We start from the raw sequence: 144,179 nt of genomic DNA, 5'->3' as shown, positions 1-144,179 counted from the left end.
ATAGATAGATAGATAGATAGATACTTTATTACTCCCAAGGGTAAATTCACATACTCCAGCAGCAGCATACTGATAAAGAACAATATTAAATTAAAGAGCAGGTAAATAAAAATGCAGGTATAGCAGACCATAACTTTGTATAATGTTAACGTTTACCCCCCCGGGTGGAATTGAAGAGTCGCATAGTGTGGGGGAGGAACGAACTCCTCAGTCTGTCTCTGAAGCTGCTCCTCTGTGTGGAGATGATCCTGTTCAGTGGTTGCAGTGGATTCTCCATGATTGACAGGAGCCTGCTCAGCACCCCTCGCTCTGCCACAGATGTCAAACTGTCCAGCTCCATGCCTACAATAGAGCCTGCCTTCCTCACCAGTTTGTCCAGGTGTGAGGCGTCCCTCTTCTTTATGCTGCCTCCCCAGCACACCACCGTGTAGAAGAGGGCGCTCACCACAACTGTCTGATAGAACATCTGCAGCATCTTATTGCAGATGTTGACGAACGCCAGTCTTCTAAGGAAGTATAGTCGGCTCTGTCCTCTCTTGAGCATCAGTATTGGCAGTCCAGTCCAATTTGTCATCCAGCAGCACTCCCAGATATTTAAAGGTCTGTACCCTCTGCACACAGTCACCTCTGATGATCACGGGGTCCATGAGGGGCCTGTCCCTCCTAAAATCCACCACCAGCTCCTTGGTTTTGCTGGTGTTCAGGTGTAAGTGGTTTGAGTCACACCATTTAACAAAGTCCTTGATTAGGTTCTTATACTCCTCCTCCTGCCCACTCCTGATGCAGCCTACTATAGCAGTGTCGTCAGCGAACTTTTGCACGTGGCAGGACTCCGAGTCATATTGGAAGTCTGATGTATATAGAGGCTGAACAGGACCAGAGAAAGTACAGTCCCCTGCGGCGCTTCTGTGTTGATGACCACAATGTCAGACCTGCAGTTCCCAAGACGCACATACTGACGTCTGTCTGTAAGATAGTCCACGATCCATGCCACCAGGTATGAATCTACTCCCATCTCTGTCAGCTTGTCCCTAAGGAGCAGAGGTTGGATGGTGTTTGTAAAAATTTTGCATTATTGTTCAATCCCACCGACGGTTCCAAAACAAGGAGGATAACTTTAAAGGGTTAACATATACAGGAATATCGAGATTTGAGCTTATTTTAAACAGAATCTTTAGATAAGGATAATTTACAGTATTGGAAGAAAATACTGAAAACCTGACTTTGTAATTTTTTATGAAATGAAAAATGAACAGATTTGCTAGTTTCATCTGAGGGAGAGATAAATCCAGTCTTGACTCTAATAGCTGCTGTTGTCCCCTGGTGTAGACATTCCCTATATCTGTTGTCAAAGACAAATAACAAGGAGCCACAACAAACTTTTGGGGCAGCCACCCCTATATTGTTTCTGGCTACAAAATTGATCATTTTGATATACAAATGTGTACAGGTTAGAGTCCAAAACAGAATAGAATTACTAAGTTTAAAGTTGGCGGCTTTAAGGGTCAGCAGAGGAAGTGACATCGTGGGGCCCAGAACAGGAAGTGACAGGCAGAACCAGATCCAGGCAGAATTTCCCATAAGTGGACTGCACTAGAAAGAGAAAAAGGATTAGAACACTTCGCCACCCCCTGGTTTGGCATGGAATTGCCCTCATTCAGGCCCTTTAGCTGCCTTCCATGCGCATGTGTGTCATACCGTCTAGCATTGACTGGGGGAAAGGTTTTTCAACTTCTCCATAAAGAATTCTTTCAGCTGTGTAATGTTTGAGGGGAGTCTTGTGTGCACAGTCCATTTCAAATCCCCCCACAGTATTTCAATGACGTTCAGATCTGGGCTTTGGCTTGGCCATTCCAGAACTCTCCAATTCTTTCTTTTCAACCAAATCCTTGGTAGATGTACTGGTATGTTTAAGTCATTGTCCTGTTGCAAGGTCCATTTTCGGTTGAGCATCAGTCTTTAAACAGATGGTCTCACATTCATAATAGATTCCATGATGGTGAGCTTCCCAGGCCCTGATACAACAAAGCAGCACCAAACCTCCATGCTTTACAGGTTGTGAAGAAAAGACAACACACTTACAAAGATTTGGAGTTTTGAGCCCCGTATACTGAATTCCAACACAAAATAAGGTCAGTAGTTTCAAAAAGCATAAGGCATTGAAGGGTAGGCAGACAGACAGTTTACAGGGGTGAATCGGAAATTATAAAGTGGAATGCTGGGTAAACCCAGGGAAGGGAGTCTGACATCACCTTTGGGGAAGCAGAGGGAATAAGGGAACCCAGAACTGATGCAGCTCTGTGAAACGTCCGGGTGAAGATATGGCAGCGGCGTCTCAGTCTCTCTGAGGAAACAAAGAGAGAGAGGTTAGTACACTGCCGTTGTCCCCTGGCACTGCTTTCCGTGGTGCAATTCGGGTCTTTAAGCTGCTCCCCAAGCGCTTGTGCGTGACAAGGTGCTATCAGGTTCTTCTGGTCACATGCTGTCTTTGGTTTTCACCAAATGTTTCTTCTGGTACTGTGGCTAAATAACATCTGTCCAAGAGCACAACATTCCAGAAGTTCTGGTTTTTGCATAGGTGTTTACGGGCAAACTTTAGTTTTGCCCTAGTGTTCTTTCTGGCTAGCACTTCTCCCACCAAGATCTAATTCAAGTAGCCTGTTTCGGATAATAAACTCCAGCACTTTTTCATCAACAGTTTCAAGAGGTACCTGTAGGTCTCATAATAACATTTTGGGCTTCTTAGTGAATTCTTTCAGCATCTTGTACTCTACTCTCTGGCTGAAATTGCTAGGGCGGCCTGACCTGTTGGCAGTTGCTTGAAATCTTCTCCACTTGTTAATGACCTTCTGTACAATGGAATTGAACATATACAGTGCATCCGGAAAGTATTCACAGCGCATCACTTTTTCCACATTTTGTTATGTTACAGCCTTATTCGGCAAAATGGATTAAATTCATTTTTTCCTCAGAATTCTACACACAACACCCCATAATGGCAACGTGAAAAAAGTTTACTTGAGGTTTTTGCTAATTTATTGAAAATAAAAACACTGAGAAAGCATATGTACATAACTATTCACAGCCTTTGCCATGAAGCTCAAAATTGAGCTCAGGTGCATCCTGTTTCTAATGATCATCCGTGAGATGTTTCTGCAGCTTAATTGGAGACAACCTGTGGTAAATTCAGCTGATTGGACATGATTTGGAAAGGCACACACCTGTCTATATAAGGTCCCACAGTTGACAGTTCATGTCAGAGCACAAACCAAGCATGAAATCAAAGGAATTGTCTGTAGACCTCCGAGACAGGATTGTCTAGAGGCACAAATCAGGTTACAGAAAAATTTCTGCTGCTTTAAAGGTCCCAATGAGCACAGTGGCCTCCATCATCCATAAGAGGAAGAAGTTCGAAACCACCAGGACTCTTCCTAGAGCTGGCCGACCATCTAAAGTGAGCGATCAGGGGAGAAGGGCCTTAGTCAGGGAGGTGACCAAGAACCCGATGGTCACTCTGTCAGAGCTCCAGAGGTGGTCTGATGAGACAAAGATTGAACTCTTTGGTGTGAATGCCAGGCATCACGTTTGGAGGAAACCAGGCACCGCTCATCACCAGGCCAATACCATCCCTACAATGAACACCATGCAGGAATTGGGAGACTAGTCAGGATAAAGGGAAAGATGACTGCAGCAATGTACAGAGACATCCTGGGTGAAAACCTGCTCCAGAGCGCTCTTGACCTCAGACTGGGGCGACGGTTCATCTTTCAGCAGGACAACGACCCTAAGCACACAGCCAAGATATCAAAGGAGTGGCTTCAGGACAACTCTGTGAATGTCTTTGAGTGGCCCAGCCAGAGCCCAGACTTGAATCTGATTGAACATCTCTGGAGAGATCTTAAAATGTCTGTGCAACGACACTTCCCATCCAACCTGATGGAGCTTGAGAGGTGCTGCAAAGAGGAATGGGCGAAACTGGCCAAGGATAGGTGTGCCAAGCTTGTGGCATCATATTCAAAAAGACTTGAGGCTGTAATTGCTGCCAAAGGTGCATCGACAAAGTATTGAGCAAAGGCTGTGAATACTTATATAAATGTGATTTCTCAGTTTTTTTATTTTTAATAAATTTGCAAAAACATCAAGTAAACTTTATTCACGTTGTCATTATGGGGTGTTGTGTGTAGAATTCTGAGGAAAAAAATGAATGTAATTCATTTTGGAATAAGGCTGTAACATAACAAAATGTGGAAAAAGTGATGCGCTGTGAATACTTTCCGGACTCATTTGCTTCTAGAACTTTCTTTCTTGAAGGTCTCCCAGAGCTCTTTTGACCTAGGCTAGATGATAACACACACTTCAACAACAGAGAGAAAACCAAACAACGTGTCTGAGGTTTAAATCAGCTAGGTTTCTCCAAGATCCTCTCTAATGAAGTTCTAACCATTTGCATTCAGTTCTAATTGTAGGTATTTGAGGTAATGATAAATGTAATTTAAATTATATATGTAAAAGTCACATTACATTTGTTATATCACCATTATGTTTAGATACTGTTCAAAGGAAGATCAAATCTGGACATGTCCATGTGTCTTAAAAAAGAAAAAGCATTTCATGGCGTGTCCTTACTTTTTCACAAGACTGTAAATGAGAGACACACTAAACTTTGATTTAATTTTCTACTCTCAGGCTGTGCTTTCTGTACTGCAACAACCCATGACAATATCTATCCAACTGCAATGTACTGTGAAACATTTACAATAATGCAGAAAATCATGAGAGTTGATACTTTTTCACATCACTTGGCAATGAAAAACAAGAGAAGCAGGTGGCTCATGTCCAAAAGTGATAATACATCAGTCAAGTGGTATCAAAGAAACAACATTATATCTAAGAGACATTTAGATATATCAGTACTAGCTGGCCTGATCCGCAATTAATCTTTAAGTCTAATATCTAATTTTTAAATCTAATATTAAACCTAATATAAATAAGCGCAGAAGCATCATGTAGATTAAGAGCAGGCATCCTCTTTGAAAGACACTTACAATACACTTGTGAAAACCACCACTAGCCTTTTTTTAACAAATTTTGTTACTGCCAGATTTCAAATACTTACTCTATGACAGACAATTTCTCAAGTGGAACTAATTTTAATTTTTATGTCAGATGCCTTTCTTATTTAGACCTTATTTAGTGCTTGCCCTTGGGACTTGTTAATAGTCCTAGGAAATGCAGGTTTCACAGGACACTATCTGTGTCTTAATCTAAAAGGAAAACCTGAGTCAGAAGGTGACAAATCATTTCTGGGCATCAAGACGTAATCATCACTTGCACATTGTAATTTGTACGCTGCGGTTTCCCTTTCACATCTTCTTGGTTGGCCACACGTCTTCTCCTTGCTGCTCCTCTTTCTAATGTTACCTTTCGTTGTTCAGATGATTCATTTCCTCGAGCTTGACTTGCTCTCACTGCAATGCTTTTTCGTGAGGCGTTATTCATATCTCACTGCTTAAACACACTCTACATTTGGAGTGCTCATTTGGAAAGTTTTTTTTTTAGTACATCTCAGTAAAACGTTTTTCACCTGGAAGTCAGCGTTCTTCAATTGAAAGCAAAACTCTTTTTTCCCCTTGAAGCAAGAGTCTTTAATTATAGCTGCCGGACAGACAGAAAATGGCTTGTATTATATAGACAGATCTACAACAAGGAAAACTTCTTTTACCTAGCAACATGATTCATTGAACAAATTTGGATTGTCAGGAATCAGCACGTTAACTCCTCTTCCTACATGCCATTGTTTACAGGCTGCCACTCCAAAAAATTTAATTTGTAAAATTTTGCAAAAGCTAGGCTTTACTTAGCAAAAGCACTGCATTATTTTACAAAATGATTGCATTTTTGTCAATGATGATTGCGTTATTTCACAAACGTATTGTGTTATTGTGTAAAAATGTAATGTCATTTAGCAGTACAGTGGAACCTCGGTTTGCGAGTAACTTGGTTTACGAGTGTTTTGCAAGACGAGCTAAATTTTTTAATACATTTTGACTTGATAAACGAGCGATGTCTTGCAATACGAGTAGTATGGATAAACTTTGTCTGCTGAGCGTCATGTGATCACAACTGAGCTGATGGTTCTTCTCTCGCGCGCGCGTCTCTCTCTCCTTATCTCTCTCGCTCGCATGCGTCTCTCCCTCTCTCTTCTCTTGAGGGCAATCGTCTCCTATTCTCCGTCTGCATGTCCATGATTATTTTTGGATACGCTTATACGGCTGGGAGACTGCGATTGCTTTGGGACGCTCTTCCGCGTGTCGTCCCGCTGGGTGGAATCCCACAAGAGTTTAGAAACTCACTCACACCAGCCATGATTCTTTTTAAAGGTAAAGTGCAGGTTAATTTGTTTTATGTATTTTTACTTTATATTTTGTATTAATCATTTTTATATGACTAGTTTTGGGTTGTGGAACAAATCATCTGAGTTTCCATTATTTCTTATGGGGAAATTCACTTTAATATACGAGTGCTTTAGACTGCGAGCACGTTTCCGGAACAAATTATGCTCGCAAACCGAGGTTCCACTGTATTTGCTTTCTTTTAAAGTTGAGGTCTTTTCATTGTCACATGCACAATGAAATTCCTTACTTGCATAACGCTCCTTGCAGACACAATGACCAACATAAAACATCAGAAAAAGAAAAAAGCTCAAGATTAAATCTCATATTAATAATAATCCCAGCAAATAACACTAAAACTCCCAAGCACCTCTAAAATGAACCACCTGGAATGGTAGAAGACCTTCTGGATTTATAGGGTGATAAGCAGGACCACTCATAACGAAGACAATTTAAACATACGGACAAAATCAAAAATAAGACGATAAATAAAATAATCAAGAATGAACGAAATTGACATAAAACATGAATTTCATCCCCAGCCTGGGAAGGACCCTGGCTAAGACCTGAAATTCATGTGATTGATACTTTTGTCATTATTTCTATGATATCAACATGTTGCCAATTTGTTTGTCAGTTTTCTATAGGCGCTCTCATTTAGTGCATTGTTTTTCATGGACGCTGTCATATTGTTTATAGCAACAACGTCTGTTGTTAGTCATGTGTGCTGATGACACGTGTCACGTGACTTGTTGCCAATATAAACAAGTTGCCTTGGGTTTGTGAAAAGCACTCAATAAATGTAACTTCTTCTCCTTCTTCTTCTTCTTATTATTATAAAAAGATGGCGGCACACTCAGTATGACACTTGAACTTTGGATCACAGCAAAAGAACAACCTTACAAAAGGCTTACAGTATTCTTGGGAATTTCTGAAAACAGTTTTTTTTTTTGGTTAAGTTTATTTGTTTCCCTGCATCTGTCTCCCTGTAGAGAGTGATGCTGTGCAAAAATGAAATACGTAGTAACAAGTAACAGCACACTGCCTGATAACATGCAGTGAATCTACTTGACTTGAGCTTTCCTAGTTTTCATCCTCTTTCTCTGTACATTTAGTTTTTGTTTGCTCAGAGGTTGATGCATTTGCTGTTTCCTTGAGCAGATCTTCTTTTCTCCACCCTAACGGCCCGCTTCTTCTCTTCTTTCGTCGGCATCTTTTTGCATTAAAACTGATTAAGTCAGTGTTTGTGTTGCAGTTACTTAGTACGTTTTCCTTAATTTTTCACTTAAGCTGGCACTTTAGTCTTCAATCTGCCTCAAGCATGATTTAAGATATGAAGAGGTAGAGGGAGTGACGGCGAAGGTGGTAGGGATGAGAACGGCACCCATACGCATGCGCCACACGGCCACCCTGCAGCCCGCAGCTGAGAGTTGTTTCTACAATAAACTAAAATAAAAATAAATGAAAAATGAAAATCATCACCCCGAAAGCGGACAGTAGAGGTCACATAGTAAATGTGTACCAAATTTCAGATCAATAGGGCAAATGGTTTGCAAGCTACAGGTGATTTAAAATCCTGGACAGACAAATGGACAGCCACGGTAGCTTATATAAGAAGATTAAAGTAGGAAATAACCCTTAATAATTTACCAAATTGATAAAATGTATAAAACAAACTCAACTTTGTCATCATATTAATGATACATTTCTCCAGTTTCCATGAACTGCTCAATGCAATTTTCTTATCTAGAAATGTCCAGTGACCTGAGACGAAGACTGGACTCCTTCAGTACTGTGTCTCTTCAGAGAATCCTTCGGTATCACTGGTTTGACTTTGTGTTGAACAAGCGGTTGCTCATGGAATCTCAAATGAGACACATTACCTGTATTGTGAGGGAATGTCAGTTACAGCACTATGGCCATGTGGTGTGATTCCCTGAGGGTGATCCGGATCACAGGATCCTCACTGTTGAGGACCCGAGTGTCTGGACCTGGCCAAGGGGATGCTTACGTAACACCTGGCTGCAGCATTCTGGAGGGTGGGACTGGACCACATGTCTGCCTGGGGGGTGCCAACCAAGATCCTGAGCTGTTTTATCCTGTGGTGGGTGCGGCAACATGCTGTACCAGTAAATGCTTCCCAACCTGACCTGACCTGACCTGACCTGGAGTATGTGAAATTTTATTTGTGCCTGGTACCATTAGCCTGTTTCCAATAAAGATAAAATCAACCTTATTATAATTTGGAAATAAAATTAACAGTCAAGCAATGTTGTAAAATAACATGCATCTCCGGTATCGATCTAACAGTGTAGTAAAATTCAATCTACTCCATGCCTGCATGAAAATAATTCAGCTACAGCAGGGGATGTAAATTTGATAGCTGTGCTTGCCTTCTTGAATGTTATGGCAAAGGGAATGCCTCCTCTTCGAGACATTTATGATTTTTAAATTTGCTTAACAAACAGGCGTAACATAAGTAGCGAAATTCCAGTAAAGACAGTAACTGTGATGTGATTATAAAAACTTGAACTGTAATACATTACACTACAGCAGGGGTGCCCAAACCCCCGGTCCACGGCTCACTAGCGGGCCAAGGCCATCTGACAGCCAGGCCACAAGAGAACTGCCGGCAACTGAGACTCAATCAGTGAAGGGCTACAGCAAAATGGCAGCCCCCTTCACTGAGGACACTTTTCAGAACACTAGGTGAGCAGGGCTTTGCAGTGGTACAGAGAAAGGAGAGAGACCGAGCTGAGGAGAGATACAAGCACATACTACAGGTAAATTTTCATTACAATGAAGTGTTTGAATTTCCCCTTGGGATTAATAAAGTATCTATCTATCTATCTATCTATCTATCTATCTATCTATCTATCTATCTATCTATCTATCTATCTATCTATCTATCTATCATTATGGTCCCGACAGTTTCCACATATGACACAAGTCTATAGAAATCTTGTTACTGCAAAGTACATTCAGCATCAGATATTTTCATTACAACGAAGTGACCTTGAAATGCTTGAATGAATCATCAACAGAGCAGTTAGTTCTGTGGCCACAGCTCAGTTGTGCACAACGATCCCCAAACAGAAACATTGTAAAAAAAATTTCTTTCTTTGAACTTTGCTCATACTGTTTTTTTTTTTTTTGTGTTTTTGTTTTCGGTAGTTTTCAGTGTTACCTTTTGCTTATTGCTTGTCAACATTTGAAAAACATCCACTGGAATTTAACTCATTGTCACCCTCCTATAAAAACGGCAGAAATGAAAAAACGATAACAGTTCATATTAGAAAAAAAAAATTACATTTTTGCAGCTCTCGATTGCGGCAAAAAGAAAAAAGACGTTGCCAGTGAAATCGGAATTTCGTCATCGATACTGTCAACTTTCTTGAAAGACCAAGCAAAAAAAGAACAAAAATCTCAGGTTGCAAATGTATGTGAATTGCTGCAATTGAATACGCCGAAAAAGCAGTTTTTATGTGGTTCAGTGATGCTCTTTCAAGAAACATTTCTATTAATGCGGCACTCATTCAAGAAAATGTGAGGTTTCTAAACTCTCTTGGAACCTCCCCCAACTGGACAACACACCGAAGAGCATGCCGAAGTTCAGTCACCACATCTGTGGAAGACTGTTTATCCATTGCAGGATTACTTGGCCACTAACTTGGTCACAACCCTGCCTGACTGCTGTGTCTGTGTATAGCAGAGTGGCAGATCACGCTACAATAAATAACCATGCTGTTCCCATTTCAAGCTGAATAAAGCTGGTTTTGCTAAAGTAATGAGAGTCAGCCTTGTGTTTTGGGGTGTAAGACTTATAGCGCAACCACAATCTTTTAGGATTTGCTTCTGTGGCACTTCACTGCAGTACTGTAAGCATGCTGTTGCCCTGCCCCAGCAACGGACAAACAATCTTACACAGACGCAGCAATCTCGCTTCGGCACAGACATCAGGGTGACGTTCCTGGTGGGTGGGGGGGATCCCAAAAGAGTTCAGAAATCTCACAATATGAAGAAGAAAAGGATGACTCAGCTTCTGATTGATAACTATGCAGCCCATAACATGCTTCCATATTTAGATAATGTTCACGTTGAATTCCTCCCACCCAATTGCACAGCAGTGCTTCAGTCATTGGGTTTAGGCATCATTCGCACCCGGAAAGTGTATTATCGCAAGGAAATTCTGAGAAAAATTCTTATCAGCATAACTTGTAGACAGGAGAAGACAGAGTTTGAGCATTATTTCCCCAAATACAAAATACCCCCAAATGGGAAGGAATGGATCCGTGACTCCGTGGTGAATCAACTTTGTCTGTGCTTGAAGAGGATCAACTGCTTTAGGTTGCAAATGATGGTGGCCTTAAAAGTATGTTTGAGACAACATCAAATCTCTGTACGTTTTGGATTAAAGTCAAGGTAGAATATCCAGAGGTTGCCACCAAATCACTGAAAAATCTGCTTCCATTTCCAACATCCTATCTTTGTGAGGCAGCATTCTCTGTAGTGAAAGCAACTAAAATGAGATTACGGAGCAGACTGAACATAAGCAACACACTTCGCGTGTCACTGTCTTCCATCGTCCCCAGATGGGATCGTCTGGTTGCAGGAAAACAAGCTCAGGACTCCCACTGATTTTGCATTATAGTAAGTTGTATAGTAAAAATAATAGAAATCTAATGTATATTGTGTATAAAACTGCCTTACAAACCCACCCTGAATCCTTCTCCCTCACCGGTCCCTACAAAATTTTCTTCTATAAAAGTGGTCCTTGGTGTCAAAAAGGTTGGGGACCACTGCATTACGGTATTACTGGGAAATGCAACACATAACTTAGTAGTAGGTGACCCCCAATTCTATAACAGTCACCTTCGACCTTTGTTTGTTTACTGCAGCTAATAGCGACTCAGTTCTGATTTTTGGCTAATATCCATTTTTCTTTGTCTGACTGTTCAAATTAATTTTGTAAGCAATCCAAACCCAATATGAGTTTGTACAAACATTTATCATGAATATGACCTGCATATGCAAAACAGATAAAAATAAATTCATAAGAAGTATTTGGTCTCCAGTAGTAAACCACAATGACCCCCAGCCTGCTGACTTGCTATCACCTACCTCGATTTCTTTTCATTGGTACTCTCGGTTGGTACTATAAACCACGGGTGTCGAGCTCCAGTCCTGGAGGGCCGCAGTGGCGGCAGGTTTTCATTCTAACCATTTTTTTTTATTAGTGACCAGTGACCATTAGTGCTGATAATTAACTTCTTTTGCCTGAAGTTTTAATTAACTTGACTCAAGGCCCTTAGTTGTCTCTTTTTCCTTAATTAGCAGCCAGACAATAATGGGACACAAAACAAGCTGCCACATGATCAGTTTATCTGTGTCCATCAAGCAATATCTGAAAATAAAGCTGAAGGTCTCGGTAAGGTTGATCTCTCAGGTCACCAAAACTTTTTGATGGTGTTCTTAGAAAAAACAATAAAATCAACAGTTTTGGAAATGTTTGCTGTGACAAGCATAACGGGTTTAATTAACAGCGAGAATGGGTTTCTCATTAAGAGATTGGTTGGAGTTTGAAATCTCAGTTTAGTTAGTCATCTGTTGGCTCGTTTCTGTTTGGCTGAAGAAAAGGAATAAATTCAGAGGACTGAATCCTTAAAAAACGGCAATTAAAATGAAGTTAATTAGCAGTGAAAACTGGTCACTGATTCAGAAAAGGGTCAGAATGAAAACCTGCAACCCATTCAGCCCTCCAGGCCGGGAGTCTTGACACCCCTGCTATAAACCATCTTGATTTTCAATTCAAGGTCGCATTTAAAGTTAGTTGAAGAATGCAAGCTTCTTGCAACCCGCAATCATGATGACCCGTAATCATGATGGAACAACAGCCTCGACCATCATCCCAATTTACCTTGGAGAATCACCTTCAATCGTTGTCATACCCACTGAGAGGGTCAGGGGATTGTTTTCTCCACTGGAGAATCTCTAGTCATCTGAGAGGGTTTGTTTCAGCCATGTAAGCAACATCCCATTGCAAAGCTTTCCGCAACCTGTTTGTGACCCTTTCTCATTCACTACAACTGTAATTCACAACACAGTGTGACCCAATTATAGACTTCACATGAGCCAGTTTTCGCATATCATAGTTTAAGAAACACTGCACGATATTCAAGCATTCAAACTCAGGCCACGTTCAAGTCATGCATGTCTACATAGGATTTAGTACTACATACGAAAGTGGTCTTAATCTGATTTAAAAACTTTTGAATTAATGTGTGTGTGGTTTTTTGATGTGCATCACATACAAGTGAAAAAAAATCAAAACTGACGTACAGTTTGATCGTAACCAAAAAGGAAATGGGGTCTTGAGTTGCAGGGACACCTGAGGCCATTAGGGGGAGTTTGAAAAGCGCACTACCTCTGGTGTTTGCTGGGCCATTCCCAACCTCAGAAGAGATGTCCAGGATTTTCCAGAAGTAGATCCCACAAGGGTTTGAGAAGCCCCTTACAGCCATTATGCTTTTGAGTTTAAAGTTAAAATAAGGGTTTTTTTTCAAGGACTTGACTGGTGGAAGGAAGCGAAGCCTTTGTTTATAAAGGGTGGGAGGTGATAAAGAAGGGTATTTCAGAATATGATGTTGTGTGCATGCCTAAGGCCCTCTGTTTAGTCAGTCAGGGTATGAATGACTGTTTAGTCAGAACAAAGGGACGGTTAGATCTTTATTTTTGCCTATTGTTCTGAGACATATTTTGTTCCTACCCTGCTTAACTGTTCTTCTTTTAAATGCCGTTTATAAATCACCTATTTTTTATAATTTCAATTCACTGGCTTTATTGTGGGCTCAGGAACAGCTCAAGAGTGCCCCCAACAGGCCACAATTTATAATAGCGAGAAAATGACTCTGCATTGCTCAAAATACAGTAAATAAATTTAAATTGCTTACTTTAACTTAGGTGGATTTTATTATGCTGTTTGTTCACACAAACATAAAACATATTTCTGCAAATATGAGAAATAAGTTTAAGGACAAGAATGCAAGAATACAATCGGAATGCGCACCTGGGATTCTTACATATTAGAGTGGTGAATTTCAACAGCACACTAAAAATTCATAAGATCCACTAGGATTCAAAATACCTAAACCACAGGAAATAGAAGAGTGTTATATCAATTTCTGTTGAGTCTTGGGAACCTAAATCTGTAATCTGATGGAAACAACTGCAGCTTTCGAAAGAGGACGGCTGCTGTCTGACAGAATGACGTTGGCCTTCTCCCTGACCTGCTTGTAATAAAATTCAGTGAGGAGGAATGTTACAGACCAATGATCTGAAGATATATTTTGACAATGTGCTTGAGACAATGTTTGTTCGTCATATTGAGGTTCTCAAACTAACGTATAAAATCTAATACTAAAAATAGCTTCAAATACTTAAAAAAGTGTGACATTATAGTTGTGCCTATTATAAAACAATTCATTTTTCTAAGAAGGATGTCATTTCTGCCACTTCTAACTGATTTGTTCTGTATTATATTCAAAAGTCAGCATATTATCAATGACTATCCTTAAATATTAGCAGCTCTGCCTTTTTATTAATGTCGGTAGATTTCAGCCCTAAAATAGAGCAATCACAGAACTTGCCAGCGATAAGTCATTATGTTCTGTGAGATATGGCCGGTCAATCATCCCGGCCAATACCCCCAGGCCGCTAGATGGAGCCCTCCTTGCAGCATAGAGGTGCCCCGAATTCCAGCAGGGAATTATGGACAACGAAGTTTTTATGCACAGCCCTGCTGGCTACCATGGGGACCGCCAGGAGTCGCTGCAGGGAGGCACAAGGACATCTATTTTCCCTACACACTGGAAGTGTGTCCCAGTCACATGGACAGAAGGAATGACGTGCTTCCGGGATGAAAAGAAGAGTTTTGATCTGACCCGGAAGTGCTAAGAAGTCATGTGGACTGAGGGTTCAGAAGCACTTCCGGGTCACAGACTATAAAGGACTCTGGGAAATCCCAGAAAAACGAGCTGAGCTGGGTGGCAGGGTGGCAACGCGTCTGGGAGAGGAGGATTGACGACAAAGCCCCAATCTGTCACAGTTCTAAAAGACTAACAACAGAGTTACCTGCAGCTTTTACAATATGCCTGTCCTCATGTGAATTCTGGCAGTCAGTAATAAATAGATAATGAGACAAAGAGCAGCCTTTAGGTGACCCACTGGATGATGGGAGCTCCTCAAAGAAACAGCCCATCCATGCCCTCTTTCTGTGCCCTGTTAGTTAAAAAAATCAGGATCCAGGCAACCAAGCTGAAGTCCAAAAAGAAGCAATCAGCTAACTTCTGAAAATTGTAATACTGGATAGTATTAAAAGCAGATGAAAAGTAAAACAGCAATCTGGTGTGGGTTTGAGACCTTGTGAAAGTTCATACAGCACATGCTGTGTCTTCCAGCCATCTTTATTCAGGGAAAGGTCTGAAAAAGTCCAAGTTTGTTTTGCCAGTTTTCTATGGATTTCATCATAGCAGACATTAGCCTGAAGTAATCCAAGGCTTTTTGGGTTGTTTGCTTTTGACAACTGGAATAACTAAAGCCTGTCTACAATGTTTGAAACCCTTTTGCAAATCCAGAAGGTATCTGAAATATGAAGGGGAATATCAGACAGAAGGGTAGGTAGCAGAGAGGTTAACACTGCTCCATCATGGATCATGGCTTCAAATCTCACATTTGTTTGCTGTGAGGAAGGCATGATCTCCCTGCGTTTCCACATAAACTCTAATGAAGGTACAGCCTTTTTTGAGAAAGAGGGCACAAATCTTCTGTAATACCCTGGACTTGCCTTTTGGTTTGAGACCAGGCTGGTTTTGAAAGGCATTAAGGTTGGCTCACTGTGGCTTGATGGTGCCCTGACCAAACGTGTATCTTGAATCCCTTGGCTTCCAAAAGGCTAAAATAGTGTTTTCTTCAGGTGAATGTGGCTCAGAGCACCATGAAAACATAAGATATGTGGTCCTTCCACATGCTGGAATAGATGACAACGTCATCTACAGTATGTAGGCAGCACTAAAGACGTCAAGGAGTTGTTGCAGTCTGTCCACCAGACATTGAAAGGTCACTGGTGCCCCATGTCAACCATATGGAAAGACACATTACTGCCACTGTCCGCTAGAGATGTTAAAACCAGTTTGTTTTTTAGCAGGCTGTATCTGGGCACCTATCAATACTTTTTAGTTACTTGTGGCATGGGTTACGCATCAAATCAAAACACACAGTTAAGTTTCCAGAAGTTGTTGCTGAATCTCCTGCTGCTGTTAGGGTTATGGGGTCAAGCCAGGGACTATTGCTGTCCTCGGTCATCAAGAGGACAAGCATCCTTTTGATTTCAGGTTCCATAAGAGCCCTCTTGGCCACTGGGAGCCAATTCTGGTGTCCCCTACAGCTACACCAAGCTCTATAACATTCTTGTATGTGACAAGGGTTGTTAAGCCCAGCTTGGTATCAAGTGCGGGTCCTGTGGACAAAATAGTCTGCTCCAGGTTTTGTCTTTACTATTACTGGCTGGTCAGGTTGGCTCCAAAGTTAAGAAGGAAGGGGCCATGCAGAGAGTCTGGAGTTTCACATTTTTGCAAGGGTTGTAGAAGATTAATATGGTATACAATTACTGGGGGACTTCAATTGGGATGCTTTATTGTTATTCCCAACTATAAGCCTGTTATTAGATGGCAACCTTTTATCACCAGGATAGTAAGGAAATGGACTGTGGAGCCTGAAATGGCTTTGAATGAGAGCTTCCAAATGACTGACAGCAAAATGATGTGTAATTCACATGGGGATGATATTGAGGGACTCAGTCACTGCATCACAGACTGTAATGACGTCTGTGTCAACACTGTTGTACCCTCAAAGACAGCCTCCAGAATGATGATAAAGGGAGCATTCAAATCTGGTAACAAAGAGGCTCTGAAGGACACACAGCAAGTGCTATAAAATAAGCTGAATGAAGGAAAGGAAGCTTAAAAAATCTAAAATACAAAACCAGCTCACTCAGGATAACATTAAAGATGTCTGGATTGACTGGGCATAATTACTGGACTCAAACAAACCAGGGTTCAGGTGCAAGAAGGGGATGAGGACAAACACACCTAATAGATTTTTTCATCTCACCACCACCTTCTTCCAGTGACAATTGCCTACTGCTGTTACTACTTTGTCATCAACTCCTACACAATCTACTGGAATCATCAGTGATGAGTCCACCTCTGATCATCAGTATGGACTGTCCATAACTGAAGACCAAGTGGGGAGACAACAAAAGAAGCTTCGAAGCCACTGGACCAGTCCTCAAGTTCTTAAATGTCTGTGCTGACCAACTTTGTTATCTTATGTTCGGTTTTTCCCTAAGGCCTCAGAAACTTGCTGCTGTGGTAAACATACTGCATTGTGTATGTTCCACAGAAGACAGGTGCATCTTCACCTAATGAACACAGACCAGTGGCCCTTACATCTCCCATCGTGTAGACATCTTACTGGACTCGCATGAGTTCTCTTGTGGTAGACCACCAGGACCGACTGCAGTTTGAATATCAGACAAACATTGGAATGGAGGATGCAATTATCCATCTCCTGCACAAAGGCCTATTTTCACCTGGACAAAGCTGGTAGCACTATGAGGGTTACGTTTTTTGATTTCTCCAGTGTCTTTAATACCATCCAACCCTCCCTTTTAATGGGTAAACTCAGGTGGATGCAGGTGGATGAGCTTATGGTGTCCTGGATAATGGACTATCTGTTGGGTAGACGGTAGTTTGGGATTCTCAAGGACTGACGTTCTGCTATGGATGTGAGCAACACTGGAGAACCACAATGAAGAGACCTGTCTCCTTTTCTCTTCACTCTCCACACTGCCGACTCTAAGTATAACACCAGATCATGTCACTTGCAGAAATTCTCAAAGGATTCTACACTTATGGGATGAATAGATAGGGGGATGAGAAGTCTGTTTCTTGGTGCAAAGAGAATTGTATGTATCTTAACATGGCCATTCATTGACTTTGACTACACTAAACCTTTGGCTGGTCACTATTTAGGGAATAGATATAGAGGTGGTGCATTGCTACAGGTACTTGGGGGTCCATATTGATGACAGGTTGGACAAGTCTCATAACACAGAAGAACTGTATAAGAAAGGGCAGAGCAAGCTTTATCATAGGAGACTGCATTTCTTTAATGTGGAGAGTGACATCCTTCACATCTTCTACAACTCTGTGATGGCCAGTGCAATTTTCTATGTTGTGGTGTACTGGGTGTTAACATTACTTCAAGAGATGCCCACCAAATCAACAAGCTAATTAAAAGGACAAGCTCAGGTGTGGGATATACTCTGAACCCCCTGAAAACAAAACTGAGTGCCATTATGAACAATGCTGCAGATAATTCCTCTGACACACTGAGGACTTTCAGCCAAAAAATCATTCAGCAGACGTGTGTCAAGAAACGCTACTTGGGCTCCTTTATACCAATGACGATACGCCTGCATAATGCCTCACTGGGACTAGAACAGCCAGGTCAGAACATTTCTTTCTTCTGAATTTTCTTTCATTTAAGTTATTCTGGTCTGTGTTCACACAGTAGACAGATAGATAGATAGATAGATAGATAGATAGATAGATAGATAGATAGATAGATAGATAGATAGATAGATAGATAGATAGATAGATAGATAGATAGATAGATACTTTATTAATCCCAAGGGGAAATTCACATAATCCAGCAGCAGTATACTGATACAAAGAAACAATATTAAATTAAATAGTAAAAAAATGTAAAGAATTAAAATAAAATTAATGTTCGCATTTACTCCCGGGTGGAATTGAAGAGTCGCATAGTGTGGGGAGGAACGATCTCTCAGTCTGTCAGTGGAACAGGACAGTGACAAAAGTCTGTCACTGAAGCTACTCCTCTGTCTGGAGATGACACTGTTAAGTGGATGCAGTGGATTATTCATGATTGACAGGAGTTTGCTTAGTGCCCATCGCTCTGCCACAGATGTTAAACTGTCCAACTTTAATCCTACAATGGAGCCTGCCTTCTTAACAAGTTTGTCCAGGCGTGAGGCGTCTTTCATCTTTATGCTGCCACCCCAGCACACCACCGCGTAGAAGAGGGCACTCGCCACAACCGTCTGGTAGAACATCTGCAGCATCTTACTGCAGATGTTGAAGGATGCCAACCTTCTCAGAAAGTATAGTCTGCTCTGACCTTTCTTACATAGAGCATCAGTATTGGCAGTCCAGTCCAATTTGTCATCCAGCTGCACTCCCAGATATTTAAGGTCTGCACCCTCTGCACACAGTCACCTCTGATGATCACAGGGTCCATGAGGGGCCTGGGCCTCCTAAAATCCACCACCAGCTCCTTGGTCTTGCTGGTGTTAAGGTGTAAGTGGTTTGAGTCGCACCATTTAACAAAGTCTTTGATTAACTTTCTGTACTCCTCCTCCTGCCCACTCCTGATGCAGCCCACAATAGCAGTGTCATCAGCGAACTTTTGCACGTGGCAGGACTTCGAGTCATATTGGAAGTCTGATGTATATAGATTGAACAGGACCGGAGAAAGTACAGTCCCCTCGGCGCCCTGTATTGCTGCACACAATGTCAGACCTGCAGTTCCCAAGACGCACATATTGAGGTCTGTCTGTAAGATAGTCCACAATCCATGCCACAGGTGTGAATCTACTCCCATCTCAGTCAGCTTATCCCTAAGGAGCAGAGGTTGGATGGTGTTGAAGGCGCTAGAGAAGTCCAAAACATAATTCTTACAGCACCACTGCCTCTGTCCAGGTGGGAGAGGGATCGATGAAGCATATAGATGATGGCATCCTCCGCTCCCACCTTCTCCTGGTATGCGAACTGCAGAGGGTCGAGGGCGTGGCGGACCTGTGGCCTCAGGTGGTGAAGCAGCAGCCGCTCCATGGTCTTCATCAGATGTGACGTCAGAGCAACAGGCCGGAAGTCATTCAGCTCACTAGGACGTGATACCTTTGGGACAGGAGTGATACAAGATGTTTTCCAAAGCCTGGGACTCTCCCTGTTCCAGGCTCAGGTTGAAGATGCGCTGTAGAGGACTCCCCAGTTCCAACGCACAGGCCTTCAGCAATCGTGGCGATACACCATCTGGACCCGCTGCTTTGCTGGCACAAAGTCTTTTCAGCTCTCTGCTCACCTGGGCTGCTGTAATTGTGGGTGGGGATGTCTCACCTATGCTGGTATCAGCAGAAGGATGGTTGGAGGATGCAGTACTCGAGGTGAGAGTGGGTTACTGTGATCAAACCTATTAAAGAAGTTGTTCATTTGGTTTGCTCTCTCCACGTCTGTCTCGATGCGGCACCCGCTTCGAGCTGCAGCCAGTGATAATCTTCATCCCATCCCACACTTCCTTCATACTGTTGTTCTGCAACTTCTGCTCCAGCTTTCTCCTGTACTGCTCTTTCGCCCTGAGCTGGACTCGAGTTCCTTCTGCACGCACTTGAGCTCATGCTGATCACCACCTTTAAAAGCCCTTTTCTTCTGGTTCAAAAGGCCCTTGATGTCACTTGTAATCCATGGCTTGTTGTTAGCATAGCAGCATACTGTTCTTACTGGAACTACAATGTCCATACAGAAGTTGATGTAATCAGTTGTGCATTCAACAGCCTCTTCAATGTTCTCACTATGTGACCCAGCAATATATCCCAGTCTGTAGTTCCAAAGCAGTCTCTCAGAGCCTGCTCTGCCTCAGGGACCACTTCCTGAATGAGCGTGTGGTTGTAGGTAGCGCCTCACTCTTGGTTTGTATTGAGGCTGAAGCAGAACCAGGTTATGATCTGCTTTCCCAAGCGCAGGCAGTGGGGTGGCGCTGTATGCGCCTTTAACGCTTGCATATAGTAGGTCAATAGTCCTGTTTCCCCGAGTGTTACAATCCACATACTGGGAGAAGGCAGGTAATGTTTTATCCAGCGTTACATGGTTAAAGTCTCCAGCGATTAGCACAAGTGCCTCAGGAGTGCTGCGTTTGTAACTTAGCAACTGCGGAATGGATGATGTCACTCGCTCTCGCGCTCGCTTGAGGGGATGTAAACAATAACAGCAATCACGTGTCCAAACTCTCTGGGCAAGTAATAGGGACGCAGACTTACAGCCAACAGTTCGACGTCCCTGCAGCAAGTGGAGATTTTAACGCTTTACATGTCCTGAGTTGCACCACTTTGTATTGACATAGAGAGCGAGTCCTCCTCCTTTCTTCTTTCCACAGGTACTTGCTTCTCTGTCCACTCTAACTGTGCTAAACCCGGGTAGCTCCACGTTAGCATCTGGGATGATAGACGTTAGCCATGTTTCACTAAAACACAGCAAGCTGCATCTCTGTAGGTTCTGACATTTTTCACCAGCACAGCCAGTTCGTCGATCTTATTTTGTAGTGAGTTTACATTTCCCAGGATCACAGAAGGCACCGACGGTTTATAACGCCATTTTCTCGATTTAATCTTATTTTTTATCTTTGCGCGCTCGGCTGCCCGATATCGTCTTCTTACCTCGTCAGGTAAATAAGGAACCACACCGGCATAAGCATTTCTTCTCAGTGCTTTAAGCTGACTTCTTGAATAGGCGATTCTCGGAGTGTAACAATCCATGTCAAATAGTAAAATAGTAAAAATGTGTAAAAAGTGTCCAGGGAGCAATTCCACATAAAAGAAAGTGGTAGAAGTGATCAGTGAGATAGAGAAAAATAGAGATAAAAAGGTAAAAAGATAGTGTAGTAGTGTGCTTGTGTATATATTTTTATCTTTTTATTTATTAATAGGCTTCTGTAAAACACCAAATTCCACCCAGGGACAAATATCAATCTATCTATGAAGTAAATTACAAATCTTCTGCTTTCCTCACCTTGTAGGGTCCTTGGCAATAGGCTAACACCTTATAGTGCAAGGTTGGGATTAAAACCATGATTGTGTCTCCAGTGTGGAGCCGCAGTTATATAGCTGGCCTTGACTCTGTTGGGCACACTCTAAGTCAGGGGTCTCCAACATGTCGCTCGCGAGCTACCGGTAGCTTGCAACACCTTTCCAAGTGGCTCGCCAAAGGGTTAATGAATCCTATATAAATTTGAAAACTTGATTAGTCAAATTAGAGGTGGGCAATCTTTTCAAAAATCATATCACGATCCACAATCTGAATTGCAATCAATCTTTTCAATGTGGCATACACTTAAGAGAATATCCGGACTCAAACTCATCAAGACCTAAGTAACACTTTTTTTTAAATATCAAATAAAGTTGAATTCAACTGTTCTCTCATTCGCTAACTAAGTGGAGTTAAGGAACACGCCCCAATGCTGGCGAGTGAATGAGGCCCGCTGCATGGATCTCGGATTTGCACAAATAAATCGGCACCGCAAGCGAACTATGATACATAGCACAATGAGAGAAGTCGCAAAATCAATCGGAATGTTCAAGCAAATTATAGAAAAAATTCATTAAGTATTTCTCTCGTGAAAAGCGGACAGACATACAGACATTGGATTTTTAGATATTATATATTAGTAAACTGAGGTGGGTTGGCACCCTGCCCAGGATTGGTTCCTGCCTTGTGCCCTGTGTTGGCTGGGATTGGCTCCAGCAGACCCCTGTGACCCTGTGTTCGGATTCAGCGGGTTAGAAAATGGATGGATGGATATATTAGTAAACCTTCAAAATAATGTGCAGTTAAAGTCTCAACAGCATTCTCAGCATTTCTGGTGCTTAGTAGAGCCAGATAACTATAAGAGTGCCTGCGTTGTTTGGGTCGACATACCTCTGTAAGTCTGCCTTTTCAGACATGAATGTCATGAAATCAAAGAACAAGACTAACAGATGAACATTTAAATGACTCCATAAGAGTAAACCTGTGGCTACACTCCACCATACACCTATCTTGTTGACTTCGTTCAGTGCCAGTCATCTGACTAACTCAAAAACACATCACACATACAACTGGACATGTGAATACTCTTGTGAAGTGAAACAGTGACATGGAACACAATGACAAATGAATAAGTCATATCTGTGTATTTGTAATTGCATTGTTTTGTTTTGACAGCATTCATATTTTAATTCAATAGTGTGAGATACATTAGAAAGTGCATACAGACATACAAAATGCACTTTCAGGTGAATAAAATACTTTTTGTGATGTTTTAATGCAAAATGTGACTTGTGGACACCAGTATTTTGTAAATGTTCAAGCAAAACAAGTTTATTCAGTTTGTTTGGGTTGAAATAAGCTATGAGAATAAATGTTAGAAAACATGAGTAGCCTTCGGCCATTTTCATTTTGGAAAAGTAGCTCTCAGGGGAGAAAAGGTTGGAGACCCCTGCTCTAAGTGCTTGCGCATAAGGGGGTCTTACTTTTTTTGAAGCACTTGAGCAGCTGCACTACATGCACAGTAACACTGATGGTTGGAGTGGTCTCTGCCTCCCAACAATCTGTCATGAAGTTGAGGATGTCCCTCTCCTCCATAAAACAGCTCAAAGTGGGAAACTCTGTTGAGGCTTGTGGCACCTCACAGAAAATCTAAGAGGACTAAGGACAGAAGTTGGTCCAAGTCTCTGCAATCCATCCTGATGGATGGTTTTCCGGAGCTGATTTTCCAGCGCTCTCAGCTGTTTATATAGAGAAGTTCCAGCTGCAGAACATAACAGGAACAGAAATTAAGTTACTGTTCCTCCCTGAAATTATCCTCCTCTCCGTGAAGAAAGAAGGAATACTGATTAGGTCACCAACTGCATGATCCCATCCTCCTATTACTGTGCTGCATGTCAATACAATATAATACAATACAATTTATTTTTGTATACCCCAAAATCACACAAAAAGTGCCTCAATGGGCTTTAACAGGCCCTGCCTCTTGACAGTGTCTTGACTCTGTAAGAAGACAAGGATAAACTCCCTCAAAAAAACCCTAGTAGTCAAAAAATGGAAGAAACAGAGACCCTTTTCGAGGTAGGTTGAGTGTGCAGTGGGTGTCAAAAAGAATTGGGGTAAATACAACACAATACACAGAAGAGGACACAAGTAATCCTCAATACAATATAATCCAGCCATCCATTATCCAACCCGCTATATCCTAACTACAGGGTCATGGGGGTCTGCTGGAGCCAATCCCAGCCAACACAGGGCGCAAGGCAGGAAACAAACCCCGGGCAGGGTGGCAGCCCACCGCAGATACAATATAATAGTAGAATAAAAATATTACAAGTACAGAACAGAATTTAACAGTAGATGATATCACATAATAGGATCTAAATTTGTTTAGAGTTCTGGAGACCTCAGTCATCAAGCTGCCTCCCCCTATTGGCCATTCCACAGCGCTGGACCAGCCAATCTGATGAAAGGACCCTTCTACTGGACAATTCCTGCAATCCTCCATCAGAGATGACTTTACGATACTTAATAATAACTTTAGAAGGTTATTAAAATGGTTTACAACTACAGTAAATTGATTTAATTATAAATTACCCAGCAGTGCAACAAAAATGGCACATTTGTCGTGGTACTACAGACTATATATATCACACTACCTTTCAGTAACAGTCATAATATCCCAAAGATGAGGTACTGGCAGCAAAAGGGAGTCATTTTGGCATTGGCTGACCAGTCAGACATAATCAGCTCTCAGCTCTTTAATGTTATCAGCTGCAGTTGTTGCTTCTGTCTTCTCTGGAGGATGGAAGAGAAGCTATCACACTGGCTGAACAAAGATTCACCACCATTCTGAACTGGATTAAGCTGGTATGAATGGACAGATTTACAATTGTTCTGATTCTTTCTATATAAGCAGGACAACAAATACAAGCATGCGTCTCTCTGGAGAGGTGCCATGTTGTTTATTCTAAATCATGCCAGGTTTAACTGAAATGGCTACTGTGGTTATTTGCCTGCCACTTCTCACACCATTTTTGCCAGAATGGTCTAACTACAGACAAGGATTAGACAGGCACTGAGTATTTAAAGACAAATTGTGCCCAAGACACTTTATCCTTTCTTGTTATACACACGTTAGAGCCCACATGCCTTGGATATGGTCACTCTTGTACGTTTATCAAGACACTGCTGTGACACAGCAGGAGGGGTGGAAGGGTGGGGTGGTTAGAGATAGTCTACTAAGTGGGCACACACAGCATATGGAGAGGTCAACTATGACAGCGGAGTTTCTTAATAGCACCCTGCCCATTTGTAGTAACAAAAGCACACTCCACGTATGTATTTATCTGCTTCTGGCAGAGAGCACGTATACACAATCGACAGTGGGAACCTCTTATCAGACTTATCAGCACTGCAAAGTATTGGAAAACCCATTTACTGGACACTTTAAAGAGTTAAGGTTGAGTTTTATTTGTGTTGTGCTTTGTTTTTTCTAAATAAAGATGTATTGGCTAAAAATACAATGAGCACAGTTAGCAATCACGACTCAGGAGCGAATGACACTGTGCTTTGTCCCCATGTTCCACGCGGAGTCTGCATGTTCTCCAAGTGTTCACATGAATTTTCTCCACTAAATCTGCTTTGCAGATGCAGACTAATGACAAGAATCCTCAACAAATGGTGGCTCTAAATTGTGCCAATGTGGCCCCCATATGAATTACTGTGGCCTTATAAATGAATGTGCCCTTCAATGGATGGACACTCCATTCATGGTTTGTTTCTGCCTTGTACTTAACACTGCTGCAATGTGCCTCCTAAAATCCAGAAGTGAATTAACAGAACAAAATCACTCTTGAAAACAGCTTTTCTTTTGCAGATCATTTTATTTTACATTAGTGTACTGTATGAATAATGAAAACTGTAGATGCTGTATACTCTAATGAGGGGCATATGGTGGGGTAAGGGTTAATACTGCTGCTTAATGAATGCAGCATCCTGAGGTTAAACCCCGTGCCATGTCTGGATGGGTTTTTCTTAAGTTCAAGTTTAAATTTACTGGCATACGTACATGGTGTATTCAATGACACAATATTAGAAAAATACATAATAACAAATAAATAAATAAATGCAACAAATGCAAATCTTTTTTCTCCCATATTCCAAAGACCTGCACGTTAGGGTGAAGAACATTTGCAAACTGGCCCATAATGGAGACCTGAGTGTGATGTTTCCATGTCTTGTACCCAGTGCTGCTGTGATAAGCTTTGGACCCCACAGCTCTAAGATTAGGGATTGTTAATTTATCATTACGGGAAGAGCTCACCGGGCACTTCCCTAAACGCAGAGTAAAGCAGATTTTTCAGGTAAAGCAAAGAAGAGTTTCAGGATAAAGTAGTTAATGTACACTCACTGATCACGGTGCCAAAGAGTGTTAAAGTGTTGTACGTTCATCAGCACATCAAAGTGTGAACTACACATGTGACAATCATCCATCTTAATAAAGAGACAAATGTCTGTGTGCCTGTGTATCTGTGTGTTCATTCGGTCGCTCTGTCTCTGTCATTCCAACAGATGGCACATTATAAACATTTGTAGCAATAAAATGCATTGTATTTGTCATTGCAGCAGATGGCACATGACCAACATTAACACTGCTTTTACACATTCCATACCAAATGGCATATAACAGAGACATATAGTGCATCCGGAAAGTATTCACAGCACATGACTTTTTCCGCATTTTGTTATGTTACAGCCTTATTCCAAAATGGATTAAATTAATTTTTTTCTTCAGAATTCTACACACAACACCCCATAATGACAACGTGAAAAAAGTTTACTTGAGGTTTTTGTAAATTTATTAAAAATAAAAAAACTGAGAAATCACATGTACATTAAGTATTCACAGCCTTTGCTCAATATTTTGTCGATGCACCTTTGGCAGCAATTACAGCCTCAAGTCTTTTTGAATATGATGCCACAAGCTTGGCACACCTATCCTTGGCCAGTTTCATCTATTCCTCTTTGCAGCACCTCTCAAGCTCCATCAGGTTGGATGGGAAGCGTTGGTGCACAGCCATTTTAAGATCTCTCCAGAGATGTTCAATCAGGTTCAAGTCTGGGCTCTGGCTGGACCACTCAAGGACATTCACAGAGTTGTCCTGAAGCCACTCCTTTGATGTCTTGGCTGTGTGCTTAGGGTCGTTGTCCTGCTGAAAGATGAACCATCTCCCCAGTCTGAGGTCAAGAGCGCTCTGGAGCAGGTTTTCATCCAAGATGTCTCTGTACATTGCCGCAGTCATCTTTCCCTTTATCCTGACTAGTCTCCCAGTTCCTGCCGCTGAAAAACATCCCCACAGCATGATGCTGCCACCACCATGCTTCACTGTAGGGATGGTATTGGCCTGGTGGTGAGCAGTGCCTGGTTGCCTCCAAACGTGACGCCTGGCATTCACACCAAAGAGTTCAGTCTTTGTCTCACAGGCCAGAGAATTTTGGTTCTCATGGTCTGAGAGTCCTTCAGGTGCCTTTTGGCAAACTCCAGGCAGGCTGCCATGTGCCTTTTACTAAGGAGTGGCTTCTGTCTGGCTACTCTACCATACAGGCCTGATTGGTGGATTGCTGCAGAGATGGTTGTCCTTCTGGAAGGTTCTCCTCTCTCCACAGAGAACCTCTGGAGCTCTGACAGACTGACCATCGAGTTCTTGGTCACCTCCCTGACTAAGACCCTTCTCCCCCAATCGCTCAGTTTAGATGGCTGGCCTCCTGTCTCGGAGGTCTACAGACAACTCCTTTGACTTCATGCTTGGTTTGTGCTCTGACATGAACTGTCAACTGTGGGACCTTATATAGACAGGTGTGTGCCTTTCCAAATCATGTCCAATCAACTAAATTTAACACAGGTGAACTCCAATTAAGCTGCAGAAACATCTCTAGGATGATCAGGGGAAACAGGATGCACCTGAGCTCAATTTTGAGCTTCATGGCAAAGGCTGTGAATACTTATGTACATGTGCTTTCTCAATTTTTTTGTTTTTACTAAATTTGCAAAAATCTCAAGTAAACTTTTTCCATGTTGTCGTTATGGGGTGTTGTGTGTTGAATTCTGAGGAAAAAAACACATTTAATCCATTTTGGAATAAGGCTGTAACATAACAAAATGTGGAAAAAGTGATGCGCTGTGAATACTTTCTGGATGCACTGTATGCATTTAATTTTGTTATTCCAGTAGATCATGCATCACAAATATTTGAAGTGATGCATTTTATTGATATAAATGTTTGTGGTGTGGCATCTGTTGGAATGATACATGCGATCCATTTTATTACTACAGCATTACAAAATACATTCCAATAGACTGTGCCCTGCAAATGTTAACACTGAGATCTGCATTGATTACTTACATTTCAACCTGTCTTAGACAGGCAACACAGCTGGTGACACGATAAACATACACAGCAGTGCATTTACTAAATAAACAACCTACATGAGGGAAACTCACATTGATGAAAAAGTAATAAAACAGTAAGACAAAAAACTGCTATCCCCACATACACCTTGTCCGTATGGAGGGGTGGCTCACCCAGTTGTTTGACTTTCGAGTATCAGCCTCTTCTCACCCCTGATCACCCTGTCAAGACGTAGACCTTTCTTCCTTCTATTACTTGGCCTTCACCTGAGTTTGTCTCCTATTTTTTTGTAATATGCTTCTGTCCTGAGGTGACACTTTACACCCCACAAACAATTCCAGAGTCAGGGAGAGCCATCTTCAACTATGACACCTTGACACTAGGATTCCCATCACTGGGCCCTGGTGTTTGTGAAAGGACACAGTCTGCAAGGAAAACACTCATGCTGCCTTTTTTCCCCCTTTTGAACACCAGTATTCTGCATCTGCCAGAAGACATAACATCATTGTTCCACATATATAGTAAGGGCATGCTGGAAATGTTTGGCAGAGGCCCCTAAGATCTACAGCTGACAACTCCGGATACAATTTTCTTGCATCCTGAGGGAGGAAGGGGACACTGAACTTGAATGGGCCATGTCCTGTGCATCCATTGCCGTGGTGGCTGTGCAGAGCTGCGGCATCAGGTACAGGGCAGGAACCAGTTCTGAATGGGACAGTAGTTTACTGCATGGCATGCTCTCCTTCGATTGGCAATTCAGAGTTACCAGTCATTCTAACACGCACACTTTTGGGATGTATGAGCAAACCAAAAATATACAGAGAAACCCACAAGGATGTGTATACAACATAAAAACTCAACACACACGGTGATCCCTGATTCAAGTCATTTGAAATAAAAAAAAACCCAAAAAACTCCTGACTTGTTTGAAAAGACTGCTTAAAAAAAGAGTACAAATGATTTAATATATAGGGATGTTACCATCTTAAACTTGCATACTTTAAATTTCATAATCTTTCACACATTACAGGAATACTATATAAAAATTAATTATAACACTCACCAATGAAGGGTCATCATCAGTCCATCTTATACACAAATGACAGACATATTCTGAAATCTGCAGATGAATCTGTCAGTTGTGAGTCTTCTACAAGATAAGGAGGTCAGCCCCTGGACCTGGTGTTGATTAGTTTGTTCAATGGTGTGATCGTTCCTCCATAACGTTTGTGACAAAGACACATTTTTCCTTAATTTACTCCTCCGGTTCACACTTTAAAATTACAAATCAAACAATTGAGATGTGATTAAAGTACACCTTGCAGACTTTGATACATTTTGGCCACACTATCTAGAAATGGCTTCTACACTTTGGAGTTTGTAGTTGCCATTTTTCAACATGAGGACAAGAGCTGTGCCAATGAAAGTCAAAGAAGCCATTATGAGGCTGAAACACAAGAATAAAACCACTGCACACCTTGGTAAAACCTAAATCAACTGTCTGGAATATCATTAAGAAGAAAGAACACACTGGTGAGCTCAGTAAACGCAAATGGACTGGTGGGCCAAGAAAGACCTTCACTGCTCTTTACATAAGAATCCCCACTATGGCAAAGAAAAAGACCAAATGACTTTTTATTGTCATTTCAGCCATATACAGTGACTAAAGTACACAGTGAAATGAAACAGTGTTCCTCCAGGACCGCGGTGCTACATAGAACACAGGACTACAGAAAAAAACAAACACATTTTAACATAAAGTGCATGTGTTCAAGCTTTGTGAAAACATTGCAGACAGTGGTACAAACGAAGACAGTGCAGCACCAGCCAGTACATATTTATGACATCTACAGGTACAAAAAAAAAAAAAAGTAGCAGGTTATGCCAAAATGTGACAATATCTTAATATAAGGAACAAATGTAAACATGACACTGCATGTAGGAAGAAACTAGCAGTTTGATAAAAATATAACCATAAATATAAAGACACGATCTACTTAGTGGGAAGGTTGTGTGTGTGTTGTCAGTCTAGTACCTGAGTGTTTAGGAGTCTATACCTTGAGGGAAGAAACTATGACACATTCTGGTGGTGAAGGCCTGAATGAGTGGGTACTTTTTCCCGCACGGCCGGAGAGTGAATAATTTATGTGAGGGGTGCGTCAGGTCCCCCACAATGCTGGTGGCTTTGCGGATGCAGAGTGTAGTGTACATGTCCATAATGGAGAGAAGAGAGATTCCAATGATCTTGTCAGCTGTCGCCATTATCCTCTGCAGGGTCTTGCGATCCACAACAGTGCAATTCCCAAAGCAGACAGTGATGCAGCTGCTCAGGATGCTCTCAGTAGTCCCTCTGTAGACGGTGGTGAGCATGACTGATGGGAGATGGGCTTTCCTCAGCCTTCGCAGGAAGGAGAGACTTTAATTAAAACTTCAATCAAAAGGGAGACAGTAGAGATAGGGGAGTCCAGCTGATATCCAGGGGTAATCATTGATAACAGACTGAATTTTGATCTTAACACAGGAATATTTTGTTAAAAAGGGCAGATGCAACATTTCTCTCTTAAGAAATTCAATTGTTTTAAAGTCGACAAAACCATAATGGCACTTTTTAATGAATCTGTTGTTACTTTTGCTTTTATCTCTTGGTTTGACAACCTCAGCATTAAGAATATAAACAATCTTAACACAATTCTAAAAATGAGCAGCTTACCTCTGTCGCTGAACCGTATTACAAACTGGTTAGAAAGAAGGCCAACTCAGTTCTGTCAGACAGATGCCATGCTCCTTTTTCTCAATTTCAGGTGAACATGGTGAACATCAGGCTGGAGATTTTCGTTTCCGAGGTTAAAGAGTAACAGATTTCAGAACTCTTTTATTACTAGAGCTATTACGTATTTAAATCATATTATTTGTAAGGATGATGCCAAGTGCTAAATTCTGAATAATTATTTTGTGTACTGTTAAAGGTGATTATTCTTCTTTGTATTGATCTTGAGAGTGTGTGTGCTTGTAACAATGTCTTATGTTTTGTACTTTGTACAAACAAAGTTCCCTCTGGGATAATGAAGTCTGCTTAAACTAACCAAATCCATTTCCGTTTTCTGAACCCTCTTAAACTATTCATTAGGGTTTATTTGTACTTCGCCTGGCTGTAGTCACTCTCAAATCCAGTAGATGGCAGCAGTGCGTCTAGTTGATAATCTCGGCGCGCCAATACTAACGCGCGGTCTATACGAGACGTAGCCGGTAGGCGGCAGTGTTGCCCTTTTGGCGCAGGCTTTACTTTTTCTTTTTCTTTTTTTTTTCCTTTAGCTCAGTTCTTTTTTAGTAACGTCCATGTGTCTAATCTTTTAAGTAAATGTTGGATTGTTTTTGAAAATTGTGCTCCCGACCATGGGGAAAAGAGATAACCGAGTGGTAAGCATGCTTTTATTACGTTGTGTAAACCGTAGGATTTAGCCTGGTTGGCATTGACAGTCGCTGCAGATTACGTGCCCTCAAGCACACAGCGCTACTTGGGGGTGGAAGGCGTTACGCGAGTCCGGTGTTTAAAGGCCTGACCCAACTTATGTCGTACAATTAATACGTAGTTAAGTGGATAAAAAAAGAGAAAGAAAGTGTAAGGTGTTACTAATTCTGTGGACTTTTATGGTGCATTAGTTGTTTATTTTAAGAAGATTGCCAAAATATACTCGGGTGGAAATCCATTGTCTGAAATCGTCCGTGCAATAAATCTGATTGCATATTAAAGAGTTTTTATGTCGCAATCTTGATGTTAGAAATGTGTGTATCTAGAAACTTTTTCATTTGTCACTTGCTTAAAGTAACGGGTATTGCAATGTATTATATATGAAAAGAAAAATTAGTCAGATTTGAGACCGACATTTTTAAAATTTGCAGATTAAGCTGGAGGAGCACGTTAAGAAATAGTAATTTGTATTTCTGTATTTTTTTTTTTATACGTGTGCCAGTGTGGCCTTGTGGTTAAGAGTTTTCACTGTAAACCACTCGCAAATCAGTTCAGATTCCTGGTATGCAAAGAAGAATAAAATACAACGAATATTTTAAATATTTAAGTTTCACACGATTTAGGAAACCTGACATAAATTTGATGATACACTGCCATGTAATGATTGCTGCCTCTTGATAATACTTAATGACACTTGTATAGTGCTTTACCAGGGGTGTGGAGGCGTCCACCTGGATGATGACAGCAGCCATTCGTGTGGCAGTACGCTCACCACAGAGTAGCCGTGAGCTGGTGAAGGGGTGAGTTAGCCAGTTAGGGATGGCATGTTTAGGTGGGCAGTTTAGCCAGGACACTGGCAAACACACCGTCGTTTTCAAAAGACACCTCTTTTTTGACCACAGAGTTTCAGGACTTTGGTTTTACATCTCCTCTGAAGGAAAGTGCCAGATTTTACAGCACAGTGTCACTGCACTGGAGGACTGGGATCCTAAGCACACCCGATGGCCTCACTATTACCTCTTCCAGCAACAACCCAAGCTTTCCCGGTTGGTCTCCTATCCCAGTACTGGCCAGGCCCAAACATGTTTAGCCTCGGGTCGAATATCTGTTGTGAAGAGAAGGAGTGCATAAGGAAGAACTTGTCCATGACTTGTGATAAAACATTTATTGTGTAGAGTTCAAGAATATCGCTAACCTATAAATGTGTCTGCTATATAATAAAACACTAAGGTGTTGGTGTGTGTCTGGTTCCTCCCAGCAATCTGATTGGTCAGTTTAGCTTTTGTGGGATTGGTCTTGTTTGGCTCTGGTGACACAATTAAAAGAGGAAGTGTGAGTGTTAGACACACGAGGAAGAGTAAAGGCGTAAAAGGCAGAGCAGACTGAAGGCGAGCAAGGCACCCCAAAATGACAGAGTCTAAGACGTGGGCTTTATGGGAAGAGCTCAAGAGAGGGTCAATCACATTAGGATTTGAAGGAGGAAAGGTGCCCGAGGCACATAGGGCAAGAGAAATCAAATATTTTTACATGTATTCTATGACAGGTCACGTAACTAGTAGTTAAATAATATACAGGTGCCGGTCATAAAATTAGAATATCATGACAAAGTTGATTTATTTCAGTAATTACATTCAAAAAGTGAAACTTGTATATTAGATTCATTCATTGCACACAGACTGATGTATTTCAAATGTTTATTTCTTTTAATTTTGATGATTATAACTGACAACTAATGAAAGTCCCAAATTCAGTATCTCGAAAATTAGAATATCAATTAAGACCAATGCAAAAAAAAGGATTTTTAGAAATGTTGGCCAACTGAAAGGTATGAACATGAAAAGTATGAGCATGTACAGCACTCAATATTTAGTTGGGGCTCCTTTGGCCTGGATTACAGCAGCAATGTGGCGTGGCATGGAGTCGATCAGTCTGTGGCACTGCTCAGGTGTTATGAGAGCCCATGTTGCTCTGATAGTGGCCTTCAGCTCTTCTGAATTGTTGGGTCTGACGTATTGCATCTTCCTCTTCACAATACCCCATAGATTTTCTATGAAGTTAAGGTCAGGCGAGTTTGCTGGCCAATCAAGAACAGGGATACCATGGTCCTTAAACCAGGTACTGGTAGTTTTGGCACTTTGTGCAGGTGCCAGGTCCTGTTGGAAAATGAAATATGCATCTCCATAAAGTCTGTCAGCAGCAGGAAGCATGAAGTGCTCTAAAACTTCCTGGTAGACGGCTGCGTTGACCTTGGACCTCAGAAAACACAATGGACCAACACCAGCAGATGACATGGCACCCCAAACCATCACTGACTGTGGAAACTTTACACTGGACCTCAAGCAACGTGGATTCTGTGCCTCTCCTCTCTTCCTCCAGACTCTGGGACCTTGATTTCCAAAGGAAATGCAAAATTTACTTTCATCAGAGAACATAACTTTGGACCACTCAGCAGCAGTTTTGTCTTTAGCCCAGGCGAGACGCTTCTGACGCTGTCTCTTGTTCAAGAGTTGCTTGACACCAGGAATGCGACAGCTGAAACCCATGTCTTGCATACGTCTGTGCGTGATGGTTCTTGAAGCACTGACTCCAGCTGCAGTCCACTCTTTGTGAATCTCCCCCACAGTTTTGAATGGGTTTTGTTTCACAATCCTCTCCAGGGTGCGGTTATCCCTATTGCTTGTACACTTTTTCTACCACATCTTGTCCTTCCCTTCACCTGTCTATTAATGTGCTTGGACACAGAGCTCTGTGAACAGCCAGCCTCTTTAGCAATGACCTTTTGTGTCTTGCCCTCCTTGTGCAACGTGTCAATGGTCGTCTTTTGGACAACTGTCAAGTCAGCAGTCTTCCCCATGATCGTGTAGCCTACAGAACTAGACTGAGAGACCATTTAAAGGCTTTTGCTGGTGTTTTGAGTTAATTAGCTGATTAGAGTGTGGCACCAGGTGTCTTCAATATTGAACCTTTTCACAATATTCTAATTTTCCGAGATACTGAATTTGGGACTTTCATTAGTTGTCAGTTATAATCATCAAAATTAAAAGAAATAAACATTTGAAATACATCAGTCTGTGTGTAATGAATGAATCTAATATACAAGTTTCACTTTTTGACTGGAAGTACTGAAATAAATCAACTTTGTCATGATATTCAAATTTTATGACCGCCACCTGTATATGCAGTTTTGTCCTCTTTCCTGACTTTCATAGTATATGCATATATAAGTTTATAGTGTTATGTGTGTAGAGTACAAAGAAATTCTTGCTGGACAATATGGAACATGTTCCTTCCCTGCAGCACCATGATAGTCTCGTCTCTCCATCCTTCCATTATTGAGCCTACTGAGCAGTTTGGCTTGGGCCTATGCCAACAAAATCAAACTGGGTATACCAATCCATTGCTGGACCTATTCTTGCTTAAACCTACTCTTGCCAACAAAGGTCAATTGAGATTCACCTGTTAACTTAACTTAATACATGACAGTCCTGTTCCTTAAACTGGTGCTTCTTAGGGTGTCCTCACACTGGCAATTTGCTCCATGCCCGAGCACATTTGTCCACATGTAACCCTGCAAAGTCTACTTTATTTGCCTAGAGTGATTACAATGTCCCGGGCCAATTGTACTGTGCCTAGGCCCGCTTGGAAGAGGTGGACCTGAGCACAGTTCAGTAGGATTTAGGAACAGTGTGATAGCTAAACGTGCCCAAGCATGGAAAACAGACATGATGACAATGATGCAACAAGTCAATTAGTGAAATTCTCATTTCATTAATACCATTTGAGTTAAAATTTTTATTCTTGCCTTACACATGACCATGAATTGTAGTTGGCAAGTAAAGTTGCAAATTTCTCCCATAACTTCATTTGTCACCTTAAAACTTTCTCAGATGTGCAGCACGGTTAACAGCAAAACGCTGCGTTGCACACTCAGTAAATCTGTAAGAGGGTAGAGCATTATCCTACCCTACACGACTCCAAAACTACCACAAAATAAGTAAAATCATTTTGACATGCATGCTGTCACACAGTGTTCAGATCTTGTTTTAGCTTTGCACAAAGTCGCATGATCATGACGTGCCCTGGCCATGAACGTTAAGCACAGTGTGAGTGCAGGCCAGTAGGGGAGTAGGGAGGGGGAACAATTGCGCTTGGGCATGATACAGAACAAACGTGCCATTTAAGGTTTGTTTTATTCCAAGACATTCCACGTCATTAATGCATTCGGCCTCTACATCCTTTCCTTACACCAGTGTTTCTCAACCTCCATGGTCCTGCGACTCAGTTTTGCCTTTTAAAGTTCATTGTTGACCCACTGGCAACAAGTGCAAACTGCCCCATTGGTGAATCAAGTGTCCGCCTTGGAGAAAATAAGTTCACTTGGAAACAAGAAAACGTTTATGCAGTGCTGCACACTGGTTAGTCGGCCCACATGCGAACCAACAACCATAACCTGTGACACAGATTACTGCCACAGTACTTGAGAAATACTGGTGTAAGCGACCCACTGCAACCCATTTACAAAACACCAAAGGTAACCTGCAGCCCATGGATGGTGCGATCAAAAGGTTGAGAAAACACTGTCTTACCTGGACTTGCCATGCGGCCATTGAGACATGAAAATCGGTTTGTGCTACTTTATACTGGCAGCTGAAGTATGCACACCGGTAACCCACACCAGACATGCAGAGCATCGGCTGCAGTGACCTGTGTACTTCATGACTGATGGCAAATTTGACTAATGGCCCGTCCCAAAAGTAGCCGTAAGGTGGCGCATGACTGTACTGTTCATATACAGATAGTAAATGAGCTAATTATTTCGACTTCTTTCATTAATTATAAAATTGTATTTTATTTTATTCATTTTTTATAATTACAATTGGTATCTAACTGCATAGATAATATAATTTAAAGATTATACAGTGGTGTGAAAAACTATTTGCCCCCTTCCTGATTTCTTATTCTTTTGCATGTTTGTCACACAAAATGTTTCTGATCATCAAACACATTTAACCATTTGTCAAATATAACACAAGTAAACACAAAATGCAGTTTTTAAATGATGGTTTTTATTATTTAGGGGAAAAAATCCAAACCTACATGGCCCTGTGTGAAAAGTAATTGCACCCTTGTTAAAAATAACCTAACTGTGGTGTATCACACCTGAGTTCAATTTCCGTAGCCACCCCCAGGCCTGATTACTGCCACACCTGTTTCAATCAAGAAATCACTTAAATAGGAGCTGCCTGACACAGAGAAGTAGACCAAAAGCACCTCAAAAGCTAGACATCATGCCAAGATCCAAAGAAATTCAGGAACAAATGAGAACAGAAGTAATTGATATCTATCAGTCTGGTAAAGGATATAAAGCCATTTCTAAAGCTTTGGGACTCCAACGAACCACAGTGAGAGCCATTATCCACAAATGGCAAAAACATGGAACAGTGGCTTAACCTTCCCAGGAGTGGCCGGCCACCAAAATTACCCCAAGAGCGAGACGACTCATCCGAGAGGTCACAAAGACCCCAGGACAACGTCTAAAGAACTGCAGGCCTCGCTTGCCTCAATTAAGGTCAGTGTTTACGACTCCACCATAAGAAAGAGACTGGGCAAAACGCCTGCATGGCAGATTTCCAAGACGCAAACCACTGTTAAGCAAAAAGAACATTAGGGCTCGTCTCAATTTTGCTAAGAAACATCTCAATGATTGCCAAGACTTTTGGTAAAATGCCTTGTGGACTGATGAGACAAAAGTTGAACTTTTTGGAAGGCAAATGTCCCGTTACATCTGGCGTAAAAGGAACACAGCATTTCAGAAAAGAACATCATACCAACAGTAAAATATGGTGGTGGTAGTGTGATGGTCTGGGGTTGTTTTGCTGCTTCAGGACCTGGAAGGCTTGCTGTGATAGATGGAACCATGAATTCTACTGTCTACCAAAAAATCCTGTAGGAGAATATCCGCCATCTGTTCAGTCAACTCAAGCTGAAGCGATCTTGGGTGCTGCAACAGGACAATGACCCAAAACACACCAGCAAATCCACCTCTGAATGGCTGAAGAAAAACAAAATGAAGACTTTGGAGTGGCCTAGTCAAAGTCCTGACCTGAATCCAATTGAGATGCTATGGCATGACCTTAAAAAGGCGGTTCATGCTAGAAAACCCTCAAATAAAGCTGAATTACAACAATTCTGCAAAGATGAGTGGGCCAAAATTCCTCCAGAGCTGTAAAAGACTCATTGCAAGTTATCGCAAACGTGTGGCCCAATAAGAAATCAGGAAGGGGGCAAATAGTTTTTCACACCACTGTACTATGCATTTATGTGTTCTTAATGACTTATATACTCAATATGTATGTAAAAGACCACAAACCTAAAACATTGGCTATCTGTAAAACATTTTAGTATTTTTTTTTATTTAGCCAATGTTAAGAAAATGTTGGTGGTACCATAATTAAAGAGTCATTTGAATCTCTGCATTTATAATTGCACTCTTAAGTTTATATACACTTGGCAAGACTTGTAAATTGTTGGTCTTTTTGGATAATATGAGTAATAATACAAAAAACAATTCTTTTATTTAGGAATAGTTGCCAGGGGGAGCTATTCAGCATTGCAGAATTGTGTTTGTCATTAAGTATTATAATGATAACTGAAATCGGACAGATTGTCCTGATACCCTTGAATGTTTGGCAAGTTGACATGTGCAGCTTGAAATGGCTGTAAAAGGTAAGTGTTCACACCTCTGCCTTTTTTGATTATAATTAGTGCCTGTGTATAAATAGTCAATGAACCTCTTAATTGTTGGGGTACCCTTTTGCATTTCGTCCAGTGCTGCAGTGACTTTATTGGTTACTGAATCCTGGAGACAGCAAAAGAACTGTCAAAGGATCTTCAAGAACAAGAAAAAGTAGCTCAACTTTATAATTCAGGAAAAGGATATAAAAAGATATTCAGAAAGATATGAAACTGCCAGTCAATAGGGATATTATCATCCTGTTAATATAAAAACACCATCACTTTGTATTTCCAAGAAGGGGCTTATGGATTTATATAGATTTCTAAAATTTTGTTTGTTTTTTATGTATATGGGCATTGTTTAATTCCACTTGGAAAAGTTGACCTTTGTTTAACAAGAAAATTGAAGGGCACTGTTTGATTAAAGAAAAGAAAATGTCTCTCTCTGAATTAGACACCTCAGGTAGATTTTTATAATTCAGTCTCTAGAAGCATTGTATATACTATAGCATAATTTCAATATGAATGTCCAAAGACAAAACTGAACTATTTTTTAATTTAAAATCGCAAATCTTCTCTGAGCTAGAAGCTTCAGTGTAGCTCAATTTTAAAAATACAGTGTGACCCTCCATCCATCCCTTTTCAGTAACAGGTTTTTTTTTTTTCTTTCACTACATACACAGAGGTATTCATCTATACCAGGGGTCGGGAACCTTTTTGGCTGAGAGAGCCATGAACGCCACATGTTTTAAAATGTAATTCCGTGAGAACCATACAATATGTTTAAAACTAAATACAAGTAAATGTGTGCATTTTATGTAAGGCCAACACTTTTAAAGTACAATAAGTCTCTGAATTCTTTTTAATAACGTTGTTATGCTGTTGCTTACCCATGATGAATAAAGTACTTCTTACCATTAATGCGACTTCTGGTGCTGCATGGTTTTGCTGATGGTTTTGTCGTCTGCTTGATACGTGGTGAGGTTAAGCTTCATGCAGGCCATCCGTTAAACGTGATCGTAGGTTGGTCTTAATGTTCTTTAGATGTGAGAGAGACTGCTCACATGCATACGTAGAGCCAAACATTGTCAGTACAGCCGTACTCGCATGCTGCAGTATGTGGTATGTGACGGGAAGCGCGTTCCAAGTTTTGACAATCGGCTGGTCCGCGGGTTGAAGTTTTTTCATTTCTCCCCACTTGTGTTTGCTCGCCAACTCTGCTTGCTGTCGCAAGTCTTTCCAAATCTTCATTCGGTGACTTGAACTTATTCACCCTCATGTCTGAGGCCTTCAGGTCAGCAGCTCGTAGCTCAAAATCTCTGACGGAGACACCGGGGATGTAACTCAGGTCGGCGATGTCCACTGCACACTCGTGTGGATGGGTGATGAACTTAAAAAGACGAGTGCGCTCACGAAATTCTCCAAAGTGCGCTTTGAATGACTGCAGGAGATTAGATGTGAAGCCCGCCAGCTGTTGAAGATCAAGATGTTGAGCAGGGTCACTTGCTGTGCACGCATCGTTAAACTGTCCCAGTTTTTCAAAGTGTAGTAGACGACCTGTTTCAATGTCGGCGATGAAGAGTTCTAGCTTGTTTTCAAATGCAAACACTGCTTGTTGAAGGGATAAGACTGTATTTCCAACGCCTTGCATTTTCACATTGAGTGGGTTCAGATGTTCAGTCATGTCCACGAGATAGTAGATCTTCAGGAGCCACTCAGTGTTAGCTAACTCAGGATGCTCGACGTTTTTTATTTCAAGCAAAGTCCGGATTTCGCTCAGACAAAGCCAAACGGCTGAGCACCTTCCCTCTTGACAGCCAACGCACATTGCTGTGCAGAAGCAGACCAGGATAATTATTCCCAACTTCATCCAGCAGTGTTTTAAACTGGCGATCATTTAAAGCTCGGGCAACAATACAGTTGACCACCCGAATGACCAGCGACATCACCTCACCAAGCTGCTCGCCACACATCTGAGCACAAAGCGCCTCCTGATGTAGGATGCAGTGAAAACTTAGGATGGGTCTCTTTTCATGTTCACAAAGAAGCGCTGCGAATCCTCTGTTTTTCCCCACCATGCACGGAGCACCATCAGTACACACCGAAATAAGTTTATCCATCGGTAGATTTTTTTCTTTAGCGAGCTCAGTGAAAGACTTGAATAAATCCTCCCCTCTTGTGGTCCCTTTCATAGGCAAAACAGCAAGGCTTTCCTCATGTAGTGCGTCACTGACAGCATACCTTGCAATCACGCTGAACCGGGATAAATGGCTTACATCTGTTGACTCATCCAAAGCAAGAGAAAAGAACGGGACTGCACTTAAGTCCTTCACTTGTGTTGCCTCAATTTGATTTGCCATCATGATGGTACGATCGTGAACAGTTCTTGCCGACAGAGGCATGTCTTTTATTCGTTTGATTATCTTGTCTTTATCCGAAAAGTCGTCAAAAGTTCATTGGCAACATCAAGCATGAATGTTTTGGCATACTCCCCATCTGTGAATGGCTTTCCATTTCTCACAATCGCTAAAGCACCAGCAAAGCTAGCCGAATTCCAGTCACCTTGTTGGGTCCAAACACGGAGTTGCTGCTGACTAGCTTGCACTCTGCACAGTAGCGCTTGACATGCTTTCTTCCTGCTGTCCCCCGCAGGATATTTCGATGCAAATGTAGTATGGCGTGTGTCGAAGTGCCGCTTTATATTTGACCATTTCATCGATGCAATTTTATCATTGCATATTAGACACACTGCAGAACCTGCTCTCTCCACAAAGGCGAATTCCTCTGTCCATTCCTGCTGAAAAGTACGATACTCCATCTTTTTTTCTTTTAGCCATCTTCTTCGATAAAAGGTTTTCTGCAATTAGCTAGCTGACTACTTGATTAAAAGGAGGGAAGTTTACTTCCTGACCTCACAACGACCGTGTATGTTATGCATTATCCAATAAAAAATTGGTGTTGTCCCGGAGGACAGCTGTGATTGGCTCCAGCCACCTGCAACCATGAACATGAGCAATAGGAAATGAATGGATTGAAATACATAAGAATGTTTTATATTTTTAACCTTATTTTTTATAAAAGATTTGTCTGCGAGCCAGATGCAGCCATCAAAAGAGCCACATCTGGCTTGCGAGCCATAGGTTCCCGACCCCTGATCTATACTAATAAAAGGCAAAGCCCTCACTCACTCACTCACTCACTCACTACTTCACTAACTTCCAACTTCCCGTAGGTAGAAGGCTGAAATTTGGCATGCTCATTCCTTACAGCTTACTTACAAAAGTTAAGCAGGTTTCATTTCAAATTCTACGCGTAACGGTCAACAACGTCCGCCATGTTGAACTTTCTTATTTATGGCCCCATCTTCACGAAATTTGGTAGGAGGCTTCCCTGAGGTAACTGAAACCAATGTACGTACTTATTTTGGTGGTATGACGCCACTGTCAGCTGCCGTATTGAACTTTCCAACGTCACTAATTCTCCAACTTCCCGTGTAGGTAGAAGGCTGAAATTTGGCAGGCTCATTCCTTACAGCTTACTTACAAAAGTTGAGCAGGTTTCATTTCAAAATTCTACACGTAATGGTCATAATGGTCGACAATGTCCACCATTTTGAACTTTCTTATTTATGGCCCCATCTTCACGAAATTTGGTAGGCGGCTTCCCTGTGCTAACCAAAACCAATGTACATATTTATTTTGGTGGTATGATGCCACTGCCGGCCGCCATATTGAACTTTTCAACGATCTTTGTACTTATGGGCCCATCTTCAAGAAATTTGGTACGCGGGTTCCCAACGCTAACTGAATCCTACTTACGTATATATATACGTCCATAGCCTGCAGCTCGGTCACCGTGTGAGGTGGCGTTGGGTCCAAGATCCCAACGCCTCCCACGTTGTTGGCTGCCTGCCTATATAAGACCGTCCGTCGCTCCAATCTCTACATTCCCTTCCTTGCTTCGCCACGGGATTCATGTCTCCCTGCTGATAACTACAACCTTTTTATTTAATCCATGGCTTCTCCGCTGTTTTATTGTTCATTTATTACGATTATAGTTATTGTGTAGGTATTTTAGACTTACTTTACATTGTTCAGGTACCCATTTCCTTTATCATTCCAACTGTACCCCCATTAACATGTCTATCAAGGTGATCACCATTGATCAAAGAACTGTCACTTACCAAGTGGTTTCCATGCCCAGAGATGGCACCTGCCTTTTCCATTCTCTTTGTTACATATTGCACGGCCATATCAGGCTCACTCTTGATATCCGGAGGAACATTGTGCCTTATGTATTGAATGACTGGGACAGGTTCAAGGTGTGGACTGATGACGGTACAGGAGATAATTATTCTACACAGGAGCACTAGAAGATTGAAATGCTTAAGCCCTTCATCTATGCATCTGCATGTGAGTTGATGGCTGCCGGTGAATTGTTCGGTTGTCGCTTTCAAGTGTACCAAATGGCCAAATATTTTACACCTTTGACAACCGCCAATGCCTCTTAAACATCTTAGATTCACAGGTGACGATTTCAGTAGTGGACACTTTGATGTTTATGAATGTTTAAACTCTCAAAAGCTGGATGTAAAGTTATCGATGAAACCGTTTGTATACTTACAACGCTTGACAGATGCCGAATGTCTCTTCAACACAAGTCCTACAAATACCGTCGTAATTGAAAAAAACCATGAAACTCAAACCGATTATGACAGCAGCAATCCAAGCGGTGAGATTTGAAACAAGATTACTGTTCACATGGCCAACTGTACGTTGCATGCTCAAGAGTAAGCTCAGCGCACAGCTTGGTCATATTACAACCGGAGGGCCGAACTCACAATGTGGTATACAAAGAGATCCTTAACAAATAATTATTGGTATATTTTCCCTCAGTTTAAAAAGGTTTAATTTTCTTCTTAATAAAAATTTTAAGGCAGTTCTTCTCTGCTGCGAAGCGCGGGTATTTTGCTAGTTTAATTATATATGAGAGGGAAGGAGAAATTATTGTGATGGGTCCAAATCTTTCAACAGATATACAGATTTTGGCAGCACTGAATATTATTTGACTGCTTTCAATACAGGCAGCCCTTGGGTTAAGAATGAGTTCTGTTCCGGCTGATTATACGAGTTGGATCTTGCACTGAAATTGCACATTAATGGAAATATGCATAATTCTTTATTACTTAAGTTTACCGAAAAAGGTTTAGATAGATAGATACTTTATTAATCCCAAGGGGAAATTCACATAATCCAGCAGCAGTATACTGATACAAAAAAAAAATTAAATTAAATAGTAATAAAAATGCATGTAAAAGCACTTTCAAACTTCTTGATAAACTAACAGTGAATCAATATTACTGTATTTTAAATCACAAAGCACTAATGATTTAAACTAAAATGACCTATTGGTACAGTATGTTGAGTTTATAATTAGACATCCTATAGTTTTTGATGAAGACATATAGCTCATAGAATTGGAAAAGGTATAATGATGACATGGAAAGCCACCAAACTGACTGTTGATCCCTTAGCAGAGACATGCTGTCTTTGCCGAGAGATTGTTAAGAGTGTCAATTTTACCTCCCACCAGCTATACTTCCTGAAACAGTATGGTTGTAAGGCATACTTAGGATGCTGTGAAATATGAAAAGTAGGTTTTCCCTGTTCTCCGCTAAATGAATGGATGCATATCTAGCTGTTTATCTGTGACAAAGCTTATTGCACAGCTGCATATGCTGCTCTTTACATTGGGTGACACAGGCTGTCTTTACAGAGTGATCATTAAGTCCCCCAATGGCAAGCTGGGACATATACTTCGGACTCTGGGGACTGCTCAATTAAATAGCTAGGTAGAGCTTGAGCTGTTTACCTGTACCTGAGCTTACTGTGTTTTTTGTGAGTTACATTCTACAACATGTGCACATTAAAGCACAAAGTGATTGTAAATGGTGACAAAGTCCAAAATCTGCAGTACTATTCCACATTGCTAGTGAAGGCTACAATGTATTGTCAGTGTCAGAGCTACTTTGCTTTTTTGCATGTAAAATCTTGAATTTGTTATATAAAAATAAATGGAAATTAAGTTAAAAAAAAAAAAAACTTTTGGGGTTTTATGTACCATTTGTATCTGCAGCATTGCTATACCCCAAGACCTACTTTTATATGTATATGTAACGTTTTTCAACAAAATGTCATTTTTACATTTCATTACAAACATAATGGACTGTAACAAAATATCTGTCTGTAATATTTAACTATTAACCTTGCCTCTATTTGCTTGACTCATTTGTTTTATTAAATACACTGTTTCTACTTCTCCAAAGACTTTGAGTACAGAATATATCTCCAAGGTTTAATTATGGCTGTGTGTTGTCACATATACACTTTTTGCAAGCTTCCTGATGGAGTGATTTTTGCAGGTAGTGCCTGTAGTTTCCCTTTGTTTTTTATTCATAAAATTGATAACTTGCTACTGACATGCTCATAGAATCCATCAATACATCCATTGTTTGTTTGTTTTTTTTTTAAACCATTTTATCCAGGAATAGAGTTATTCAAATCTAATTTAATTAATCCATAAAAATAGTGAAATTAGATTCTATAACTTTTTTTACTTTTTTTTTTTGAGTAATTTAGTTTTTGGAGGTTCAGAAAGCAATTGTATATATTTACCTGAACTTTTATGACTTAGTCTTAATGTTTCTTTAAATTAATCTTTAGTAATGAACTAATCGATAGGAAGTACATGTTTAATAGAGTATATACGTTGTTTTGCATTGAATATTGATATATCTTGTTTTTCGTATGGTTTTTACAGCGTAAAAGAATCCAGTGAAAAGCTGCAATGGAAAAGAAATGCAGTCCTCAGTACTGACATCTGAGCATAGTGTTTTCACAAGTTACTATTTTTGATGTCAGTGAGAATGTGTATATCTGTTGTAAACTGATAACACTGTAATTAGTACCGAAGGTACATCACAGCTATGTATTCATTTGTGTTTAAAAAAATCTGAATAAATATTAATATTTCAATTTTGATTGAAGCTGATGCTATCTTAAGCAGTGCCTGAAGTCAAAACTGTTACATTTTTGCAATGCATTTGGTTACTCCAAGAGGCCCTTAACAATCAAGTAAAATTTATATTGTCGGAAAATTAGTAGCGCCAGTTTAAATGTTTTGTTTTTTTACATTAAGTCTAGTTTTCAGGGCAATGTTCAGATGTACTATTTGAATTAAATTCAGAGCATGACTATTAGATAGACAGATTTAATTTAATTATGGGCAACCCCGGAAAAAAATCCCAGATTTAAACCCTCAGATATGCAGTTTTCCAGTACATTTTTTCAGGGCTGGTTAACTCCAGTGTTGAATGTTAAGATCCCTGATGTTAATATAGGCATTTTTTTTTATATTAATTGCAACAAACTGTAAATTAAAGGTGCATAAAGCTGTGGATGCACTTTATAGTCTACAAATTGTTCTATTTGTTGTGGATACAAATTACGGATATATTGATAACTGATAGTATCAGATTTGAATTCTAAATGCAAAAATAAAGTGAATACATTTAGTGCTATTTGAAAACAATCGACTTTCTGCTCACATCCAGTCATTTACTGTGTTTTTAAAGACATGCATTAATTGTTTGCTACACTTAATGTTTCTTTTTACAGTAGAATTTTGATGGGGATTAGCTAAGTTATACACATTTTCTCAAAAAAAAAATGACATTGAAGTTTCTGGTTGTGTACAGTATTAATTAACGTATTTCTAAGAAGCACGATAAATGTATCACTTTTAGTGTTTCTGTAGTGTGTCAGCAGAGAGCCCCAGTGGTCACCTCAAAATCTCCAGAAAGAGAGAATTAGTAGTAGTGGGAGCCTAAGTGATTAAGGGGTTAAGACTCAGGTGTGCTCCAGAGGCAGAAAATTTCATATCACATTCTGCATCCCAGGTACACAGATCGAATACATCATTGGTGGATGGGCACTTGGCCATAGCAGGGGATGGATCCAATTGTCATTGTCCATGTTGTAATAAATGACATACATAAGGAAAGGCTGTCGGTTCTGCAAACCATATTTAAAGAGATAGGTTCCCAGCTGAGGCACTGAACTGCAAACGTGATCTCTGAAATTCAGCCTGTGCCAAGTGTCAGTCCATTTAAGATTGAAGAGATTAGACGGCGCAACACATGGCTCAAACTTAATGTAGGATAGAGAGGACTGTTACGGCCCATGGCAGGTAACATTAAAACAGAAATGTACTAACATATTGGGGATGTGTGTGAATAGGTTAGCTAAGAATTATTTAAACTAGGTAAATGGGACTTGGGGTGGGATTGGGGTTGAGGGTGGTAGGAAGTTTAGAACAAGCCATATGTACATACAGGGACAGGTAGTAGTACAAATAGAAATATACAAGATAATTGGGCTTTTTATCAGTGCACTAGAAGTTTCAAAGTAAAATATGTAATACATTAAAATTACTTGCCTCAGTGGTAGGAGTAAATTTATATGTAAGTAAAATAAGTAATACATTAAAATTACTTGTCTCAGTGGTAGGAGTAAATTTATATGTAAGCAATTCTAGAAAGGGGAAGATGACATTGTGAGAAACTGCCAGTACCGTGTGGGCCGAAAGGGCAAATTGCAGAGTATTAGTGCATACTGGCCCACTTTAAGCACTTGTTTTCTCCCTGTAAAAGTATTAACCACTTCATGGATAGAGGAAAGAAGTCACAGTAGTCTCAAATGTAAACATCTATGAGAAGAACTTTTTTGTGAAGGAGTAAGGTTCAAATTAAGGACTGTACAGAAGAGAGCAGGTAAAAAGAAATATCATGAACTATATGTACAGTGTCCACTCCCCTCTCTTGGATGCGAGGAAACTGCTGGCTTGTGTGTATTTCTGTCTTCCTCCCTGGCACCCCAACACGAACTTTAGAGTTTGCTAAACACATCTTACTTGAGTTCCACAAACATTTCCTCATTCCACCACCTTTTAACAGCCCATGGCACATACTATCTCGTCTCTTCTTTCTGTACTGTATATCTCCCCTGCTTCCCGCATCTATCGCACCCTGTAAGTCAGTGGCAGTGTTCGTATAGTTCGTCAGCTGCTTTCATTTGCATAAACAGGTAAGCCCAATTTCTGTGCATGATCAGAGTGCTAAGCCAAAAAGTGCCTTACAGTAGTCCATTTGCTGCAGCTCCATCCATCCATCCATCCATTATCCAACCTGCTTTATCCGAATCACAGGGTCACGGGGGGTCTGCTGGAGCCAATCCCAGCCAACACAGGGTGCAAGGCAGAAAAACAAACCCCAGGCAGGGCGCCAGCGCATTATTATCAAGAAAAAAAAAAAAATATACATCTGTTAATGTTCCTTTTTCTATAACGTCACCAAATTTTCAGTCAAATTAATCAAAGCATTTTGGGATTACTTCTAAATATTCATATATCAAAATGCCCTTTCATAGCAGATACTTACTACCCTAAATGTACTAGCCATTCAAATTTCTGCTTTTTAAATCCTGTTAAAAAGTAAATTTAAGTAGAGCTTATGTAAGTTTAAAACCAGGTGGTTTTCTCTGTACTTATAGCTAGTCTACAACAGTGACAAAGTGAGCTGGTCCATATGTTCATTCCAAAATAAATTTTATTTACTTAGTTTTTCAAAACCTCCACATTAACTAGAAATTAATGTTGCTTACCTCATAACTGAAGTGCAAGGCAAATCTAATGATATGACCTGTAATGTTTAAAATAGACTAATCTGCAAAAAATAAATCCACAAACACTACATTTGTATGGTTAGTTATGTTTTTGAGGTCGAAGTATTTTTTATTAGTATAACAACTACCTTGTTGATGAGTGTAGTGAAGGGACATACAGTGTATTTTGATGGTACAGAAATGAATTAGGTTCCTGTTCATTAATATTCAGTTGAATATTAGATAAAACAGGGACAGCCTTGAAGTTAGGACACACATGGGGGGAAAAAAGAAGAGATTTGGAAAATTAAAGCATCAGGAGTTTGTATCATTTGACTTTGATTGCCCATTTATTATTACTCTTGTTACTCGGTGTTATTAATCAACTATTGGCCCCTTCGTATATGCAAACGTAACTCTCACAAGAGCAAATGTCACAAACCTTGTGACTTGCTTACAAACTCAATTATAACAGTATTTCGTTATAAAAGAATCTAAGAAGAATTCATATATATGAAGTATCCTGAATAATCTTGTTATTCATTGATGTGGTACTGACCTCATTTTTAAATTTATATTTTTTGCACTGATTTCTAGCAGAAAACTCTAGTAAATAAATTTAGCAAATACACCTATTAAGATAAATATGGTAGTCCATGATGATCATATCATTCTTTATAAACCCTATTCTGAAATCCACCAATCTCCCCCGCCTGCCCCCACCCCAAATGAAATTCATGTATTGTGTATTGTGATCATTATCAATATTTACTAGTGTGAGCTCTAGTTAAAATGGTGCTTGTTTTGTTTTCAGGCATATATCAATCCAATAGCTGCTGCTAGAGCACGTGGGCCACCCACCTCATCTGGTCCATCAATACAGGATTATCTTAACAGACCGAGACCAACCTGGTGAGTAACAAATGTATTACAGTTATATATTTAATTCTAATCGTGTGTGTGTATGTTTTTTCTCCCAATCACAATGAATAATTATATCTTAATTTTGTTGTGTGAATTTTAGTTTCTTTAAATTGACTGATTACTTTTGTTATTTCAGCAAGTTTAATTAAAATATAAATAGCTTTTAGATATTTATGTAGTTATTATGTCACATCATAGTGGGAGGCTATAAAATGAAAATTTGAGAGCAGGACCTCATATAGTATGTTTGATGAGACTGTTGACATTCTGAAAATTATCTTCAATTGATGGTGTACTTTTAATGACTATTAGCTCTGCTACCCATTTTAAGACTAGTTAAAATCTTTAATCAATGTATACCTCATTATTTTTTACAGTGCACCATTTGTTGGAATGTTTTTTGTAATGCATGTAGTAATAAACAGCATATCACAAACATTAGCATTGCTTTTACAAATTATATACCAAATCCAGCTTAATAAATGCACAAGTGTCTGAGTATCTTTGTATCTATCCAGTTTCTGTGTCACTGTTATGCCAACAGATGGCATATCACAAATACTTGAGTAATGAAATGTATTGAATTTGTCATTTCAATAGATGGTGCACCACAAACATTAACACTGTTTTTACGAATCACATACCAAATTGCATATAACATAGACATGTGTTGCTTTTGTCATTCCAGCAGATGGCACTTCACAAACATTTTTAGTTATGCATTTTACTTCCCAAAGAGATGCATGTTAGATGATCTGGTCACTCAAAATTATCTCATGCATAAGTATGGATATCTTTCAGCATTGTGTCATTTTCAAGGTAGGTTCCTATCTCATGACCAGTGCAGCCAGGATCCTGCATCACATGAGAAGATGGGAGGATATTTCTGTCATTCAATTTTATTATTAAAGAAAAAATTGCATCACTGTTTTTGACTTTGATTAAACTTGCCATGTAAACTACACCAACCTTATAGAGCTCAGAAATATTCTTTATTTAAAAAATTTCTACTACTACTTCTTTCGGCTGCTCCTGTTAGGGGTCGCCACAGTGGATCATCTTCCATATCTTTCTGTCCTTTGCATCTTGTTCTGTTACACCCATCACCTGCATGTCCTCACTCACCACATCCATGAACCTTCGCTTAGGCTTTCCTCTTCCCTAGCAGACATAGCTGGTCTCACTACCATCTTGTAGACCTTCCCTTTCACTCTTGCTGATACCCGTCTGTCACAAATTACTCCTGACACTCTTCTCCACCCTGCCTGCACCATTCCACTGACCTCCCTCTCATTTACACACATGTATTCTGTCTTGTTCCTACTGACCTTTATTCCTGTCCTCTCTAGGGCATATCTCCACCTCTCCTGGGTCTCCTCAACCTGCTACCTACTATTGCTACAGATCACAATGTCATCAGCAAACATCATAGTCCACGGGGACTCCTGTCTAATCTCGTCTGTCAACCTGTCCCATCACCATTGCAAATAAGAAAGGGCTCAGAGCCGATTCCTGATGTAATCCCACCTCCACCTTGAATGCATCCGTCACTCCTACTGCAGACCTCACCACGATCACACTTCCCTCATACATATTCTGTGCAACTGTTTCGTTCTTCTCTGCCTCTCCTGACTTCCTCATACAATACCACAGCTCCTCTCAAGGCACCCTGTCATATGCTTTCTCCAGGTCCACAAAGACGCAATGCAACTCCTTCTGACCTTCTCTAAACTTCTCCATCAACATCCTCGGAGCAAACATTGCATCTGTGGTGCTCTTTCTTGGCATGAAACCATACTACTGCTCACTAATCATCACCTCACTACTCTACCTAGCTTCCACTACTCTTTCCCATAACTTAATTCTGTGGCTCATCAATTTTATTCCCCTGTAGTTTCTGCAGTCCTGTACATCCCCCTTATTCTTAAATATCTGCACCGGTACACTTCTGTTCAACTCCTCAGGCACCCTTTCCAAGATTCCATTAAACAATCTGGTTTAAAAACTCCACTGCCATCTCTCGTAGACACCTCCATGCTTCCATAGGTATGTCATCTGGACCAACGGCCTTTCCATTTTTTATCCTCTTCATAGCTGTCCTTACTTACTTCTTGCTAATCCATTTAACTTCCTGATTCACTATCTCCACACCATCCAACCTCTTCTTTCTCTTGTTCTCTTCATTCATCAGCCTGTCAAAGTACTCTTTCCATCTGCTCAACACACTCTCCTCCCTTGTGAGTATGTTTCCATCTGTATTACCCTAATGTGCTGCACATCTTTCCCAGCTCGGTCCCTCTGTCTAGCCAATCGGTACAGGTCCTTTTCTCCCTCCTTAGTGTCCAACCTTTCATACATCTCATCATACGCCTTTTCTTTAGCCTTCGTCACCTCTCTCTTCACCCTGCTCCTTATCTCCTTGTACTCTTGTCTACTTTCTGCATCTGTCTGACTATCCCACTTCTTCTTTGCCATCCTCTTCCTCTGTATACTCTCCTGTATTTCCTCATTCCACCACCAGGTTTCTTTTTCTTCCTCGTTTCAGATGTGATGCCAAGCACCTTTCTTGCAGTCACCCTTACTACATCTGCTGTAGTCTCCCAGCTGTCTGGTAACTCTTCACTGCCACTCAGTGCCTGTTTCACCTCCTCCCTAAACTCAGCCTTGCAGCCTTCCTTTTTCAACTTCCACCATTTGATCCTTGGCTCTGCCCTCACTCTCTTCCCCTTCTTGATCTCCAACGTCATCCTACAGACCACCATCCTATGCTGCTTAACTACACTTTCCCCTGCCACCACTTTGTAGTCTTCAATCTCCTTCAGATCAACTCTTCTGCATAGGATGTAATCTACCAGTGTGCATCTTCCTCCACTCTTGTTTGTATCCCTGTGTTCCTCTCGCTTCTTAAAATACATATTCACCACAGCCTTGTCCATTCTTTTGGCAAAATTCACTATACTCTGACCTTTTTCATTCCTCTCCTTGACACCATACCTACCCTGTTACCTTCACCAACATGCCCATCGAAATCCGCTCCAATCACCACTTTTCTGTCCCTTGGGTACACTGTTCATCACTTCATCCAACTCACTCCAAAAATCTTCTTTCTCATCCATTGCACACCCAACTTGCGGTGCACTAACAACATTCATCATCACACCTCCAGTTTCCAGCTTCATAATCATTACTCTGTCTGATACTCTTTTCATCTCCAAAACACTGTTGACATACAGTTCCTTCAGAATAACCCCTACTCCATTTCTTCTCCCATCCACACCATGATAGTTCTATTTGAATCCTCCTCCAATCCACCTGGCCTTACTCCCCTTCCATTTTGTCTCTTGCACGCACAATATATCAACTTTCCTGCTCTCCATCATATCTGATAACTCTCTCCCCTTACCAGTCATACTGCCAGCATTCAAAGTTCCTACCTTAGTGGTGGGGATCGATCTGTTCTTAACTCGATTTTTCTTTTTGTAAAAACTTAATTGCTTTGTATGGATTGCAATAAAATTAATAATAATAAAAAAAAAAAGTTCCTACCCTCAGTTCCACTCTCTTTACTTTCCTCCTCTCCTCCTGCCTCCGGACATGTCTCCCCCCTCTTCTTCTCCTATTCTTCTTCGGCCAACAGTAGCCCAATTTCTGGCAGCACCCTGTTGGCTAACGGTACTGGTGGCGGTCGTTGTTAACCTGGGGCTTGACCAATCCGGTATGGAAATTTGTATTGTTGTCTACATATTGATTTGGCAAAATTATACACCGGATGCCCTTCCTGACGTAACCCTCCCCATTTATCCGGGCTTGGGACCTGCACAAAGAAACACACTGGTTTGTGCATCCCCTGTGGATGGGTTTAAAAAATTTCTACATGATGTGACAATTAATGTATGCAAAACCCCTTAAATTAAAGTCTGCGATATGCACTATAATCAAGTCTGAATTACTTGATTTGTAATTTTAACCTGGAGCAGAGGGGTAAATTAAGGAAAAAAGTGTCTCAAATCCCAAACAGTATGTAGGGAACTATAACTCCATCTGGTTTACTATCTTACAATGTTTTTTTTGGTTACATTGAGTCCAGTGAAATAAAAATGTAATTTTCTTTTTCTGTGTTTTTCTAGGGAGGAAGTAAAGGAACAACTTGAAAAGAAAAAAAAAGGTTCCCGAACACTGGCAGAATTTGAAGAAAAAATGAATGAAGTAAGTTATTAAAGGAGTAGACTTATTTTTCACATAGCCAAAAATTATGATGATGCCAGGTAAGTCAGACTACAGGTCCCATTATTAAAACATAAGTTAGATATCTATTCCCAGAATGTGTAATTTGTTATATGTTGCTTTTTCTTACGTTTGTTCTAGCTTACAATTTTATATATATTTATATGTTGTTTGGTCTTTTTCTTTTTAAAGATATTCTTTCACTGTCATGGTTTCATTAATTTGCTGTAAAAAATGTGTTCTTAATATAGTGCCTGTGTTTGCAATTTAAAATGAGGTCCAAAGATTCTTGTAAAAGTCCAAACAGTATGTTTTAGGGGTTTTATTTTGTGTTAATTTGTCAAGTCAAGAATGCTTTAGAGTATTGATCTGCATCTTCAGATTGCACAAATGCTGTTAATCAGTGCATTTGTGTTATTTTTTTTACAAAAAAATATTTTTGTGAGATTTCACGCAGCTTGTGAATGCTGTTATTGTTATTCTGAATGTTTCCAGTGGGGTTAGAGTGAAGTTTTCTTTAAGCTCGGGTTTACTGTCTTTTGTATACAGTGGTCAACTCAAAACAGTGCCAGTAATACATTACTAACTAATGACTCGCAGCATATATATAGTGTGTGGATTTGTTTATACAGTATATGTATTATTTATATTCATTACAATTAACTGTTTTGTATCCTTAAGGTCTGTGGATGTAAAATGTCTGTGCCTCTATTGGTATACGTTTGAATGGTACAATGTTGTTTGTTATTAGGGAAGAGAAAAAAAGTAACTGTGCGGAATGGCTGACATACTTAATAATTTTGTTTGCCTTTCTAAGGAAGAGTGTATTATAGATGACCTGAACAGAAAGCCGTTTGGTGCCATTAGTGATCTATGCTGCCTGCAGTCTACACAGTGTTATACGATCTTGAGCTGAGGAGGTGCAATATACCAGGATGTTAAGCAGTCAGTAAAGATGTCATAAAAATTAGCAAGAGCTGACAGAGAAATCCGAGCTTCATCAGATATATGAGGAATTAAAGATGCTGGTTAGCCTTGTTTAAAATAGCTGAAATGTGTTGTGCTGTCATTTTATAACAGCAATATTTCCAACTTTGAATTAGAAGAAACATTTAGCATCCCCAATGAACCATATTATTCTGAACTGAGTTTTGGGATTCCTGTTTACTATTTCTACACTTTTAGTAGATATATTGAGTGGTACATTAAATATTAATAAATTGTTATGATGTCATGTCCCTAGAAAATTACCTAATTTGTTCTTTTGTGTGCAACACTGTTTGGCTTAACCATCACCATGTTGTTGTGTGTATTAAGCTTTTGACAATTGGTACCTTGGACTTTTCTCTGGTATTTTGACTTTTTTTTTTGCCTACCTCTGACCTCATCTCTCCTTTGTTGGGCATTTTGCAGTCTACGTTACTGTTAGAAGAAGCGAAAACATGCTACCTATAAGACTTTAGTGCTAGAATGTTTAAACAATCAATTCACTATGACTTTCGCTTTTGTTTCTGAATAGTCGGCTCATGTTCTACTTCCTTATTTACATCAAAATTTAACCTTAATTAGTCAACTCTGATCAGACGGGCATTTACTCACTCCAGGAAAAGTATCATATATAATGCAAAGTTAACTGACTGACTCACTCAGTCACTCATCAACAAAAACTGTATTTGCTGCAAGGTTATTATAGTTAATAAAGACTAAAATCAAAACTGAAACTATTATTATAAAAACATTTTCGTAAACTGAAATAAAATAATTAACAAAACCGAAATGAAAAACTAAAACTAAAGGAAACTATTAAAGTAGCTGGAAAGACTAACTCAAATAAAATAGTAATTTACTAAAATATTTTTATTTTTGATTTTTGAGTGAATATTTTTGCCGTTAGTCTTTAACCCTTGAAAGTTTTAACTCTAAAACAGAAAGTCATCCACAATGAGCCACCCGCACTTACTCATTCAGTGAACAGTGGCTGGTGACGGAGGGCGGCTGTTCACACAGCATTTGCAGTGACAGAGCAAGCTGAGTGTGGGTGCGTAAAGCATGAGAAATAGAAAGCGATTTGTGTGCTGCCTTTCTTTGTGCTTGTTGTATATAATAATTTGATTCAAATGGCTGAAATCAGAATGTGCTGGTCAAGAAAACATTTAGCATATGGACCGAAAAATCACGAGTGAGTAATGTATCAGTTTATTTCTCAGGTGTCTGCTTTTTGTTGATCCCAATTCTCCTGCCACTTCACACAGGAGAAATAGTTTTTACTTTCTCATATACGAAATATAGAGAAAGTTTAGTAATTATGAAAAAATTCATCCTCGATATTTTGATTTTGGAATTGTATGCGTGCGTGTTTGTGTAAAAACGATAACTCAAAAACACAACTAGTTAGATGGATGAAATTTGGCATGTGGTTGTTACACCACAATTGTAGATCTGTATTAACTTTTGGGTCAAATCCATCACCCGGAAGTGGTACCTGAACACATACTCTATTTTTTTTTTTTATTCATGCAGCTGCAGAGTCCGATTTATTCAACTTTACTTTTATAATAATTGTTCAATATATTATTAATTTGATTTGTTGTTGATGGTTCCTTAATATACATAATATAAAAATACAATCATTGTCTTCGGCTTACTCCTCAAATATCCATCCCCATATCTGAGTGTACAAGAAAGTCTAGGGAGACCACTCCCGGTTTTTGAAAATAAAATGACACTGATTGAGAGATTCACAAGGTCATCATACAAGATGAACATATTGTTCTTGACCAATCACTTTTGTTTTAAAAACATTGTTTAACAATGAAGCGAACAAACAAAGGTAGGTAGATGAAGAGAGTTTGCCAGGTGATGAAAAACTAAACATACTAATGGTTTTTCTATTTATTGTATATTTATTAATTTATCTTTTTTAGTTCATATTCACAACTCAAAATACCTGATATTGTGAAAGTAATCCATCAGCAGAATTATATTTTAAAATATTTGTCTCTCTTTTTTCAATGTTTCTCTCTCTCTCTCTCTAAATGAAAATATCATATTCTTTTTGTTATTAACATCAGTCTTATCGTACATATTGCATACCAGGGATTTTTCCTGCCTTACATACAAACCTGCTGCAGTAGGCTCCAGGTTTCCTGCGATCCAGCTCTGGATAAACAGGTTTAGACAGTGTATATATTGTTCCTAATCTCAGATGCTGTGTCTGTTGTTTTATGCCTGTCCGTACTCTTATTACCTGCTGTTGCTCACTGCCCCTAACCTTGACACTACATGCTTGTTTTTCTTTTTGTTTCCCTCAATACAGCTAGGTTGGGTCTGCACAATGATTCAAGTCTAAGAGCCCTGTTCTTCCTAAGCCCCCGTGATTTTCATGAGAAAATATTTTAAAAATTATAAAATTGTGTAAAGTTGTTCATATTTAGTATCTAGTTTTGATTATGCTTGTTTTTATCAGACAAAAACAAAACCAGATAGTAAACCATGTAGTGTAGTAAGCTTCCACTAACATTAAACTTGTATCCAAATCTGTTAAGTGTACAGTTCTGTCTGATTGTGACACAAAACTAAACTCTGTAGGAGCTTCATGCCATAAGTACTAAAACTAAACTGAAACTAATAGATATAATATTAATACCATTTTACCCCACAGACTGGTGACCAAACTCAGACATAGGACTTCCACACTCCACTTGCCTTTGGATTAAGGACTTCCTGAGTAATCGCACTCAGAGGGTTATAGTGGGCCCCTTCTTCTCCACACCCATCAACCTCAGCACTGGCTCCCTACAGGGCTGTCTGCTGAGCCCCCTGCTCTATACCCTCTACACCCGTGATTGCATTCCTGCCCACTACAGTAACATCATTATTAAGTTCGCTGACGATACCACAGTAGTAGGACTCATCTCTGGGGGGGGGGTTGAGTCCGCCTACAGGGATGAGGTGGAGCGGCTGTAAACTTGGTGTAGGAATAACACTTGCTTCTAAATATAGCCAAGACCAAGGAGCTCATCGTGGACTTCAGGAAGAAGGCAGACAACATCTAGCTACTTGTCATCAACGGAAACTGTGTAGAGAGGGTCTCAGACTTCCACTTCTTGGGAGTCACCATTAGCGAGGACTTTACCTGGGGAACACACACTGCTGAGGTAGTGAAGAAAGCCCAAAAGAGAGACTACTTCATGAGGGTCCTCAGGAAGAACAACTTCCCTGAGAAACTGCTGGTGTCCTTTTACTGCTGCACAGTAGAGAGCATCCTGATCTACTGTCTCTGTGTGTGGTTCTCCAGCTGCACAGTAGCACAGAAGAAAGAGCTCCACATTAAGGTCGCCCAGCGGATAGTCAGCTGTCCTCTTCCCTAACTAGAAGAACTACATAGTTCCTGTTGCCTCAGAAACGTCAAGAAAATTTTTCAGGACCCATCACACCCAGGACATGCATTGTTTGAATGCATTCCTTCAGGCAGACGTTTCAGATCCATAAAACAAATGGACTGAGAAACAGTTTCTATCCTTCAGCCATCACCATGCTGAATGTCAATGTCAACTTTATTTATATAGCACATTTAAAACAACATAGGAAATGCTGTGGCCAAAGTGCTTTACAATAATAGAATAAAAGAATAACATACAATCAACATGAATAACATAAACAGAAATAAAATAAAATGAACATAAATAAAATAAATAGAAGTAATGTTACATAATCACAATGAGGAAACCATCAGTATTACTGAAGGTCATGGAATGCAAGTGAATAGAAATGAGTCTTTAATCTTGTTTTGAACAGTTTAATTTTAGACGATTCTTTTATGTAATGAGGTAAAGAGTTCCACAGGCGAGGAGCAGCAGCTGCAATAACCTTGTCCCCCTTAGTTTTACTCTTGGTATGAGAGACAACTGACCAGAAGATCTAAGCACTCTGGATGGCTGGTGTAAAACACACAATACGGATAAATAGGCAGGAGCAAGCCCATGTAAAGATTTAAAAACTAGCAATAAGATTTTAAAATAAATTTGAAAACTGACGGGTAGCCAGTGTAAAGAAGCTAATATTAGAGAAACAGAGTCATACTTGCCCCAACCAGAAAGCGAGCGGCAGCATTCTGGACTAACTGTAACCTGTGTATCAGGGATAGCTGCTAAGTAGTCAATCTGACCTAGTGCACCTTCATGTTTACAGTACAATACACTCTAATGTTTACAATACAGCTCTAATTTAAAATTGTTCTGCTGTTATGGACTATTTTGGTACTTATTTTATTCCCTTTTTATTTTAGTTTTAACTTGAGTAATTGTGTTTTTTTTTTTTTTGGTTTTTTTTGCACTGGAAAATTGCACCTAAAATTTTGTTGTACAATGTCTCATTGCTACAATGACAATCAAGATTTTGATTTGATTTGATATAAAAATAAAATGGAAATGTCGTTGTGAAATAAAAACTAAACTAAAACTAAAAATACACGATGAAGGAAAACTAAAACTAAACTGAATTTCCAAGTAAAGACAGAAAAAATATAGAAATAAAAACAAATATACAAATGCAAAACTATAATAACTTTGATTTGCTGTTTATTTAAAAAAAAATTAAATTTGGCTGGATGGTACATCAAGAGCAGAAGGTATCCACTAAGAAAAGGATATTTAGATATATCAGTATTTGGGAGTAAAACAACAAATATTGATTAATAGTACTGTACACTAACTTGCATGCTATGTGGTGAGCTGAGAATGTGCTTTGTGCAGTCGAATGATGGAGCACAATTACTAACCAATAGGGTGAATGAATGACTGAAGAAGGGCCAGTGTTCTTGAAAAAAGAGACTTGACCATGTTTGGTATATATAGTTAGGTGTGAAATGGAAGGAGAACATTTGGTGAAGCTCACAGGAGGTGTGAAGGTCAATGATTAGCAAGGATGTTAAACCTTGAGTGCTGGTGCCAGGCAGTATGGCTGTGAGCAGGTGTTGCTTCACTAGAAACAAAAAGGAATTGAGAGATAAGCAGAGGCAAAAGTGTTGTCCTCCGATCCAAGACCACCTAAGAACAATGCAGTAGTGTCAGGAGAGGGGTAGGGGCTTCAGAGGTTTAAGCCTCTAAACTATTGTACCCAACCCCTGACCTTTTTCTGAATTTTAAACATGACAATAGCAGTAAGCCCATTATCCTTTGGTCTATCATATACAATGTAGCCCCCAATTAAATGTTACACTATTACGTAAATATGGGCGAAAGCCAAAAGAAATTCCCATCACTCGTCAATTTTATATACAAGAAGACTGTGCATGACAATCGCAGAAGGGGCTAAGACCCTACTACCTGCAAACCCTAAAAATGCCCCTGAAACAACAGCATCAGTTTAAACTTCATATGTTCCCCCACAAGCAACTCCACTGTAATGTACTTTATCATCTTTGGACATTGAAAGAGAAAAACAAAACCCTGCTCTCTGAAAACATTTACAATTACTGTATATGCATGTCTGCTTACTTTGAATAGGGATGTTTCTAAACTCTCTGTTTCAAGTCAAAAGAATACACTTTCTTGTAAACTTGTGTTTTGCCATTAAAAAAAAAAGCCAAATCACTAGGAAAAGTAGGAGTTGATCTGATGCATGAATGTTTACTGATGGACAGTTTTATATGGAAGCTGCTGAAATGGAAACTTTTGCTCAAAGTGCATGTATTTGGTCAGTTTGAACGGTTTTGTTCAAAATTTGAAATTGTGACCTTTGGACCCTTTTTTAAACGGCAAAGAAACACACTTCATTTTAGAATACAATTTTCCATGACAAAGCATTGTACAGCATGATTGTGGAAATATAAATTATAAACCTAAACAAACTTAAAGAAAATTAATAATGTTTAACAAATTATGTATTCTGGGAATGTGGATGTTTAATATATTAACTACTGCATAATGTATCCTTTAAGTTGATTAAGCAGTTTGTTATCTAAATAAATAAATCATCTATAACTTAGTAGTCATGTCAGGGATTGTTATTTTCTTTCTGCCAATTTAGGATTTCTCTTCCTTTCAGGAATGTGTATTTTAGTAACATAAACACAACTTTTTGGATATGCAGTGCAAAGTCAGTTTTAGCTTTTACAATATATTTTGTTGCTTATATCCCTTTTAAGAGATGGAAAAAAGAACTTGAAAAGAACAGAGAGAAATTACTTGGTGGAAATGAAAGCCTGTCTAAAAAGAAGGAGGTATGTTTTTTCCCCCCTCTATGTGCACCCTTTTTCATATTGCTTATTTCATGTTATTGTTATGTACTGTAATACCATATCTCTTTATTCTTACAGAAGAAAAGAAAAATTAAGAAAAAGCATAGCAGGGTGAGAAAGGTTTTTTAATTTTAAAACTGTGGAAAATCTGTTTGCAAATTGTTTCAGATTGCAGGTCATTCACAAAGGTTTTGAGCAACTATTCAGATTAATTTCAAAAGTTTTTATATTATGTATTTTTATTCTTTGATTCAGCTTATTTGAAAAATAATTTGGTTATAATTAATAATTAACTTAACATCTTCATAAGAGAATATGAACATTTAAAAATAAGTTTTACAAAATAATTGGCTTTGGAATCTTGTTTATTAATTTGTCTAATTTATTTTGGCTCAAAATGTTACATTTAATTTTCATTATATACTGGAAGAGCAATATGTATAGTATTTTCAATACATTTGTACTTTATTAGAACAATATTATTTGATGTCGACTATTTAATCTCATCGGCTCTGCTTTTATTATCTTTGGTCAAGCATTCTTCATCTTCCTCCTCTTCATCCACTTCTGATTCTTCCAGTTACTCGTCAGATTCTGATGAGGAGGTAAGAACATTTTCAAAAGTCTACACATAATTTTTGCAGGTATATGGAATAAATGCATTATGTTGACTTCTTAATTTAGTTTTTGATAATTTATTTGTCTGTGGGTTCTTTGAGATTTTTTTTAAATTGAAAGATGGTATATTTCTGTGCTTCTGAAATATTGCTTTCCCCACTTTTGAGTTTCACTTGGAAATCTGTGTATTTTTACTATTTAACTAAAAAAACAATCATGGAAAATATTTGGCTCAAAAATTGTTTTTCTTGTTTAGAAAGAAGAAAAGAGCCATATTAGGAAGAAGCGAAAGAGAAAACATAGTTCTGCAAAAATTTCAGGAGATGAATATCGATCTGAATCAGACTCTGAAGCAAAGGTAAACAGTAGAAGAAGAAGTAGTAGAATTAAAATTGTACTGTAATAGATAGTTAGGTTTAAAGTAGCAAGGCTGTAGCACAAAATTCCCTCATAAAGGAACAGATGCTATTAAGCTCATTACTGTTGAATATACTAATAAAAACTGAGATCCTATACCTGACACTAGGATACTGCATGTTGGATGTTTGTTTTCATTAACCATAAGTAGTCAGATTCTGCTTTTTTTCCTTTTTTTTTTTTCTTTTTCTTTTTTCTAGATTTGTGATTTTACAAAAAAAAAATTTAGGGGAAATTCACTGTGCCTTTGTAATCTTCCACTGTAAAATAAGTAACAATTTTTCTCACTATTTTCAGTGTACAGTATGTTAATATAATACTCCCTCATTAACATCCACATGATTGATTTAATAGATAGCAACAGGGAGCTAGTGGGAGGTGATCAACTTGTATCCACATAATAAATAGTATTTGATTGTTTTTTTCTTTTTTCAATGGGCATATTGTTTAATATAAATGCATGATACACACAGTGGCCATTTGCTTATTTTTATTATTTTGTAACTTGATAATTATAGCTGTTTTCTCAGATAACATCTAAAATATTATACCATCCTTTGTTCATAATGTAAATGAGACATTTGATTGTGTTTTATTAAACATTCATGGATAAATGTGTAATGGTGAGATTACTACTAGTATGGTAGCAGTAAGGGATAGACCCATGGAAGCAGGTTGGTACTGAGAAAAGAGCTCTGAATTGATGATGCTTTAACCGATGGGTATTCATCCCTGCACCCACTGGGCTACAGTTGCTGAATGCTTTATTTCTAGCTGATCTGTTAAAGTCCAATTTAATTCGCTATGTTTTTCCTCATATTTGATTGTATTCTGCTGTGTGAGAAATTCATTGCAACGTATTTTCTTTGAAAATGTAAGTAATATTCCCCACTTTTTTTTTTTTTTTCTTCAAAAAATATTTGTTGTGGATGATAACTGGTGCAAAAATGTGTTTACTAAAAGTCATATGTGCAATAAGAGGCTTTATGTATTTGAAGAAGAAATAAAAGTCCACTATTACATCTGTTATATCATTTTCATATTTATTATAAAGGACAGATCTCTATTTTGCAGCACCTTAGCTGTCTTCTTCAAAACAATTGGTTGTTAGCTGACAAACAGCAAAACAGTACATAAAATATCTTTCCGTGCTCACCAACAGCGTCCACTTAAAGGCAGTGGGTTATTTTATTTTTATTTATTTATTTATTTATAAAGCACTTTAAAAACAACATCAAGGCTGACCAAAGTGCTGTACAATAAAAAACCCAACATATCAGACACACAATAACCAAGGGTAAATGAAACGGAAACATATAAACACATACTGTAAGAGCTGAAGAGATTCATAATAAAAAGTATACAGATAGCCAACATATCATACTGGGTTAAAAGCCAGAGAGTAAAAGTGTGTTTTTAAATAAGATTTAAAGACAGCTATTGAAGGAGCCTGCCTAATGTGCAATGGCAAATCATTCCAGAGTTTTGGGGGCTGCAACTGAAAAAGCCCCATCACCTCGGAGTTTGTATCGTGCCTTGGGAACACATAAAATTTATTCTAGTAGTAGTGTTACATGTACAATGACATTTTAACATGCATGTTCTGCAAATTCTTGATGAATTCATAAATTATTTGCTCACACTGACTATTCGTGTGTTTTCCAAAAGCAGGAATATTGCAGTCTTGTCATTTTCACAAAACAAACTCTCTAATACAGGATGCAGCAGGGGTCTTTCTTTAATCAACATTTTTATTGTGCAAATGGTGTATTGATAGCTCAGTTATCTGACAGGATAATGTTAAGCTGCACTACATTATCAGCATGCCACATCAAGTGATGCAGGTACGATTCTGACTGACAGGGCAGATTCACAGCTGATATCCAAATGTGCAACAGCAGACGAGGTAATCCATCTAGATTCTCTGATGAAAGCATTTGCCATGTTCATGTGGACTTGTGTGCGACCAGATCGAACTTTGCCAGTTACACTTGTTCTTTACATTTGAAACCTTTCTACCCATTCATATACTTTTTGTTGAGTTATGCTGTTTGTGCTTCCATACTGAGCCAGCATCCTAGGGTGAATTTCAGTATGTGTCACACCATCTGCCCAAAGAAATCTCTCTATGTGCCACCTCAAAGTTATTCAGCAATGCGTTATTCAACAATGGTGCAATCCTGTAGAATAGCATCCATGATCATTTGACCATGGTTTCAACTAGATTAATGGCAGAGTGTTGCTCTGTACTTGTTTTCGAAATACCTATAAGCCATCGCAAACATGTTGTATTACATTAACTTCTGTCTGTTGCGGTTACTGTGTAATTTTGAAATTGCCTTTCAGTTTTTGAATTGCTCTTGTAATGAATTCATTAAACTTCCACTCAATACAGTTAGGAAGAGGAAATTACTCCATTCCAATCGTGGTTTCCAAGTCAAAGTGACGACACCCAGTTTCATCATCTGTCACAGTACTTTTTTTAAACATATTTTATGCTGTTCATTCAGCAAATATGATACCCAGGAGATACAATTATTTAAGTATACCCTTCTTTGCACTATCACCTGGACAGCATATAGCACTATTCCAGCCTCAGTTCTCCGTGTTCAGTAAATTTCCTTTTTATATTTCTTTCAGAGGCAGTTTTAGGGAAACTCGCTGTGGAACAGATGGGAGATGTCTTTGTTCCCATTTTGAAAATGACATGCCCATCATCTGATACTGCTAGTGCCCATGTAGGTGTCTCCATATACTCTCTTGTCATGCCTGTATGTCAGTGGGAGTAATTTCCTGATTCACAAAAAACGTAATCATTACACTTTAAAACCTGTTTTTGATCAGTTATTTTCTGGAACTCAACTATGAATCTGTGACTACAGAAAGCGATATTTATTTTTTTTGTTCATTCATGAGATGATAGGTGAAACTACTAGTTACAATACAAACACTTATCAAGTTATTTTTGATAGTTCCAGTATACTAATTCTATTTCATACAACCATCATACCAAACAAGATATTGCAATCGGTCCTGTTCAAAGGAGTGGCATGTCATAGGAGTGACATAACGAAGGAGTGAAACCTCACATATAAATTTCAAAGGAGTGACAACCATCCAAATGGTAGGTGAGGTTACAGCGATTTTTTGAAAAGCGTACCTTCAGTTGTGTGTGGTAGGTGAGGCGACAACGATTTTTTTGGCAAGTATACTTTCAGTCGTGTGTGGTAGGTGACTTGTTATGTCACTGCAATAAAATGTCACTCCTTTAATACGGTATTTATTTCACTCCTATGAAGTGTCACTCCTTCAATACAAACCCAATGCAATGAGTGTCAAAATTTACATTTTTGCAATATATATAACTTGTGATTATGGGGTACATGCATTTTTGCAGCACTGTTATTAAATGTTAAGTGTATATCTAAAGTGTAATTTACTTATTAGGAGTCTGCCAAGAAGAAAAAAAAGAAATTTAAAGAAGATCCTGAAAAGGAAAAGGTATTGTAATTTAGTTTTTTATTAATGCTAATAGTTTTGAAATACATTCATTTTAATCTTCTTGGATGTAGGTAGAGACAAGCATTGTCATATTTTAATATTTTAACATGTATTTTATTTTAGCTCAGTCCTGCTGATGAGAAACTGAATATAATCCCATTGCAAAGAAAAACCTTTTTTGTTATGTTGATTCTGGACTGGCAAATTAATTTCAATTATCTCTTGTGACAGGAGGATAAGACTGCAGGCAGCAACAAAAAAAAGAAAAATGACCGAAACTACAGGCAGTCTTCCTCTGAATCAACTTCTGAAACTGACATGGAAGAAGATGTAAGTGAATACAAATCTTGTCTTCGTTAAAAATAATAAAAAATAAAAACACATATCTTTGTGAGCACTGCCCTGCCTTGATGTTACACTTTAGCAAAACATAGGACTTCTGAATATTAAAATGAAAAAAGTGACATATCTCTTCACAGTTTATCATGGAACAACTTGCGGCTTTCTTTTCTGCTGCTCTTTCTGGATGTATATAAATAATGTGATTGCTTTAGTTTGTGCATGGAACATGAATGAGCCATTAGGTTCCACCTTACGTGTCAACTGAAGTTTAGAGGTTGAGGAGAGGGAGCCATTTGAATTGCTGGGTCGAACCATGTTGTAATGCAAACATGCATTATCTAACCAAAAAAAATGTGAATGGGCTATTCCTGGAATGCTGGACAGTCAATGGTAACTTCTACTCAGGTGCTTTAAGAAGGAAGCTTTCGTACTGTATTGGGTGAAGCCCCTATCCCAAAGTATGCTATCCTCCAAAAACATAAAGTAGTTTATATTTGCCAGTCAAGTGCAGGTTATCTATTGTAAACAGAACATCTTACAATTTAGGCACTGACAAGTTCAATGGCCCAATTCTAATTCTAATACTTCCTTGTTTACATTTCAGATATGTTATTAATCACAGAATATTCACACCCAGTTCATATTTCAATAACAGGCTTAAACTTGTACATGGTTTTAAAACTCGCTACAGTGGAGATTGTAAAGAGTGTAAAGATAATGTGATTATGTGAATAATAATTGCATGGATAGAGACACATGAAGATGCCTGGCAATGTGCAGATGATCCCAACTGATTATAAAACTTTCCAGTCACATTAGCCTGGCACCCCTCTAATATGATGTCTTTCTAAACTTGGAATCTCTGCAGTGCATTGCCGGCTTTGAACAATCAGCAGTATCCTTGTAAAGAACATTTGTTTTTATTGTCAAATAGGGTTGCATGGTATACCGGTACTGAAAAAAGTAACAAAATAAAATTTTAATTGGTATGGTACAAGAATTTGTTTACTTTCAGTACTTGAAGTAATTTGGTAGTTTTCAGGCTCCCCATACTCAAGTTGTTTTTTAGTGCAATGATAACTTCAAGGAGGAAAACTGTTCTTCGATTGTTAAATTGAATACATGCATTAAATTTTGCTTGAATCACCAAGGTGGATGGCTCTTGCCGTTCTTTGAATGTACAGTTGTGGCCAAAAGTTTTGAGAATGACATAAGTATTGGTTTTCAAAAGGTTTGCTGCTTCGGTGTTTTTATATGTTTTTGTTAGACATTTTTATGGTATTCTGAATTATTATTACAAGCATTTCATACGTTTCAAAGGCTTTTATTCACAGTTACATTAAGTTTATGAAAAGAGTTAATATTTGCAGTGTTGGCCCTTCTTTTTCAAGACCTCTGCAATTCACCCTGGCATGCTGTCAATCAGCTTCTGGGCCAAATCCTGACTGATGGCAGCCCATTCTTACATAAACAATACCACTTAGTTATCACTTTTGCCTTATGCAACGGTGCTCCATCATACTAGAAAAGGCATTGTTTGTCACCAAACTGTTCTTGGATGGTTGGGAGAGGGTATTCATCAGAGAAAATGACTTTACCCCAGTCCTCCGCAGTCCAGTCCCTGTACCTTTTGCGGAATCGGTCTGTCCGTGATGATTTTCTTGGAAAGAAGTGGTTTCTTTGCTGCCCTTCTTGACACCATGCTATCCTCCAAAAGTCTTTGTCTCACTGTGCATGCAGATGCACTCACATCTGCCTGCTTCCATTCCTGAGCAAGCTCTGCACTGGTGGTGCTCCAATCCCCCAGCTGAATCAACTTTAGGAGACGGTCCTGGCACTTGCTGGACTTTCTTGGGCACCCTGAAGTCTTCTTCACAACAATTGAGACACTCTATTCCAACTCAATCAGCATGACAGAGTGATCTCCAGCTTTGTCCTCATCAACACACTCACTTGTGTTAACAAGAAGATGACTGAAATGATGTCAGCAGGTTCTTTTGTGGCAGGGCTGAAATGCTGTGGAAATGGGTTTCTTGGGATTAAGTTCCTTTTCATGGCAAAGAGGGACTTTGCAATTAATTGTCATTTATCTGATGACCCTTCATAACATTCTGTAGTATATGCAAATTACCATCAAAAAAACCGAGGAAGCAAGATTTGTGAAAATTAACATTTGTGTCATTCTCAAAACTTTTGGCCACCACTGTATATATTAATATTAACCTGCCGAATACTCAAAGGAAAGGAATAACCCCAGCAATGCGGAGTGCGGCAGAGCAGGGAGGCATGTAATTGTGAAGCAGAGCAGGGAGATGTGAATGTTTGTGGGCTGGGGGAACGAATTAGCTGTGAGATGTGTTGGTCTGTTTATCTGTTAGTTGCTTCTGACATGTTTTGTACTGGTGCCGAGGTCTGAAAGCTGGTATCAAGACCAAAGTCAAAATTCTAGTACTGATCCAACACATTTATCAACTCGGATCAGTTGTCTAAATTGAACAATTATTTCAGTTTTGAGATTTTCCAGTAATAATTGGAGCTGAGTCATAAAGAATCAGGCATGATTATAAATTGTTAAAAACCAATAATGTGAATTTAGATGACTAAAATGAAAAGGGGCACGATTGTCTTTTATAACAGTACCTGTTTTTCAATAATTATACATATTTCAGGCTGAATCAAGGCTCAAAAGAATTAAGACAGAAGAGAAAGATGGATCTAATGTAAGTATTTGGATGTAAATTATAATTTTTTTTTTGTCCTGCCTTTCTTAAAGTGCAAAGTTTAGGTCAATGTACCATATTTTTATAAGATATGTACAGTATTTAACTTGTCTGTCTTTGGATATGTTTTAGTCATCACAATATCTAATTAAGTTTTTCACAGAAAGTTTTTTTTTTTTTTGCTGTATACATATTTAAAATCTATACTAATAAAAGGCAAAGCCCTCACTGACTCACTCACTCACTGACTCAATTATCACTAATTCTCCAAGTTCCCGTGTAGGTAGAAGGCTGAAATTTGGCAGGCTCATTCCTTACAGCTTACTTACAAAAGTTAAGCAGGTTTCATTTCGAAATTCTACACGTAACGGTCGATAACGGTCGACAACGTCCGCCATGTTGAACTTTCTTATTTATGGCCCCATCTTCACGAAATTTGGTAGGCGGCTTCCCTGCGCTAACCAAAACCGATGTACGTACTTATTTCGGTGGTATGACACCATTGTCGGCCGCCATATTGAATTTTCCAACGTCGCCAATTTTCAAACTTCCCGTGTAGGTAGAAGGCTGACCCCATCTTCACGAAATTTGGTAGGCGGCTTCCCTCCACTAACTGAAACCAATGTACGTACTTATTTCGGTAGTATGATGCCACTGTCGGCCGCCGTATTGAAATTTTCAGCAGTCTTTGTTACTTATGGGCCCATCTTCAAGAAATTCTATCGATCAAAGAACTGTCACTTACCGAGTGGTTTCCATGCCTGGAGATACCACCTACCTTTTCCATTCTCTTTGTTACATATTACACGGCCATATCAGGCTCACTCTTGATATCTGGAGGAACATTTTGTCTTATGTATTGAATGACTGGGACAGGTTCAAGGTGTGGACTGATGATGGTACAGGAGATAATTATACTACACAGGAGCACTAAAAGAGTGAAATGCTTAAGCCCTTCACCTATGGTTCTGCATGTGAGTTGATGGCTGCCGCTGAATTGTTCGGTTGTCGCTTTCAAGTGTACTGAAATGGCCAAATATTTTACACCTTCGACAACCGCCAATGCCTCTTAAACATCTTAGATTCACAGGTGACGATTTCAGTAGTGGACACTTTGATGTTTATGAATGTTTAAACTCTCAAAAGCTGGATGTGATTTTATCGATGAAACCGGTTGTGTGCTTACAACGCTTGACAGATGCCAAATGTCACTTCAACACAACAAATCCTGCAAATACTGTCGTAATTGAAACAAACCATGAAACTCAAACCGATTATGACAGCAGCAATCCAAGCTGTGAGATTTGAGACAAGATTACTGTTCACATGGCCAACTGTACGTTACATGCTCAAGAGTAAGCTCAGCGCACAGTTTGGTCATGTTACAACCGGAGGGCCGAACTGACAACATGGTATACAAAGAGATCCTTAACAAATAATTATTGGCATATTGTCCCACAGATTAAAAAGGATTAATTTTCTTCTTAATAAAAATTTGAATGCAGTACTTCACCGCTGCGAAGCGCGGGTATTTTGCTAGTGCATAAACAACAGGATTTTTTTTTATTATAAGGTAAGCCTATGTAATAATATTGTCTTCTTGTAATCTCGGTGTAACACTTCCTGTTTTGGTTGTTGAAAAGTTATATGTTTTTATTTAAATAATATTAGTAAAGACCCACTATCCTCAAAATTATTTATATAACAGACCCAAAAACAGTTACAATAATTATAATACGATCATATAACAAGTGTACTTTTTTCACTTTATAAGCATAAATGACACCTTTCCCCAGTCGCATTTAATAGTAATTGAATTGTATTTCTCTGGAAACATTTGTTCTTTTCAGTTTATTATTCATTAATCACTACAGTACGTTACAGAGAGATGCATCTAACCACAGTGACCATCATACATACTGAAGACCAACTGTGTGTGTTTCTAATCCTGCAGGATAGCCATCTTAGGGCATTTTACTCATACCACATTGTCATTGTCTATTTAGCACTATCCGGCTGCTTTGCCACAGCTCTTTAGTAGGCCAATAAAGGTAGCTGAAATTCAGTTCAACAACAGCAACTGAGCAGCACTAGTGAGCAAGGAAGTTACGCAAGCTGCTTGCATGCCCCCCGAGATAATATAATAAAGTGAATATTTTAAGTTTCTAGTATTTCTATTTTATAATTCAGTAGTCCACATTTTCAGCATTCTCTGGTTTGTTAGGCAGATAAGCACTGCAATGTTAAACTTCAGCTGTGAAACTAGCTGATCATGCTTCTTGTTTGTGTTCTAGTTGCGTCCGTAATTCATTCAGATATTTTGTTCATGTAATAGATGGTACTTCTTATTTGAAACATGGTAATACTGAATATCAGGCACAAGCATTCACGTACAGAAAATGATCTAGTGTGCACGATCCTCAAGAATAAGAAGCAGTGGAATACAGCACTTGCACCCTCCCACTGTAGAATATAAGCAGACAAGCAGACTCATTTTAATTCTCTCACCACTTTGGCCACCACTTCTCCTTTTTCCCGTCCCCATGTCTTCTGATGTTTCAAGGAGGGGCTCCAGCTGCCTGTGACCTTCACCCCGATAGTAGGTATACTGTAAGTAAACAAAATGTACCAGTGGACTGAGCTGTGCTAAGTTCAGCAGAGACTTTATTTCCTGTGGTAAGAAAATTCACTTGTAAAATTTATTATAGAGGAAACCCTTTTTTTTATTAAAAGCACAATTAAACCAAAAACAGCAGTAGCTAGAAACATGGTTAAGAACAACTTATGCAAAATTGTGAAGATGTGGAAATACCAGTTGAGTACTTCCAAATACACACTTTTAAAATTCATATTTTTAATTTTATATTCCTTGCTCCTAAGGGGAAATCAAAGAATAAAAAGAAGCACAAGAAACAAGGGAAGAAGAAGAAGAAAAAGAAAGCATACAGTTCAAGCTCTGATTCCTTATGATGTGGACAAAGACAATTACATGAAGTACGCAGCAGCAAAGGAGCTGCATACCGGTTTTAAGATTTGGCTTTTGTTATTTATCAAGGAAATAAATCCTGCATGATTCTGCCTCAGATGTCTACTGTTGCAAGAGCTGGTTTGAAATGTTTTGGGTTTAGAACTTGGGAGTATTTTAATTCAGTTTGTTACAGTGTGATTCTACCTAACTGCAATAGTAGAAACTGGAAGCTTATAAAACATTTAAAATAACTTTAATGTATATTTTATACCAAATGCTGTGACTTCAGAATAGGGCTTTGTCATTTTTTTTGTTTTACATTTATTTAACTTTGTCTTTTTTTTTTTAAATAAATAAAAATGCCTTTTTTCTAGAGAGTGTTTTTGTGCCGGCCTTCAAATGCTTTAAGAATATTTTATATGGGCATACATTCCTTTTGAGTATGTTTAGCTCTTTTGAGAAGTTCACCTACATGTTTCAACACTTGAAATGCATTACATGGACTGTCTTTGTTATACTACTCCAATGGTCTCTTTATTGGAAATAAATGACTTCCTTCAAAATTATATACTTAGAAGCTTTTGATCTACTTGTGACATCTTTGAAAGTATTGTTCAGCTTTGATTTGGCATTTTTATTATTCAAACTTTGTTATACACTTTGTAAACCTCATGTATGTTAACTTAGAACTGCAGGTTCGTAGTTTAAAAATCATAGTACATTTGTCATTTTATTTTAAATACAGGCTTCATATTGAAGTATGTCCAGACATATATTTGTTTTCAGTAACTGTGTACAGAGTTTTGATTAGATTTATGTCTACAGGTCAATAAAAATCCTGTTTTCTGACTCTAATGCTGTGGCTTGTGTTGAAACAACATAAAAAACTTTCATTAAAGTAATTGCCCAATAAACGGTTTCAGATTTGCTGTAGATGTCACAACAAACTGCTCAACAAGGAGATTAAACTTAACTGATCCATCATTTTACTTCTTTTCATTTTATTCTGTAAAATAAATGCATAATTTTAACTAAACTTCTGTCAATTAAAAAATGAAGCATGTGGTCAGAATATAAAGGAAACTAACTCTGTCTGCATTACAGAAATTGTACTTTCCATTAATGGCACAAATTTGCTCTAGAACAAGAAATATGATTATTTTAGCAATTTTAAGGAACAAACAGTAAAAAAAGAAAAATTTTTCATTAGCATAGGAATTATTAACAGCACCAATTGAATTCTTGCATTTTATCCAAATCTGATTCTTTTTGTGACCTGTTCGGGTTATGATGGAGAGAGTCTGTGATGGGATCAGCCAACATTAATAGGAAATGTGTGATTCATCAATGTTTTTTAAAGAAATGTTAAAACAAGTGTTTAATTCAAGAAGATATGCAAAGTGCATTAGTAGGTATTTATATAAGAATTTATGCCTCTGTTGAATTTTTGCTCCATCCTAGGCGTATTACTTCCCAATGTTGCTGTGTCAGTTGGCCATGCTTGTTCATGTTTCTGATCTAAAAAGGGATCAGCTTAGCTGTTCCCCTTAACATGTGTTGCTGTTTTTTTTTTTTTTTGTTATTCATATGGTTGAACATTAAGGGAGAAGGAAAAAGCAACGCATACATAACAACTTGAACCAAGGAGCATTGGAGTGAATGACAATTCTCACATAACATGTTAGTTATTTCTCAGCGATGTCCGGGGCTTTGATACTTAACACTCCAGAGGTAAGGAGACAATGTGATTTATTGGTATTAAGACTCTTGCTTTGCTGTCTCTGATTTATCATTTGCTTGGTCTTCACCCAGATGTTACAGACTACCAGCGACAGGCACTGAAGAGAGCTGTGCGTATGGTCTGTCACTCCCCAAAATGAGGTGAACTCTTGACATTTGGCTCTCCTTAAATTTGCACAAATTCTGTTTGTTGAAAGCTCTTTAGTTGACATCTGATACTTTCATGAATGAGTCTTTTATGAGTACACACAGGGAAAGATCAGTGCACTGCTTTTTCAGAGTGTAAACCGTAAGTGTAAAATGTGTGATAAGCTCCCCAGAGTTAATATTTAAATTAATTGAATTGATAACATGGTCATGATGTGTGTAAAAGAGCTGTAAAATTGTACTTGCTTTAACCTAATTAATGTGATTTTTAGTTACTGCAGCATTAGTTGTTTTTTTGAAACTGGACAACTTCTCTATTGGACTGAACAAAGCAGAAGTTTTACCATTCTTTAAAAGTACTTTGTATTTGTCATATTGTTAATCATCCATCCATTATCCATCCTGCTCTATCCTAACTACAGGGTCACGGGGGTCTGCTGGAGCCAATCCCAGCCAACACAGGGCACAAGGCAGGAAACAAACCCCGGGCAGGACGCCAGCCCACCACATATTGTTAATCAAAAACCCTTAACATATATTCACCATATATCCCAAAGAAAGAGTTGTAATCATTTTTTGGACCTGTCCCCTTTTTAATATTCCATTTGATTTCTTTCTTTGGAAACAAATGGCTCTGGAGATGGTGGAAACATTTTTCTATAACTTACGAGGTTTCAAATGCATATACAAAGCTGTTTATGGCAGTGGTTCCCAGACTCGGTCCTGGGGTCCCACTGTGGCTGCAGGTCTTTGTTCCAACCAGATGCACAGTCTGTGATAATAATTTGATAACAACTGATCTCATTTAATTAGCTGGTCCTTTTTTACTCTTCACTTATCTGCACTCAGAAAAACACAACAGTATGGTTTTTATATTTATAAGACATTAGAAATATTTAATTTTTTTTTCTAAAACTATAAATGCATAACTCTCTTTTGTTGTTTTCCTGTTATTTTTCCCTTTTCCTGTGTAGTTTGCTCCCTTCATTTCACCCTAATAGTGACAACAATAAACACAGCAGACACTCGGAATGATGAAAGCAGCAACGACTTCAGTGTCAGACCCTTTAATTAGAAAATAATCAATTAAATAACAGAACACCTGGAAAAGCAGAATGAAAATACTGTTAACAACTTTAAAAAATCTACATATTTTTCATATGCTAATTACATTTTAAGAAAAATCTACCAAATTAGTTTTTAATTTCAGCATTGACTCCAAAACACAGAAACTGGAAAATAATGACTGAATCAATTAGGATACGAGTCCAATGTAAAACAAGTTGGTTGGAACAAAAACCTGCAGCCACAGTGGCTCCCAGGACCGAGTTTGGGAATCAATGCTCAATGGTTTGCAAAAATTATTTACTGTCACCAATTTGTTTCTTCATCACTAATCAACTCAAGTTCCCTGTTTTTATTTCCTTTTTATTCTGTTTTTTGTTTGCAGTTGCCTGATGTGGTAAACTTTTTCATTTGGTTTTCCGTTCGTTGCCACAGAGCTAACATTCCTGTACCTTTATTCTGTTAATTTTGATCTAATCAGGTTCCTTTTCCTGAGATATAAAACACCAGTGTGGCCACTGATTGAATAATCATCTTGACAGTTTAAGAGGAGCCATTCACTTCTGTACAAGTTACAGCTTTACACATTTCACTTCATCACAGGAGTTAAGTTTCTTGGCCATTCTCGGACCCAAAGGACCCCCTGCTCATCATCGTCATCTGTCACTTTCATTCCTGCACTTGATGCTTAACAATCCAGCCAGAGACTTTCTGTTTTTAAAGCCTGCTCAAACACATTTCACTACAGTTAGTTCTGTTTCGTTGCTATCCATCCATTTTCTGAACATGTCTGTGCACTCTGGCTAGGTACAGTAAGTACAGTTTAAAATTGTTTGCCCTCTTGGAAGCTTTCACATGTTATTAATATACAACATTGAATCAGTGGATTTTTTAAAATTTTGATCAACAAAAAAAGATTTTGTAATTTCAAAGTGTAAAGCAAATATGTGCAAAGTATTCCAAATGAATTACAAATATAAAATGCACAAATAATTAATAGTCGCTGCACCTTTGGCAGTTATTCCAGCCTCGAGTTTGTGTGTAGGCCTCTATCAGCTTTGTATGTCCAGATGCTGCCATTTTTTACAATTCTTATTTGCAAAGTGGCTCAGACTCTGTCAGGATGCATGGGAGTCATGAGTGAACAGCCTTTTTCAGGTCCAGGCACAAATTCTCAGTTGGATTGAGATATGGACTCTGACTTGGCCACTGCAGGATATTAACATTGTTTTTCAGCCATTCATGTGTAGCTTTGGTTTTGCACTTGTGGTCGTTATCTTGATGGAAAAGAGATTTTCTCATAAAGCACAGTTTTTTTGCAGATTGTTTTAGGTTTTTCTTCAGGATTTCTCTGGATTTTACTTTGTACCCTTCCAAGCCTTCCAAAACCTGCTGCAGAGAAGCATCCTCACAGCATGATGCTGTCACCTCCGTACTTCACACTGGAAATTGTTTGCTTTTGACAATGTGCAGCGTTCAAACATGGTGTTTACTCTGATAGCCAAAACTGTTAACTATAGAACCTTCTTTCAGTTGACTTCAGAGTCTCCCATGTGTCTTTGGACATGATACCTCGACTAGAGTTTGCCAGTTTTCTTTGCCTTTGCCACTCCCTGCATTTGGACAACAGTTGTTTTTAGCACAGTCTCCCCAGATTCGGCTGCTGTAGCTTGTAACTCCTTCAGAATTCTCATAGGTGTATTGGAGACCTCACAAACTAGTTGTTGTCATGTATGATCACTCTGTTTTTGTGCCTGTTGTAGGCAGATTTATAGCTGTTCTGTCCTCATCGTTATTTTTTAATGTTTGATTTAACTGTAATCCAAGGGATATTCAGTGACTCGGGGTATTTTATTATCTCCATATCTTGATGTGTGCTTTTCAGTCCTCCTTTCTTGCCAAATTGCTTGGAGTGTTCTTTTGTCTTCATGTGTAGGTCAAGCCATGATACTGACTCACCACAATTTGGACCTTTTGGACCATCCAGATAAGGTGCATTTATATGCCAATCACAAGTGATCTCCAATGAACTGCGACTTCTGAAACCAATTAGCCACACCAGTGATGATTTAGGTGTTAATGGTTATCAGTCAGTTATTTTGTGTTTTACCTGTACATTTGTAATTCGTTTAGACCATTTCGCAGAGAGTGTTTTTACCTTGACGTTAAAGAGTTTTTTTTTTTTGAGTGATGTCAAAAATGTCCAAATCAGATCCACTGTGATTCAATGTTGAATAACAAAAAATGTGAACATAGTTATTTTTTATTTATTTACAATTAATATCCTGTCTCCTGGTCTTTGATATTTTTAAACAAGTGTGTGCAAATCTAAAGGCAGGTTGTAGAACTTGCACCAATCTGAAAGCTGCTCCACCTCTAACCTGTATGCTGTCTCATTGCTGTTCTTTATGTGGCCCATCACTGTGGTACCATTGGCAAACTTGTTAACGCCGTTTGAGCTGCACTTTGAAACTGAAGATTTCGTACAGAGGTGTCCACCATTGTCTTGAGAGAAGATAGCAAACTGGATCTCGCCAAGATCAAGCCCAGACCTTAACCTTTTAAGTGTTATTGAAACATCCTGCTCTCCATGTTTGCACATGGGCAGCACTACTGATAGACACACGGTTGCTTTAAAAACCTTTATTTTGGCACAATTAAACTACATATGTACATTTCATATATCATTATCAAAACGTTCTTTTTATTAATAAAAATACTTTTGTAAGTGAAAATCACTTGGTTTGTAACAGGATAAAGTAAAATTAAATGTCAGAAGACTAGCAGAGAAGTGAAACAGGTCCTTTGACAAGCCTTAAGAGGATTTGACTTAAAGCGCACAGACTTTCAGAGAAACAGATAAACAAGAGCCCAACTCAGGCCACTGGTGCTAGCGCTGGTCTGAGAAATCCTGAAGAGCATAACAGTTACAGAAAATGACTGACTGCTGATAGCATGAAACCAATTAAGTTATTAGAGCTGCAGTGCTGGGGCCTCATGCGTAACGCTGTGCGTAGAATTCGTACTATAACATGACGTAAGCACAAAAGCCAAAATGTGCTTATGCACAGAAAAATCTAGATGCAGGAATCTGTGCGTTCGCCAACTTCCACGTTCTTCCGCTCCATAAATCACGGTCAGCGTGAAAAGTAACGCTCGTGCACGCGCCTTCTGTTCCACCCCCAACTCCTCCCTGAATTATGCCTCTGTCAATATGCAAATTAATATAAATCGCCCTTAAGCTCAGCCTTCTGTGAAAAGACAAGAGGGAAAAGCACGGGGGAAAACATAAGAATTTCAGCGAATACCAAGTGGAGGCAAAGGAAAAACATACTATTTGTTGATTTAAACAGTTTTATAATCAACAAAAGGAAGTTGATTGACTGACATAGCATGTCAGAGAAACTCGAAAGCTCAAGTTCACAAAGTTGCACAGTGTCAAAATAAAAAAGTCACATATCAAAGTCACAGTGAAAAGGTGAGTTGTAGCCCACCGTCTGAGCTTATTAGGGTACAGACAAAAAAATAGGCACACAGTGTGGGGGGAAAAAAGCATGAAATATCAACTTTAATCTCGAAATTTCCACTTTAATCACGTAGTTTATTTTGTCATTAAAGTAGAACATCATAAACTTCATCTTAAAATCATTTCATTTACTAGTTTCTCAAATCCCATCGTAACTACAGTAGCACGTTAAATGCTTTGTTTTGTATTTGATCTTCAATGTGCTGTATGTGTGTGAATCACTACGGGCTTCTGTTCTTTCTCTTTCTCCGACAGGACACAGAATCCATTACATTTGTGATATTACAGCTCTGTGAATAATTAAAATACTGAGATGTATATGTAATATCATTTTCATGATGATTGAAATGAAAGCATGTTATTAAACATGGAAACACGATGCCACAGTGATTGTTCATGTCTCGCACAAGATGCTGCTGCGCCATGCGCGACCTTCGATGAAGTAATTTATTGCAGCAGTACTGTCTCTTTCAAATGTACTAACCTGCAATTCCTGTCCTTACTTTTCTTTCGCCACACAATCAGCTCTGTAATAGACTTTAAGCCATCTGTAAGCTTACAACGACGATTCTTCAAAACTTTTAAGGAACATTGAAATATCTTCATAGTACGTGTTTAATTATTCTATCCGTCTATCCTTCCAGTGTTGCGCCAGGCTCAGCAAATATATAGCGCAAGGCATGAGTAATACGTGAACTTGCTAGCTCTGCGGCACCGTGTCCTCACATGTTTAATTATTAACAATACAGATTATTTAAATGAAGTTAAAGTTTTATCTGTATAATATAATCAACATATTTTGCTGCATTTCATCTTACAAATGATATCATCATATGTAAATACGTGCTTTATAAAGTGGCGCAGGTTATATTATAACTAGTGCAAGTTTACAGTGGGGTAATTGTACTTATAAGTACAAACAGTTCTACAAGGAGCAGTTGATTGAGTGTGTTTATAGTTCTTGGGATGAAACTGTTTCTGAACCGCGAGGCAGCGTGTGCTTGATGCTGTATACTGATAATTCTCTTTCCGATCAGCTGCTGATGTGATTCCCCATTCAGATACAGTCATATAAATACTCTGAGTGGTGCAGTGAGAGTAATATGGAAAAAGATGATCCGCTCTGGAAACCTTTAAAGGAAGCAGCTGAAAGAAGAAGAAGAAGGTTCAGTGAGAGTAACAATGCTAAAGCAGTTATGGTATTTGGAATACTATGGCTATTCCCTGGACCATTATATTGTTACAAGTTAATTACAATCAGATGCATTACACTAATCAACAATATGCTGTTAGTTTCAGTGTATTTATAAAGCCGCGTCAGGAAAATAAAGAGTAACCACACAGGAACAGTAGCACTGCTTTGACGCTAGGTGCTGCCAGTCTGCAAAACCGAGCGGAGAACTTGTGTATGACAAGGTATGAGGTACCGTGGAAAAGTGCGTGGCTTTACGCCAAGTGTAGGTTTTATACATCGCGATTTGAGCGTGGAAACGTTCTTACGCAACTTTTCTGTGCGTACGCACCGTTTATGCATGAGGCCCCTGGTCTATTGCAGTGTACTGAATTATCTCATGAAAAGTGCCTTTCCTTGTGATGCTGGTCAGAAAGACAAGGTGGTCTCCTTGTGCATTTGTCTATGAATGATGTGATTTGTTTGCTTAAAGATGCATACTCTAACTAAAACCATTCCCCAGAGCTAACGTATTGTATATCTCCTAGTACCTGAGCGAGATTTCAGTGTTCAGCCAACAGTGGAGCACTGACAAGACCCCTTGTTACAATAAGGGTACTTGGCATACAGCTGGAAAGTGATGGTGAAACAGGTACAATAGTTAACTTAAAGGTTCTAAACAATTCGCTGTAAATATTTTTTTTCAAAAATTAATGAAAAATAAATATCAAGTTAGAAATATATATATGCTTATTCCAAATGGCTGTTCTAGTGCTATTTCATATTGCCTCTCTCTTCTTGAAGAACTGGAGTTGAGTTGATTAGATTAGGTAAGCTTATTAATCCCAAAGGGAAATTTAGATGTATAAAGCAGCAGAAACATAAAACAAAGATACAGACTCAATGGGGCAAATGATACAATTAATAAATATGCTAAATAATACATTTTTATTATGCAGAAATTGCAAAATGAGCTTAAAGAGCATCATCATATAGTTTGGATTGTCAGGAGGAAGCACTGAATTATCTGTCAGGCAGAAGACCCCCCAGAAGTGTGTAGTTAGCACACCATGGTGGAATGATCCTGTGGCTAAAAGTCCTCCAAGAAAGCACCTCCTACAGGGGATGGAGGGGATTTTTTATGATGGCATTCAATTTTGCCACCCACTGTTAGCCCTCTGGTCCTGATAAATTTGTTCAGGTATTGTGCATCTTTTGAGCTCAAGTTACTTCTGCAGGGAAAAGTGTAGTACAATGCACTGGCTACATCAAAAGACCTAAATCTCCTCAGACAGTACAGTCTGCTCTGGCCCTTCTCGTTCAGTGCCACTGTGTTATCAGACCAGTCCAGTTTGTTGTCTGTGTGAACCCCCGGATACTTGTAGCTCTGCCCCACTTCCATGTCCTCTCCCTCAATGGTGACTGTTCTCAGAAGATCTCTGGCATGCCAGAAGTCCACCACCAGCTCTTTTGTCTTGCTGATGCTGAGTTGCAGGTAGTTCTCCTTGCACCATAAGACACCGTCCTCCACAAGCCTCCTGTACTCTGACTCATCTCCATATTTAATGCAGCCTATGATAAGGGTGTCATCTGATGATTCCTGTAGGTGGCATGTACTGGTATTATACTGGAAGTCCTTTGTGTTGAGGGTAAACAGGAGGAGAGGTGGGACACCTCCTGAAGTACTCCAGTAGTACACACCACCATTTCTGACACACAGTCCCTGAGCCTCACAAACTTCTGTCTGTTGGTCAGGTAGTCCATGATGTAGGAGATCATGAGGGAATTAACATGCAAAGATTTGAGATTTTCCCCCCCAGTTAATAAGACAGAATGGTATTAAAGGCACTGGAAAAAAAAACAAAATGACCCTGACTGTACTGCCAGCTTTGTCCAGGTGGTATCAAGCTCTGTGGAGCATGTAGATCAGGGTATCCCCCACAACTGTACTGTAAGTTTTCCAACAACAGAAATGACTTTGCTGAATATTAAGACCCACTGATGACCTTCAAATGGAAAACAAATAGCAGAAATATTTTAGAGAAATGCAGGGCTACACAATAAATAAAATTGAGGAAGTACAGAAGACAGCCAGCATATATAAGAAGGCTGTCATAGAGACAAACATCGGGACAAGCCGGAGACTCTTCTGCACGTGTAAGTTGGAGTCGCCTTTTCCACCTTGAACAGTGCTGACTGAGTGACTTGATAAGGGTTTGAAAAAATGCCTTTCTGTACTATTTTCAAACATCTCTCATTTTACCAAATTAGAGTTAAACCAAGCTGCTTAATATTAAATTCTTCAAATTGTAAGCATGCATGTGTTTTCTCTTAGCTGTAAATAATGTGTTTTATTTTCCTTTCAGGAGTAAAGAGAACATCTGTGACTTTACAGGAAGGTGAGTGAAAAGTATTTTTTAAGAGTACACTGAATCAAGTGACTCCTTACTGTACATTACTGTACAGCATTTTAAGTAACACATTTGACAAATGCAAAAAACTAAAAAAATGAGTACAACAAAACCAGAATAAACACTAAGAAAAAACAGCCACCATTTAAGTAAAAGGGCACTGAAATGAAATTCGAGTCCTCTCACAGTGCTTTCAGTAAGAAAGTGAATTACATTAAGAATCGACTGAACAGTACATTGGCTTAGCATGAACATCTGTACACAACAATGGCTGCAGTTTAAGGATGGCAGTTGTCTCTTTTTATTAATGCAGTATGCAGGTAGTTGAGGTGAAATTTTAAATTTCACTCATGAAACCAAGAGTACGTAGCAGAGTGTCTAACATTGTTGCCACACAGCTTCAAGAACTTCAGGAACTTTGTGTTCATGTGGATTTTTCTCTGTGCAATTTGACTTCTTTCTACATCCCAAAGATCGGCAGATATCTTAGCTGATTTCTCTCACTTGGTCCACTATGAGTGAGTGTGTCCAGTGATGGCATCCCATTGAGGATTACACCAGCTCAGAAAAAGAAAATGGATGAATGTTAAAATTCATCATGACAGATACAAAAGGACAGATTTTTGTACCTGGGGTATTACAATACTTATTTTGAAAACAGTGTGTCTATTAACACTACAATAGGAGGATAAGGGATGTTTAATGTGGCTTTGTACCATCTGGGTAATTAAACCAAACGTCATTTAATTCTGATTCATTTTTAAATGTGGGCAACAACTGGCCACAAAGTGCAATAAAATGAGCATTTCATATTATTTAGCATAACATCTGTAATGAAAATACAAGCATGCATATTACTATATCTAACTTTAAAACAAAAAAATTGCTAACAAATGCTGATTTTCATAAGCACTCAGTACTGAAGCATTATAATGGACGTAGGTTTTATTCACCTTAGTGGAAATAAAGTTGTACAGATTCCACAACAGATACAGGGGTGCGGAAATCCAACGCCCTACTTGTCCGACACGGGTAAATTGACCATCGGACAAGCGTGTTTTCTGGTTTCAGTTGTCCGGGGACAAGTGCAATTTTTATGAAGAAAAAAAGGATTACATGTGCAGTGCAGAGCACATTTTTACCACTACTTTCAAATTATAAACATTTGGGTACGTACTTCGTGCGGAAACAGTTTACTTAGGCATGTTCTTCATGTTTCAAATTGGTATTCAATATTGTTAACAAAATGATGGCTGATTTATCAAAGGGGAAGCACTCTTGTGGTCTTACATAAGTATTTTACCCTACTATTTACATGCTTGAAGATGCGGTCATTTTTTTCATGCCGACATTATGATGTAATTTGATGATTTTTCATTATAATCGATAACTTTTATATATTAAAATTTAATTTTTTCTATATAAAAATGCGGTCATTTCACCTACAATGCAATTGTTTTCGCCACATAAAGCTTGTTAGGCATTTGATCTTTTCTGAAATTTGCGATTTCGCGTAGGTTGTGATATATTGAGGAGTTAAGAAATTTATTGCGTGACATCAATTTTGATGAGCTGTCTATAGATCGCTTTTGATTAGATAATTTTTCATATAAAACAAGTTGGTTTCGCGCTGTTAGTTTTTTAAAAATAAAGAAAACATTCTAACGGTTTCCAAAAGTTATGAAATATCAATAAAAATCTTCACTTAGACGCGATTATTTTTTTTCCCGACAACATCGGTAATATTTACTTCTTTGGAAATGTAACCTCTTGCTGAATTTCGAATACGTCATTAGGAATTACCTGGGTAACCCATAATGCACTGCGGTAAGCAAGTTTTTCTCACTATATGCGTGTTGTTGAAACTGAAGTAAGTAGCATCGTGGGTGAGAAATGGATCATTTCTTGATTAAAACTGGCACAACAGGCCTTGAAAAACCTAGGAAAGCATAGTAAGGCCACTGTGAAAAAAATACGGACACAGTGAAGACAAAAAAATGTAAATGTCGAGATTAAAGTCGACATGTTGACTTTATTCTCGCAGTTTACTTTGTCAGTTGAATGTCGCAAACTAAATTTCATTTTAAAATGAATGTTTCATTTACTAGATTTTCTCAAACCCCGTCATAAATTAATGTAGCACATTAAATGCTTTATATTAAGTGTTCCACGACCCAGTTGTTAATCTCTGCGCGCTTCTTAAACTGACTTTCTCTTGCAGTGAGAGGCGCCGGCAGCAATCGGCGCACATTGACTTCATGATATTCCTGCTCAATGAACATTCAGAATACTAAGATAAATACTTGATATCTTTTTCACGATGAAATGCATTATAGCATGTATTAGACGTGGGTGGCGGGGGGCACGGTGGCGTGGCTGTAGTGCTGCTCCCTTGCATTATGGGGTTCTCAGGTCTACGTTCAGTGTAGAGAGGTTTATGGCAGGTGTGATGAGGCTCCAAAAAACGGAATACTGTATCTGAATGGGTATCGCACAGGTTTAACTGAAATATTGTGTAAATGTTGGGTTCGTGATCTGGAGGTCGGAGATACGAACGAAGAATTCCATGGATGTTTTTCTGAGCAGGCTTTCTTTATTGCCTGTTTGCTGTGTCTACCGTACGTACTAAACCCCCAGTTCGTAACCTTTGTCTTTCTCCATATAACCAATCACCACACGATAAACGTCTTTGTGAAATTAAAACAAGTTATAAACCTAGACCCCAGTTTTCAGAACTTTAAAAACAATTTTCGTTATACATGTTTAATTATGCCATCCATTCAGAGGTCTAAGCTTATAACTAGTTTTAATTTCACAAATACGTTTATCGTGTGGTGATTGGTTATGTGCAGAAAGAAAAAGGATAGGAACTGGGGTTTAGTACGTCAGATAGAGACATGAGTCTAAAAGTAAGAAAAAAGTTGGTTCAATTGAAAAAGCGTTTTCTAAAGCTGAACGCTCGGAGGTTGAGTGTTATGCTAGGCTGTTCAATACTGCTTCTTTAGAAGAGTTTGACCCACGACCAGCTGTGGAATTCTGGCTGTCACCTGGCAACAGGCACATCACTCATAAAAATCCTGAAAAGTCATCAGCATTCACTTCTGCAGGACCATCAGTCCAGGAACCATGCCGTTCAGCTCAAGCAGAAATGAACAGCATTCAGCCCATGCTGTCTGAGATAGTAAAGATTCTTGGGGGAGAAGATGTTGCAAGACAAAAGCTGAAGAACATGGCAGAAAATGAATCAGGACAGTGTTCTGTTATGTAACTGTAATATATGAAAAAGAACTAGTGTAGCTATAATGAAGGCATTGTTTATTAGCCAGTTAAAATAAGGGAATCTTTTATATAATGTTCTAGAGCAAGGTGGCAAAATACTACTCCCTGAAAGAACTTTTTTCAGTTTTAAAATGAAAGGCAGTTTTGGTATCAATAAAAGAGATCAGAAAAAATAAACTATTTTTCACTTATGTTATTTGTTAATGGGCAAGTGAATTTAACTGGCGGACAAGTGGATTTTCTAAGTTTACTTGTCCGTGGACAAGTAGAAACAAATTTGATTTCCACACCCCTGAGATCCCATGAAGCCAGCAAAAGTGCATGTTTTAGGTAAGAAGGCTTCATCTGTAAATGGATGTGTTCATAGATATAAACATATTGTATGACTTTTGAAAATTCATCCTTGTAATATTTGATCTCTCTATCAAGAATCTGATATAAATAATGAAACATTGATTCAACTCCACACGGGATAAAAAGTGTTTGTCACTAGACTGAATCTCACTCCAGATGAGACACCATTCATCAAACAGAGTGCACTCAAATCATATGCTCAAATACACAGCAATTACATGAAGTAAGTTATATTGTGACACCACAGAAAGGATTCTGCCATGCAAAATCCACACAAAAGGTAGGCCTGGTAGCTGTGAGGCGCTGTTCTAAATGCTATGCTAAAATTACTCACTTTTTATGTTTTCTTTTTTTCTCAGATGCTGCAAGTTGGATTACTTCTTTTAGTCACAGGACTAGTCTCTGCTTCTCAGCTTTGCCAGAATGGCATGATCTGTCCAGAAGGTTCAAGCTGCTGTGAGACACTGAATGGTTATGAATGCTGCCGTGCAAAGGTAAATACAGAAATGTATTGCATGAGTCAAAATGTCACTTGATAGGTTAAAATACAACTAAAACTACCAGGGTGAGTTTACATGACAGCACCAACTGGTTATATTGAAAAGTAGAATGACACAGCAGTCAGTTAGAGGCTACAGTGCACGACCAGAGTGGATGCAAGTCTGCATTAAGCAACCACTGATCAAAGCTTACAATTGTGGAGTAATTTTCATGTTTTTGTTTTTTTTTAAGTAGAGTAACCAGGTCCTTAACTAGCAGCTCACAACCAAATAAACATAATGACAAAAACAATCACCTAGATCCCTCTCAGCTCACCAACAATAAACCTAAGGCACTTAGTATTTTGTTACTACTACCAGGTTTAGAGTTATAAATGATTTGCATATAGGTAAAATCTTTACTAGAGCGCACTAGTTGTGGACTTCTAATGGAACAGAGTCACTTAATTATATGTATCTCAGAATTGTAATTAGTATTTACCTGTCTTTTTCCTCAATTGAAGCAATTCTGTTCTTACATTTTCTTCTGACAGATCCATGCTTTTAGTCCCTGAAATAAGCTCTTCAGCTCTTTTTCAGTTTTTTCTCTTGCATTATTTTTACTATAAAGACAGTTTTATTATAAAGACCATAATGGCACACTGTATTTAAGGCATATTATACAAATATGTTCACACGCACACACACTACATACAAGTATATAAACAGAACTTTGTGTATTCCACATCAAAGGAAACATATATAACAATATAAGTGATCCCAAGGTATTGTTTGAAAATTATTTAAATCGCACAAAACTAAAAAGATGATGAATATCAATGTAAACTCTGAAAGTCCTGAGATGATACTATGTGAACATACACAAGAATGCTCATTCTAGCAGTGTTTTTACTACAAACTTAAAGAGGTGGTCACAGGAGCACTTCATTAGCCACTCTAAATTATAAGCACAGTTTTCACCAAGTCTTACAGAAATCTTAATATTTCTCCAATACTCCTGGCGTGTTCTCCCTATGCTCTTTATAGACACCAACCCACAACACATTTCTGTTTTATATTATGAGCCAAAAACATTGCCTGTTGAGTACTCTTAGATATTAATTAACACTTATGTATATCTGCACCTAGGAATATGCTTCTGTTCTTCCAATTGATTATTTTTTTCCTTCTAGGAAATGCCTCCAGTGCAAGGTCAGGAAATGACATCTTTCGAAAGATCAAATGACAAAGAGGAAAGTCCACAAGTCCGATGCGACAGTTCGTATGTTTGCCCTGGCTTACACACATGTTGTAGGAATGCCAATGGTGGTTGGGGCTGCTGTCGTTTTTCTCAGGTAGGCTTTCCTATTTATTCAAAAACATCTGGTGTCATTACTCCTTCCATCCATTGCATAAACATATTAATAGTATTTAATAAAGGAAAGAAAATCACCTACACATCCAGAAGTTTTGCATTATTTATACAGATCCGTTATGGAAAAACTGAAATACTACTTTGTTCAGCTTGTGCATTTATGACACATTTGTATCCTCACTTCAAACTCATGTGCAATGCTAGTTAAAAAAAATTAACAATTGTACTTTTTTGCCTTTGGATACAACTATCATAGCCTGTGACATGGGCATTCTTGTAGCTCCGTTATTGAGCTTGTCTCAATGGTAAAGGAATTCATAGACCTTCTACCTTGGACTGATGTTTTGGAGCTGGGGCTTCAGGATCTCTAGGATATCAAAGACTATTGGGTCCAGTTATAAATGGGAATTCGATGAACCTGACAATATGTTGCTGGATTAAGCTTTCAGACAGAAATAATTGTGCTTATACATTTATATAATATGTATATAATCTTTTATTATAAAAATAATGTAATTATTCAGAATGAAATTCATCTGTTTCAAATCATTGCTAAAAGAAATAACCGTTGACAACAGTGGCGTAAGAACTCAAGGACTAGTACAGTTGAACCTCGGGTCATGACCGTAATTCGTTCCAAAACTCTGGCCGCAACCCAATTTGGTTGTGACCTGAAGTAATTTCCCCATAGGATTTTATGTAAATACAGTTAATCCGTTCCGGACTGTACGAGCTGTATGTAAATATATACTTTTTAAAGATTTTTAAGTACAAAAATAGTTAAACCATAGAATGCACAGTGTAATAGGAAACTAAATGTAAAAACATTGAATAACACTGCGAAAACCTTGAACAGAGAAAACTAACATTGCAAGAGTTCACGCTATAGCCTTATGAACCGCTCTCTGTAAACACTTTTTTTAATGAGTTTTAAGCAATAGGGAAAAAATGAACATTTGAAAAATCCGTAATTTATACAGAAACTAGCCATAAACAACCAAGAAAACTAACCTTGTATGAGTTGAGTACTAAGTGAGAAGGAACTACAGTTTTGAGGTAAAGTCTGTGAAGGTTCGTTGCATGCTCCCATCTCGCTTCTGGGAGCCCTTAAACCCATCACCGTCGGTAAAGTTACAGATGAGCACGACAGTGAGGCACTACAATGGAGCAATCAGATGGTGCAAAAAGTACCTTTTATTAAAATCAACAAAACAACAATCAAAAACAAAGTCCAAATTAAATAAAGTGCAGTGCTTTCAGAATCCTTCAATTAATAAATGATCCCAAAAAAACAGAAGCGAAGTGGAAGTTAAAATCCAACAGAAAAAAGTCTTTGTTAAATCCAACGAGATTAAAACAATGCTCGAAGCAGTCTCTTTAAAAACAAGCCCGGTGCATTCTTTAACTGCCTTCTCGGCCTTACTGCCTTCTCACGCTGTCTCTCTCTCTTGCTCGTACTGTCTCTCTCTCTCTCTCTTGCTCGCGCTGTCTCTCTCTCTCTTGCTCGCGCTGTCTCTCTCTCTCTTGCTCGCGCTGTCTCTCTCGCTCGCTCTGTCTCTTGCTCGTTCGCTGCACAGGGAATGCACAGGGAGAGACTGAACACGTGCGGAAATCATTGGCGCGTACGAACCGGAAAGAAAACTGGCTTGTTCTTCACCCGTGTGTGTGGTCGTGAACAGATGCAAAAGTTTGGCGAACTTTTTGGTCATAACCCGATTTGTACGTGGTCTGAGACGTTCATGAGCCGAGGTTCCACTGTACTTCTGTCTCAGAGCACTATGGACTCAGGTTTGATACCTGAAATGGTCACCGTCTGTGTTGAGTCTACATGATCTCTTCATGTTTGTGTGGGTGTTCTCCATTTTACATACATATTCATTTTGAATCCCTTGGTTTGACTTTGTGACGAATGAGTGGTTTCTCATGGAGTCCCGAATGAGGCACATTACCTGCATTGTGAGGGAGCGTCAGTTACGGCACTACGGCCATGTGACGCGTTTCCTCGAGGGTGATCCAACTCTCAAGATCCTCATTGTTGGGGACCCAAGTGGCTGGACCAGGCAAAGGGGGTCACCCACATAACACCTGGCTGTGACAGATAGAGGGTCATTTCCAGAGGGTGGGACTGGACCACGTGTCTGCCTGGGGGGTTGCAAACCGTGATGTTTGTTGTTTCGTCGTGTAGTGTGTGGAGATGCTCCCCGACTTGACTTGGTGACCCTAAACTGGCCTGGTATGACTGAGTGCAAGTATGTATGATTGGGCCCTGAAATGGCTTGGTGCACCATCTAGGACTGGTTCTTCCCTACGCTTCTGGGATAGGAGCCTGCTTCCCATTGACTCTAAACTGCATAGGTGTTTTAGAAAAATCAATGGAAAAATAGCTACTATATCCTTTGCATCTCCATATTATAAATACATTACCATATTGCACTAGGCTTGTAACATATGACCGTGCACATTTCAAACAAGGGGATGCCAGGGAAAACTGGAAAACATTAAGTTGGGTATGCCCAATTAGGATCCATGCTGGTAATGTATGTCATCCTTTGCTAGATGTTGATTTTCTCCTCATTGCACAAGAATGTTGTGAATTATCTTAAATAACAAGAAAGCAGTTAGCCTAACATACTGTAAATAAATAACCTTGAAAAAATGATGCATGCAATCAGAGATGTAGATACATGAACCCATCCATCCATCCATTTTCCAACCTGCTGAATCTGCACACAGGGTCACAGAGGTCTGCTGGAGCCAATCCCAGCCAACACAAGGTGCAAGGCAGGAACCAATTCCGGGCAGGGCGCCAACCCACGACAGAGATACATTAATAAGCCTATTAAATGTATTAATGTTATATTAAAATGTAATTTGACTAATACAGTTTACAATGGGCTGCTAAAATGACAGCACAGCAGCTTCTTTGTGCATGTTTCACATCGCAAATTACTACGTTTTTATGAAATACTGTACTTCAAAAAAAGTATTATAACATATTTCTATAATTGTGGTTTTTAATATTTAATAGATATAATTTAGCTTACCTAACACTACTAACTGGCAATATGGTACATGTGCCTTCTCATTTCTGGCAGGGTGTTTGCTGCTCTGATGGCTTAACTTGCTGCCGATATGGCACCACGTGTGGTTCGTTTAACAAGTGTGTTAAAGGTGGGTATGGCATCCTGTGGGCCAAGAGAGAACCTGCTGTGCTGCAAAAGGCTTTGAATCAACCTCTTCTGGAAGTAAGTTCTAATTTAACTATAAAAGGAGAAGTATGAACATTTGGACAGTATAACATTATTAAAGCTCACCAGGCATTCATTCATATACAATAAATAACCTTCCCCTTAGCTTAATATTGCAAAAGTTTGTCACCACAATCTAACTATGTGAATGATACTAGAGCTGTTCTGATCCAAGTCTGCGTGCCTGATAACCCAAGAATCATTTAGCTGTAAACAAATTAAGCAACCATATTTAATGAGTTCTGGAAAATATTTTTTTCTAAAAATATGAACCGGCTCATGTTCACAATAGGCCAGGGTTTCAGAGCTCATGTACTAACTTTGATCTTTGGAATTTATTTTTTTTATAAAGCAAAGCTACATCTGGTTCAATATAATACATTACTGTATATATGTATATTTTATGGGAGTTAATAAGGAACTAATTCTGACTGAACACAAAACAGTAAAATATTTTAAAATTCTTTATGAATGCCGCAATAGGCTACAGCATATACAGTACATTTCAGCACAGTGTAGCTCCATTAATGAAACAAAATATCATTAATTAATTTCCCCTGCTAAAAATATATTAGACTTTGTTGTTAACCTGTTAATTTCTCAGCTACTACCTTAACTTTGCTATCCTTTATTTTTCTGAAGATTAGTTTCATTCAACATTTTCTTGACTAAATCTGAGTTCTTGATCTGAAAGAAGAACATTTTAATTACTTTGTGCAAAGAAAAACATTTTGATGATGGGAAACAAAGCCTGATTCAGTTGTTAGTACAATAAAAAATATTTTCATGGGATATAAATAAAAAAAATGTATTTTTGGGAGACTGTTTTTGGTAGCCATTGGGCATTTGCTAAAATTGAATTATTTTGGTCCATGGAAATCTGCTGTTAATACAAGCATAGGTAAATGGTACAGAATCACACCTTTCCATTTAACTCACATGCTAAGGCCACAGGTTTGGACACTGACCTAATTCAGCTCATTCATCCCTCTAAAACACCTGGAATGTGCTACAACTGTACCCAGAGGGACTTGCTTTTCTGCAGGGGAGATTTTAATTCCACTTCATGTTTTGTATGTTTCTGCTTTCAGTTACATATGACTTTAAATAATTAGTTGATATATTTTGGTTATTTTTTCTCATCTCAAAATCATATGATAAGGCATGAAGTTCAAATTAAGATTATATTCTATGCTCCAAGGGAGCTGAAATACAGAGAATGAAAAAATATTAAATATGCTGTCTTCTTGTTTGTGATTATCTGACAGTTTGTTCATATTTCATTTGCAGGGTCAGTAATGATGTACATCCTGTTTTCTGGAGATTTTGGTTCCTGCTTTTTATTTTAAATTTCTATCCAGTAATTCATTTACAGTATTTTCTGTTTTTTCTGAACATTTTGAATAAAATTCATCATTTAAACAATGGCATTGCTTTTAGTGTTATGCACAAAATGTGGCATACTGATATATAAAACAAAGGTTCTTCCAAGATATGTAGAAAATGAAATAATTTAAATGAGGGCATATAATAGTTAAAAAAACAAGGTATCACAATGTGATCCTCATTGTCTTCATGTTACTCATTTAAAACTGTACTGAAATAAGGAAATAGTGTAATATTAAAGAACTTCCAGAATGAACATTCAGTTGAGTACTATTCTGAACAACATGCAATTTGGGGGAATTATTCAAGAATGCATCAGTGTTGAATTTAGGAAAGCAGAGATAAAAATAAACACATAAAATATCAGTTTATGGTTTCTGTTCAGTTCAAAGCATATGTGAGAACAATCCTACATGTTAGTAGTGAGGTCTTTACATAGTATAAACTCCTAAAATGGCAGAAGTGCATTAGAAGACATAGTTAAAAGTTAACTTTGATTTAGTTAAAAAGCTGTTGCATTGATAAATACACTGCTCGAAAAATGAAGGGAACACTTAACCGTCACAGTCTAACACCTTCTTTTTCTTCTTTTGGGTGTTTCAATTAGGGGTTGCCACAGCAGATCATCTTTTTCCATATCTCCCTGTCTTCTGCATCTTGCTCTGTCACACCCATCACCTCTGCATGTCCCCTCTCTCAACATCCATAAATCTTCTCATACGCCTTCCTCTTTTACTCTTGCCTGGCAGTGCTGTCTTTAACATCCTTTTACCAATATATTCTGCATCTCTCCTCTGCACATGTTGAAACCAATGCAATCTCGCCTCTCTGACTTTGTCTCCCAAACGTCCAACCTGACCCAACCCTCTGATGTCCTCATTTCTAATCCTGTCCATCCTCATCACACCCAATGCAAATATTAGCAACTTTAACTGCCACCTCCAGCTCTGTCTCCAACCCATATAACAAAGCTGGTCTCACTACCGTCCTGTAGACCTTCCCTTTCACTCTTGCTGATACCTGTTGTGCTCTTTCTTGGCATGGAACTATACTTTTGCTCACTAATCATCACCTCCCTTCTTAACCTAGCTTCCACTACTCTTTCCCATAGCTTCATGCTGTGGCTCATCAATTTTATCCCCCTGTGATTACTACACCTCTGCACATCCCATCCCCCTTATTCTTAAAAATTAGTACCAGTAAACTTCTCCACTCCTCAGGCATCCTCTCACTTTCCAAGATTCCATTAAACAATCTGGTTAAAAACTCCACTGCCATCTCTCCTAAACACCTCAATGCTTCCACAGGTATGTCAGCTGGACCAACCTCCTTTCGATTCTTCATCCTCTTCATAGCTGTCCTTACTTCCTCCTTGCTAATGAACTGATTCACTATCTCCACATCATTCAACCTTCTCTCTCAGTCATTCACTTCATTCATCAGCCTCTTGAAGTACTCTTTCCATCTGCTCAACACACTCTCCTCCTCCACTGCCACCACTTTGCAGTCTTTAACCTCCTTCAGATTCACTGTTCTGCATAGGATATAATCTACCTGTGTGCATCTTCCTCCACTCTTGTACATCACCCTGTGTTCCTCCCTCTTCTTAAAATATGTATTCACCACAGCCATGCCCAACCTTTTTGCAGAATCCACTATCATCTGACCTTCTTCATTCATCTCCTTGACACCATACCTATCCATCTCCTCCTTATCTCCTCTTTTCCCTTCACCAACATGTCCATTGAAATCCACTCTAATCACCACTTTCTGCCCCTTGGGTACAATATCCATCACTTCATCCAACTCACTCTGCAAATCTTCTTTCTCATCTATTGCACCCCCAACTTGCAGGGCATATGCACTAACAACATTCATTATCACGCCTCCAATTTCCAGCTTCATATCCATTACTCTGTCTGACACTGTTTTCACTTCCAAAACACTCTTGACATACAGTTCCTTCAGAATAACCCCTAACCCATTTCTCCTCTACACCATAAAAGAACAATTTGAATCTACCTTAGAGTTAACATAATTTTGACTCTGTCTGTATGTGAATCGCAAGTGATATCACAGTATTAACACACAAGTGGTCATGGGTGCAAACTGTACTGGAGTAGCCAGCATATTACCCTGAAGAAAGAAGGAGCTGGATGGGTGATTTACACTGAATTATTACATGGGTACACTGAACTTTGCATTCCACCTACCCCTGGAACATTCCCATTACATTTTGCAAGCTCATGAAGGTTCAAGAAGGCAGGTGGAGACTCCCAGAACTTCAGATAAATAGAGCCTCACAGAAGTTAAGGAGTGATCACGGAGAGAGAGAAAGAGCACAGCACAGTAGAAGACAACTGGGAACATTGGAAGAGTGAATGTTGACTGAAGAAACAGAGCAAGAATAGCTGTGGATAGTTTCAGTAAAACTGTTAGTTTACGAGGCATTTTCTAATTTCTATTAACAGTAGGAAGGTGATTCATCTGAAGTTACAGCTGTGGATCATCCACCCGTTTTCTAAACCTGCATTATCCTGAGCAGGGACGTCGGGAATAACTGGAGCCTATTCCAGCAACCATAGTGCACAAGGCAGGAACAATCCCTGGAGCATTCATTGTGAAATAAATGTGACTGTTATCGGGCTTTACTTTCATTTGGTGTGTGTCTTGGTCTTTCCACCTCAGTGTTCATTAACAATATTATTCAGGATGGTGCAAAGTGGCAGCCATTACATGCAATGTAGCTTATTAGGTTTTCCTCCTCCTACTTTGATAATAAATATTTTCTTTGTGGTGAAGCCTCAGCGTTGCTGTCAGAACACTACAAAACATCATCGTAAGTGTCAAATTACTGCAAGTAGTGCAGTGAATTTGTGACATCATTCATTCTCAGACTTAATTCCTATTTTTCACTGGAACTGGGACTTTGTAAATTTACTTGTTATGTCCTACTCTGAGGAAGAATAGATTTTTATCCTGGTGTGACATTTAGTGCAATTCCTAGGACTAATTCTGAGACGCTTGATAGCTGCTCTTTCTTGAACCTTCACTATGTTGTTTTATGTTTTCTAATATTGAGAACAGAAGTACATAGAGTATCCCAGACATGACTTCACAAATGATTTTCAAAGATTAAGAATAACTGCCTTGATTTGTACTTGACACATCAAGCTATGTAACTTAACATCATGTTAGCCTTACTAATTGCTTCTTGAAAATTGTCCTGATGTAGACAGTGATGAATTCACTGAAGTGTTTCACATAAAATGTACTTTCCAGTTTCAGATCCCCAATATATAATACAAGATTATTTGTATTAAATTTTGTCTGATATAAATTTGCCCTAGTTTGAAACCTGTCCTAGGCCATCTTCAATCATTCAACTGACTCCAATTAGTATTATCTGCAAACTTAACCAGATTGTTATGTGCATTTTTATCAAAATCATTTATATACATTAAAAAGTACAGCAACCCCAGCACTGAACCCTGGGGGACACTGCTTTTAACCTTGCTGAGTAGGAGATGCTTTAAAATTTTCAAATGAACTTTTCAGGTAAGAAGCCAAAGTCTGAAAATTTTGTCATAATGAACAGACGTGCAGTGTTTCCATTGGAAAGCTAAAAAGCAAGCAGGATTCATAGTATATCACATAACTGTAGTTAGACCGTGAAGCAGGATCTTACAATCTTTTATATAGCTAGTCTCTTTGCAGTTTCAAACAGCTCTTGATTTCCATGGGAGTTGACCTTAACTTGGTAATAATGATTTAGTAATATTCCTATGTTTTGAGAAACTGTAAAAATGTTATCCATTCTTTTAGCAGAAAGAAAGCCAGAAAGCTGTGTGCACTAATTTGGGTGAGTAGATAACTGTGGTTGCAGGCGGGATCAGGGATGTTGGTGTGGCTTTTATTACTTTTTTCAAAAGTACTTCTTTTAGTCTAGTTGGTTCTTGTGCCTGTTGCAAAATTGGAACTTTCAGTTGCTTTCCTGCAGCATTTATACAGAGCTCATCTCAGCTGCAAAAAGGGACATTTACAAAGAGCCTTTTAGCTGAATATGGACATTTAAACAAAGCTTGCAATTTCTTTACAGTAGTTGTTGGACACTTTCCAAGAAGCTATGTCTCCAGCAAGAAATCCTTCTTTTCATTTTTCATTTAAGGATATTTAACTAGGTGACTAGGCTATCAGGGAATTAATGAAGATTGACTGGACCCACCCAGATTGTATAATCCTTTGTATTGGTTAAATTTGCTGCTCTTAGTTATTATACAAATATAATCTGTAAATAAAAACTTGAAGCTCGAATAATAAGACTGGTCAGTCCTTTTTTTACCTGCACTCCCTTAAGGCTCAAAAGTATGCTTTTGGGAAGTCTTCTATTAGTTGTAAACTTGAAGTAAAAAACAGTCCCAGTCAGCAAAGCATGGTACCCAGTCACTAAGGCTGAATACGTGAGGTATAATATGGATAGTGAGACAGGTAAAAGGTTACAGCTAACAGTTATATAGCTGTTTTTGCCATTTCTTCCTATCTTTCATCAACAAAAGGGCCTAAAAGGTTAGTCGGTATTCAGGTTAGGTGCATGTCACAGGTCATCTGATAACATGATAAAATAACTGCCTATTAGAGACGTAGTATACCAGTACTGGAAAAGAACTGAAAAGCCTACATTTTAAATTGGTATGGTGCCACTATTTTGGGATTTTCAGTACTGGAAATCTACTTCAGCTGTCCTCACAATCTCTCAAACTCCCCCAACCCTCAATTCCATTGAGACACGGTATTGTACATGTGATGAAATATCCATTATGTACACCTGATGAAATAAAACAATAGACTTCAACTGCAGCTTCCACACAATCGTGATTTCACATGGAAAATATTACTTTGATGTGGTCAAAACTTCACAGGGGGACACTTCCTACTCTCCTGTTATTGCTTTGATAATAGCACGCTTCATGTCTTCATGATATCAAGAGGGTTGCTGTGCATGGCATGGTGCGATAACACAGCACACAAGGTAGACTGGAGTAACAAGGGGGTTGGGGGTTCATAGTTATCCCTTATTTCCTTTGTAATCATTTTGATATCGAGGTCCAAAAGCTAGAATCAATAACAAAGTCAACATTTTAGTACCAATCAAATCCTGCTGCTTAGTTTAGAAAAGCTCCTCTCCCCATGAACATTTACTTTTTTTGAATGAGACCATCTTCCACCCCTATTTGAACACCATCTTCGGTTAGTTTGGTCACTGGCCTTCATGGGGTACCTTTTTTAATTCAAGATAAATAATACTGTATACTCTTCTCTGATCAAACATTTTTTTGCCTCCTAGAATTAAAGCATTTAAGTGAGACACAGTCTCTACATCTAAATCTGCAATGACTGTTTATTAATACACCTGTACTTGACATGCAGTTCTCAGTATTTTAACAATTGTTTCCATTAATTTACCTACAATACATATTAGCTTACTAGTAAATGGTACATAACCTTTTTATATATCGCAACAAAGATGCTGGGGTTCACTTCCCAGGTCTTCCCTGCATGGGGTCTGCAGGTTCTCCCCATGTCTGTGTGGTTTCCTCCCACTAATGGCTGTGCCTAAAGGCAGGCTAAATAGGCCCGCGTGTGTGTGTGCGTGTGTGTCTGTCTTTGTGTTCACCCTGTAATGGACTTGCATCCTGTTCATGGATTGTACCTGCCTTGTGCCCTATGCTTGCTGAGGCAGGCTCCAACTTCCCCATAACCCAGCATCCGGTCTTTAGGAAATTTCCCAGTGTACAGTGATTTCTGAAAAGTACACATTAAGGGTTTACATGTAATCCATAACTTTCTTCCACTCCACCTGTAGCTACCGGGAGGTTATTGACTTTCTCAGTTGTGAAAACGAAGAAAAATAATGAATTTACAGAATATTTCAGTCTCAAATGCAACTAAAGAAAAGAGCGCGGAGTGACTCAAGAAAAGTTTAGCGTAAATATAAAAATAAAGGACATAGCGTTTCGTCACTCAAGACCCGACTCACCTGCTGTAATGCGCGTATTCTCCCTCGCCCTGCTTCCCTTCTATTCTGCGTCCTGCTCTGATTTCATTTTTGCATTCTATAAACTTTATACTTAATTCTAAAAGTAGTAATAGAAGGCAGCCCCATAATTTCCCAAAGTTCCACGTCAATCACAAAGTGTTGCCGCACGACGAATGACTCCCGTAGACCTGGGGTAGGGATTGAGGAGGGGCTTTAAAAGAGAAGCGCTTTGATTGGTGTTACCACAGCAACGGCTTCATCAACACGTGCCGTTCGTCCAGAGCCATGGCGGAGGGTTCGGCGATGAGCCGAAAAAATTTACAAATGTTGTCAGAATCCCTTGCCAAGGTGGCGAAGCATTGTAAGTAATTTACATTTGTGTGTTAATTAGACATTTAAAAACAGAGTCAACTTTAGAAGTAATCATTCTTTAATTTTCTTGCAACCTTCTAAACAGGCGCCGCCACTGAATATTCTGGGTGGCTGTCCAATACCCCTTTTGTTAACTGATTTACTACAACTGTATTTTATCAAGCGGAGAAAATAATCGTATTTTACCAGTGATTATTAAATGGTTTAGTATTCGCAATGAATCCTTTTAAGTGGGAAACGAAAACTTTGCATGACTTAATTACGATTCAAGTGGTTACTTTATACAGCTGGAACTGTTGTCGCTGTAAGATATTCATAATCATTGTATGAAAACAGAATAAAACGGCATTACGTTAAGCTGACGGAAAACTGCATGTCGTTGTATATAATTCATTTTATGCAGTAAATAGCAAACTTAGACAGATGCTATTGCACAAGGTTAAAAATAGCTTCATTTTAGTTGATTGTAGACAACATAATTTTTATTATACAACTACACAAGTTATATTTGTAGGATGACAATTTAAAAGTTTTAAATTAATCCAGAAAATCAGATTTCAGAAAGGTAAAGTTCTCTGTGAAACTCCAACTGAAATTTTGTTCGTCCCAGTAAACAAATAAAAACAGGTTATGGTTAGGAGCAGACACTGAAGTGCTAATCCTGCACCAACCCACACATTTTTTCTACAAGCTAGAGAACCAGCTTCCAGGGCAGGATGACAAAATATTCCAAAATACTTCATAAGTGTTAAAATTGAGCAAGTATGCAGCGTGTTTACTTGTGTAACATACTTACAGTGTAACCAACAAGTCATCAATCAATTTTCAGCTCTGCTTAATTCAGTTCAGGGGACCATCACCTGCCTAGTTGCATTAAGTGCAATACAGGAACCAGTTTCCAAATGTGGTGCCAGTCCATCACAGACCTCATGGTTTACTTCTTTGTAATTAAATATCCTAGAATGACCTTGTGCTGCATTTTGTTTTGTTAAATTAAAATGTTATGTTTGGGCACAGTAGTTAGTGATGCTTTGCCTCAACAGCTTACCAGCCTTGGGTTTGAATCCTGGCCTGGGTACCTTCTGCACAATATGTCCTCTCTTGACTATCATGGTTCACTGGTTTGCCTCCTGTGTCCCAGAGACGTGTAACTGTTATATTGATTAGCTCTTTTACACTGACCTTGTATTAAGGATTGAGGATGTGTACAGTGTGGGAGTGGGAGTGTGCTGTCCACTGGCCTGTCCAGGGTTGGCACCTGCCTTGTACCAGATGCCAGCTCAAGATCCTGTTACCCAGAGCTGGATTAAACATGTTTGATGATGGATTGATGGATGAGCTTTACATGTCTACTTTGTGAAGCATCTTGTGAAGCTATTAAACAATTGCTCAATTAAAGGTAACATATAATATACAGGACTATATACTATTAAACTATCATTGCCATGTTTTCAAACTTTACATTACATGTACACAAAATTAAGTCCTGTGTCTTTTGAGCTTATATCTGTATCAGCAGTGTCACGCCAATTTGTAATAATCTAGTCTAATGTAATATCAAATAAAAAGAAACTGCCTTCTAATGCAATCATCTTAACTTATAATTTTCATTCCAATTGCAATGTTAAATTTTTTCTGTTAATAGGTAAAAAGTGGTAAGTCTTTTACAGGTTCATGAGGTTGCTTCTATCACGTGTTTTAAGATGTCTGTTTATGTCCTCTCTAACATCGTACTTCTGACTTAAATTATGTCATGTGTTTGTTCTTACTCTTCCTTCCCTGAATTAAATGTGTTTAGAAAATGGACGGGTAAAGATTTTATTATTTTCTATCTTATTTTTCAGTCTCATGTTTCTATTTTGCTTAACTGGCACATGGCTGTGCCCATTTTCACATAATTGGTATTCTTTATATCTCATATGATATCATATTTCGTTGGCAGTCACGCTCTAGTTACCAAATATACTTTAGTAGCAGATGTAATTAGAATAGACATTTATATAATCTGAATGTTTAATTTACTTTTTATATTCTTTTTTTGTACATCAGTTAACAAAAAAGAAGTGAAGTGCCTAATCAGACTTTATAATGACTTGGTCGGTGAGCAGAGTGAACGGCGTATGGGAGCTGGTTTGGATCGTAGTAAGTTTAGGAATATTCTACACAACACGTTTGGAATGACCGATGACATGACCATGGACAGAGGTAAATACTCTGAGGGGAAGTCAGCTAGCTGTGTACAGCAGGCAGAGCGCTGGAGTGCCCCTTCCTGGACTTGGCCCTGCCTGGCTCTGGCTGTGTTCTCCTTCTCCCCTCCTGCATGACTCCTTTCCAATGCAAGATGTACTGTCAATTTTGTTAAAGCCAAAAACATTAAGGATTTCTTTAGGGCACAGGTTGTATTTTACTATTGTTTTTTGGCATTGCACTGAGAAACCCGTAGCCCATAGAATAAAATGATATACCTGCCCTCTCAATAGGTGGAAAGACATGCCAATTTCTACTTGTAACACTTATCACCGTAAACAGTTTCTCATGGGTCTTTCCTGTGATCCACTTTGTGATGTGTGTTCCCTTAGTTTTTCTGGCCCTTTCTTCCAATTGTTCTGGAATTGCCCCCCAGTTTTGTCTTTCTGGTTGCAGAAAAGCCAGTTTCTCTCTTCCCTTCTGACTATAAACATCATTCCTATTCCTCAAACTCTACTTCTTTAGGATCTTTCAGAGCTTTTACTCATCTCTCACCAGTGTGAACTGCTGTGTCTTGGCACTACAACGGCCCAATTATTTTGTTGTCTCTGGGAGTAACTGGGCGATGTACATGGGTATATATTTTTCCCTTTTTTAAATTTACCTTTTTATGTCTGTTAAATTCCTTGAATGAATAAAAAAATTCAGCTAGCTGTGTACTTTTTTGGATGGGGTCTACGCAGCTGTGGAAATCAAGAATTACTTTACAGTCATTACAGTTTTGCTCACAAGAAAGTGAGATCAAGGATAAAATTAAACTAGGTATAGTCAAGTGTTTACAATAAAATGGTTAAGGAGAACCATATAAGTGCAATAGAGAAGTGATTAGCACTGCAGCCTCTCGGCTCTACAGTAGTGCCCCAGATTAAAATCCTAACCTGCCGCTGTGTTTATGTTGAGGGTTTTCTGGGTAAGGTGGTTCACTTCCACATCCCAGTTAACTGTAAGTACACAGTAGACTATTTTAAATAAACTACATTATAAGAATAGCTATAACGTATGAAAGTGGCATTTTGTACTATAACCCCATTCAGAGACGGGTTCTGCCTTTTACTGAATGCTTTTGGTATAAACTCCAGATCCTCACGATCCACTGAACAATGAAGCAGGTTCCTAAAACAGATTGATTAGTGATTTACAGCAGGAAAACACATTTTTATAGACCACAAATTTGTTACAATTTTCTGTGTATCTACACTGTTTTGTCAGTTCAGTATTGTAAATTGTTAGAAAAGAGACAACATAATATATAAAATACAAAGTGATTTTATTTTTTAGAAATCTGTCTTGGTGAGGCACACATGAAGCAGTTAAGCCAGCAAAAGCTTCTGGCTGCTCTGTGGGCATTTCCGAGTTGTCCGTGGTCAGTTGAGAGACATGGTGCTTAACAAGTGTCTGAGGCCTACCTCTGTATTTTCCATCAGTGGGCCGTGGTTGATACACCTTTGTATGGTAGGTACAAAGGCCAGATTACCTCAGATAACATAAATGAACAAACCAGCTTAATGTAGTTCAGGATTGTGGAGACTATGACCAAGGCACCAGTCCATCGAAGGCCCACTCATATACTGTACACTGTTGGTCAAACATTTTAAAACATTTCCATTTTTCCAGTTTGTATTGAAGTTTAAGCCATTCAAGTCCAGTCACTAACCTGAAATTATACAAAGGTAAGAGGTAAACTGCAAGGGGTTAAAAGAAGTTTAGGTTACCAAAAACTGAAACATAATATAATTTTATACAAAGAGGGACTTTTTCTGGGTAAAGTAATGAGTTAACAACTTATAGCTTTCTTGCAGCAATGGAAGCTAATTAAACCTTGAAGGTTTATGCAAACAGTTGCTTCAGGTGTCCCAACTTACAAACCCCCTGTCTGTATTAAATCTGTGTTTCAGCATACTGTGTTTTTATACCCTCTGAAGCATTATTTGGACGATACTGCACTGCAGGAAGTAGTATATTACTATCATAATGATGAGAAAAAGGCAATTGACGATGGAACACAAACAGACCATTATATCTCTTAAAAGTAGAGTTGTTGACTAACTTCTGTTAACACGTGCGATTAACACGTTAAATGTTTCAGCAATTCAGTTTTTTAACTCTACCCCTAAATGCGTTCATTTAATTTGGCCACTCTTCATATGTTGTAAATGAAGCACTACCAAATGAATCCAAGTCTATTACTAGTTGTAGCAGGTCACCGGTGATCACTTGATCATTTCCTGTGTTGTTTCTTGATAATCTTCATCCACAATCAGCATTAGAGTTGCCATCCATTACTTCCAACACAAGATCATTCCATACTGGAACATAAAATACTACATTCTGTATTGAATCAAGGGATGCAATCCATCCTGTATTTTCATACACATTGTTTCATATATACTGTACACTAGCTCTTTAAAATGCAAGGGACAACATAAGAACAGTTGAAATCAAATTAGTTATACAAGCGGAGTGATTGTGTTTAATCTCTGTGGCGTGTTGACGTTGCTGGCAGACAAGCTCTGTGCACTCCATGAGACTGAAGGTCAGGATTATCATTGCTGTTCTCAAGCATTGGCAATAAAAAACGTCACAACGTGCAGCATGGCAGAACATCCAAAAAAAACAACACCCAAACTGTGAACATTACTATGGTGACGTCTGCTAATCCTCCATAAAAGAGGTCTGAGTGGGAGACAGAAAGTCAGTGGGTCAGCCCTGTTCCTGAGAGATGTGTGACCTGAAACAGCACAGTACACGTGCTACGCATGCCTGAGCAGCTAAGGAGCAGATGACACAAATTGGAATTGTTTGATTCCTTATACCTCACTCAGACTTCCCTCAAAGAAGACATGGCATGATGATGCTGTTGTTTTATTAATTGTACGTTACCCACTGTAACCTACATTAGCCTGTATTATACTGTAACCAATAAAACTAGACAATTATCAGTGCAAAGTGATCATGTTAATATTTCTGTACATTTGGGCTGAAGGTTTTTTCTAATTTATAAATGATACATTCAATGACAATGTGCAATTTTAAACATCCAAATAAATAACTCTATCGTGCAGTCCTGTGTGATATTTAAAATTTTTTTCAGTCTGTCCTGCTTTATGTTATCATCTTCCTTCATCTGGAATGGAGTAGTAATGAATGTTAAAAAAAAAAAATTTCTCTTTGTTGAAGGAAATACATTAATTTGTCATTGCAAGTAAGGGCTTCAAATCCCTGTTAGAAGAAAAAAAACAAAGAAAAAGCACAGTTTGAAACATTTATTATAATAAGTAATTATATAACATATTTAGTTGCTTTTGTTGTTAGTAATAATTATTGTAACTAAGTTACTTTTTAAGTAACACTTCCCAACACTGCCCCCTTGTGAACATTTGTTTTCTTAAACTTTCACTTGAACAACTAGTTTAAATAAACTGGAATGCTTATGAAAATGGCTGCAAATAAATACTTTTGTCAGAAAATAAATAATGACTTATTTTTCATCTTCTTGTTATTTTAAATTATTGACAGAACCAATCAAAGTGCTAGACTAATTTGCATTGTGATGTGGTTCAAAATAATAAACAAAAAACTTACTTCTTGTTGCAGACTGATTCATGTGTCACTGCTTATTCAGTTGTTTATGTTACACAAAAGGTTTTAATAAACTATTTGAAATAATTTAATTTGCATAATTGGTTAAAATATATTTTATTAAAAATGAATCACAGAGGTATTTCTGCTTTAAAGAAACATTAATATGTTTGAAGGAAATGCAATAAATTGCGATTAATACACCCTCAATTTCGAGAAATTACGATTTAAATGTTTTAATCAAACAACAGCCCTACTTAAAAGTTTAAGTCTCTCCTTCAGAGAAAGATGTCAGTGAGTACAGTTTCCTACACCATCAAAAGGAACTTGGAAACTGGAAGAAACTCTTGACAGGAACAGGTCTGGCAGAGCCAAAGCCCAAACAAAATGAGAAGACAAGTGTCTGAGACTGAACAGCTTGGGTGACGGGCACCTCACAGGACAGTGGGCAAAGTAAGCAAGTGTCACTTTCCACTGTGAAATGAAGCTGTAGGTCTGACTGGTCAAGTGGCAATATGAAAGCCAGGGCTAAAATAGCAAAATATGGAAAAAAAAGGCTTGTTTGGGGCCACTGTTTTGCACAATAGAGGACATTTATTAGTAGCATTTGAATATTCACTTATATGAAACCATTTAATATGAACTGAACTTTATATATTGTGTGTGTATATATATATATATATATATATATATATATATATATATATATATATATATATATGTGGCATATGGCTGGTGTCCATGACTGGCCGGGACACCCCTTTGTTATATGCTCAGGGGGAGCAGCCATGGACGGTGCAAAACCTCCCCCAGGTTGGAGCGGTGCCTCAGTTTCCCACAGGGCTCCATGGGATTTGGAGTTGGGTGCAGCCCTGTTGGATCCCACAGGAACCGCCAGGGGGTGCTGCAGCTGGGACTCCTGAGCCCATATGGGCAGCGTATTCGCCACACCCGGAACTGCAGCCGGAACTCGGCGATCAACCACCTGGAGCACTTCCAGGTGGACTATAAAAGGGCCCAGCAACCACCACTCAATGGCCAGAGTCGGGAGGAGAAGGACTACGCTTGGAGAAGGTGTGGTGATGCAAAGGAGAAGAGTGCTTGTGTGTATTGACTGTGTTGTGGCTGTGGGGATTACAGGGAAGACGTGCCCCACAGGTGAAGAAAATAAAAAGTTTCTTTATTTTTATACGTGCCTCTGGTATGAGTCTGTGTCGGGTCAGGCACCTATATAGTGACTTTTTACTATATATATATCTACAGTGCATCCAGAAAATATTCACAGCGCATCACTTTTTCCACATTTTGTTATGTTACAGCCTTTTCCAAAATGGATTAAATTCATTTTTTTCTTCAGAATTCTACACACAACACTCCATAATGACAACGTGAAAAAAGTTTACTTGAGGTTTTTGCAAATTTATTAAAAATAAAAAAAACTGAGAAATGACATGTACATAAGTATTCGCAGCCTTTGCCAGGAAGCTCAAAATTGAGCTCAGGTGCATCCTGCTTCCCCTGATCATCCGTGAGATGTTTCTGCAGCTTAATTGGAGTCCACCTGTGGTAAATTCAGTTGATTGGACATGATTTGGAAAGGCACACACCTGTCTATATAAGGTCCCACAGTTGACAGTTCATGTCAGAGCACAAACCAAGCATGAAGTCAAAGGAATTGTCTGTAGACCTCCGAGACAGGATTGTCTCGAGGCACAAATCTGGGGAAGGTTACAGAAAAATTTCTGCTGCTTTGAAGGTCCCAATGAGCACAGTGGCCTCCATCATCCGTAAGTGGAAGAAGTTCGAAACCACCAGGACTCGTCCTAGAGCTGACCGGCCATCTAAACTGAGTGATCGGGGGAGAAGAGCCTTAGTCATGGAGGTGATGAAGAGCCTGATGGCCACTCTATCAGAGCTCCAGAGGTCCTCTGTAGAGAGAGGAGAACCTTCCAGAAGGACAACCATCTCTGCAGCAATCCACCAATCAGGCCTGTATGGTAGAGTGGCCAGACGGAAGCCACTCCTTAGTAAAAGGCGCATGGCAGCCCGCCTGGAGTTTGCCAAAAGGCACCTGAAGGACTCTCAGACCATGAGAAACAAAATTCTCTGGTCTGATGAGACAAAGATTGAACTCTTTTGTGTGAATGCCAGGCGTCACGTTTGGAGGAAACCAGGTACTGCTCATCACCAGGCCAATACCATCCCTACAGTGAAGCATGGTGATGGCAGCATCACGCTGTGAGGATGTTTATCAGCAGCAGGAACTGGGAGACTAGTCAGGATAAAGGGAAAGATGACTGCAGCAATGTACAGAGACATCCTGGATGAAAACCTGTTCCAGAACGCTCTTGACCTCCGACTGGGGCGACGGTTCATCTTTCAGCAGGACAACGACCATAAGCACACAGCCAAGATATCAAAGGAGTGGCTTCAGGACAACTCTGTGAATGTCCTTGAGTGGCCCAGCCAGAGCCCAGACTTGAATCCGATTGAACATCTCTGGAGAGATCTTAAAATGGCTGTGCACCGATTCTTCTCATCCAACCTGATGGAGCTTGAGAGGTACTGCAAAGAGGAATGGGCAAAACTGGCCAAGGATAGGTATGCCCAGCTTGTGGCATCATATTCAAAAAGACTTGAGGCTGTAATTGCTACCAAAGGTGCATCGACAAAGTATTGAGCAAAGTCTGTAAATACTTAATGTACATATTATTTCTCAGTTTTTTTTATTTTTAATAAATTTGCAAAAACCTCAAGTAAACTTTTTTCACATTGTCATTATGGGGTGTTATATGTAGAATGCTGAGTAAAAAAATGAATGTAATCCATTTTGGAATAAGGCTTTAACATAACAAAATGTGGAAAAAGTGATGCGCTGTTAATACTTTCCGAATGCACTGTATATATATATATATATATATATATATATATATATATATATATATATATATATATATATATACTGTACAGCACAGGTGTCAAACTCCAGGCCTGGAGGGCCGCAGTGGGTGCAGGTTTTCTTTCTAACCCTTTTCCTTATCAGTGTCCAATTTTCACTGCTAATTAACTTCTTTTCCCTCTATTTTAGTAGCCCTCTTTTTAAGGATTAAGTCTTCTAAATTAATTCTTTTCTTTATTAAATGACAGCCAAACAGAAATGAGCCAACAGATGACCAGCTAAATTGGGGCTTCAAACAAACTCCAACCAGTTCCTTAATGAGAAGCTGATTCTTACTGTTAATTAAACCCCTTTTATTCAATTCCATGGCTTGTTGCCACAGCAGACATTTTCAAAACTGTTGATATTCTGTTTTTTTCTAAGAACTCCTAAAATGTTTTGGTAACCTGAGGGATCAACCTAACTGAGACCTTCATCTTTATTTTCAGATTTTGTTTGAAGGGTACAGGTGAGCTGGTCATATCCTGCTTGTTTTATGTCTCATTACTGCCCAGCTGCTAATTAAGGAATAAACAACTAAGGGGCCAGAGTCAAGCTAATTAAAACCAAAGATAAAGAAGTTAATTAGCATTACAAACTGGTCCCTAATTAAGAAGATGGTTGGAATGAGAACCTGTAGCCACTGTAGCCCTCCAGGACTGGAGTTTGACACCCCTGCTGTACAGTATACTACTGGTCAAAAGTTTTAGAACATCTCAAATTTTCCAATTTTTCTTCAAATTTAATGAGTTGAAGTGCAATAAATGACCTACAATGGTGAAAAGCTAAGCAGCAAACCAGAGGCCAGAGGTTTAAATTTAAAGTTTAGGAGAACCTGAAAAAGGAAATTTCAGAATATTACAGATGGTCCTCCTTCAGGGAACAGCTAAATGGTTTCAACCTGCAGATGTTCTGCTGCAGTTAAAGTACATTAAGCCTTGCAAGTTAAAGAAAACAATTTGCACAGGTGTCCTAACTGTTCTTGATTACTTAAAAATCCTCTATCTGTCTTAATGTAGGGTTGGAACAGACAGTATATACTGTATATAACAAATAAGTAATAATTTAAAAACTAATAGTTTAAATAAAATTTACCCAGAATCTAAATTTATATATTTTTTTCAATTATAAAGGAGGTTTAATGTCACATATTTGTGTACAAACTTGAACACATTTTTGATTCCTAAAGTAAGCAATAAAACTTACTTTTATAATACTTTTTTTAAAATTACTTTTACAATAAATGAGTGGCGGATTTTTCAGCTTTAGGTTTTACAGTTAAAATTTTCAGAGAGACAAGAACAGTTACAAGATGACTGCTGAGTAAATACTAGCCACATGCATTGTGCCTGATGTACCACCCACCAGTAGGTAATGTGTCTCGTATCCTTCAATAGAAGCAAACATCATGGATTAGTCTCACATGTACAAAGCCTTCTTGAAGGTTAATTTTCTTACTTTTTGTTCATTCTGTAGTATGTTCAGACAATCATGTGTGTGTGTATTATAAAGTAATACAGTATATATATGTATATATGTAATATATATATTATTTATCTGCCTATTTATGTATTTACCTCAACAGCTATCTATCTAATCACACAGAACTTCATAATGCTATAATTTAGAGGTTTGGGAACATTTTTCTGGGTTTTATGAATTGCCATTGGTTTTATGATAAATGTTTATAAATGGTTTTTTTTTTTTTTGTATCCTATTTTGTTTTTCGCGCTATTTTGGGACATTTGTCCTGGCCACAGTCATACTGTTGTTTGCAGTGGTGCTTCGTTGTTACCATGTGACAAAAGGAAGTTGCACCGTGTGACGTCTTCAATTAGTCAGTATATAAGATGGTTCCACAGTATTCCTGCTGTCCAAGTTTTTGTTTTATTCATAAAACATTTGGAGACAGTAGCTGAAAACAAGTCATGTTATGGAGGTAAGACTTTGGCCAGTGTCGTGGCAGTGATTCTTGATTTACATGTTGGGCTTTGGAGAAATCACCTAATTGATTTTGATCACTTTTTGTTTGTTGGTGTAAGAGTTCTGTCATTCATCTCCCGATTGTTTCTGTTTTTTGCCTTTTAACTTACCTCTAATTGACTCTGACAAAACACATATTTAATTTAAAATGTAATTGAAAAATAAATGTTTTTGTTACAGATTTTACATAATTGTGTAGTGTTGGACAGTAATTGTTAATGTGACTCATGAAATGTGTTTTGATTGTTGGCTTATTATATTTTGTCTTCATTTAGCATTTCGTGCTTTTGACAAGGACAATGACGGCTTTATTAGCATTAAAGAGTGGATAGAAGGCCTCTCTGTATTTCTACGTGGGACGCTGGATGAAAGAATAAAATGTAAGTTAATTCATTCATGCTTACTGAAGTTATACAAAGACTGAATTACACAACTATGATGGACAAACATGACAGAAGTCACTCAGTTGTCGAGTACCTTATTTCTTCGATATTAGAACATGTGTTAGTTTGCAGAATTAAAACTGTGTTCAGAGACTTTTCATGTAAAGAAGGCAAGTGTTTCAAAGATGAAGGTGGCCATGTGTTGTGTGTTGATTTGCACATGCAAGTAAGCATTTCGCTGTACATGTAACATGCACTGCCTGCCAGTCTAAACATGTTCTTCTACTTAAACCATTTTTATTTTTGTCAGATTTACATCACTGAATTATCAATTATCCATCTATCCTGCTTATCAAATACATAACCCTTCTTTCTATCAGTGCAAGTAATGCATTTTGTAAGTAGCGGGCAGATGTGTCTGTTCAAATCCTCTAACAGAGCAGACTTGAATATTCTACTTCAGAAGAATGAGTCAACTTCGAGGATCTGCTCAGTGTTTTATTAAAACTGTTGCAGTCTTTCAATTGCCTCGCATTTCTTTCCACTTGCGTTCCTGATTCAAGCACTGTGTGTGGAATGTGCACATTATAGCTTTGTCTTCATGTTCTTTCTCTCACATCTCAAAAACATTCATTTTCAGTTAATTGTCAGTTCTACAAATGGCCTGCTTTACATTTTTTGTTTTGTGTAACGGAGAGGAGAATAAGTAAGGAAATATAAGGAAGAATGTTTAAAAAGTGGTATATATTATGGACAGGCTTAAGTAACCAGTCAGTCAAATAATATTTGGTCTACCTAATTTTATCATTTTAAACTTAAGTGCATGCTTTGCTTTGGAGAAGGCAACAAAGCAGTGATATATCACTATAAATACATTTGCTCACTTCACTAGAGGTAATACTGGCCTTCTCAGAGGTTAGTGATTTATTAGTCTTGCTGAAGCCACATGTCCACATAATATATACATCTAGAGACTACCTTCAGTGAATTGTATCTAAAACTGGGAGAGAACAATTAGGCTGCCCACTGAGTTTCGCGTTTCTAAACCAATCCAAAGCCTCATGAAGGCAGCAGAGATGGTCTCGTTAACCTGGTCCAACAGAGAGCAAGCTTCTGTTTATCATCCACAGTCAAAGTCTCCTAAAAAAAACTATTAGACATATACATGTGTGTCGTTTGTACAGAGAGCACATTACTCATTTTAAAAATAAACATAATCTGACTCAAGGGAAAAGGCTTTCTGTAGCATCAGATTCTACACTGGCATTCGACGGCATCAGTGGACGAGTGGTAAACGTGAATGATATGTTGTCGCAGGTGTTGTGTGTGCTCTTTGTTGTTCAGCGTTCTGCAACAACACTGTAGGAGTCAATATGAGCTTGAATGAATTGGTAGCTATTTTCATGAAATTGTGTCACACTCCATCAATGATAGACGTGGACTATGATGTTTGCTGATGACGTTGTGATCTGTAGCAATAGTAGGGAGCAGGTTGAGGAGACCCTGGAGAGGTGGAGATATGAGAGGAGAGGAGTGGAATGAAGGTCAGTAGGAACAAGACAGAATACATGCATTACCGCCGCCAGGATTTAATTCAGGGGGGTGCATAAAGAGATTTTTTTCTTTCTACGCTCCCCCCCGCAACAAAAACTTTTTTTGTATATGTATGTGCTCATTAAATACCTGCCAATACAGTCGCTATCTCTGAACAGTACAGAGCAGTCAGTTTTTGCATAGATAGATTAACCACTTAAGGCATGACCTAATTTTTAATTTTCTGACAAAAAATCATCGACTTTTTTTTGTTATCATATGATCACTGGAATATAGTTAAAAATGTTATTGATGTATTCAGTGGCATAGGTAGTGCTTTTTTCCTTAAGTTTTTAATGTAATTTTGTAAGCACTTACATACAGCTAGACCTCTTTTTACACCGGTTAATAGTTCCGATTTCTGGGAGAACAGTACACTTTAGAAAAATATTTCAAATAAAAATTGTAGACATTGATAAGTTCTACAACTTTTATGATAAATATTTTTCTCTAAAACGTACTGTTCTCCCATAAATCGGAACTATACACGGCGTAAAGAGATCTAGCTGTACACTATAAGAGGCTACGAAGTTTTATCTGGCTGTTTCCGAGGCACTCAAGATTGGCATGACACTTCCTGCAACAACCTGCAGTATTGAAAGATCTTTTAGCACATTACGGCGCGTCAAAACTTGGAACCGATCTACAATGAGTGACGATAGATTAAGTGGATTATGTATGCTTAGTGTACACAAAAAAAGAATAAATAATTGTCCAAAATTTATCGACAAAGTTGTAGACAAGTTTGGACAACAAAAAAGAAGGCTTGAGATGCTCTTTTAGAAACAAAGTGAATGATTGTTTATGTATAGTTGTAAAATGTAAACGTCTAATTGTAATTTAAAAATTTAAAATAAAAACTATTTTTTCGCGTTTTTTCTTATTATTGAAAGATTTATTTTTTTTCTCCATTTCCTTTTTTTTCAAAAGCTAGGGGGGTGCACGTGCACCTACTTGCACCCCCCTGCCGGCACCCATGAATACATGTGTGTAAATGAGAGGGAGGTCAGTGGAATGGTGAGGATGCAGGGAGTAGAGTTGGTGAAGGTGGATGAGTTTAAATACTTGGGATCAACAGTACAGAGTAATGGGGGTTGTGGAAGAGAGATGATAAAGAGTGCAGGTAGGGTGGAATGGGTGGAGAAGAGTGTCAGGAGTGATTTGTGACAGACGGACATCAGCAAGAGTGAAAGGGAAGGTCTACAGGACGGTAGTGAGACCAGCTATGTTATATGGGTTGGAGACGAGGGCACTGACCAGAAAGCAGGAGACAGAGCTGGAGGTGGCAGAGAGTTAAAGATGCTAAGATTTGCACTGGGCGTGACGAGGATGGATAGGATTAGAAATGAGTACATTAGAGGGTCAGCTCAAGTTGGACGGTTGGGAGATAAAGTCAGAGAGGCGAGATTGCGTTGGTTTGGACATGTGCAGAAGAGAGATGCTAGGTATATTGGGAGAAGGATGCTAAGGATAGAGTTGCCAGGGAAGAGAAAAAGAGGAAAGCCTAAAAGAAGGTTTATGGATGTGGTGAAAGAGGACATGCAGGTGATGGGTGTAACAGAACAAGATGCAGAGGACAGAAAGATATGGAAGAAGATGATCAACTGTGGCAACCCCTAATGGGAGCAGCGAAAGAAGAAGTGTCACACTCCATCAAAAGGAGCGTTATGAGAGTTGATAACGGAGAGCCACAGGTGATGCAGATTTCAGTACTCAAAACACCTGAATCAACAAATCTGCCTGACGAGACTAGTAAAGCACAGAGAAGGCTGTACAGCATCCACCTTCTGACTGTGCGTCCAAACGCTAAAGAAATTTAACATTACTGTGCAACTGGAAATGCAAACAAGCCATGACAAAATATCTGCAGTGTTTTAACACTTTGTATATCCGTGGACCTCACTGCTCATCTAAACTCTGTTTGCTGTTATTATGTCATATAGTGATGCACAAATTAAAATAACAGAACAATACTGTAACAGACAGAAACACTTCTTAAATGTATGAAGCCCGGTGACCGCAGTTGTCTACGTGTGTGTGCGAGTCTGTTTCCACCGTCGCAGTGCTCATTACAATGTGCAAACTATTAAGCTTCACTTTGATTGAGCTACTCAGCTCCAGCAATTTTAACTTTTTATTTTCTCTCAGCCTCACATCTTTTGTTCAGCACCTTTTGCTCTCCCCCAGAAACTCTGGTGATTGTTTGAAATGCATGGACTGGAGGAACTGGGGGCTGGTGTTTAGGAAGAAGCCCAGTGGATGTAGTCTTTGCAGCACAGTTCAAATAATCATTTCTTTTAAAAGTAATATAGTCAAAATGCATTTGTTAAAATGCACATCTCTAGGCTTCCAAAGGTTTTTTTTTATTACATCCACTTTATAAATATGCTTTCATTCTTTTTGTGCTTAATGTTTTTGTCCAGACTGTTTTGATGTGTATGACTTGAATGGAGATGGATATATTTCAAGGGAAGAAATGTTTCATATGTTGAAAAACAGCCTCACGAAACAGCCAACAGAAGAAGATCCCGATGAAGGAATTAAAGATTTAGTTGAGATAACCCTGAAAAAAATGGTATGTTTTCAAATTGCAGTATACTGTTGATGGTATACATAAAAGATGTTGATGGTATCAGCAGTATGGTGGCAGAAGGGTTTGTGTTGGTGTCTCACAGTGCTGGTAGGTAGATTGGGTTCATATCCCAGCCTACTGACTGCACATGGTAGTATTTTGGCTTTCCATCCACATCCTAAACATGTGTGTGCTAATTCTTGACTCTAAATTGTCCAAAGTATGTGCATCAGCATCAGCTCTTCTATGGACTGGGCCCTCAAACCAGGACTGGTTCATTCCTTCAAGAAGGAAGTAGCAATGATGGACAGGCACCAGGCCCCATGACGCTGAACTGGCTTAAGGGGATTTAATGATAGCTGGATATATGTTTTAATATTTATACATTACTATTTTCAAAAAGGTCACTGGCCAGGTCACAACTTTATTTGCAATTTAAACTGATAAACACCGGTGATCCGGCACCATTGAACTAACAGGAAACACGAAAGCAGGCAGAAACTTACTTTCAGTTGTCATAGAAGACAGGGGTTTGCTGGCATCCTGACTAGAATGGATGGTACCTTACCCACCCGGGACACCTTTATAATGGAAGGAGGCCCTCCCTGGGGCCCACACGGGTGGCAGCAGCTCTCTGGTGGGTCACCCATATACACTCCCGCAGGGGTTCATGGGAATTGAAGTTCAAATAATAGGCAGCCCTGCAGGGTCTCATTGGAGGTGGCAAAGGGAGCTGTGGGGAGGAGGTTTGTTTTTTAAGGAGGTTCTGCAAACAAACAAAGATAGGTAGATGAAGAGAATTTGCCAAGTGATGAAAAACTAAACATACTAATGGTTTTGTGTTAAAGAAGTTATGAAAAAGAAAAGGAAACATTTTAAAAATAACGTAACATGATTGTCAAAGTAATTGTTTTGTCACTGCTATGAGTGTTGCTGTTATCAAGGATTTGATTATCATTATTTATTTCAATCAGGTTTGTATTTGAAGGACGTGTTGTGTTCAAGTTACATTCCGTGTTTGTCAATCGTTGCAAAGATAACAGGTTTCATTCATCGAAGTGTTCACTACCCAAATCGCTCTGCAAGTATTTAGCGGCAGCGTCTCTATTAACTTGTGGAATGTTCTGCGAGTATTTGGCGGTAGCGTCACAAAGTTGTTTTCGTCTTGCTGCATGAGAAAATGTACCACGATGTCTGACACGCCTCCTTTTTAGTGTTTTCTCACAGCTTGGATTGCTGCTGTCATAATCGGTTTGAGTCTACATACATACATATATATATATATATATCTACATATATATACACATATATACATATATATACACATATACATACACACCTATCTACATTTTATATATATATATATATATACATATCTACATTATATATACATTCACACATATATAATATATATATGTGTGTGTGTGTATATATATATGTAGATACAGTATGTATATATATATGTATATATATATATATAATGTAGATAGGTCTATATATATATGTATGTGTGTGTGTCTATATGTGTGTGTGTGTATATATATATATTGTGATGATTATTCTTCTTCAAAAGAATGCTACACAATACAAAACAAAGTTTTGGGGACCGTCCCCATATATTGTCGTCCAGACAATTAAAGAAAAGAATGATTCAAAGTCTCAAAACAAAACAATGAACAGTTTTCTTGAGTCAAAATGGTGACTTTATACAGGAAAGGATTATGGGACAGGAAATGGTTGGCAAGAAGTGACGTTGAAAACAGGAACCGGAAACAACGTCATCATGATGGGGCGGAAGTGAGGTGGATTGATGGACCCGGAAGTGACGTCATCATGGCGGGCCGGAAGTGACGTCGTCGCGGCCATTTTGGAATCCGGAAGTGGAGGAATTATTTTTCTTCAAGTTTTCTGTTGAGCAAAAGAGATTCAGGTAAGTACCACGTGACAACCCACTATCTCGCGATGTTTCACTCACCTTTAGGCTCTTTGACTGCCTCCTAATTGCACATGTGTGACATGACCCCCCCTCAGCCCAGACCCCTCGGGTCGGGCGACCTGCACCGAGAGGTCGTGGATATGAGAGAGAGCATCTGTGTTGGCCTGCAAGGAACCCTTACGATAAATGACACTGAAACGATAAGGCTGAAGATTCAAAAACCACCTAGTGATGCGAGGGGTAGACTCCCGATGAAGGGACATCCACTGTAAAGCAGCATGATCCGTCACCAGAGTAAACTCACGCCCCAGTAGGTAGTACCTCAAAGACGTGACAGCCCACTTAATCGCCAAGGCTTCTCGCTCCACCGCAGCATACTTGGTCTCCCGGTCCAGCAGTTTCCGGCTCAGGTACATAACAGGGTGTTCAGCACCATCAACACATTGGCTCAGCACGGCACCCAAACCTGTGTCCAATGCGTTGGTCTGGAGGATGAAAGGAACAGAAAAATCAAGAGATCTTAAAACAGGTGCTGAAGTAAGGGCCAATTTTAAGTCACTGAATGCTTTCTCAACCGAATATCCCATACCACTTTTAAAGGTGCTCGTTTCCTTGTTAAATTAGATAAGGGCGCAGCAACTTCTGAGAAATGCGGTACAAAGCGGCGATAGTAACCTGCCAATCCCAAAATGCTTGTACCTGCCGCTTATTCATCGGACGGGCCAATTTAGAATGGCATCAATTTTGGAACATTGTGGTTTAACAACACCCCCTCCTACTAGGTAGCCCAAATATTTGGCTTCTTTTAATCCAAAAAAACATTTCTTCGGATTAATTCGAAGACCAGCAGACGCTAGCTTGGAGAGTATTGTTTTAACCTGCCATACATGATCCTTCCACGTGCTGGAATAAATGACCACATCATCTAAGTAGGCAGCACTATATGAATTGTGGGGCCTTAGCAGTGTGTCTACCAGGCGTTGGAAGGTAGCTGGTGCCCGTGCAAGCCAAAAGGAAGGACCCTGTATTGCCAATGTCCACTGGGTGTACTAAAAGCGTTTTTCTTTGGCGAGTCCGCTAAGGGAATTTGCCAATACCCTTTCGTCATGTCAAGAGTAGTTAGGAATTGAGCGTTCCCCAACCGATCAAGTAAATCATCCACCCGCTGCATGGGATACATCAAATTTAGAGACCTGATTAAGTCGAAAGTCATTACAAAACCTCCACGACCCATCAGGTTTAGAAACTAAGACAATTGGACTAGACCAAGGGCTATGACTCTCCTCAATAACCCCTAATTCTAGCATTCGTCTAATTTCCAACTCTACTTCCGCTTTCTTTGCCTCCAGGAGCCTATAAGGTCTCTCTCTGACAATCACTCCAGGGTTAGTAATAATATGTGAACAATCAGCGCATGCGTCCGGTATCTCGTCCACAACTTTAGGGACAGACAAGATAGCCGTCGAGATCTTGTCGTTGTTTGATGTCAAATCGGGCCAAAATTAAGATGGGCACATGACATTAAAAGAGAACGAGGCTGATTGGACGAGGGATCAGGTTCCCTGTCCTTCCATGGTTTCAGCAAATTAATATGATATACTCGTTCAGTAGGTCGCCGATTAGGTTGTTTAACCAAATAATCAACGAGACCTTTTCTTTCTTTAATTTCATAAGGGCCTTGCCAATGTGCTAACAACTTTGAATGAGAAGTTGGGACGAGTACCATCACACGATCACCCGGGACAAATTCCCGAATGGTGGTGTTTCGGTTATAATAACGGGACTGCGCTGCTTGTGCCTTTTCCAAATTTTCTTTTAGAATAGGTCTGATTTTCTCTAGTCTATCGCATAATTGCGCGATATATTCAAGAATATTTGAAGTTGGGAGGACCTCCTCTTCCCATCCTTCTTTTAACATATCCAAAAGCCCTCTGGGTTGTCTTCCATATAATAATTCAAAGGGAGAGAAACCAGTAGAGGTCTGAGGACTTCCCGATAAGCAAACAAAGCGAGAGGAAGCAACTGATCCCAGTTTCTTCCATCCTCGTTAACTACCTTCGTAACATCTGTTTCAAAGTTTGATTGAAACGCTCCACCAACCCGTCAGTTTGGGGATGATAGTCAGACGTTTTCTGATGTTTTATTCGGAGTAATTTGGCTACTTTCCTGAGCGTCTCCGAAGTGAAAGGAGTCCCTTGGTCCGTTAAAACCTCTTTGGGAATCCCAACACGAGCGAATATCCCTACTAATTCCCGTGCAATGTTTTTCGTATTAGCTGAGCGCAATGGAACAGCTTCCGGAAAGCGAGTGGCATAATCTACTAGCACCAAAATATATTTAAATCCTTTTAACGAGGGTTCCAATGGTCCTACGAGATCGATACCGACTCGTTCAAAAGGGATATCAATAAGGGGAAGGGGAACGAGAGGAGCTCGCGTCCTTCTAGGAATCTGGCGAAGTTGACACTCAGGACAGGAAGCGCAAAATCGCCGGACCTCCTCGTTAATTCCCGGCCAATAGAATCGGAGCTTTATTCTCTCTAATGTTTTTTTGGAGCCCAAGTGGGCTCCTAGAAGGTGAGCATGTGCTAATTCACACACCTTTCGCCGAAAAGTGCGTGGAATTAACAACGTTCGCACTTCTCCCTCGTGTTCTGCCACTCTATATAATAATTCGTTTTTAAGTACAAAGAACGGCATCGGTGGCATGGGATCCAGGGTTGTATAACCCTCGGTAGATACTACTGCATTCCTAATATTTTTTAAGGAATCATCGTTCCATTGTTCCCTTTTAAAAGATGATGGTGTTAATAGAAATTGGGCAGTTAAATCTTGTATAGGGTCTTGTGCGACCTTAAGGGGTGTATTTTCTGTCTCCAAGTCTTCTGCGTTAACTGCACTAGTTCCCACAGAGGTCGATGGGACATCAATTTCTTCACATCGGGTACCTGTATGGGTCCATGCTACTGTGGGACATGGCGTGGAGGCAGTCGGAGCAGTATTCTCCATTACTAAGCCTAAATGTTTCTTAGGTACAGTTACGTTATTACCGCTGGTAATTTTATTCCAGTCTCTACCCAATATAACTGGAAAAGGGGGATCCGGTAATACAGCCATGGCCATGCTCGTTAGGTGATGATTCACTCATATCACACATCTGGCCGTTTTATAATACCGGATATCCCCATGAATACATTTTAGACTAGTTTTTTTCCTAGTCCACTGTTGCGGTAAAACGAAACGGGTGGCAACAATGGAAATGTTACTCCCGGAATCAAACATTGCTCTTACCTTCCTGCCATTTATAATAACTGCACCTGTATATGGAAGAGATAAAGGATTAGTCACAGTGGCACAATACCTTTCTCCCCTAACTAATGAGCAATCCATGGGCTCGATGGTACAGTTGGGGGACAGATGTCCAATCTCCCCACAGCGGGGAAGACTGGCACCTCTGTCCCGTTTACGGACGGCAGGCTCGGGAGCTTGTCAGGTGGGCTCAGGAGTTGCCCCACATGCCTGTTGGGTTCGGCGGGAGAACCGTTCTGATTTCCCTGATTTGCAAGCCGCCCAGTGACGCTCTGTGATCTGGATTAAGGAGTCCATGTCCTCAAAATTATGTTTCCGTACTTGCTGGGCGATATGGTCAGGGAGGGCATGCACAAAAGTTTCACACGCTAGTAGCTCGGCCATTTTGTGTGAATTATTAATGTCGGGCCGTAGCCAGCGACATACTTTTCCCCAGGCTTCAAAGCCCTGGGTTCTTATCGGTCTCTCGGGATCGAACTGCCACTCCCTCCATTCTCTCGCCTGCTGTTCCTGAGATACGCCATAGCGCTTGAAGACCTCCTTTTTTAGAGTATCATAATCAGCTGCCTGCTCCTCAGTTAGATCATAATAGGCTCTCTGCGCCGTTCCCTTCAGGTAGGGAGACAGTATGTACGCCCATTCCGACCTCGGCCATGCGTTCCGCTTAGCGGTACGCTCGAAGATCAAAACGTATGTCTCGATGTCGTCCGATTCTGTTAATGTAGCGATAGCAATAGGTGGTGGCCGAGCGACCTCCGTCCGTACACCTGCAGCAGCAGCACGAGCGTTGGCTTCTGCTACTTGGGTCCTTGTCTCACCCATCTGTATTTCCAGGGTTTGCAGATCGCCCATGATGGTGCTCAGAACGGTGTTAAGGTCCTGTTCCTCCGACATCTTTAAACAGACAAAAAACAATCCTGCCGACTACGCCAATTGTGATGATTATTCTTCTTCAAAAGAATGCTACACAGTACAAAACAAAGTTTTGGGGACCGTCCCCATATATTGTCGTCCAGACAATTAAAGAAAAGAATGATTCAAAGTCTCAAAACAAAACAATGAACAGTTTTCTTGAGTCAAAATGGTGGATTTATACAGGAAAGGATTATGGGACAGGAAATGGTTGGCAAGAAGTGACGTTGAAAACAGGAACCGGAAACAACGTCATCATGATGGGGCGGAAGTGAGGTGGATTGATGGAGCCGGAAGTGGCGTCATCATGGTGGGCCGGAAGTGACGTCGTCGCGGCCATTTTGGAATCCGGAAGTGGAGGAATTATTTTTCTTCAAGTTTTCTGTTGAGCAAAAGAGATTCAGGTAAGTACGACGTGACAACCCACTATCTCGCGATGTTTCACTCACCTTTAGGCTCTTTGACTGCCTCCTAATCGCACATGTGTGACAATATATATATATATATATATATATATATATATACTGTGTATATATATATATATATATATATATATATATATATATATATATATATATTTGTGGAGCCGACCCGGACACAGACAGGCAGACATGCTCTTAATCACCACCACACGTTTATTATATATACAATATTTACAATAATGGTCACTCAGACCCAGTCCAGTGCACACTCACAAACCCCAATATACAGTCCTGGCCACAAATGCCTTCTTCTCAGGCCGCCTCCACTCTCCTCTCTTGCCTCGTCCTTCTTCCACCCGACTCTAGCCTTGAATGAAGGGAGACGGCCCCTTTTATACTCTCCCGGATGAGCTCCAGGTGGTTCTTGGCATTCCCCTCTTGGCCACGCCCCAGCGTGGCGGAAGTGCCGGCTATCCTCCCGGCAGCTCTCCGGGTAACCTTCTAAGTCTTCTCCCCAGCACTTCCTGGTGTGGCGGAAGTGCTGAGGCAACAGGTCCCCAAGGCATTGGGGCGCCTCCTGGCGGTGACCATGGGCCCCTACAGGGTGGGGCTTCCATGCCCTCAACCCGTGGCCCCCAGAGCAACCAGGAAGGCGACCCCCACGTGATGCAGGGTGGGCCTTGACCCTCTTCCGGTCCCTCACGGCGTCCCAGCTGGGTCATTGCCCCTGGCATCCCTGACAGTGCCCCACAGCCAGCGAAGACCACTCAGGAAGAGCGACCCGTCCCGCAAGGGCAGCATAGCCCCGAAGCGGGTCCTACTCCAGGACAGCCGGGGTCCGGTCCTGCTCTCCAGCACCACCACTTGGTGCTCCCCTGTGCCTCGCACAGGTTGCGCTGCCCCCTCCGAGGCCTCCACGCCCCTTTAGTCGGAGTCACTTGCTCCCTTGCAGCCTCCTCCAGCCGTGGTGGCACCCGCACACCAGCAGAGAGATCCCTCAACAGACGGTCCGACATCTGAGGGCAGGTCCCCAACGAAGGGGGTCCTACTGCTAGCCCGGGGTCTGTCCTTGCAATAGAGAAACACAAATGGGCAGAACCGCTGCATAGGCACCCTTCCTGTGCCACGCACTGGCAGCGTTTCCCCCTCCATTCGGCACCCCGGCACTTGCCTGTTCGGCACCCTCTCCGCGGCTTCCGTGTCCCTCTTGATGATGGAACCGCCGGCACCGCCTGCGCTCTCTCCGCCGGCCTCAGGGATTCCCTCTGCCCCTCGGAGGAACCGGCACTCAGCCTGCCATTCCTCCTGTCACTCTGGGACGCCCTGACGGTTTGAGACTCCTTATTACAAAGAAAGAGCCTCCTTCCCGTCTGCGTCCCTACAGTGCGACGCGAGACCGCGGCCGACTCAGGGCAGAGGGCGTTAGGACCCGGGGCACTCAGCAGCCCGTGTCCAGGCAGCGTCCTCACGGACTCCCCCCTCGTCGCGCGCACAGCTCGTTGCGCCGCACCTACTGTCGGAGGGCTGCTTACTTGAAACTGATCTTTTGAATCACAGCCATGTTCCATGTGAAACCTACCTTCCCCGCCGTGCACCCCCGGCTGGAGAATCCAGCGCCATGCCATCGGATCACCAATCTCGGCTCTTCTATTGACGCGACTGCCTTCCTCTCCAGTACCTGCATCCCTGCCCGGAGGGCACATAGCACCTGGAACAAATGCTGCTCCGCGGGCTGCAGGCACGCCTACACCTCCGCCAGAGCAGCCGGCAAAGACAGGAAGTTAACCGACGCGGAGCCTACCTGTCTGTCAGCCTCCGACACCGGCCACTTCCTGTGGGCCTTCTCCTCCGGCCCAATCGGGTCTCCCCCGTGCCCGTGATGGACATTCCTTGGTCCCGCCTCTCTACAGTCATCGGCGGGCACACAAGACACACCGTCCAATCGCGTGCCTGTCAGGGGGAGGGTAAACTACATTTTAAAGACGGTATATCACAACAGGTAAGTAGTACTAACAGCAGCTAAAATGTATATGGATCATTTCTCAATAGTAGATCCCTTTTGAAAGGCGCTACATGATGGCTGTGGTATAGAAATTACATTTTCTATGTGAACATCCAAATTTCTGCCTGTGTTAATGTGCCTTACCAACATTACCAGCAATTAAAGAAAATTAGTTTTGTGTCCTCTGCAGTGTTAATAGAGAGAGGCTTTGGTTTGGGATAAAAGGAAAAAAGGTGTAAAGACAGGAAACTTGCTTTTTGTTTTATATAGTGTAGAGAGACATCTTCGCTGACAATATGAGCGCCTTTTGGGTATCGTCGCGGTGGGTCTCATGTAGACTGGTGAGACGTCCCTGCCATTAACCGGACGGGATGGCACTATCGGTCCTCCACTCCTGTGCGTGTCTTCCATGACCTCATAATCGTATACGTGCAAAAGAAAGTGCGAAGCGCTTTAATATTAGTTTGTCGCGGTCTAGAAAAGGGATCCCGTGTTTGCAGTTTCCTGGGCTATAGCTCAGAGGAAGGAGGAAAAAAATTAAAAGTGCTCACTTTCACTTAAGGCAGAAGCGCAGTCAGTGTCTCAAAGGCCGGCACAGCTATGCACGCGCGTGCCGGCTGCTCGACTTTTATAGTACTTTTGCAGGGCAGGAGATTCCACTTTTTGCAGACACGTTCACGTGATCAAAAGTCTCAGCGCTGTTTGGAGGTCTTGCTTGTTCTCTGCATACTGCGTTCATAGTCAGTTCACGTGAGCCGCTCGGAGTACATGCATCGAAGATTCACAGCTGTGCTTGTGCTATCTCGTGCGATCTCGCGATGTCCACGGCTTTATTTAATGTTAGCTTAGACCCGGCACTTAAAAATTTCACTTGCAGTTTTGCTGAGTTTGTGTCAAAAACCACCCTGACCATCTCATCTTCGTCTGAATATTTAGCAGCAGAGTGTTTCTATTGGATTGCTGCTGATGGACGGCCTTATATGGGCAGGCACTCAATTACGTGGGAGGCGTGACGATGAGGGACGGAACTCCGCCTCACACGGCAACCGAGCTGCAGGCTATGGCCGGTATATATGTACATAAGTTACTTATCGTGAATTTCGAAATGAAACCTGCGTAACTTTTGTAAGTAAGCTGTAAGGAATGAGCCTGCCAAATTTCAGCCTTCTACCTACACGGGAAGTTGGAGAATTAGTGATCAGTCAGTGAGTGAGTGAGTTAGTGAGTCAGCGAGGCAGTCAGTCAGTGAGGGCTTTGCCTTTTATTAGTATAGATTTATTAATCTTTTTTAGTTCATATTCACAACTCAAAATACCTGATATTGTGAAAGTAATCCATTAGTAGAATTATATTTTAAAATATTTGTCTCCCTTTTTTCAATGTTTTTTTCTCTCTCTCTCAAAATAGATAGTTGAAATATATTCTTTTTGTTCTTAACATCAGTCTTATCGTACATATTGCATACCAGGGATTTTTCCTGCCTTGCATCCAAACCTGCTGCAGTAGGCTCCAGGTTTCCTGCGATCCAGCTCTGGATAAACAGGTTTAGACAGTGTATATATTGTTCCTAATCTCAGATGCTGTCTCTGTTGTTTTATGCCTGTCCGTACTCCTATTACCTGCTCTTGCTCACTGCCCCTAACCCTGACACTACATGCTTGTTTTTCTTTGATTTCTTCCTAGGTTGGGTCTGCACAATGATTCAAGTCTAAGAGCCCTGTTCTTCCTAAGCCCCCGTGATTTTCAATAGAAAATATTTTAAAAATTATACAATTTTGCCAAGTTGTTTATATTCAGTATCTAGTTTTGATTATGCTTGTTTTTATCAGACAAAAACAAAACCAGATAGTAAACCATGTAGTGTAGTAAGCTTCCACTAACATTAAACTTGTAAACATTAAAATCGTTCTGCATGCCGGCGTAAACGATATAAGGCACCAACAATCAGAAATCCTGAAGGCTGACTTTGCAGCTTTGATTAAAGACACGAAGGAGAGGACCCCATCGGCAAAGATCTTCGTTTCGGGTCCACTACCTCTCGTCAGACGATCCAACGAGTACTACAGTCGTCTGCTAGGATTGAACGACTGGCTACAGGGTTTCTGCAAGAAGAAGGATGTCGGTTTCATCAACAATTGGAATCTCTTTTTGGAAAGGCCGCGTCTCTTCAAGCGTGATGGCCTGCAGTTTCGGCGCCCGGGTCCACTCTGAAAACATATCGAAGGTAATTCGTTTTTCTTGACAATCTATCTCTGCTCTTAACCCCTTCCGAAATAATACTGTTGTGCCAGGACATGATGAGTGTTTAATAGAGTCTTCCGTTAAAGTGCACAACATCAATACTGTAATAAGCAATCTCAATGCACGTAGAAAACCTAGGAAATACGGCATAAACTCCAATAATCTAATTAAAATCACTATTTTAGAGGAACAATGTATTAAAACTATAAAAACAGATCACAGATTAAACAAAAAATACACACAGAGCGGCGCTAATAATAATTTAGTTCCTATTCCAAATATCAATAACGCATAGTATTCATCTCTGCACCTCGAAACATTAAATATGGCACTATTGAATGTTAGAGCTTTAACTAACAAAACGTTTTTTATCAACGATCTTATTAGTGATAAAAAAATAGATCTTATTGCACTAAATGAAACATGGCTGAATTCAGATGCGCGCAGTTTTAATCGAATCTGCCTCCGGATTACAGTTTTACTCATGCAGACCGCCAGGGAAAAGGGGCGGATTGGCTAACATTTACTCGAGCGATTAAAATGTAAAGATGTCAGTTTTGGTAAGTTCAAGTCCTTTGAGTATCTCGCCGTTGTTATCATGGAGATTCTCAAGTTCTAGTACTATCCGTGTATAGACCTCCTAAATATAACGCGTTTTTGAGGAATTCTCTGACTTAATGTCAATTTTAATTACTAACTATGACACACTCCTAATAGTTGGCGACTTTAATTTTCATATAGATAATCAGTGTGATCTAAAAGTAAAAGAATTTATGAACCTCCTGGATTCTTTTGATTTGAGACAACTCATAAATCAGCCTACACATAAAGCAGGTCATACATTAGACTTAGTGATTACTAAAGGACTGAAAGTTGATATAAAACAGATCATTGATATTGGTCTATCAGACCATTTTCTTCTACTTTTTAATATAGAAATAATGATAAAAACACTCATGAGAAGCATATTGTTAAAAAACGCTTCTTTGATTCGGCAGCAGCTTTAAAACTTACAAACATTTTAAGCAATCAGTCCGTTTATAGTGCCAGCTATAATAGCGAGGATAATGTAAATAGTAAGGTGGAAAGATTTAATTCTAAAGTGAGAGCTGCTGTTGACATAGTTGCACCTGAAAAGACAGTGAAAAAATCTTCTAGCATTGTTATACCATGGAAGACCCAAAGAGTGTCTGATTTAAAGAGAACATGCCGTAGAGCTGAGCGTCAATGGAGGAAGACTAAACTTACTATCCACCACGAAATATTAAAAGTCAAAATAACAGAATACAATAACACTGTCCGTCTTGAGAGACGCTGCTATTTCTCAAGATTATAAATAACAATGCTAGTAATCCCAGAGTCTTATTTTCTACAATTGATCGCCTACTAAACCCAGGTAGCTCAAAGGAATGCCTCCTAAGTGCTTCCAGTGAAACCTGTGAGGCTGTCGCTGTATTTTCAATCAAAAATTAATGATATTAGAAATAACATAGTATATCCCTCCAACACTAAGGATCCTCCTAAACCCCAGCATCCTGTTATAAACAAATTAAACTCTTTCACTAGGATAGATTTACCTGATTTACAAAAAATAATCTCTCAATTAAAACCCTCCACCTCGTCCTTGACCCGATACCAACAAGGTTTTTCAAAGAAGTATCAGGCGTGCTAATTGATAATGTTCTGACATAGTAAATTCGTCACTAGATACTGGGGTCTTCCCAGACTGTCTTAAGACTGCTGTAGTTAAACCCCTACTTAAGAAACATAATCTTGACCCTCGCTCTTGAAAATTTTAGACCCATCTCTAACCTGCCTTCTTAAGTAAAGTTCTAGAGAAGGCAGTCATTATGCAGTTAAATGACCACCTAAATAAACATGCTATTCTTGATAAATTTCAGTCGGGTTTTAGAACAAATCACAGCACAGAAACTGCACTCGTTAAAGTAGTAAATGACTTGCGGTGAATGCAGACAGAGGCCATTTATCTGTTCTCATCCTCTTAGATCTGAGTGCTGCATTTGACACCATTGATCACAACATTCTTAGAAATCGCCTTAGTCAATGGGTGGGCCTCTCTGGCAGTGTCTTAAATTGGTTTGAATCCTACCTGACAGGGAGAAAATTTTTGTTAGTTGTGGGAATTACAACTCGAAGACACATGATATCCATATGGTGTTCCACAAGGCTCTATCCTGGGTCCGCTGTTTTCTCAATCTACATGCTTCCGTTAGGTCAGATTATCTCAGGGCACAACGTGAGCTACCACAGCTATGCTGATGACACACAGCTGTACTTATCAATAGCACCTGATGACCCTGATTCTATTGATTCACTAACACAATGTCTGACTTGTATCTCAGAATGGATGAATAGTAATTTTCTCAAGTTAAATAAAGAGAAAACTGAAATTTAGTGATCAGCAATAATGGATACAATGAGGCTATTAGAAATAAACTGGATACATTAGGATTAAAAGTCAAGACGGAGGTAAAAAGCTTAGGGGTGATTTTTGACTGTAATCTGAATTTTAAATCACATATTAATCAGATCATTAGGACAGCATTTTTCACTTAAGAAACATAAGTAAAGTTAGACCTCTTATATCACTGAAAGATGCTGAGAAATTAGTTCAGCGTTTGTTTTCAGTCGACTAGATTACTGTAACGCACTCCTCTCAGGACTACCCAAAAAGATATAAATCGTTTGCAACTAGTGCAGAATGCAGCTGCTAGAATCCTAACTAGGAAAAGAAAATCCAAACACATTTCTCCAGTTTTAATGTCACTACACTGGTTGCCTGTGTCATTCAGGATTGACTTTAAAATTCTGCTTATGGTTTATAAAGCCTTAAATAATCTCGCCCCATCTTATATATCGGAATGTCTGACACCTTATATTCCAAATCGTAACCTCAGATCCTCAAATGAGTGTCTCCTTAGAATTCCAAGAACAAAACTTAAAAGAAGTGGTGAGGCGGCCTTCTGCTGCTATGCACCTAAAATCTGGAATAGACTGCCAATAGGAATTCGCCAGGCTGATACAGTAGAGCACTTTAAAACACTGCTGAAAACACATTACTTTAACATGGCCTTTTATAACTTCATTTAATCTTAATTTAACTTAATCCTGATACTCTATATGTTCAATTTCCTCATAATAACTATTCATGGTGGCTCTTTTTCCGGTCTTTTTCCGGCCTGCGCCACCACCACCTACTCAAAGCTTCATGATGCTCCAACAATGATGGATGGATTAAAAGGCAGAAGTCTATGTGACCATCATCATCATCAAGCCCTTCCGTGAGAACCCTAAATCCAAAGAGGACTGTTTCATTTATGTTAGGTAGAATGCCCAGAGGGACTGGGCGGTCTCATGGTCTGGAATCCCTACAGATTTTATTTTTCTCCAGCCGTCTGGAGTTTTTTTGTTTTTTCTGTCCCCCCTGGCCATTGAATCTTACTCTTATTCGATGTTAATTAATGTTGATTTATTTTGTTTTATAATTGTGTCTTTCATTTTTCTATTCTTTAATATGTAAAGCACTTTGAGCTACTGTTTGTATGAAAATGTGCTATATAAATAAATGTTGTTGTTGTATCCAGATCTGTTAAGTGTACAGTTCTGTCTGATTGTGATACAAAACTAAACTCTGTAGGAGCTTCATGCCATAATTACTGAAACTAATAGATATAATATTAATACCATTTTACTCCACAGACTGGTGACCAAACTGTCAGACATAGGACTTCCACACTCCACCTGCCTTTGGATTAAGGACTTCCTGAGTGATCACACTCAGAGGGTTAGAGTGGGCCCCTACTTCTCCACACCCATCAGCCTCAGCACTGGCTCCCCACAGGGCTGTCTGCTGAGCCCCCTGTTCTACACCCTCAACACCCGTGATTGCATTCCTGCCCACTACAGTAACACCATTGTTAAGTTCGCTGACGATACCACAGTAGTAGGACTCATCTCTGGAGGGGATGAGGTGGAGCGGCTGGAAACATGGTGTAGGAATAACAACTTGCTCCTAAATATAGCCAAGACCAAGGAGTCATCGTGGACTTCAGGAAGAAGGCAGACGACATCTAGCCATTCTTCATCAGCGGGGACTGTGTGGAGAGGGCCTCAGACTTCCACTTCTTGGGAGTCACCATTAGCGAGGACTTGACCTGTGGAACACACACTGCACAGGTAGTGAAGAAGGCCCAAAAGAGAGACTACTTCATGAGGGTCCTCAGGAAGAACAACATCCCTGAGAAACTGCTGGTGTCCTTTTACTGCTGCACAGTAGAGAGCATCCTGATCTACTGTCTCTGTGTGTGGTTCTCCAGCTGCACAGTAGCACAGAAGAAAGAGCTCCACAGGGTCATTAAGGTCACCCAGTTTATAGTCTGCTGTCCTTTCCCTTCACTAGAACAACTACATAGTTCCTGTTGCCTCAGGAACGTCAAGAAAATTCTTCAGGACCCATCACACCCAGGACATGCATTGTTTGAACACATTCCTTCAGGCAGACGTTTCAGATCCATAAAGACTAAGACAAATAGACTGAGAAACAGTTTCTATCCTTCAGCCATCACCATGCTGAATGTCAATGTCAACTTTACTTACTGTATATAGCACATTTAAAACAACATGGGAAATGCTGTGGCCAAAATACTTTACAATAATAGAATAAAAGAAAAACATACATTTAACATGAATAACATAAATAGAAATAAAATAAATGGACATAAATCAAATAAATAATAAATAGAAGTAATGTTACATAATCACAATGTGGAAACCATCAGTATTACTCAGTATTTAATCTTGTTTTGAACAGTTCAATTTTAGACGATTCTTTTATGTAATGAGGTAAAGAGTTCCACAGGCGAGGAGCAGCAGCTGCAATAACCTTGTCCCCCTTAGTTTTACTCTTGGTATGAGAGACAACTGACCAGAAGATCTAAGCACTCTGGATGGCTGGTGTAAAACACACAATACGGATAAATAGGCAGGAGCAAGCCCATGTAAAGATTTACAAACTAACAATTAAATTTTAAAATCAATTCGAAAACTGACAGGCAGCCAGTGTAAAGAAGCTAATATTAGAGAAACAGAGTCATATTTTTGCTCCAACCAGAAAGCGAGCGGCAGCATTCTGGACTAACTGTAACCTGTGTATCAGGGATAGCTGCTAAGTAGTCAATCTGACCTTGTGCACCTTCATGTTTACAGTACAATACACTCTCATGTTTACAATACAGCTCTAATTTAAAATTGTTCTGCTGTTATGGATTATTTTGGTACTTGATTTATTCCCTTTTTATTTTAGTTTTAACTTGAGTAATTATGTTTTTTATTATTTTTTTTTTTGCACTGGAAAATTGCACCTAACATTTTGTTGTACAATGTCTCATTGCTACAATGACAATAAAGGTTTTGATTTGTTTTGATATAAAAATAAAATGGAAATGTCTTTGTGAAATAAAAACTAAACTAAAACTAAAAATACACGATGAAGGAAAACTAAAACTAAACTGAATTTCCAAGTAAAGACAGAAAAAATTTAGAAATAAAAACTAATATAAAAAGGCAAAACTATAATAACCTTGATTTGCTGTTTAGTTAAAAAGAAATTGGCTGGATGGTACTGTACATCAAGGGCAGAAGGTATCCACTAAGAAAAGGATATTTAGATATATCAGTATTTGGGAGTAAAACAACAAATATTGATTAATAGTACTGTACACTAACTTGCATGCTATGTGGTGCGCTGAGAATGTGCTTTGTGCAGTCGAATGATGGAGCACAATTACTAACCAATAGGGTGAATGAATGACTGAAGAAGGGCCAGAGTTCTTGAAAAAAGAGACTTGACCATGTCTGGTGTATATAGCCAGGTGTGAAATGGAAGGAGAACATTTGGTGAAGCTCAGAGGAGGTGTGAAGGTCAATGATTAGCAAGGATGTTAAACCTTGAGTGCTGGTGCCAGGCAGTATGGCTGTGAGCAGGTATTGCTTCACTAGAAACAAAAAGGGATTGAGAGATAAGCAGAGGCAAAAGTGTTGTCCTCTGATCCAAGACCACCTAAGAACAATGCAGTAGTGTCAGGAGATGGGTAGGGGCTTCAGAGGTTTAAGCCTCTAAACTATTGTACCCAACCCCTGACCTTTTTCCTGAATTTTAAACATGACAATAGCAGTAAGCCCATTATCCTTTGGTCTATCATATACAATATAGCCCCCAATTAAATGTTACACTATTACGTAAATATGGGCGAAACTCAAAAGAAATTCCCATCACTCGTCAATTTTATATACAAGAAGACTGTGCATGACAATCGCAGAAGGGGCTAAGACCCTACTACCTGCAAACCCTAAAAATGCCCCTGAAACAACAGCATCAATTTAAACTTCACATGTTCCCCCACAAGCAACTCCACTGTAATGTACTTTATCATCTTTGGACTTTGAAAGAGAAAAACAAAACCCTGCTCTCTGAAAACATTTACAATTATATGCATGCACCCACTGGGCTACAGTTGCTGAATGCTTTATTTCTAGCTGATCTGTTAAAGTCCAATTTAATTTGCTATGTTTTTCCTCATATTTGATTGTATTCTGCTGTGTGAGAAATTCATTGCAACATATTTTCTTTGAAAATGTAAGTAATATTCCCCACTTTTTTTTTTTTCAAAAATTATTTGTTGTGGATGATAACTGGTGCAAAAATGTGTTTACTAAAAGTCATATGTGCAATAAGAGGCTTTATGTATTTGAAGAAGAAATAAAAGTCCACTATTACATCTGTTATATCATTTTCATATTTATTATAAAGGACAGATCTCTATTTTGCAGCACCTTAGCTGTCTTCTTCAAAACAATTGGTTGTTAGCTGACAAACAGCAAAACAGTACATAAAATATCTTTCCATGCTCACCAACAGCGTCCACTTAAAGGCAGTGGGTTATTTTATTTTTATTTATTTATTTATTTATAAAGCACTTTAAAAACAACATCAAGGCTGACCAAAGTGCTGTACAATAAAAACCCAACATATCAGACACACAATAACCAAGGGTAAATGAAACGGAAACATATAAACACATAAGAGCTGAAGAGATTCATAATAAAAAGTATACAGATAGCCAACATATCATACTGGGTTAAAAGCCAGAGAGTAAAAGTGTGTTTTTAAATAAGATTTAAAGACAGCTATTGAAGGAGCCTGCCTAATGTGCAATGGCAAATCATTCCAGAGTTTGGGGGCTGCAACTGAAAAGCCCCATCACCTCGGAGTTTGTATCGTGCCTTGGGAACACATAAAATTTATTCTAGTAGTAGTGTTACATGTACAATGACATTTTAACATGCATGTTCTGCAAATTCTTGATGAATTCATAAATTATTTGCTCACACTGACTATTCGTGTGTTTTCCAAAAGCAGGAATATTGCAGTCTTGTCATTTTCACAAAACAAACTCTCTAATACAGGATGCAGCAGGGGTCTTTCTTTAATCAACATTTTTATTGTGCAAATGGTGTATTGATAGCTCAGTTATCTGACAGGATAATGTTAAGCTGCACTACATTATCAGCATGCCACATCAAGTGATGCAGGTACGATTCTGACTGACAGGGCAGATTCACAGCTGATATCCAAATGTGCAACAGCAGACAAGGTAATCCATCTAGATTCTCTGATGAAAGCATTTGCCATGTTCATGTGGACTTGTGTGCGACCAGATCGAACTTTGCCAGTTACACTTGTTCTTTACATTTGAAACCTTTCTACCCATTCATATACTTTTTGTTGAGTTATGCTGTTTGTGCTTCCATACTGAGCCAGCATCCTAGGGTGAATTTCAGTATGTGTCACACCATCTGCCCAAAGAAATCTCTCTATGTGCCACCTCAAAGTTATTCAGCAATGCGTTATTCAACAATGGTGCAATCCTGTAGAATAGCATCCATGATCATTTGACCATGGTTTCAACTAGATTAATGGCAGAGTGTTGCTCTGTACTTGTTTTCGAAATACCTATAAGCCATCAAAACATGTTGTATTACATTAACTTCTGTCTGTTGCGGTTACTGTGTAATTTTGAAATTGCCTTTCAGTTTTTGAATTGCTCTTGTAATGAATTCATTAAACTTCCACTCAATACAGTTAGGAAGAGGAAATTACTCCATTCCAATCGTGGTTTCCAAGTCAAAGTGACGACACCCAGTTTCATCATCTGTCACAGTAACTTTTTTTAAACATATTTTATGCTGTTCATTCAGCAAATATGATACCCAGGAGATACAATTATTTAAGTATACCCTTCTTTGCACTATCACCTAGACAGCATATAGCACTATTCCAGCCTCAGTTCTCCGTGTTCAGTAAATTTCCTTTTTATATTTCTTTCAGAGGCAGTTTTAGGAAACTCGCTGTGGAACAGATGGGAGATGTCTTTGTTCCCATTTTGAAAATGACATGCCCATCATCTGATACTGCTAGTGCCCATGTAGGTGTCTCCATATACTCTCTTGTCATGCCTGTATGTCAGTGGGAGTAATTTCCTGATTCACAAAAAACGTAATCATTACACTTTAAAACCTGTTTTTGATCAGTTATTTTCTGGAACTCAACTATGAATCAGTCGTGTGTGGTAGGTGACTTGTTATGTCACTGCAATAAAATGTCACTCCTTTAATACGGTATTTATTTCACTCCTATGAAGTGTCACTCCTTCAATACAAACCCAATGCAATGAGTGTCAAAATTTACATTTTTGCAATATATATAACTTGTGATTATGGGGTACATGCATTTTTGCAGCACTGTTATTAAATGTTAAGTGTATATCTAAAGTGTAATTTACTTATTAGGAGTCTGCCAAGAAGAAAAAAAAAGAAATTTAAAGAAGATCCTGAAAAGGAAAAGGTATTGTAATTTAGTTTTTTATTAATGCTAATAGCTTTGAAATACATTCATTTTAATCTTCTTGGATGTAGGTAGAGACAAGCATTGTCATATTTTAATATTTTAACATGTATTTTAGTTTAGCTCAGTCCTGCTGATGAGAAACTGAATATAAGCCCATTGCAAAAAAAACCCTTATTTTTTATGTTGATGCTGGACTGGCAAATGAATTTCAATTATCTCTTGTGACAGGAGGATAAGACTGCTAGCAGCAACAAAAAAAAAGAAAAATGACTAAAAAAAGCAACTAAAAGGGAAACAAAAATGGATTTGAACCATTGGCCCCAAGAGCCATAAGTGGATATAAACCATTCTTCAAGAGGGGTATCGATGCCTGAGTTTTCAGCCTATTCTAGGGAGAGAGTGGTCAGACCAGCGAGGGCACGGGTAATGGAACCATCAGGGGCAGTATTATTTGGAATGTACGTACAGCAAGCATCTTCAAACATAGCACAAACACCACCTTTTTCGGCTAGAAGCATATCTAGTGCTAGACGATTTTGCCAGGTCATAAGGGAGGTTTTATCTAATTGCTCATGTATTCCTTCAACAGCTTCTTTAGTAAAATTCAGGAAACGCTGTTGATTGTAATATAAATAATTTATCCAATCCACATTTTTATTGATAGTGATTATGGGGAAAAAGAGATTCAAAACCAGCAGCTACTTGATCTTTTGCTTTAAATTTGTTAGGGACACCTCTAGGCACACCTATTGAGTCAATATACACACCTGGGCCATGTAATGAGAAATTTGCAAATGGTGCTAAGAATCTATGAAGACAATGTAAACGGGGAAAGGATGGAGGTTGTTGGCCATGAAGGGGAAGGAGACGGAAAGGCATGACCAATTGTACAAGGGCACAGGTACCAGTCCATTCAGGTGGGAGTATGTCCAGTAATTTAGATCTTCGGCACATCTACCAGACATCTGCACGGGCGGTGGCGTGAGAGGTGAACCAACTAAGGGAAATGTTATTGGGGAAAAAGGTAGAGGCATTGATAGAGACGTTGTAAGTGAAGGAGCACCAGGGGGAGGTAAGGGAGCCAAGGAAAACTGCATTCTTCTTAGGGCCGGCTCGAGTAAAACAAGTGTAATTGCCAATATAGGGACGGAACATATTGGGAGTCATAGGTTGAATTGGGGGAAAAAGGATATTTAAGGTATGACATTTGGGATTCGTTGGGAGGGAAAGCGGTAGTAAATAGGTAAAGCAAGCAAGGAAGGCCAGTGGGGTCTGAGGGATCAGTTAAGGGAAATGGGGTAGTGGCAAGGTGAGGGCGTGCAGTGGCACATGCATAACAGTTGGATTGGTTTATCTGTCGCGCAGAATAGAGGACCCACTGCAGCCATCGGTTCTGGTCACCGTATCCAGTTTCTATGGAGAATGTAGAGGAAAGGGTGGTGATATTTAGAGAAATAACCGGTTGTGAGAGTAAGTCGTCAGGAGGAGGTGTAGCAGGGATATTTGAGCTAGGTGAGATAAAAGCAGGTTGTGTCTCTGTTACCTGTATAATAAATTTTCCAAGGAGATCTGTGCCAGAAACATGGGCCCCTAATATATAGGTTCCTTTATCATGATATGAGGGGTCTTTTATAGTGATAATCAAAGGATTACAAGTTTCTACCTTACATTCATGAATTGGGGTAAACCTTGATTTAATTATAGAAAACCTTGTTTTTAAATCATGTTCCTGGGCTTCCCACAGATTATATCCCCAGTCCTGGTTGCCAGTGTTTGCAAACACATCACTCCAGCTTGAACATTCAGATAGACTGGAGGAGGGATTTAAATCAGTTTTATACCTGGGTCGGGTCACACAAACGTATTTTTCAGAAATATTTCATTTGTCTTGTTCACTGGACCCACAGGGAGCAATGGAACAAAAGTCAATCTGGAATGAGGCAGTTTTCCCTATTTGGAAAGTTAACGTGGGAAAGTCCCCATGTATTTGCTTCAATTGGTGAGTCCGATGGTCACCACCTGTTTGTCCTTGTCCTAAAGTCAGATGGATAGAAAAAATTAGGGCTAGCAAAACTATGAATGCCATTTTTTGCAATGCGACATGTGAATCCAGGCGGGAAGTCCTTCAACTTTAACGGCGTGAGGTGTGGATAGCAGCACTTGGAATGGTCCCCTCCAGTGAGTTTGATGCCAGTGCTTCCTTCGGGTGTCTCTGACCAGTATCCAGGTTCCCAAGGGAATCTGTGACTCTGTTGGTGGAGGACTAGTTCGCCAAGCCTGGTTAACCTGCTCGTGGACCTCCTTTAGGGATGCTCGGAGACCTGTAAGACTGGAAATAAGATCATTGTCCACAGTATGCAAATTGACATTGCCAATGACCATGTGGACATGCATGAGTCGTCCAGTCAGAATTTCGAATGGCGACAGTCCCAACTGCCGGTGTGTCCTCCCTCTCAATCCCATTAAGGCCAGGGGTAAAGCGTCAGGCCAGGTTAAATTCATCTGCTCACAGATCTTAGCCAATTTAGATTTCAGGGTGCCATTGCACCATACATAAGGGTAGTCAAAGAGTTAAATTCAAAGAGTTAGGTACCAAGCTGAGGAGCAGAACTGACAAGGTAGTCTTCTCCGAAGTTCTGCCTGTGCCACGCGCCAGTCCAGGTAAGATTGAGGAGATTAGAAGGCTTAACGCGTGGCTCAAATCTTGGTGCAGGGTAGAAGGGTATAGGTTTATGGGGCATTGGGACTCCTTTTGGAACAGATGGGACCTGTTCCGCCGTGACGGGTTACATCTGAACCGGAGGGGCACCAATGTATTGGGGAGGCGTATGTGTAGGCTAGTCGAGGATTGTTTAAACTAAGGAATGGGGGCAGGGAGTTTAGGACAGGCCTGAATTAGATCTATACATGGAAGAACAAACAATGGTGTAGAAATAAAAATGCATAGTAATGTAAATTTTAAGCAAACACGTAAAGATAGAAGGATTAACACATTAAAAATAGCTTGCCTTAATGCTAGAAGTATCAAAAATAAGGTAAGTGAGTTGGAGTTGTATGTAGCAGAGCATAATTATGATATTATAGCAATAACGGAAACCTGGCTAAATAACAAAGATGGGGATGAGTGTAACATAGAGGGATACACATTTTTTAGGAAGGATAGACAGAACAGAAAAGGAGGTGGGGTTGCTGTTTATGCCAAACAGGAATTAAATGTAAGTCATCTTCAGTTGGATGATGAGCCCCATCTTAGTGAGGACATGTGGCTTGCCTGGAAAATATTAGGGAAAAGGTCTCATTTTAGGAGTGTGTTATAGACCACCCAATTCAGACAGTAATTTCAACACACATCTTTTAGTAATATCAAAAGGCAAGTTTACAGGGGATATTATAGTCATGGGGACTTTAATTATCCAAATATTAACTGGGATAACCTTACAGATGGAGGAGCACAAGAGCAGGAGTTTTAGAAGTAATCAGTGACTGTTTTTAACACAGCATGTTAAAGCACCAACAAGGGGTGAAGCCTGTCTGGATTTAGTATTCTGTAATAATCAGGATAGAATTGAGGGTGTAGAGGTGATTGAACCACTAGGGTCAAGTGACCATAATGTAATACAATTCTCAGTATTTTGTAAGAGTACAGATGCAAAGACTAAAATTGTTAAGTTGAACTTTAGTAGGGCTAATTTTGAGCAGATGCACAAAGTCTAAGTAGGATAGACTGGGATAAGCTTTTAAATGTGGAGACAGTCGAGGAGCAGTGGAACAGGTTTAAAATGTTTTACATGTAATGCAGGACAGATACATACCTAAATTTGGAAGTAATAGGAAACTAAAAAAAACTCCACGATGGATTAATAAAGATTTAAAAAGAAGTTGCAAAGGAAAAAACTGCTGTATAAGGCATATAAGACTAATGACTGCAAAGAGAACCGTAGCGCGTATGAGAACATGAGGGCAACCATTAAGAAGGATATCAGAGAGGCTAAAAGACAGTTGGAGAGGAATATAGCAGATAAGGCGAAAGAAGACCCCAAGAGATTCTTTCAGTATTTTAGTAGTAAAAGAACAGTTAAGGAGGAGGTCAAGTTCATCAGGAATAGTAAAGGGAATTAAAAGATACAGACAATGAAATAGCAGATGCCCTAAACTTACATTTTTCTGAGGTGTTTACAAGTGAGCAAGTGGATAACCTCCCAGAGGTAAACACACTACTAAGGAGGTACTGAGGGATTTGGAAATTGTAGAGGGAGAAGTGCTGCTCAGATTAAATAAGATGAAATCAAACAAATCACCAGGCCCAGATAATATTTATCCTCGTGTTCTTAAGGAGGCTAGTGAGTACATATATAAACCCTTGACACATATTTTTAGGAAGTCACTGTGCACTGGAGAGATTCCAAAGGACTGGAAAATGGCAAATATCATCCCATTATATAAAAAGGGTGACAGGGCAGATCCAAGCAACTATAGGCCAGTAAGCTTAACAAGCATCACAGGAAAATTAATGGAAGGAATTATTAAGGATAAGATTGAGCAACACATGACAAGGACAGGAGTTATTCTGAACAGTCAGCATGGGTTCAGAAGAGGGAGGTCGTGTTTTACTAACATGTTGGAATTCTATGAGGAGGCAACAAAGGATACGATCAAAGTGGAGCTTATGATATTATTTATCTGGACTTTCAGAAAGCATTTGATAAGGTGCCACATGAGAGGTTGGGCATCAAGTTAAAAGAAGTGGGAGTTCAGGGTGATGTTTTTAGATGGGTGCAGAATTGGCTCAGACACAGGAAGCAGAGGGTGATGGTGCGAGGAACCTCATCAGAACTGGCGATGTTAAGAGTGGTGTTCCACAGGGGTCAGTGCTAGGGCCTGCTATTTTTAATATATATAAATGATTTAGATAGGAATATAAGTAACAAGCTGGTTAAGTTTGCAGATGATACCAAGATAGGTGGATTAGCAGATAATTTGGAATCCGTTATATCATTACAGAAGGACTTGGATAGCATACAGGCTTGGGCAGATTTGTGGCAGATGAAATTTAATGTCAGTAAATGTAAAGTATTACACATAGGAAGTAAAAATATTAGGTTTGAATACACAATGGGCGGTCGGAAAATCGAGAGTACACCTTATGAGAAGGATTTAGGAGTCATAGTGGACTCCAAGCTATCAACTTCCAAACAGTGTTCAGAAGCCATTAAGAAGGCTAACAGAATGTTAGGTTATATAGCACGATCTGTGGAGTACAAGTCCAAGGAGGTTATGCTCAACCTTTATAATGCACTGGTGAGGCCTCATCTTGAGTACTGTGTGCAGTTTTGGTCTCCAGGCTACAAAAGGACATAGCAGCACTAGAAAAGGTCCAGAGAAGAGCGACTAGGCTGATTCCAGGTCTACAGGGGTTGAATTATGAGGAAAGATTAAAAGAGCTGAGCCTTTACAGTTTAAGCAAAAGAAGATTAAGAGGTGACATGATTGAAGTGTTTAAAATTATGAAGGGAATTAGTACAGTGGATCGAGACTTGTATTTTAAAATGAGTTCATCAAGAACACGGGGACACAGTTGGAAACTTGTTAAGGGTAAATTTCGCACAAACATTAGGAAGTTTTTCTTTACACAAAGAACGATAGACACTTGGAATAAGCTACCAAGTAGTGTGGTAGACAGTAAGACGTTAGGGACTTTCAAAACTCGACTTGATGTTTTCTTGGAGGATACAAGTGGATAGGACTGGCGAGCTTTGTTGGGCTGAATGGCCTGTTCTCGTCTAGATTGTTCTAATGTTCTAATGTTCTACTATTCTACTATACCTCCGCTTTGAGGGTGGTACTTGCAATAGTGATGCATGTTAATTTGAAGCCAGGTAGTTAGTTCATTGACTACTAAATTCACAAAATGGGTACCATTATCAGTCTGCAATTTTTGTGGTATTCCCCATCTTGGAATGATTTTTTTATCAAGGCTTTTGCTACAGTTTTGGCATCTGCATGTTTGGAAGGGAAAGCTTCCACCCATCGGGAGAACACATCGACAATTACCAAGCAGTATCGGTACCCTTTAGATTGTGTTAGTTCAATGAAGTCCATTTGAAGATGTTCGAATGGACCCATTGGGTTAGGTGTGACAGCGGGACTTACCGGGGTACCCTTTCCTACATTAAATTTTTTGATATAGCGCACATCGCTTGCAGAATTGCTCTGCATACGAAGAGAAGCCTACGGCTTCCCAATGTCTCTCGACATCTTGAATCATGGCATCCTTTCCGGCGTAGTCCAGGCCATGTGCGATTTTTGCCATACCTGGAAAAGAAGCTTTTGGGAGGAAAGGTTTCATATTTTGCTTGTGAGTCCAGACCCCATCAGAGAGGGATCCTTCTTTGGACCATTTTCTCTTTTCTCTGTCCGTGGCTGCAGATTATTTGATTATAAGCATCTTTGTCATCTTTCTGTTGAAATAAAAAGATTGGTGTGTTATTGTAGGCAGCCTGTTTAGCAAAGTGATCAGCCAGGTCATTTCCTTTGCTGACATGATCTTGTTTCCCAGTGTGGGCCTGGCAGTTAATTGTTGCCAGTCTTGATGGTTTTATTATAGCTTCGAGGAGGGATTCAACTAATTTCTGCTGTTTGATGGGCTTACCAGTACTGGTTTTGAATCCCCTTAATTTCCACAATGCTCCATGATCATGGCAGACTCCAAAAGCATACCTGGAATCTGTATAAATGGTTACTGCTTTCCCTTCTGACAGCTGACAGGCTCGGGCAAGAGCAATTAATTCAGCTGCCTGCGTGCTTAAACTTGACGAAATTCGGTTTGCCTCCAGCAGGTGGTCACCTTTGACCACTTCATAGCTGGTTGAGGGTGTTCCATTATCCAATCGCAAGGAACATCCATCTACGTAGAGTACTTCTCCTATTTCTAGTGTAGTTTCCTGCAGGTCTGGTCTGGGTTTTATGACCTTAATTATTTCGTCATGACAGCTGTGTGGCTCCCCTTCTTCTTCAGTTAGAAGAAGAGTGGCTGGATTTAGAGTGGAGCATCTTTCAATTGTGACATTTGACAGAGTACAGAGTACGTTTTGATAGTGTATTGCCCTAGCAGTAGTGAGATGTGAAGTTTTGGCCTATACTAAAATGGAGTGTGAGGCGCCTTTACTGTTAGGGGGCTCATGAGCACTACAGTATATCTGTACTGGCTAGCACGGCTGTTTTTCTCAATGGAGCTGTGTTAGTACTGCATTCATATATCCCCCAGTAGTACATACAGAAAGCAACTGTCAAAAGAGGTGTTAGATTGATTGATGACTTTAAGCCCCGCCCCTAAACATGATTGATGACTTTAAGCCCCACCCCAAATATGAAAATATGATTTATGAAAATATGGATTACGTTAATATGATTTATAAGATATTGACTCATTGCTCTAAGTTATAAACTAACAGTAAAAAAATATACTATTTTCTAAAAACGATATAAGATATTGACTCCCTGCTCTAAGTTATAAGTTCACAATACGCGTCTTTATTTTATAAGCACTTATCTTTCCTGCACAGCCATAAATAAAACGATTTTCACCCCCACTCTAAGTTATAAACTAATAGTAAGAAAATAAATATACAATTTTCTAAAAACGATATAAGATATTGACTCCCTGCTCTAAGTTATAAGATCACGACACGCGTCTTTATTTGATAAGCACTTATCTTTCCTGCACTCCCCCGCTCTAAGTTATAAACTAATAGTAAGAAAATAAATAACTAAAACGATATAAGTTGCACTAGAATCAAAAGGAAGACAATACATAGCCACTCCTAATGCCTGCGCGCCTCTTTGTAAATTTCACCGGTTCAAATCAATTAAGCTAAAAGACTTGTTTTTCAATTACTTTCCCCATCGGAATGCGCCAAATATGATCAATCACAGCCTGTCTCTTTAATTTAATTACCATGCCGTAACAATGCAGTGCCTTTCTGATTACATGATGATAATCTAAAATGCGTACCTGCTGTTTTATGCCTCCGCAATAAGACACCCAGACGTTGCAACAATTATGTCCCCACAGGGAGTCGGTGCCTTTCTGTTTTCATGTTATCGACCTAAGCAATTAACAAAAGTCGTAACCTAATTTAAACGTGTTCTATTTTTTATATCATAAAGTAAAATACTTATTCTCACCCTGAATCAAAGCAATTAAGAAAATATACACTCTTTCTGATTTTTACAATTCTTAACACGCTCTGCGAACTTAATCACAAGACTGTTTTTAATAGCTATAAAGGTCAAAAAAGACTTTTTACATTCCTATGGTCTAAGAACAAAGTTATTAAATGAAATATTTTCCACTAAAGAATCTCTCTTATATTCACAATGATCTTTACAAGCTTGCAAGAAAAGTTATTAAAAAGGGTCTCGCGGTCTATGGTACATGATAAAAGTTGTTTATATACCGAGTAATTTAGCCTCGTTAATCGGGTAAATGTCAAAATAGACTTTACTTCACATTTACAGTATATCAACCTAAAAATACAAGTGGCGATCTAAGAAACGGCTCCACATATCAAACGTCTGCGTTTAGCACAACGATATCTCGGTAAAACATAAAGTATTTGCTTAGATGTGAACCTTACAGCTGTGTGCGTTTGAATGAGGCTTCTTTGCTGCTAGAAAGGGTCACCGCCCCTTAGAGGCGGAACATCAACAACTCGGCACCTATGAGCTTTCTCACAAATGTCCCGCGTGTTTCGCTCCACCCTTCCAAGGCGTTACGGAGCCCTATGCGCAGCATAAAATGTTCTGCTTCGCGGGTATTACCACAATAACTATTCCAGCATTCCAAGTGTCTCCAAGAGCTTTCCATAAGATAGGCATTTTTGCTTTTTCTTCCGCAAGGGCTTGCATGGCAAAAAACACTTAAAATACTTTTGTGGTTGAGGGTAAGTGTAGGTTATCGAAATATATGCCGTTAACGACCGTCTCTTCAAACTGTTGAAATGATATTCTTTTATAAATCCGCTTTCGAATCAGATAGTTCCAGCGACGAAGAGCAATCTCCAAGCAGCCTCTCACCCGGAGGTAGGTTTTCTGCTTTTAAATGAAAAAACTGTACCTAGTCATAACGCCCAGAGTTTATAATTAATGAATTATTTTTCTTATTTCAGAAGGCTGTAGTTTCTGGCCGGTTGGCTGTTCAAAAAGTGAGTCAGATCTTCTTTCGGCCGTACTTTTAAATCGAAATGTTGCTTATGAGACCGCGCCGATTTAAAACGTTTAATATCTTTAAGTATTTACTTACTTATTACTTTTTAATGGTAATATACATTTCATGCTAATTTACAGACTAGCCTTTTATAAATCGAAATGTTGCTTATGAGACCGCTCCGATTTAAAACTTTTAATGTCTAAGTATGTAAAAACTTAGTATTTTTTAATGTTAATGTACATCTCATACTAATTACTTTTAATGGAAATGCATAAACTTATAAGAACTTCCGGCTGATTACTTTTTAATGTAATTGTCTTTAAGTACGTACAAACCTAGTCTTTTATATTTTAGAATCGGAGGGTGAACTGTTTCATTCTTTAAATCTAATTAGTTCGTAATTGGAGGATTTAATAACTGCCACAGATTGTCTTTTTGAGAATAAAAATTCTGCCGCAGACAAACAGTCCCCAGAAACCCGTAAGTATCACTTTCAACTGAGGGTTCATGTGTGTGGGGAAGAAAATAAGGCGTTGGGGTTAAATATGTACTTTTTAGCAGAATACTCGACACACCCAAAGAGCGGTTATTCTTCCGAAGTTTCCAGTCAGCATCTAGAATTGGCGCAAAGGCCCTCGGACAGTCTACTATTGAACATCTCATTCACGCAACCCGGTAAGTTGAACTATTTGTGCGAGTGTGCAGCAAATGTTTATTTTTAAAGAAAACTTAGTATGGCTTGTTTTTTTCAGAACCAGTCTCTCCAGGCTTATTGACTCAGATACTCGGGGGTTCACCGCCGTTTGCATCATTACCCGGACTTCTCACCCAAATACCCAAATAATCGGTGAACCTGAAAGATTTGATCCCGCTGCTAAGGCTGCTGAGCTGAAGGCTGAAATCGAACGAGTGCTGTTGATTTTTCAAAGTGCATTACCGGACCTTTTACCACTGTCTCCAGATATACGTGAAAAGGTTATTTTATTGAATGCAATTTTAGAAAACTTCCCCAAATAATGTCTGGCAAAAGGCGTGCAAGTGAGGACTTGGACGCTGGGAGCGGTTCTCAAAATCCTGGCTTATTGCATGACATGGTGAATGAATTTAGTTATTCTATTCGGCCCCCAAAAATGCCTACTCCACCACCCCAATATTTTAATGAATTGGAATATATTAATTGGCAAAATCAAAACATGATCCAAATGAATAATATAATAGCGACCATGAGAGTTCCTTCACCTGTTACCACTCCCATCGACTTTGACCAACTTGACAGCCTTTTAGAAGCCCTACGTCAAGTAGCCACCCCCGATGAAATGCAAACATTAAATAACTTGTTAGAAAGGGTTCAGTGGTCTTTGAATGAAAATGTGAATGCTCAAACGGGTCATGGTTTAACAAACACATTGGGTTCTGTAAATGCTGCCCCCTCTCACAGTATGGCCACATCAGTCTCAGTTACCCCCTTGGCTACATCTGTACCTTCTGCTCAAGTCTCCTCAGTCTCTGTTACTTCAGCTAACCCTTCTGGGCCCTCTGCTTCAGCACCAGTTGCTAACACCTCTTCTTCAGTCTTGCCCTCTGTTTCTATCCCTTCTGTCCCCTCTGTCTTTTTTTATTTCAGCTATCCCCTTCTGCGGCCAAGCCGTCTACTTTAGTATGCTCCTGTGCCCCCTCTGTCCCAGTCACTGTCTCCTCTGTTCCAGTCCCTGTAGTTCCCACTTCTGCTCCCTCTACTTTAGTATGCCCCTCTGTTTCTGTATCGGCAACCTCTGTTCCAGTCACTGTATCTTCAGGCCCTGTCTCCTCTGTTTCAGTCCCTGTAGCTACCACTTCTGCTCCCCTTGCTTCAGTTTTGTCCCCTGTTTCAGTCATGGTTTCCTCAGTCCCTATTGCACAGCCATTCATGTCCGGTGGTTCTGTGGTATCTAAACCTTCACCCTCGTCTACTTTAGGCATTGCCGGGCCCTCTGCTGTCTCTAGTAATGACAGTCAGGGCGTTTTTCAGCAGATCTGCTTTTCTTCACACTGAAATAAGACACCCCTTAAATTTCGCTGACGCCTATGAACTTGAGTCTTACGAGGAGGTGTTTAGCAGTATTCATGAGATGTTGCAAAGAATTCTGGATAGTTTTTCAGGAACTTTAAATCCGCAAGATGTTGTACAGCTAGAATTGCGTGCTGATTCATAACCATTAGCGTTTTTATACAGTTGACTGGCTCGAATATTAATGTAGACGGTTTTCTTCAGCAGATAGAGAATCTTCTTCAGAGTCATGCGAGTGTGCTGGCTGATGAGTCTCTGATGCTAGTCACCCAGATTGTTCGGTCACCTAGTGGGGGCGCTTGTGGCGCTCGCAAGGCATCATCTCTACTCAATCATGAAATAGTTAGAAAGAAAATGAGGCATTTAATTATTTCTTATAATTACGGGAATCAGCTCTGTTTTGCCTTTTGTCTGCTTAGCCTAATGGATGACCGGTACATGCAAAACCCACAGTTATTGGGTGTAATTGTTTGAACAATTATTGTACACTTTCTGTAAATCCAATAAACTTCATTTCACATCTCAAATATCACTGTGTGTGTCTGCTATATGATATATTTAACTGACATTTTTTATCGTAACAACCAACGATTTATACAGGAAAATAATGACTATTAACAAGGTTGCCCAAACTTTTGCATCCCACTGTGCACACCAGTTCTTTGCCAGATACC

At 39.4% G+C, this 144,179-nt stretch overlaps 3 protein-coding genes across 3 annotated transcripts; all 3 read left to right on the top strand.

Annotated features, from left to right (window-relative positions):
• Positions 1-30,966: 30,966 nt before the first annotated feature.
• On the top strand, positions 30,967-70,704 carry fam133b (family with sequence similarity 133 member B). Its single transcript, XM_039736719.1, has 11 exons — positions 30,967-31,158; positions 48,479-48,576; positions 52,716-52,794; positions 59,960-60,034; positions 60,131-60,163; positions 60,589-60,657; positions 60,927-61,028; positions 64,535-64,588; positions 64,820-64,918; positions 67,600-67,650; positions 70,531-70,704. The coding sequence occupies exons 1-11, from the start codon at positions 31,135-31,137 to the stop codon at positions 70,618-70,620; spliced, it is 774 nt and encodes a 257-aa protein (XP_039592653.1). The 5' UTR covers positions 30,967-31,134; the 3' UTR covers positions 70,621-70,704.
• A 9,673-nt stretch (positions 70,705-80,377) lies between these two features.
• Positions 80,378-90,840, top strand: LOC120516063 (progranulin-like). The gene is made up of 6 exons (XM_039737510.1): positions 80,378-80,424; positions 80,634-80,666; positions 84,671-84,805; positions 85,984-86,145; positions 89,261-89,410; positions 90,704-90,840. Exons 3-6 carry the CDS (start codon positions 84,671-84,673, stop codon positions 90,710-90,712), a joined length of 456 nt encoding a protein of 151 aa, XP_039593444.1. The 5' UTR covers positions 80,378-80,424; positions 80,634-80,666; the 3' UTR covers positions 90,713-90,840.
• A 6,253-nt stretch (positions 90,841-97,093) lies between these two features.
• LOC120516094 (EF-hand calcium-binding domain-containing protein 1-like) lies at positions 97,094-122,808 on the top strand. Its single transcript, XM_039737553.1, has 5 exons — positions 97,094-97,197; positions 99,258-99,413; positions 108,231-108,335; positions 112,355-112,506; positions 122,767-122,808. Exons 1-5 carry the CDS (start codon positions 97,122-97,124, stop codon positions 122,782-122,784), a joined length of 507 nt encoding a protein of 168 aa, XP_039593487.1. The 5' UTR covers positions 97,094-97,121; the 3' UTR covers positions 122,785-122,808.
• Positions 122,809-144,179: the final 21,371 nt, after the last annotated feature.

This window comes from Polypterus senegalus, chromosome 15 (genome assembly GCF_016835505.1).
Source record: "Polypterus senegalus isolate Bchr_013 chromosome 15, ASM1683550v1, whole genome shotgun sequence".
Classification (NCBI taxonomy): Eukaryota; Metazoa; Chordata; class Cladistia; order Polypteriformes; family Polypteridae; genus Polypterus; species Polypterus senegalus.
This window is presented reverse-complemented; position numbering and strand designations above follow the sequence as displayed.

Excerpts from the sequence above, each read along its gene's own strand:
- fam133b (XM_039736719.1), top strand. The coding sequence starts at position 31,135 with ATGGGGAAAAGAGATAACCGAGTG. Across the intron at positions 60,035-60,130 it reads GCCTGTCTAAAAAGAAGGAG|AAGAAAAGAAAAATTAAGAA; the intron begins GTATGTTTTTTC and ends TTATTCTTACAG. Across the intron at positions 60,164-60,588 it reads TTAAGAAAAAGCATAGCAGG|CATTCTTCATCTTCCTCCTC; the intron begins GTGAGAAAGGTT and ends TCTTTGGTCAAG.
- LOC120516063 (XM_039737510.1), top strand. The coding sequence starts at position 84,671 with ATGCTGCAAGTTGGATTACTTCTTTTAGTCACAGGACTAGTCTCTGCT. Across the intron at positions 84,806-85,983 it reads ATGAATGCTGCCGTGCAAAG|GAAATGCCTCCAGTGCAAGG; the intron begins GTAAATACAGAA and ends TTTTCCTTCTAG. Across the intron at positions 86,146-89,260 it reads GCTGCTGTCGTTTTTCTCAG|GGTGTTTGCTGCTCTGATGG; the intron begins GTAGGCTTTCCT and ends CATTTCTGGCAG.
- LOC120516094 (XM_039737553.1), top strand. The coding sequence starts at position 97,122 with ATGGCGGAGGGTTCGGCGATGAGCCGAAAAAATTTACAAATGTTGTCA. Across the intron at positions 97,198-99,257 it reads TGCCAAGGTGGCGAAGCATT|TTAACAAAAAAGAAGTGAAG; the intron begins GTAAGTAATTTA and ends TTTGTACATCAG. Across the intron at positions 99,414-108,230 it reads TGACATGACCATGGACAGAG|CATTTCGTGCTTTTGACAAG; the intron begins GTAAATACTCTG and ends GTCTTCATTTAG.